General features: G+C 44.7%; 1 protein-coding gene and 1 long non-coding RNA gene across 2 annotated transcripts in view; both read right to left on the minus strand.

Annotated features, from left to right (window-relative positions):
• Positions 1-1,060: 1,060 nt before the first annotated feature.
• On the minus strand, positions 1,061-110,048 carry SNCB (synuclein beta). The gene is made up of 7 exons (XM_056574719.1): positions 109,804-110,048; positions 109,651-109,703; positions 108,383-108,519; positions 79,688-79,729; positions 73,411-73,529; positions 29,331-29,420; positions 1,061-1,965 (listed from the first exon to the last, which is right to left on the minus strand). Exons 3-7 carry the CDS (start codon positions 108,501-108,503, stop codon positions 1,933-1,935), a joined length of 405 nt encoding a protein of 134 aa, XP_056430694.1. The 5' UTR covers positions 108,504-108,519; positions 109,651-109,703; positions 109,804-110,048; the 3' UTR covers positions 1,061-1,932.
• A 33,223-nt stretch (positions 110,049-143,271) lies between these two features.
• Positions 143,272-144,179, minus strand: part of LOC130369436 (uncharacterized) — a 13,271-nt gene continuing 12,363 nt past the window's right edge. Inside the window, exon 3 of the long non-coding RNA XR_008892748.1 lies at positions 143,272-143,457. This is a non-coding gene — a long non-coding RNA (uncharacterized LOC130369436). The remainder of the gene's footprint in view (positions 143,458-144,179) is intronic.

Consider the following 144,179-nt stretch of genomic DNA (forward strand, 5'->3'; position numbering starts at 1 on the left):
TACATTCCCTTACCTCATGCAAACATTCAGCTTACCACATACATACACTACCCTTACCTTATACACAGATTTTTCTTACCTCATTTTACCTTATACATACATTCCCTTTGCCTCATAATTACCACATACATACATTTCTCTTACTTACCTGATACATACATTCCTTTTACTTTATATATATGTACCTCATATAAACATTTTCTCATACATACATACATACATTCCTCTAACCTCATACATACATTCCCCTTACCTCATCCTTACCTTATAAATACAGTCCCCTTTCCTTATACATACATTCCCTCTACCTCATATATACATTCCCTTACCTCATACAAACATTCCCCTTACTTCATACTTACCTCATACATACATTTCCCTTACTTTATACGTACCTCATTTAAACATTCCCCTCACCTCATACATACATTTCCCTTACTTTATACGTACCTCATTTAAACATTTCCCTTACCTCATACTTACCTCATACATATAGTCCCATTTCCTCATACATACATACATTCCTTATACCTCATATATACATTCCCTTACCTCATACAAACATTCCGCTTACCTCATATGCACCTCATATATACATTCCCTTCGCCTCATACTTACCTCATACATACGTTTCCCTTACTTTATACGTACCTCATTTAAACATTCCCCTCACCTCATACATACATTTCCCTTACTTTATACGTACCTCATTTAAACATTTCCCTTATCTCATACTTACCTCATACATATAGTCCCATTTCCTCATACATACATACATTCCTTATACCTCATATATACATTCCCTTACCTCATACAAACATTCCGCTTACCTCATATGTACCTCATATATACATATATACTAACCTCATACATATATTCCCCTTATCTCATACATAAATTCCTATATACATACCTTACCTTATACATACATTTCCTTTACCTCATACTTACCACATACATACATTCCTTCTATTTCTTACTTACTTCATACATACATTTCCCTTACCGCATACATACATTCTCTATACCTTAAATATAACAAGTCACATTTACAAAAGTATAACAATTTGGTTAATTCTTTTTTTATTCCTTTTGCAAAATTTTTTGGAACACAAGGACATTGAAAAGATTTTGCATGGATTACAGATTTTTATCTGCTTTACAGAACAGTCACAAATAAGTTAACCCATTTATTTTTTTTAGATATGTGTATATATGTATAAAAAACAACAGCAAAATAAATATCACATTAGAACACTGAATAAACAATGTCAAAGGTCAGTCATCCACGACTACATGTTTTTTGTGTTCTTCCCTCAAATTAATGGCCACCAAAGAAGTGCAAGCGCACACATTAATGGCAGACAATTTGTTAAGAAGGAAAGAACATTTTTTAGGTGTTTTTCACCATCTCTTTATAAAAAGTTAGTACATGCTTTACTTCTGTAGGTAGACACAAAAGAATATCAGCTGGTCCAATTGCAGGTGGTTGCAGGCCCTTCTGCCACTGAACAACAGGACACACCAGAACAAAAGAAAATTATGATAGACAAAATCCACCAATAACCCCCGGCAATTATTCTCTGGGAGGGAAACAGAAATAATTTCCCGGGGACATTATGACTGCAAAGACAAGTACAATGCATTCATGGGGTCATACGTTACAAAGGGCTTTTGTTATTTTAAACACTAGTTTTGTTTGGACTATGACTTAACGCTAAGGATTACCATACATAAAACCATTTCACATGAGGCTCTCTGAGAGTGGAGTAGAGGAAGAGCTCAATTGCTGAGGAAAGAAAATGGGTAGACCACACTCCTCTTGTGTCGGAAAGGGATTTTAGGGATATGGGGATTTTTTTTTATTAGTATCTTCATTATAGCTATCTTTGTGCTGATGCTGCTGGTGGCTGGGTCCAGAGTAAAGGGATGTTATGCTTCTGGTTCATATTCCTGGTATTCATCCTGTAAAATAGGAGACAAAAGTGTCAGCATAGATGTATCACAGATTTTTGCCTCTATATTTTTCATTACTTTCCTTCATAATCTTAACAAAATCTTCAATATTAAAGTGGTACTCCAGTGGAAAACAATTTTCTGTTAAATTAACTGGAGCTAGAAAGTTAAACAGATTTCTAAATTATCAACTTGGAAGTGTAGGGAGAGCACACATGGGGGAACTAAATCACCTGATGGCGTCTGCAGCGAGGTCTGCGGTGACCTCCGATAACAGTCTCCTGCGGGGTGCACGTACAAAAGATAAAGTATCAAATAGAACAATAATAGAAAACGTAGGTGCACTCACCGCAAGGTAACAACTGTCGCATCTCGGTGTCAGGTATCGGGTAGCCGGGTCACGGCATTCGGCGCTGGTGTATGGTGGCGCTCAGAGGCAATGCCGGCAGTTTTGCACCAAAGTGCGTGCTCACTGAGGCCAGAAGAAGCACGCACTTTCGTGCGAAACTGCCGGCGTTGCCTCTGAGCGCCACCATACACCAGCGCCGAATGCCGTGACCCGGCTACCCGATAACGGACACCGAGATGCGACAGTCGTTACCTTGCGGTGAGTGCACCTACGTTTTCTATTATTGTTAGATTTCTAAATTACTTCTATTAAAAGATCTTAATTCTTCTAGTACTTATCAGCTGCTGTATGCTACAGGGGAAGTTGTATATTTATTTTCTGTCTGACCACAGTGATCTCTGCTGACACTTCTGTCCATGTCAGGAACTGTCAAGAGCAGGAGCAAATCCCAAAAGCAAACCTATCATACTCTGGACAGTTTCTGACATGGACAGAGGTGTCAGCAAAGAGCACTGTGGTCAGACAGAAAATAAATAAAAAAAAAAAAAGAAAAGAAAATAACTTCATTTGGCGCATACAGCAGCTGATAAGTACCAGAGGATTTAAAGAAAAAATTGTTTTCCACTGGCATACTCTTTGAAGGATCCCCCCCCCCCCCAAAAAAAAAAAAAAATTTGGAAAATCATGGGATCCTTTCTTTGTGTAATACAATAGGAAATCTGTTCAGTTGTACAGAAATAAGCAGTACTCTCCCTGAGAAAATGGCAGTAGGCTGAGACACGCCATAGAACTCCGTGATACCAGTGGTGGCCCAAGAGCAATGAAGTTAATTGTGTTGTTTTTTTATATCACCCTCCTCTCTGTGCATATATGTAAAACATTTGCTTTGACGACTCCTTAAAGACACAGCCCATTTTGGCCATAAAGGGTTGCCTCGTACCTACACATCTTATCCTCTATCCATCAAATACTTCTTAAGAAACTGGGGATACTTAAGTGTGAAAGATGAGTAAGAAAGTTGTATATTTATTTTCTGTCTGACCACAGTGATCTCTGCTGACACTTCTGTCCATGTCAGGAACTGTCAAGAGCAGGAGCAAATCCCAAAAGCAAACCTATCATACTCTGGACAGTTCCTGACATGGACAGAGGTGTCAGCAAAGAGCACTGTGGTCAGACAGAAAATAAATGTAAAAAAAAAAAGAAAAGAACTTCCTTTGGAGCATACAGCAGCTGATAAGTACCAGAGGATTTAAAGAAAAAATTGTTATCCACTGGCATACTCTTTGAAGGATCCCCCCCCCCCCAAAAAAAAAAAAAAAATTGGAAAATCATGGGATCCTTTCTTTGTGTAATACAATAGGAAATCTGTTCAGTTGTACAGAAATAAGCAGTACTCTCCCTGAGAAAATGGCAGTAGGCTGAGACACGCCATAGAACTCCGTGATACCAGTGGTGGCCCAAGAGCAATGAAGTTAATTGTGTTGTTTTTTTATATCACCCTCCTCTCTGTGCATATATGTAAAACATTTGCTTTGACAACTCCTTAAAGACACAGCCCATTTTGGCCATAAAGGGTTGCCTCGTACCTACACATCTTATCCTCTATCCATCAAATACTTCTTAAGAAACTGGGGATACTGAAGTATGAAAGATGAGTAAGAATGAACAAGAGGTTGTGTCTACAGTTACCGTATTTTTTACCCTATAGGACGCACCGGCGTATAAGACGCACCCAATTTATAGGTGCAAAATCTAAAAAAATAAAGATTTTGAACCCAATAGTGGTCTTCAACCTGCGGACCTCCAGATGTTGCAAAACTACAACTCCCAGCATGCCCGGACAGCCGTTGGCTGTCTGGGCATGCTGGGAGTTGTAGGTTATCAACATCTGGAGGTCCGCAGATTGAAGACCACTGCATAGGAGGTAATACTCACGTGTCCCCGTCGCTCCGGAACGTCTCTGCTGCCGGCCGGGTATCCTCACTCTCCGTCGCCGCCATCACGTCATTACGCATGCCGACGCACGTACGCGACGACGTGATGACGAGGAAGGAGAGCGCCGGCCATACAGGGGATCCCTGAACGGAGAAGACACCGAGGAGTCAGGTAAGGTCCCTACCGGTGTCCTGTAAGCACTAACCCGGCTATTCAGTCGGGCTGTTCGAGACTGCGGTCCCGAACAGCCCGACTGAACAGCCGGGTTAGTGTCACTTTCCCTTCAGACGCGGCGGTCAGCTTTGATCGCCGCGTCTGAAGGGTTAATACAGGGCATCACCGCGATCAGTGATGTCCTGTATTAGCTGCGGGTCCCGGCCGTGGATGGCCGCAGGGACCGCCGCGATAGGGGTGTATTCGCCGTATAAGACGCACTGACTTTTTCCATTCAGTTTTGGGGAAGATAAAGTGCGTCTTATACGGCGAAAAATACGGTAGGTAGTCATGTAGTTTTAGTGGGGAAGTCATGCCTGAAGGTGAATAGATTACTTTGATGAAACAATATTGATTTTGTTTTAGATTCTGCCATGATTCATTTTAAACATATATTAGATGCATAAATAGGGTGTCACAGTTTCCTTATTAACACACTAGCATTGGCTGGTCTGACATTTGCATCCCATTCTGTTCACAGATAAGAGCAGCTTTATACTGAGCCTATATGACAGACGTGAATGTGGTGAACATTATGCTGCAAGAACTTCATCCAGCATGAGCAGTTTGGATCAGTAATGGTTTGGAGAGGCATGTCCTTGGAAGGTCACACAAACCTCAATGTGATTGCTAGGACCCCCATTGATCATGAGAGCATGGGATCAAAGTCCTTTGTGTAAATAGAGTTGTAGAATGCATACATGACCGCTGCTTTGTTTGCTGTCTATAAGACTGACATAGATAGTTGAGCACTCTACAGTGTTCAGACCCCCAGAGTTTTGAATGAATGCATAGGTAATAAATGTTTATTATGGGCCAAGCTTTTTAAGGAATATTACCTCTCCATTCTTTGCAGAACCACTGTAAATCAAGTATTGATGAGTGACACTCATGGTGTCATAATATACAATCCCTAGCTGCTGTGATGAAACTAATGCAACAAGCATCTTCAATACTCATATCTTTCTTGTAGTGCACCAATGCGCTTGTACAATAGATCTGGATGAAGTCATTAGGGATGAGCTAGATGCCACTAGAGGGCTCATTATGATCTAAAAAGCAGCCATTACAAATGACTTTTGCAGCATGTGAGCTTTCATCAGTATCCACCAGAGGGAGAGATGGGTAATGAAATAACTCAGCGTGTCTTCCCTATTTATAGCTGAGCTTTGGCTGAACATGTGTTCTCTGAGACCTGTTTGTTTTCACAGATCGCAGTGCCTAAGTCCCTTGCTGCATCTGTGGATATTGCTCGACATTGTAATTACAATGGTCACTGATAAATGTACACTACATGTATTTAGGGCTGGCAAATGGTTACAGTAATATATAATCTATGGTAATTTTAGTTTGGGTCTCGAGACCTGTGGTCAAGGCTGGATTTGCATCCATAACACAGACATATTACACTGTGGTAGAGGCGAGATGTGCACCATTACTGAACTGAGGTTTTGAAGCATGCTGTATTTTTTTTGTGGCATAATTTTCCCATTCATTTAGAAATATAAAGCATACAAATACATATAAATGTAAGATTACAGATGAGCACTTACATTTCCCATATTAATAGAGTCCCCAGAATTGCATTGACAATGTAAGGTTATTGGGATTGTTGCCATACTGCTGACCATAGCCACTGATATGTGACAACTAAATATAGGAGTCAGTGTCAGACTGGGGTGCTGTGGCCCTATCAGGGGAATTAATACTGGGGGCCCAACAGAACTTTTAGATCACATGCACACAAACACATGATTTTACCCCTATTGATTGAATGGGCACAATGGCAATGGTCATGCAACCACCAAAACGTAATAATAAGTTGGGGTGCAATTACTATCTAAGACCCTTGTGGTATTGTTATGTCATGATCTGGTAAGAGGTTAACCCCTTAATGTTGAAGCCAATAAACATTTTTTTACTCTGAGAGCCATTACTCTTTTAGTTTTCTGTGGACAGAGACATATAGGGGCTTGCTTTTTGGGGAACCAGTTTTTTTTTTTTAACGTCACACAATACAAAGAGTAACAAGAATACAAAAATGTCATATTTTCAAAATTATTAATACTCTTCTTTCCCCTTACTACCCCCCACTCTGTCTGGTAAGGAACAAGTAAATAGAGATCTCAGAATTACAACTTCAGCAAGAAGCAAGATACTAGATAGCAAGTAATTAAATTCACCTTTGCTTCCCATATCTCCCAGAATACACATCAACGCTGACCATTCTTTTTTAATGCCTATTCTGTATTATACATAACCTTATTTTAAAATTCTTTAATATTAACACAATCCCAGATTACATGAAAAGTTGGCATTATCACCACATCACCTTGGACAATCTGCAGTTTCCAAACAACCCATTACATTCAGTATATACACTGAGAAGTATAGGTGGTAGGTCTTAAAGGAATCATTTGGTAATATTTATTTGAGGTGCATTTTTTAACACTTAATTATATACGGTGCCACGATTCTTCTGCAATAGTGCCCAAAACCCTTTCCCACTTCCTCTTTTTCTCCACCTGAAACTCAACTGGTGTAACACTAATTAAACCTTTCTATATGTTACTCAGATTGTTCCTACCACAGTCCTCTATTAGCCTAAAATACATATGTATGTGAATTAATATTGAAAACTTTTTTATTATCTGTGTACCTATTAGTGTTGCTCTCGAATATTCGCAATTCGAATTTTATTCGCGAATATCGCATATTCGCGAATTTGCGAATATTCGCGAATATAGCACTATATATTCGTAATTACGAATATTCGTTTTTTTTTTTTTTTGTTGTTTTTTTCACAGTACACATCACAGTGATCACCCCTCTCTGCTTCCAGCTTGTGTGGTGTAAAGAAGGCTCTAATACTACTGTGTGATACTGGTGTGCGAATTTTCGCATATGCGAAAATTTGCATATGCTACTTTTCGCATTTGCGAATCTTCGCTTATGCAAATTTTTGTATATGCTAATTTCCGCATATGTAAATTTTCGCATACACGAATTTTCGCATATGCGAAAATAAAACAAGAATATTACGAATATGCGAATATTCGCGAATATATTACGCGAATTCGAATTCGAATTCGAATATGGCCTATGCCGCTCAACACTAGTACCTATATGCCTCATTCAATTGAATACCACCATCTATGAGATTCCCTCAACCCTAATTCCACTTTTAGTGTCTAAAATATTTTTTTAGAACCCCCTTATAACAAATTTGATTTACATACTTAACCCCCTGTTTCATCCAGAAATCCTTACCCATCCCTTTCATAGAGTGTTCTATATTCAAATTGTTCCATAAAGACATAAACTGAAAACTAACTACTATGTTGCACCTTTATTTAAGCTCATGCCACACTTTCCTAAATATTTTAACTAGGGAAATCTGCACAACTTGTCCTATAACCGGTAGACCCGCGTCCATCATCTCCACCAAGCTATTAAAGGAGTTTTTTTTAAACCATAAACAATTCCGACAACAATGTGTCCCTCAATCCCCTTTTAATACTTTGTATTTTATTACAGAAAATATAGCCTTTAATCTTGCAGTCTCCATCCACCTTCCCCTTCTGGATGAACCAAGTTGACATACTTTATACGCACTCTACCTCTCCTCCAGAGCAATCTCTCCATCAATGCTTCCCACTCCTGTCACGCCGAGCACTCCGGGTCCCGCTGCTTTCCCGGAGTGCTCACGGCGTGCCTCCACATGCAGCGCTCCGGTCAGCACCGCTGACCGCAAGCGCTGCTTCCATGTCACCGGAGGGGACGCGATCCGAGGCACGGGACGTGCCCGCTCTCGGATCATGCCCCTTGTCTCTCACCTGCCCCGTCCTCCTGCTCAGTCCCGGAATGCACGGCCCCGCTCTCTAGGGCGCGCGCGCGCCGGGTCTCTCAGATTTAAAGGGCCAGTGCACCATTAATTGGTGCCTGGCCCAATTAGTTCCAAGCACTCCCTACACTATATAAACCCACTTCCCCTTCCTGTCCCTGCCGGATCTTGTTGCCTTGTGCCCTGGGAAAGCGTTTCTGTGTGTTCCATATCCTGTGTATCCAGACCCTTGCCATTGCCCCTGACTACGAACCGTTGCTGCCTGCCCAGACCTTCTGCTACGTCCGACCTTGCTCTTGTCCTTGTGCACCGTGCCTGTCACAGCTGTCAGTGAGGTTGAGTCGCTATCGGGTGGAACGACCTGGGGGTTACCTGCCGCTGCAAGTCCATCCCACTTTGCGGCGGGCTCTGGTGAAAACCAGTAACCCCTTAGATTCCGTTCCCCTGGTACGGCCCACACCATCACCTCACTGACACAGAGGATCCACTACCCGTGTCCTCCCCGCATACCAGTGCGGATCCTGACAGTAGATCCGGCCATGGATCCCGCTGAGGTCCCGCTGCCCAGTATCGCTGACCTAACCTCCGTGGTCGCCCAGCAATCACAGCAGATCGTGCTACAAGGACAGCAATTGACTATGCTGCAACAGCTTCTGCCGCCACAACAGCAACCATCTCCTCCGCCAGCTCCTGCATCTCCTCCACAGCGAGTGGCTGCTCCCAGATTCCGCCTGTTTCTACCAGACAAGTTTAATGGGGACTCTAAACTGTGCCGTGGATTCCTCTCCCAGTGTTCCCTACACCTGGAGATGATGTCAGACCAATTTCCCACAGAACGGTCTAAGGTGGCGTTCGTGGTCAGCCTGTTGTCTGGAAAGGCCTTGTCATGGGCCACACCGCTTTGGGACCACAACGATCCTGCCACTGCTACAACCCAGTCCTTCTTCTCAGAAGTATGTAGTGTCTTTAAGGAGCCAGCCTGGGCTTCCTCAGCCGAGACTGCTTTGCTGAATCTTGTCCAAGGGAGTTCTTCAGTGGGCAAATACGCCATCCAGTTCCGCACCCTTGCCTCTGAGCTATACTGGAATAATGATACCCTCTGCGCGACCTTCAAGAAAGGCTTATCCAGTCACATCAAAGATGTCCTGGCCGCACGAGAAATTCCTGCTAACCTGTCTGAACTCATCCATTTGGCCACCCGCATCGACATGCATTTCACGGAAAGACGCCAGGAGCTTCGTCAGGAAAAGGATCTTGTTCACACCAGGCGGTTTCCCTCCCAGGCTCCTCTCTTCCAACGTCCTTTGCAATCTGTTCCTGTGCCTCCTGCCGAGGAGGCTATGCAAGTGGATCGGACTTGCCTGACCCAACAAGAGAGGACTCGCCGTAGGAATGAAAACCTGTGCCTATACTGTGCAAGCACCGAACATTTCCTAAAAGACTGTTCTATTCGTCCTCCGCGTCTGAGAAACTCACCCACTCACCTAGTTAACGTAGGAGAGTCGTTGCTAGGTGTGAATTCTTCCTCTCCACGATTGACTTTACCTGTGCGGATTGCTATACCCGATAATGCTACTTCCTTCTCCGCTGTGGCCTTCTTGGACCCGTCTTGCCAAACCTCTCTTCATTTCATCCATCAATGGAGAGAAACTGGTCTGCACCGTGCGTTACCGCACTCAACTGCTACTCATGAGTGTTGGAGTTCACCATTATGAACATAATGAATTTTTTGTGCTACCCAACTGCACTTCTGAAATTCTTCTGGGCTTGCCCTGGCTCCAACGTCATTCGCCTAGCCTCGACTGGGTCACCGGGGACATTAAGAGTTGGGGATCTTCTTGCCACAAGCGATGTCTCCACCCAGTTTCTTCCTGCCAGGTCTCCATGGCTACTCCATTGCCAGGTCTTCCTATGGCCTATCTGGACTTTTCGGACGTCTTTTGTAAAAAGCAAGCAGAGGTCTTACCTCCACATAGAACCTTTGACTGCCCTATCGACCTGCTCCCTGGTACCACACCGCCCCGTGGTAGGATTTACCCACTTTCTGCCCCGGAAACACAAGCTATGTCTGAGTACATACAAGAAAACCTCAAAAGAGGTTTTATCCGGAAATCTTCTTCTCCAGCGTGAGCTGAATTTTTCTTTGTTGCTAAAAAAGATGGATCTCTCCGCCCCTGTATTGATTACCGCGGTCCGTATAAAATTACCATAAAAAATCGCTATCCTCTGCCCCTCATCCCCGAACTCTTCGACCGACTGCGAGGTGCTAAGATTTTCACCAAACTTGATCTAAGGGGCGCATTCAACCTCATCCATATTCGAGCAGGCAATGAATGGAAAACCGCCTTCAATACCAGAGATGGTCACTTTGAAAACCTAGTCATGCCCTTTGGTCTATGCAACGCCCCAGCAGTCTTTCAGGACTTTGTTAATGAGATTTTTCGGGACATATTGTACTCCTTTGTGGTAGTCTATCTTGACGACATCCTAATTTTTTCCTCCAACCTAGAGGAACACCGCCTTCATGTTCGTCAAGTGCCCCAGCGACTACACCAAAATCAGCTTTACGCCAAAATGGAGAAGTGTCTATTTAAACGCAGCAGTCTTCCCTTCCTGGGATACATTGTGTCCGGACAAGGTCTTCAAATGGACCCTGATAAACTATCTGCGGTAATGGATTGGCCTAGTTCCACTGGCCTGCGAGCAATCCAAATATTTCTCGGATCTGCTAATTATTATCGTCAATTCATTCCCCACTTCTCTACCATCGTTGCGCCTATTGTAGCACTGACTATGAAAAATTCTAATCTGAAATCCTGGCCGCCACAGGCGGAGGAAGCCTTTAACCACCTCAAAGCCGCCTTCTCCTCTGCTCCAGTCTTGTCCAGACCAGATCCTCAGAAGCCCTTCTTCCTTGAGGTTGACGCCTCCTCTGTTGGAGCCGGAGCTGTTCTCCTACAAAAATCCACTAAAGGAAAAAATGTCACTTGCGGATTTTTCTCCAAAATCTTTTCTCCTCCAGAAAAAAACTATTCCATTGTAGACCGTGAACTATTGGCGATTAAGTTGGCCCTTGAGGAGTGGAGACATCTTCTGGAAGGATGCTTCACCCCATCACCATCTATACAGATCACAAAAATCTGTCTTATCTTCAATCCGCCCAGCGGCTAAATCCTCGCCAGGCTAGGTGGTCGTTGTTTTTTGCACGTTTCAACTTTCAAATCCATTTTCGTCCCGCAGACAAGAATGTCAGAGCTGATGCTCTATCTCGTACTACCGATGCCTCTTAAGCCGAGACCCTTCCTCAGCACATCATCCCCCCTGAGTGTCTGATCTCTTCTGCTCCTGCTTCTCTGGTGCCTATCCCTCCAGGAAAGACTTATGTTCCTCCCCGTCTTCAACTCCGGATCCTCAAATGGGGCAATTCCTCCCTTTTGGCTGGTCAAGCTGGAATCAAAAAGACTTTACAGTTGATTGCCAGACACTATAGGTGGTCCTCCTTGGAAAAGGATGTGACCGATTTCGTACGAGCCTGTACAGTGTGTGCACGTGACAAGACCCCTCGTCAGAAGCCTTCAGGTCTTCTCCATCCGCTGCCGGTGCCTGAACAGCCTTGGTCCCACATAGCCATGGACTTCATCACTGATCTTCCTGTATCCCATGGCAACACTGTCATCTGGGTGGTCGTTGATCGTTTTTCCAAAATGGTTTACTTTATTCCGCTTCCAGGCCTTCCTTCTGCGCCACAGTTGTTGAAGCATTTTTTTCTGCAGATTTTTCGTCTTCACGGGCTTCCCACGCATATAATCTCGGATAGAGGCGTTCATTTTGTGTCAAAATTTTGGAGAGCCCTCTGTAATCAATTAAAGATCAAATTAAATTTCTCGTCCTCCTATCACCCCTAATGCAATGGACAAGTGGAAAGAGTGAACCAGTGATTCTTGGTGACTACTTGCGACATTTTGTCTCCTCCCGCCAAGATGATTGGGTCGACCTTCTGCCCTGGGCTGAAAATTCTGAGTTTTCCGCCAAATCTCCATTTTTGTGGTGTACGGCCGTCACCCTCTGCCCCCCCCTCCCCATTCTCACTTCTTCTGGAGTTCCTGCCGTGGATGAAGTAAACCGGGACTTCTCCGCTATCTGGAAGGAGACTCAGAAGTCGCTCCTGGCCTCGTCTCGTATGAAGAGACATGCTGATAAAAAGAGAAGAACTCCTCCTGTCCTTCTCCCTGGGGACAAAGTGTGGCTCTCTGCCAAATACATACGGTTTCGTGTCCCTAGCTACAAGTTGGGTCCTCGCTACCTCGGCCCTTTTAAAATCAAGAATCAAATCAATTCTGTCTCTTACAAGCTTCACCTCTTCTCTTCGCATTCCTAACTCTTTCCATGTGTCTCTTCTCAAACCTCTTGTACTTAACCGCTTTTCTCCCAAGGTCTCTGTTCCTGCTCCCATTTGTTCTCTGTTAAAGAAATCCTCGCCTCCAAGATCGTCCGGGGTAAAAAAAAAATTTTTGGTAGATTGGGAGAATTGTGGCCCTGAGGAGAGATCATGGGAACCCGAGGCCAATATTTTAGATAAAGATCTCATCCACAGATTCCTCGGTTCAAAAGAGAGGGGGAGACCCAAGGGGGGTGGGTACTGTCACGCCGAGCGCTCCGGGTCCCGCTGCTTCCCCGGAGCGCTCACGGCGAGCCTCTGCATGCAGCGCTCCGGTCAGCACCGCTCACCGCGAGCGCTGCTTCCATGTCACCGGAGGGGACGCGATCCGAGGCACGGGACGTGCCCGCTCTCTGATCGCGCCCCATGTCTCTCACCTGCCCCGTCCTCCTGCTCAGTCCCAGCGCGCGGCCCCGCTCTCTAGGGCGCACGCGCGCCGGGTCTCTCAGATTTAAAGGGCCAGTGCACCATTAATTGGTGCCTGGCCCAATTAGTTCCAAGCACTCCCTACACTATATGAACCAACTTCCCCTTCCTGTCCCTGCTGGACCTTGTGCCCTGAGAAAGCGTTTCTGTGTGTTCCATTGCCTGTGTATCCAGACCCTTGCCGTTGCCCCTGACTACGAACCGTTGCTGCCTGCCCAGACCTTCTGCTACGTCCAACCTTGCTCTTGCCTTGTCCTTGTGTACCGCCCCTGTCTCAGCTGTCAGTGAGGTTGAGTCGCTATCGGGTAGAACGACCTGGGGGTTACCTGCCGCTGCAAGTCCATCCCACTTTGCGGCGGGCTCTGGTGAAAACCAGTAACCCCTTAGATTCCGTTCCCCTGGTACAGCCCATGCCATCACCTCACTGACACAGAGGATCCACTACCCGTGTCCTCCCCACATACCAGTCCGGATCCTGGCAGCTCCCCGAACCATTTCTAAGGTATCCACACTGGAGAGGCTGCAAGCACATACAAAATCTGTGGCAAAATTACCATTTTAATTAAGGATGCGCTATCCGCCATTGTGATGGGTAGAGATGAGCGAATCGAAGCTGACGAATCTGAATTCGTTATGAATTTCATGAAAAATTCCATTCGCAATTAAAGCGAATATTGTCGCGATTCTATCGCGCGAATCGCTTCATTAAACTCCATTTAGTGTGGTCCAGGCTCCAGGGCATCTAAAATAGCGGATCTGTGAGGACATGGGGCAAGGAACGCTGGGAAGGCAGGAAGGTAAGGCGGGAAGGGAAGTAGGCGGGATGACCTTGAATCACATGCAGGATGCAGCCTATCAGCATCCAGTCACCCCTGTGATGTCACAGCCCTTTATAATCGGCAGCCATTTTGCGGCCAGTCACTTAATTCATTACACTGCAGAAGGATCATAGGATGCAGAGCCTGTGTGTTACGCAGAAAAGCTTTTACCAGCAGCGTTTCACCTCCTAGTCACATCAGCGTTCTGGTGGACAGAGAGCAGTGCTTTTTTCCACTGAAAAGGATTTTTACTGCAGCCATTAGCCTCCCAGTGACTTTCTTCAGCATTGTATTACAGAGAGGGGCAGAGAGCTGTGTGTTGCCTCATACATTTCAACAAGCTGCCTCAAATTCATAAACCTTAGCAGAGGAGGCAGGAATAATTTTTCTGCGCAAATCTGTGTCTTTGTTCCACAACAAATCATCTGCTGGTTATACTAATCTGTAGACAGTATAATACTCAGCAGTCCATTCCTAATAGTCTTTGGGTTTAGTACACAACTTTTGTGTGCTTCAGCACTGTTGTGTTCTGCTGGTGTTGTGTGAAAATATTTTTTAAGCATACTGTAGCGCATTTTCCCGCCCTCATAATTGCATACCACATACATACATCTAAGTAGTGTACTATTTTGTACCTGTTAATCTGTCAAGGGCCTAGATACTGTGAAAGGCCAGGCAAAAGTAATCACCGGCTGGTGTTGTACTCAAACACTTTTTAAAGTGTACTGTAGCGCATTTTTATGCCCTCATAAGTGCATACCACATACATACATTAGAGATGAGCGTACTTCCAGTAATTTGATTTGTCATAAACTTCTTGGCTCCTCAGTTGCTGACTTTAGCCTGCATAAATTAGTTCAGCTTTCAAGTGCTCCTGTGGGCTGAAAAGTCTCCTAGGACTGTATCCACCTTTTCCAGCCCACCGGAGCACCTGAAAGCTGAACGCATTTATGCAGACTAAAGTCAGCAAACGCAGAGCCAAGAAGTTTGTGACGAATCGAAGTACTGGAAGTTCGCTCATCTCTAAAGTACATCTAAGTAGTGTACTATTTTGTACCTGTTAATCTGTCAAGGGCGTAGATCCTGAGAAAGGACAGCCAATAGTACACACCTGCTGCTGTTCTAGACAAATACTGTTTTAAGCGTAGTGAAGCGTATTGTACTCCCCTCATATACGCAATAAGTATGTCAGGCAGAGTAGTGCCAGGACGTGCACAGAGGAGTGGCAGAGGCTTAAATTCATCAGCCGCAGGCAGAGGTCGCAGCAGAGTAGGGGCACGTGGCAACCGGAGTCGCAGCGAGAGGTCTGAGCTCCCAGTGTCAGCTAGCAGTCGTGTCTCGACCAGCAACCCAGCAGCCGTGATTGATCCATTCACTCGGTCATCCAATTCATCCCAAGTGACATCTGACACCCCCAGTCAACAGTTGGTGGGTTCCTCAGACTTGGCATGGCCCTCATGCTGCTGCTGCTGCCATCTCCATGCTCTGTTATTGTACTGCTCTATGGTCTCCTCATGCTAATGCTACCACTTCCAGGCACTGTCATTGTGCCGCCATATGGTCTCCTCATGTTGATGTGCCACCTCCAGGCTCTCTTATTGTGCTGCTCTATGGTCTCCTTATGCTTATGCTGTCACCTACAGGCTCTCTCATTGTGCTGCTCTATGGTCTCCTCATGCTGATGCTACTGCCTCCACGCTCTGTCATTGTGCCATCAAATGGTCTCCTCATGCTGATGCTACCACCTCCAGGAACTGTCATTGTGCTGCCATATGGTCTCCTCATGCTGATGCTGACACCTCCAGGCTCTCTAATTGTGCTGCTCTATTGTCTCCTCATGCTAATGCTGCCACCTCCAGGCTCTCTACTAGTGCTGCTCAATGGTCTCCTCATGTTGATGCTACAAACTTCAGGCTCTCATTGTGCTGCCATGGATACTGCAAAACATAATTAAGGTGCTGGTCCCCAGTTTCAGAAATTCCTCTGCATTAGACCACAAGTAAGTGTTGAGGACACGTAAAACTTAACTTTTCTTTTGATAAAATATATGGACCCAATTTTTTTTTTTTATCTAGCAAAAGGAAAGGTGTGCAAAAAACACCATGTGCCACCAATACCACCAAGTATTTATGCAATGCAAAGACCTCTAAAAGGTGGAAGGGAACAATGTATGGTCCTTTGTAACAGGTGTGGGTAAAAACTTCCCCTGTAAGGCTCTCCTCTTGCACTATTAATTCCCTTCTTGGCAAGTGTTACTCATCCTAAAAAGGGCAGCCCCACACGGGAACCTCTCCCTATTTCCAACTAAAACCCATGAGAAATGGCAGTGTTTTTATGTGGACATAGGGAGAGGTTCCTGTGTGGGGCCACCCTTTTTTGGACGAGTAACACTTGCCAATAGGGGAATTAATAGTGCGAGAGTATGGCCTTACAAGGTAAGTTTTTACCCCCACCAGTTACAATGGACCATATGTTGTTCCCTTCCACCTTTTAGAGGTCTTTGCATCACATCACATAAATACTTGGTGGTATTGGTGGTACATGGTGTTATACTTGTGCACACAAATACTTTGACAAAAAAGACTGTTTTCTTCTGCCTACCTGTCTCAGCTACTATTCTGATCCCTCCACCCGCCTGATGCCACACATCTAATGCCAAGTTCTCCTTCTTCTACCCACCTTCATCACCCAGTACTGGTTTTGCCACCCACTGCACCATTCTGTCACGGGTAACTTTCAGGACTTCTGATGCTGCTGCTGCCACCTCTAGGCTGTCTCATGCAGCCACTATATACTCTCCATGCTTCAGACAACTCCAGGCTGAGCCATTCAGCCACTATATGGTCTCCTCCTGCTGCCACAAACTCCAGGATGTGCCATTCAGCCACTATATATTCCACTTATGCTTCACCACCTCTAGGCTGTGCCATTCAGCCACTAAATGGTCTCCTCATGCTTCGCCACCTCAAGCCTGTGCCATACAGCCACTTTATGGTCTCCTCATGCTTCAGCCAACTTCAGGATGTGCCATTCAGCCACTATATGGTCTCCTCACGCTTTAACCAACTCCGGGCTGTGCCATTCAGCCACTACATGGTTTCCTCATGCTTCACTACCTCTAGCCTGTGCCATTCAGCCACTATATGGTCTCCTCATGCTTCAGCCAACTCCAAGCTGTGCCATTCGGCCACTATATGTCTCCTCATGCTTCAGCCAACTCCAGGCTGTGCCATTCAGCCACTATATGGTCTCCTCGTGCTTCAGCCAACTCCAGGCTGTGCCATTCAGACACTATATGTTCTCCTCAAGCTGCCACAAACTCTAGGCTGTGCCAATCAGCCACTATATGTTCTACTCATGCTTCAGCCAACTCCCGGCTGTGCCTTACAGCCACTATATGGTCTCCTTATGCTTCAGCCACCTCCAGGCTGTGCCATTCAGACACTATATGGTCCCCTCATGCTGCCACACACTCCAGGCTGTGCCATTCAGCCATTATATGTTCTACTAATGCTGCCGACAACTCCATGCTGTGCCATTCAGCCACTAAATGGTCTCCTCATGCTGCCACAAACTCCAGGCTGTGCCATTCAGCCACTATATGTTCTACTCATGCTGCCGCCAACTCCAGGCTGTGCCATTAAGTCACTATATGGTCTCCTCATGCTTCACCAGCTCCAGGCTGTGCCATTCAGCCACTATATGGTCTCCTCATGCTTCACCGCCTCCAGGCTGTGCCATTCAGCCATTATATAGTCTCCTCATGCTCCATCCTCATCCAGGCTGTGCCATTCAGCCACTATATGGTCTCATCATGCTTCACGACCTTCAGGCTGTGCCATTCAGCCACTATATGGTCTCCTCAGGCTTCAGCACCTCCAGGTTGTGCCATTCAGCCACTATATGGTCTCCTCATGCTTCATCAACTTCCAGGCTGTGACATTCAGCCGCTCTATGGTCTCCTCATGCTTCAGCCAACACCAGGATGTGCCATTCAGCCACTATATGGTATCTTAATGCTTCAGCCAACTACAAGCTGTGCCATCAGCCACCTGAAGGCTGTGCCATTCAGCCACTATATGGTCTCCTCAGGCTTCACCACCTCTAGGCTGTGCCATTCAGCCACTATATGGTCTCCTCATGCTTCATCAACCTCCAGGCTGTGCCATTCAGCCACTATATGGTCTCCTCATGCTTCAGCCAACACCAGGCTGTGCCATTCAGCCACTATATGGTCTACTCATGCTTAATCCACCTCCAGGATGTGCCATTCAGCCACTATATGGTTTCTTAATGCTTCACCACCTCCAGGCTGTGCCATTCAACCACTATATGGTCTCCTCATGCTTCAGCCAACTCCAAGCTGTGCCATCAGCCACCTGAAGGCTGTGCCATTCAGCCACTATATGGTCTCCCCATGCTTCAGCCACCTCCAGGCTGTGCCATTCAGCCACTATATGGTCTTCTCATGCATCAGCGAACTCCAGGCTGTGCCATTCAGCCACTATATGGTCTCCTCAGGCTTCACCACCTCCAGGCTGTGCCATTCAGCCACTATATGGCCTCCTCATGCTTCACCAAGCTCCAGGCTGTGCCATTCATATGGTCTCCTCATGCTTCAGCCAACTCCAAGCTGTGCCATCAGCCACATGAAGGCAGTGCCATTCAGCCACTATATGGTCTCCTCATGCTTCAGACAACTCCAGGCTGAGCCATTCAGCCACTATATGGTCTCCTCCTGCTGCCACAAACTCCAGGATGTGCCATTCAGCCACTATATATTCCACTTATGCTTCACCACCTCTAGGCTGTGCCATTCAGCCACTAAATGGTCTCCTCATGCTTCGCCACCTCAAGCCTGTGCCATACAGCCACTTTATGGTCTCCTCATGCTTCAGCCAACTTCAGGATGTGCCATTCAGCCACTATATGGTCTCCTCACGCTTTAACCAACTCCGGGCTGTGCCATTCAGCCACTACATGGTTTCCTCATGCTTCACTACCTCTAGCCTGTGCCATTCAGCCACTATATGGTCTCATCATGCTTCACCACCTTCAGGCTGTGCCATTCAGCCACTATATGGTCTCCTCAGGCTTCACCACCTCCAGGTTGTGCCATTCAGCCACTATATGGTCTCCTCATGCTTCATCAACTTCCAGGCTGTGACATTCAGCCACTCTATGGTCTCCTCATGCTTCAGCCAACACCAGGATGTGCCATTCAGCCACTATATGGTATCTTAATGCTTCAGCCAACTACAAGCTGTGCCATCAGCCACCTGAAGGCTGTGCCATTCAGCCACTATATGGTCTCCTCAGGCTTCACCACCTCTAGGCTGTGCCATTCAGCCACTATATGGTCTCCTCATGCTTCATCAACCTCCAGGCTGTGCCATTCACCCACTATATGGTCTCCTCATGCTTCAGCCAACACCAGGCTGTGCCATTCAGCCACTATATGGTCTACTCATGCTTAATCCACCTCCAGGATGTGCCATTCAGCCACTATATGGTTTCTTAATGCTTCACCACCTCCAGGCTGTGCCATTCAACCACTATATGGTCTCCTCATGCTTCAGCCAACTCCAAGCTGTGCCATCAGCCACCTGAAGGCTGTGCCATTCAGCCACTATATGGTCTCCCCATGCTTCAGCCACCTCCAGGCTGTGCCATTCAGCCACTATATGGTCTTCTCATGCATCAGCGAACTCCAGGCGGTGCCATTCAGCCACTATATGGTCTCCTCAGGCTTCACCACCTCCAGGCTGTGCCATTCAGCCACTATATGGTCTCCTCATGCTTCACCAACCTCCAGGCTGTGCCATTCATATGGTCTCCTCATGCTTCAGCCAACTCCAAGCTGTGCCATCAGCCACATGAAGGCAGTGCCATTCAGCCACTATATGGTCTCCTCATGCTTCAGACAACTCCAGGCTGAGCCATTCAGCCACTATATGGTCTCCTCCTGCTGCCACAAACTCCAGGATGTGCCATTCAGCCACTATATATTCCACTTATGCTTCACCACCTCTAGGCTGTGCCATTCAGCCACTAAATGGTCTCCTCATGCTTCGCCACCTCAAGCCTGTGCCATACAGCCACTTTATGGTCTCCTCATGCTTCAGCCAACTTCAGGATGTGCCATTCAGCCACTATATGGTCTCCTCACGCTTTAACCAACTCCGGGCTGTGCCATTCAGCCACTACATTTTTTCCTCATGCTTCACTACCTCTAGCCTGTGCCATTCAGCCACTATATGGTCTTCTCATGCATCAGCGAACTCCAGGCTGTGCCATTCAGCCACTATATGGTCTCCTCAGGCTTCACCACCTCCAGGCTGTGCCATTCAGCCACTATATGGCCTCCTCATGCTTCACCAAGCTCCAGGCTGTGCCATTCATATGGTCTCCTCATGCTTCAGCCAACTCCAAGCTGTGCCATCAGCCACATGAAGGCAGTGCCATTCAGCCACTATATGGTCTCCTCATGCTTCAGACAACTCCAGGCTGAGCCATTCAGCCACTATATGGTCTCCTCCTGCTGCCACAAACTCCAGGATGTGCCATTCAGCCACTATATATTCCACTTATGCTTCACCACCTCTAGGCTGTGCCATTCAGCCACTAAATGGTCTCCTCATGCTTCGCCACCTCAAGCCTGTGCCATACAGCCACTTTATGGTCTCCTCATGCTTCAGCCAACTTCAGGATGTGCCATTCAGCCACTATATGGTCTCCTCACGCTTTAACCAACTCCGGGCTGTGCCATTCAGCCACTACATTTTTTCCTCATGCTTCACTACCTCTAGCGTGTGCCATTCAGCCACTATATGGTCTCCTCATGCTTCAGCCAACTCCAAGCTGTGCCATTCGGCCACTATATGTCTCCTCATATTTCAGCCAACTCCAGGCTGTGCCATTCAGCCACTATATGGTCTCCTCGTGCTTCAGCCAACTCCAGGCTGTGCCATTCAGACACTATATGTTCTCCTCAAGCTGCCACAAACTCTAGGCTGTGCCAATCAGCCACTATATGTTCTACTCATGCTTCAGCCAACTCCCGGCTATGCCTTACAGCCACTATATGGTCTCCTTATGCTTCAGCCACCTCCAGGCTGTGCCATTCAGCCACTAAATGGTCTCCTCATGCTGCCACAAACTCCAGGCTGTGCCATTCAACCACTATATGTTCTACTCATGCTGCCGCCAACTCCAGGCTGTGCCATTAAGTCACTATATGGTCTCCTCATGCTTCACCAGCTCTAGGCTGTGCCATTCAGCCACTATATGGTCTCCTCATGCTTCACCGCCTCCAGGCTGTGCCATTCAGCCATTATATAGTCTCCTCATGCTCCATCCTCATCCAGGCTGTGCCATTCAGCCACTATATGGTCTCATCATGCTTCACCACCTTCAGGCTGTGCCACTCAGCCACTATATGGTCTCCTTAGGCTTCACCACCTCCAGGTTGTGCCATTCAGCCACTATATGGTCTCTTCATGCTTCATCAACTTCCAGGCTGTGACATTCAGCCACTCTATGGTCTCCTCATGCTTCAGCCAACACCAGGATGTGCCATTCAGCCACTATATGGTATCTTAATGCTTCAGCCAACTACAAGCTGTGCCATCAGCCACCTGAAGGCTGTGCCATTCAGCCACTATATGGTCTCCTCAGGCTTCACCACCTCTAGGCTGTGCCATTCAGCCACTATATGGTCTCCTCATGCTTCATCAACCTCCAGGCTGTGCCATTCAGCCACTATATGGTCTCCTCATGCTTCAGCCAACACCAGGCTGTGCCATTCAGCCACTATACGGTCTACTCATGCTTAATCCACCTCCAGGATGTGCCATTCAGCCACTATATGGTTTCTTAATGCTTCACCACCTCCAGGCTGTGCCATTCAGCCACTATATGGTCTCCTCATGCTTCAGCCAACTCCAAGCTGTGCCATCAGCCACCTGAAGGCTGTGCCATTCAGCCACTATATGGTCTCCCCATGCTTCAGCCACCTCCAGGCTGTGCCATTCAGCCACTATATGGTCTTCTCCTGCATCAGCGAACTCCAGGCTGTGCCATTCAGCCACTATATGGTCTTCTCATGCATCAGCGAACTCCAGGCTGTGCCATTCAGCCACTATATGGTCTCCTCAGGCTTCACCACCTCCAGGCTGTGCCATTCAGCCACTATATGGTCTCCTCATGCTTCACCAACCTCCAGGCTGTGCCATTCATATGGTCTCCTCATGCTTCAGCCAACTCCAAGCTGTGCCATCAGCCACATGAAGGCAGTGCCATTCAGCCACTATATGGTCTCCTCATGCTTCAGCCACCTCTAGGCTGTGCCATTCAGACACTATATGGTCTCCTCATGCTGCCGCCAACTCCATGATGTGCCATTCGGCCACTATATGGTCTCCTCATGCTTCAGCCAACTCCAGGCTGTGCCATTCAGCCACTATATAGTCTCCTCATGCTTCAGCCACCTCCGGGCAGTGCCATTCAGCCACTATATCTTCTACTCATGCTGCTGCCAACTCCAGGCTGTGCCATTCAGCCACTACATTGTCTCCTCATGCTTCAGCCAACTCCAGTCTGTGCCATTCAGCCACTATATGGTCTCCTCTTGCTTCAGCCACCTCCAGGCTGTGCCATTCAGACACTATATGGTTTCCTAATGCTTTAGCCACCTCCTGGCTGTGCCATTCAGACACTATTTGGTCTCCTTATGCTGCCACAAACTCCAGGCTGTAGCAATCAGCCACTATATGTTCTACTCATGCTGCCGCCAACTCCAGGCTGTGCCATTCAGCCACTATATGGTCTCCTAATGCCTCAGCCACCTCCAGGCTTTGCCACTCAGACACTATATGGTCTCCTCATGCTGCCACAAACTTCAGGCTGTGCCATTCAGCCACTATAGTCTCCTCATGCTTCAGCCTACTCCGGGCTGTGCCATTCAGCCCCTATATGGTCTCCTCATGTTTCAGTAACCTGCAGGCTGTGCCATTCAGCCACGATATGGTCTCCTTGTGCTTCAGACACCTCCAGGCTGTGCCATTCAGACACTATATGGTCTCCTCATGCTTCACCACATCCAGGCTGTTCCATTCAGCCACTATATGGTCTCCTCATGCTTCAGCCACCTCAAGTCTGTGCCATTCAGACACTTTATGGTCTCCTCAGGCTGCTGCCAACTCCTGACTGTGCCATTCGGCCACTATATGGTCTCCTCATGCTTCAGTCAACTCCAGGCTGTGGCATTCGGCCACTATATGGTTATGGTTTCCTCATGCTTCAGCCAACTCCAGGCTGTGCCATTCGACCACTATATGGTCTCCTCATGCTTCAGCCACCTCCAGGCTGTGCCATTCAGACACTATATGGTCTCCTCATGCTGCCACAAACTCCAGGCTGTACCAATCAGCCACTATATGTTCTACTCATGCTGCTGCCAACTCCAGGATGTGCCATTCGGCCACTATATGGTCTCCTCATGCTTCAGCCAACTCCAGGCTGTGCCATTCAGCCACTATATGGCCTCCTCATACTGATGCCACCTCCAGGCGCTGTCATTGTGCCGCCATTTGACATGTGACTCCTTGTTAGATTTGGTTCTTTATAACCACACGCCGGGGCCCGGGACATTAAAACTTAGGAGTGTAATCTTAAATTTAAATTTCAAAATTCCTCTTTTAATCTTAGGGATTGTAAAGCTTAATTGTCTACTCATGCTGCTGCCAGCTCCAGCCTGTGCCTTTCAGCCACTATATGGTTTATTGATGCTGCTGGGCCTGGGACATTACCTAAAAATATTTTATGGTAGCACTATCTACCATAAATCTTCAATTTCAATATGAAAATTCATCTTTTAATCTTAGTAATTGTGAAGCCCTATTGTCTACTCATGCTGCCGCCAGCTCCAGGCTATGCCATTCAGCCACTATATGGTTTACTGATGCTACTGGGCCTGGGACATTACCTAAAAATATTTTATGGTAGCAGTAGCTACCATAAATCTTCAATTTCAATTTTAAAATCTTTTAATCTTAGGAATTGTGAAGCTCTATTGTCTAATCATGCTGCTGCCAGCTCCAGGCTGTCATTGTGCCACCATGTGGTCTCCTTATGCTGTTGGCGCCTTAAATTAAACTTTTAAAATTTTAATATATCTAAAATCTTTAATTTAAAATTTCCAAAATATCTTTACTCTTCTCTTTTGTCTTCTGTAAAGTCTGAATTACAAGCAAAACCTTGCTAAAAAGCCCAATATTTCTCCTCAAAATTCTATGACAATGCATACATGTAGTTACAAGGAAGGGGTTAATTTCAGGAGAACAACCATTAAAGCACATTATAATTGAAAATAGCAGTGAGGTTGTATTATTAATTTCTGCTGGGCTTATTGGCAGACATAAGTTTCTGCACCTGGATGTAATTAATTATTAAACTCATTTAATCATACTTAAACAATTGCCGGAGCTCGGGTGAAATGTTCCGCTTATGATTAAATTACTGTAGCCTTCTTATCGCTACATAAACCAATTCTGTCTTAAGGAAAGTAGCCCAAATATTTCTTGTTTGATTTGCGATTAATTAGTGACAAGCTTGTAAGTTGCCATGGAGTGCCCATAGAACTATCAATTTATACATTAAAGGGTTGTCCCAGATTATAAAACATGGCAACCTGCTAAGGTTATAAAATATTAAAGTACACTATACTTATCTTTTTAATGCATTGTGAGTCCAGCGACAACATTTTGATCTTTCCTATGGCCTTAGTTTACTAGCCTGGATTATGCACTCTCCCTGCTCTTCTGTTGAACTCACCAGAACAACCTGCAGCCAATAACTAGTAGTAGGCACAAGACTATTGAGCCCAGGGACTGGCAGCAGTGGGTAGGACCATCATCCTGAAAGTGTCAAAAGCTGCATAAAACAGCTGTGACACATTTTCTTCTAATAAAGATGTTTACATTGTATGGCACAGTTTTGGACTTGGATTAGTCCCCAACAGTGGTGTTAATAATCCATGTCTAGGAAGTGACATGAAAGAAAAGATGATCCAGCACTTGAACAAAACTTGCAGCTTTATTGGATTCCGTATCAAATAGACTTCACACAGTAAAAACGATCACTCCACTGTCATACGCGTTTCCAGCGCATGTGCGCTCTTCATCGGTGACGTCAAGGATCTCTCAGATAAAGGCTTATATCCGCATTTTCACAGGTGAGGGATAATTTGGTTAACTTGCATGTACCCTCCCTGTGAGCTATCTTACCTCAACAGATTTATTTCGAGAGCTCATTGTCCCTATGTCATTAATGTGCTCTAAAGCACGTACTTTCAATTTTTGTGTAGCGTAACCCATGCACTTGGTCGAGACTCACTAATTAGACTTGGGGACAAATTATTTTTTTTATGTAGGGGCTCTTTTGAGATAACATGACAGCCATTCCGTAGTATCCTAGTTAATACTTCATCTTGTTTCAGAATGTGTAGATGCCTAGTTACTACATTTTTAATTTGGTTAAAATAGAGGGAGTATGTTAACGCCAAAGTAGGTTTATTTTCAAACTTTCTGGCATTTTTAGACGTGTGAATGAGACTACTTCAATTCTGGGCTGATACCACTTTTTAGCTCTATTGAGAGTATGGGCAGAATATCCCCTCTCCCTTAACCCATTAAAGGGGAATTCCAGGAAAAAACTTTTTTCTATATATCAACTGGCTCCAGAAAGTTAAACAGACTTGTAAATTACTTCTATTAAAAAATCTTAATCCTTTCAGTATTTATGAGCTTCTGAAGTTAAGGTTGTTCTTTTCTGTCTAAATCCTCTCTGATGACACCTGTCTCGGGAAACGCCCAGTTTAGAAGCAAATCCCTGTAGCAAACCTCTTCTAAACTGGGCGTTTCCCGAGACAGGTGTCATCAGAGAAGATTTAGACAGAAAAGAACAACCTTAACTTCAGAAGCTCATAAGTACTGAAAGGATTAAGATTTTTTAATAGAAGTAATTTACAAATCTGTTTAACTTTCTGGAGCCAGTTGATAAATATAAAAAAGTTTTTTCCTGGAATACCCCTTTAAGGACCACGGGTTTTTCCGTTTTTGCACTTTCGTTGTTTCCTCCTCACCTTTTAAAAATCATAACCCTTTCAATCTTGCACCTAAAAATCCATATGATGCCTTATTTTTTGCGCCACCAATTCTACTTTGCAGTGACATCAGTCATTTTACCCAAAAGTCTACTGCAAAACGGAAAAAAAAATCATTGTGCGACGAGATTGAAGAAAAAACACCGTTTTGTAAATTTTGGGGCTTCCGTTTCTAGGCAGTACATTTTTCGGTAAAAATGACACCTAATCTTTATTCTGTAGGTCCATATGATTAAAATGATACGCTAAATATATAGGTTTGATTTTGTCGTACTTTGATTTTGTCATAACTACATGCAGGAAAATTTATACGTTTAAAATTGTCATATTCTGACCCCTATAACTTTTTTATTTTTATGTGTATGAGGGCTCATTTTTTGCACGGCTATCTGTACCATTTTTGTATTTATCAGACTTTTTGATCGCTTTTTATTCATTTTTTCAAGATATAAAAAGTGACCAAAAATACACTATTTTGGACTTTGGAATTTTTTTGCGCGTACGCCATTGACTGTTCGGTTTAATTAATGATATATTTTTATATTTCGGACATTTCCGCAAGCGGCGATACCACATATGTTTATTTTTATTTACACAGTTTTTTTTTTTAATTGGAAAAGGGGGTGATTCAAACTTTTATTAGGGAGGGTATTAAATGATCCTGATTCACTTTTTTTTTTCACTTTTTCACTCCCACAGGGACCTATAACACTGCATACACTGATCTTTTACATTGTTCAATGGTTTCTCATAGGAAACCACTTATCAATGATTCTGCCGCTTGACTGCTCATGCCTGGATCTCAGGCACTGAGCAGTCATTCGGCAATCAGACACCAGGAGGCAAGGTAGGAGACCCTCCTCGTGTCCCACAGCTGTTCGGGATGCCGCGATTTCCCCGCGGACATCCCGAACAGCCCCCTGAGCTAACCAGCAGTGATTTACTTTCACTTTAGAAAGTACAGGGTTAATAGTGCGCGGCACCGCGATCATATCTGCGTGCTATTAGCCACGGGTCCCGGCCGTTGTTAGAAGCCAGGCCCGCGTTATAGAAAGGGAAAGTACTCAGGCCCTTAAGGACCAGACCAATTTGATTTTTGAATTTCCGTTTTTTCCTCCTCACCTTCTAAATATCATAACTCTTTTATATTTCCATCCACAGACCCATATGAGGGCTTGTTTTTTTGCGTCACCAATTGTACTTTGTAATTACATAACTTATTTTACCATAAAATGGACAGCGCAACCAAACAAATATTATTTATGTGGGAAAATTTAAAAAAATTATCGACACCTCAGTGGAACCTGAAAAGTCTCATTATAAGTCAGGGAGGTGATGTCCAATGGGCGCCATTGGTGTCCATCACACAATCGATCTAACAACAATCTAACAACAGTGTTCCATGCACACAAGATGTAAGCCATACTTGCTGGAATAAGGCAGAGCTATTTTCATAGTTTTATAGAATTAGAACATTACAATTTATCAATGACAATACCATTCCCACCACCAATTCTTCCAGCAGAGAGAATTGTACCTTGTAATTGTTACTATACAACTGACATAGTAACCTGGTTTCCCTGCTCTAGTTTTAGATTACTACTGATTTGAGACTGAGGGGGTAATGTGTCTCTTCAGGGAGACCACAAAGCTGGAGGAGGGAGTCATATAGGCCATAACTTCAATAGTTAGCACTAGAAAGTAAGTTCTTTTCATGATGAAAGAGCTACTTTGCTTACAGGTTTGTCACGCTTTAGTTAAAGTTCTGCACTTTTACTCTTTCACTTCAGCCTCAGAGAAAACAATATGATGTTGCTGAGAGGTACTTTCCATCTGTAAAGTTTACAATGGGTCTTGACACATGTGTGCATCTCTCTCCATCCAATTTTATGCAATTCGGATTATGTTCCATGTTTCCGGAATTAGTTTTTTGAGCCTTGTTTTGGTCAGTATTTTTTACCAAAACCAAGAGTGGATCTGACAGAGAGAAAAACTATTATGGAAAGATTTGTATTTTTTTCTGTGTTTTGGGCCCACTACTGCCTACTGTTTTTGGTATAAATGCTAGCCAAATTGAAGCAAAAAAAAAAGGCTAAAATAGTTAATCTGCACTGAGAGCTTTTGTTAATTCTGGTTACAGCAGTTACATCTAGCTCTCTGGATGGTCAGCTGACCTTGTTTGCTTTCACCTGTGTACTCCCTATTTAAACCTGCAGTTTACATCCAGGATTTGCCTGCAAAAGAGGTTTCTTTAGTAGCTAGCGTTGTTTCTTGTATTCCTGATCTTCTGGCAAATCTGATTTATTAGCTTGGCATTCTGACCTTTCTCCTGTTTTTCCGACTTGGCACTTCTGATAACACCTTGTATTGCCTCGGCTAGTGGACTGTGACTTATTGCGTGTGTTTGTTTAGATATTATTTCTGTTGGTCTGTGTGCTCCCTTACTGTATTCTGACCTGTGTCTGTATTGCAGTTTATTTTGTTGACAGCGACTTCAATCACATATTTAGGGGGGGGGGGGCTGTCACCATGGTTGTCAATCCGCTATTTAGGGCAGATAGGGAAGTAGGCAGGGATAGAGGGAGTGGGTGAGATCAGTACTGCACTCCTTCCCTGCCCATATGAGACACTTGTTCAGCCATTTATGTGACATTCCTAGAAGTGAATAGAGAGTATCAAGGACATGCATGCCTCCTTTCTTAGATTTACACACTGCCTGGGTGCTACACCCCATAGCCTCTCACCAGGCGCGATGGGGTTTGGGGGATCAATTGTCACATATCCTGTGGATCCCTGGGACTCCCCGTGATCTCCATAACGGGACCCCATAACAGCTGTCTGAGAGAAGTGCATGCTGCTCCATAAATTTTTATGAGAGTGCCATAAATACTTGAGAAGAACACTCGGGCACCTCTGGTGCTCCTCTAGAAATAAATTGAACGCAAGCAGTCTGCAGTATGTGCTCCTTTTTAGAAAGCAGGGTCCTCATTTTGAAGATCAGACACTTATTGTCACTGAACAACACCTTTAAAGGGACTTTCTGTAACTTTTTTTACTGGCCTATTCTCAATAAAGGCCATTAATATCTGTAAACTTGGTGCCATCACCTGGTAACCCCACTGATCTGCTGTTTGGCAGTAAAAGTTTTAACTAATGCATCCTGCATACAACATATAATTTCCCACCTGAGGGGCTTCCTCATAGCTTTCTCCTTCTGGCTCCAGTAGTGGTTCAGCAGCAGGTTCTTCCAAAGCTTCCTGAGCTTCTTCTTCAGGCTGTTAATACAAAACCAACAGTTGATAATGACAATAATATTTTGCTAGAATGTTAAGGGGTTATTTTGATTTATTTTAAAAACAAATGACAGCCTAGAGAGGTTGGTAAATAATAAAGCATACTCACCTTACCCTGCCAACACAAGTCTGCCCTGATCCCTCTGTTTATTTACCCTGATTATGTGTTCTCCCTACTTTGCTGATAAAAATCCTAACACACAGCAACCTCAGTAACTGGCTTCAATGATTGGCTGCATTGTGTTTGGAATGTTATCATCAGAGTGGGACAGTGAGTGCATAAGGGTGAATGAGGGAACAGGGCAAACTGGGCAAATTTAACAACACATGACACATCTAAGTATTTTATATAGCAATTCCTAAAACAGAATTCATAGAATATTTTACCAATTCATGAAAAAAAGTGCATCAGACGCTCACTAAATAATCAGTGGAAAAACTATACACAGGAAAGAACTGAAAAAGGTGCAACATTTCCTATATAGAGCAGGAGCCAGAAGCTGTAATCCTAGGTACAGGGCTAATGATTGCATATGAAGACAAGTCCCACTGCTTCTCCAACTCACCTTCAATAAAGGTCAGTGAAAAGCATTGGAGGGTTCTACAATGCACCCCACCCACCCCTACCCCAACCGCCACCACCGGCTCATGATTGGCAGTTTTCTCCCTATCGCTGTAAGCTCTCTGCTGACATCAAGACCACAGTGTTCTCTGCTAACATCTCTTTCCATTTTAAGAACTGTCCAGAGTAGGAGAAAATCCCCATATCAAAGATATGCTGCTCTGGACAGTTCCTAAAATGGACAGAGATGTCAGCAGAGAACACTGTTCTCATGATGTCAGCAGAAAGCTCTGTGTTCCAAAAAGAAGATAATTTCCTCTGTAGTATTTAGCAGCTACTAAGTACTGGAAGGATTAAGATTTTTTAATAAAAGTAATTTACAAATCTGTAAAAAAAAGTTTTCCACCGGAGTACCCCTTTAAAAGCAGCCAGCCTTTGAACACATGACTGCTAGGTGGCATTTTTAGAAGCTGCTCAGGCAGACTTCCTGGAAGAAACATACTGTACATGAACACAGAAAAAACTATTACCAGACAGAGATTTCATGGGATGGATTTGAACCAGTTGCTGAAGAGCCACAACCTGAAAGCTGTGAACCATTGTTCTTTTTTGTTACCTAATCTTGTTTTTTGCGCTGTCCGTATAGAGATCTTAAACTCATTTGGTACTACATAGAGATTTCCGATATTAAACCATCTTTGCTTGGATTTTTGTCTCTGCAAATTAGACAGCAAATGGGGTTCCCTAAACTTGCATTTATAGGGGTTTTTGACAGTTGGTTGGAATCTGGCAGGGCTTTCATGCCCTCCGGTAAGATTTTAGTTAGTTAGTGTAAATGTATCACATGCTATATACAGTCATTGCCGTAAATGTTGGCACCCCTGAAATTTTTCAAGAAAATGAAGCATTTCTAATAGAAAAGGATTGCAGTAACACATGTTTTGCTATACACATTTATTCCCTTTGTGTATATTGGAACTAAACCAAAAAAAGGGAGGTAAAAAAGCAAATTGGACATAATGTCACACCAAACTCCAAAAAATGGGCTGGACAAAATGATTGGCACCCTTAACCCCTTAAGGACCAAGCCCATTTTGGCCTTAAGGACCAGAGCGTTTTTTGCACATCTGACCACTGTCACTTTAAACATGAATAACTCTGGAATGCTTTTAGTTATCATTCTGATTCCAAGATTGTTTTTTCGTGACATATTCTACTTTAACATAGTAGTAAATTTTTGTGGAAACTTGCATCCTTTCTTGGTGAAAAATCCCAAAATTTTATGAAAAATTTGAAAATTTTGCATTTTTCTAACTTTGAAGCTTTCTGCTTGTAAGGAAAATGTATATTACAAATACATTTTTTTATTCACATATACAATATGTCTACTTTATGTTTGCATCATAAAATTGAAGTGATTTTACTTTTGGAAGACACCAGAGGGCTTCAAAGTTCAGCAGCAATTTTCCAATTTTTCACAAAATTTTCAAACTCGATATTTTTCAGGGACCAGTTCAGTTTTGAAGTGGATTTGAAGGGTCTTCATATTAGAAATGCCCCATAAATTACCCTTATTATTAAAACTACACCCCCCAAAGTATTCAAAATGACATTCAGTCAGTGTTTTAACCCTTTAGGTGTTTCACAGGAATAGCAGCAAAGTGAGGGAGAAAATTCAAAATCTTCCTTTTTTACACTCACATGTTCTTGTAGACCCAATTTTTGAATTTTTGCAAGTGGTAAAAGGAGAAAATGTTTACTTGTATTTGTAACCCAATTTCTCTCGAGTAAGCACATACCTTATATGTCTATGTAAAGTGTTCGGCGGGCGCAGTAGAGGGCTCAGAAGCGAAGGAGCGACAAGGGGATTTTGGAGAGAACATTTTTCTGAAATGGTTTTTGGGGGGCATGTCCCCTTTAGGAAGCCCCTAGGGTGTCAAAACAGCAAAAGATAAAGTGAGCCTTAATACCCCACAGGTGTTTCATGACTTTTGCAAATAAAAAAAAAATGCTTGTTTTCCCAAAAAATGTACATTTTTAAAAAGGGTAATAGCAGAAAATACCCCCTGTAATTTGAAGCCCAATTTCTCCCGATTCAGAAAACACCCCATATGGGGGTGAAAAGTGCTCTGCTGGCGCACTACAGGTCTCAGAAGAGGAGTAGTCACATTTGGCTTTTTGGAAGCAAATTTTGCTCTGGGGGCATGCCGCATTTAGGAAGCCCCTATGGTGCCAGGACAGCAAAAAAAAAAACCCACATGCCATACTATTTTGGAAACTAGACCCCTCGGGGAACGTAACAAGGGGTTAAGTGAACCTTTATACCCCACCGGTGTTTCACGACTTTTGCATATGTAAAAAAAAAAAAATTTTTTACCTAAAATGCTTGTTTTCCCAAAAAATTTACATTTTTAAAAAGAATAAAAGCAGAAAATATCCCCCAAAATTTGTAACACAATTTCTGACCCTAAATGTGACCCTAAACTGTTGCCTTGAAATACGACAAGGCTCCAAAGTGAGAGCGCCATGCCCATTTGAGGCCTAAATTAGGGACTTGCATAGGGGTGGACATATCTATGCCAGTGATTTCCAAACAGGGTGCCTCCAGCTGTTGTAAAACTCCCAGCATGCCTGGACAGTCAGTGGCTGTCCAGTAATACTGGGAGTAGTTGTTTTGCAACAGCTGGAGGCTCCGTTTTGAAAAGAGTGGCGTACCAGACGTTTTTCATTTTTATTGGGGAGGGGGCATGTGTATATGTAGTGTTTTTTACTTTTTATTTTATTTTGTGTTAGTGTAGTGTAATGTTTTTAGGGTACAGTCACACAGGCGGGGGTTAACAGTAGTTTCTAGCTGGCAGTTTGAGCTGCGACTGAAAATTTGCCGCAGCTCAAACTTGCAGCCGGATACTTACTGTAAACCTCCGCCCATGTGAGTGTACCCTGTACATTCACATTGGGGGAACATCCAACTGTTGCAAAACTACAACTCCCAGCATGCGCTTACAGACTGTACATGCTGAGAGTTTTAGTTTTGCAACAGCTGTAGGCATACTGGTTATGTATCACTGAGTTTGTGACCTAACTCAGTGTTTCACAACCAGTGTGCCTCCAGCTGTTGCAAAACTACAACTCCCAGCATGTACGGTGCATGCTGGGAGTTGTAGTTTGCAACAGCTGGAGGCACACCGGTCGTGAAACACTGAGTTAGGTAAAAAAAAAAAACTCTGAGTTTCACAACCAGTGTGCCTTCAGCTGTTTCAAAACTACAACTCTCAGCAGTCACCGACAGCCAACGTGCATGCTGGGAGTTGTAGTTATGCAACCAGCAGATGCACCACTACAACTCCCAGCATGCACTTTAGCTGTGCAAGCTTGGAGTTGTAGTTATACAACAGCTGAAGGTACACTTTTCCATTGAAAAAATGTGCCTCCAGCTGTTGCAAAACTATAAGTCCCAGCATGCCCATAAGAGAATGCTGGGAGTTGTGGTGGTCTGCCTCCTGCTGTTGCAATACTACAGCTCCCAGCATGCCCTTTTTGCATGCTGGGAGCTGTTGCTAAGCTGTCACTCAGCTCCAACTGCTGATCCACGCCGCCGCTGCAGGTCAGTCCCTCGCCGCCGCCGCTCCTGGGGCCCCGATCCCAACAGGGAGGCCGGGGATCGGGGTCCCCAGCTGCCGGGGTTCTCTTCCCGCACCCGATCACGTCCTCCGGAAGAGGGGCGGAGCGGGTTGAGGGAGTGACACCCGCAGCAGGTGCCCTGATTGGTCGTCCGCTAAACCGGCCGATGAATCAGGGCGATCGTGAGGTGGCACCAGTGCCACCTCTCCCCTGCTGGCTATGGCTGTTCGGGGCCATCAGAGACGGCCCCGAACAGCCTGTAATTCTGGGTCACCGGGTCACTGAAGACCCGATTGACCCGGAATCCGCCGCAGATCGCTGGGCTGAATTGTCCAGCGATCTGCGGCCATCGCCGACATGAGGGGACATAATGACCCCCCTGGGCGATATGCCGCGATGCCTGCTGAACGATTTCAGCATGCATCCGGCTCGGGTCCCCAACCGGCTAGCGGTGGGGACCGGATTTCCCACGGGCGTATGGATACGCCCTGTGTCCTTAAGGACTCGGAATGCAGGGTGTATCCATACGCCCTGTGTCCTGAAGAGGTTAACTTAATATTTGGTTGCACACCCTTTCGAAAAAATAACTTAAATCAGTCGCTTCCTATAACCATTAATAAGCTTCTTACACCTCTCAGCCGGAATGTTGGACCACTCTTCCTTTACAAACTGCTCCAGGTCTCTCTTATTGGAAGGGCGCCTTTTTCCACCCAACAGCAATTTTAAGATCTCTCCGCAGGTGTTCAACGAGATTTAGATCTGGACTCATTGCTGGCCACTTTAGATGTCTCCAGCACTTTGTTGCCATCCATTTCTGGGTGATTTTTGCCGTATGTTTGGATTCATTGTCCTGCTGGAAGACCCAAGATCTCGGACACAAACCCAGCTTTCTGACATTGGATTGTACAGTGCGACCCAAAATCTGTTGGTAATCCTCAGATTTCATGATGACTTGCATACATTCTAGGCACCAAGTTCCAGAGGCAGCAAAACAACCCCAAAACAGTATTGAACTTCCACCATATTTCACTGCAGGTACTGTGTCCTTTTCTTTGTAGGCCTCATTCCATTTTCAGTAGAATGATGTGCTTTACCGAAAAGCTCTATCTTGATCTCATCTGTCCACAAGATGTTTTCCCAGAAGGATTTTGGCTTACTCAAGTTCATTTTGGCAAAATCTAGTCTTACTTTTTTATGTCTCTGTGTCAGCAGTGGGGTCCTCCTGGGTCTCCTGCCATAGCGTTTCATTTCATTTAAATGTCGACGGATAGTTCACGCTGACACTGATGCTCCCTGAGCCTGCAGGACAGCTTGAATATTCATTGGAACTTGTTTGGGGCTGCTTATCTTTCATCCGGACTATCCAGCGTTGACACCTTTCATCAATTTTTCTCTTCCGTCCACGCCCAGGGAGATTAGCCAAAGCGCCATGGGTTGCAAACTTCTTGATAATGTTGTGCACTGTGGACAAAGACAAATCTAGATCTCTTGAGATGGTCTTGTAACCTTGAAATTATTTATATCTTTCCACAATTTTGGTTCTCAAGTCCTCAAACAGTTCTCTTCTCCTCTTTCTGTTGTACATACATAGTGTGGTACACACAGACACACAATGCAAAGACTAAGTGAACTTCTCTCCTTTTTATCTGCAGGTGTGATTTTTATATTGCCCACACCTGTTACTTGCCCCAGCCAGGTGAGTTTAAAGGAGCATCACATGCTTGAAACAATCTTATTTTTCCACAATTTTGAAAGGGTGCCAATAATTTTGTCCAGACCATTTTTGGAGTTTGTATTGGAGTGTAACATTATGTCTAATTTGCTTTTTTTCCTCCCTTTTTTATTTAGTTCCAATACACACAAAGGGAATAAACGTGTATAGCAAAACATGTGTTACTGCAATCCTTGATTGAGAAATACTTGATTTTCTTGAAAAATTTCAGGGGTGCCAACATTTACGGCCATGACTTGTATAGTATTACTAAGATGACAATATGTGAATGCCCATCACAGGGTGCTACATGAGCAGCATGCTTTGGCAAATATGAAAGTGGTCTTGCTTATGTGATGTCCCAGTATGGGATATAGTCCCGTACAGTACTTAGGCTCTGTCAGGTTGAGTCCCTAGGGGCTTTCCTGCAGCGTCTCCCCCATAGTGTTACATGTATCAGGTATAAAGGACCTTTGAGGACCTTTGAGTTAGTCACATGATACTGTTGTCACATGTTCTCTTCACATGTTTGTTACCCAGAGAGCACCAGCTAACCAGGTGACCTATGGGCTCCTTGCTCAGCCCCCCTTTATAAGAGGGGGAGGTACTACAATCTCTCTCTTCCACCACATTCTCTGCTGAGGTCAAGTTCAGTTCAGACATCTCAGAGCCAGTGTCCAGCACACCTGGAGGCCTCAAGCCTAACCTATAGCCACATGCCAGTAAGTCAAGTCATCTCTGTCTGCTGTCACTATCTTCAGTCAAGTCTATTATAGTCAGCGTGGCTGTGCAAAAGTCTGTCAAAGTCACTGCAAGTCGCAGCAAGCTGCAAGGTCCCCTCCGTGTTATTGGTCAACTCTCTGGGATCCTAGCCTAGCTGTAAAGACAGTTACAATCTTTCTACCTCAATAAAGCTACCGTTAACCCCAACCTGGTCTTGGACTCTTATTACCCTGCCAGCCTAGGGATAGCGGACCTACCTTCGGGAGGTTACTTAGGAAACCACGCCCTGGCGTCACAAACATTTAGGGGTTAATAACATCTGCCCCATACACCTCATCGCACTCCCGTGGCACACCACACTTATATAGAAAGGTCATGGCTAAATATATTTCCTACCCCTTATATTAATGTTAGACCACATATCAAATCCCCTAAATATGTTCTGGCTGTCTATAGTAATATCTGTCCCCAGACTATACCTCTAGTATATTCGATACCAATACCTTCCATATTAATATTAGACCACTAACTTAATTTAGACCGCAGATCAGACAAAAAAACTATGTTTAGACACCAGACCTTTTTTTTAAGAAGTTTTTGTGTGATACTGAAAAAAAACAACAACACAATTATACAAATTGTGAGTGCTTCAGTTTTTACACAGTGCACTTTATGGTACAACTAACATGTTATCTGTATTTTGTGGGTCAGTACAAAATGTATGGCACGGTGTTCCAATGCCAAGGCTGCTGTACTATATATGTATTCCATATGCAGCCAAAAGTGTTAAAGGGGTATTCCGGGATTTTTTTTGACTGTGCTACAGGGGCTGTTTTGAAGGGGTACTCCACCCCTAGACATCGTATCCCCTATTCAAAGGATAGGGGATAAGATGTCTGATTGCGGGGGTCCCGCCACTGGGACTCTCGCAATCTCTGTGCAACTCCCGGCTTTCATTTAGAACGCTGGGTGCAGGTGGCTAGGTAGTGACGTCACAGCCGGGCCACTCATGATGTCACGCCACACCCCCTCAATGAAATTCTATGGGAGGGAGTGTGACGTTCATCATGCCTTTTCCCATTGACTTGCATTGAGGGCATGACATCATGAGGGGAGAGCCCTGTGACGTCACAACCCCGCCACCCGCTCCCAGCGTTCAGAACAAAATGTTCCGAATGCTGGGGCAGCGGAGTGCTCCTTTAAGTTTGTGTAGTTAATAAAGTGTCTGTACCTGTGTTTGATGGCTTGTCTAGCAATTCTTTGCCCCAATGATCATTTTTAGCAGCATACCAAATAAGTGTTGTCTAAGGCTTTTCTCAGGTTGTAGAGCAGCCCAAGACATTACGTTACTAGTCAAGTGTTAAAAGGTTATGGTAAATCAAGATAATAATAAACACTGGTGCATATAGATATTTTAGATACTTCACAAAATAGCTAAGAATTGGGTATATGAGTAAAAAATTTCTTGCCAATGAATACAGTAAGTGACCAGATAAGGACCCATGCACAAATCTATCAAATACAGCATTGCCACCAATCACAAATATGTATACAATGAACAGACAATTGTACTAGTCAATGGTCACAGTGTATACAGCAACATTCACCATCCACGGCAGATGTCTCAGTGTGCTGTCCCATGTCCGAATATACATGCTTTTAATAAGCAAGCACTGATTATACTTTTCATACCAATAGGTTACCTTAAAAATGCCTTCATATGCAGGTCTTATGAGTGTAAATGTGTCCCAGGCAAAACAACTACCACACTCTATATTTGTTTTAGGGAGCAATGGTATAATCCAACTGCACAGGATAGTGTCCCGGCTGGCAGCATCTCAACCGAGTGCAGATAGAAAGCCAAATTGGAGCCTAGTTTCTGAACATAGTTAGGTCACTATGGCAGACACAGAGGACAAAAAAGCCTATGTGATTGTGATACACAGCAGACATGCTCCTTCGTCAGTGTGGATATACACACTTTATCAGATTTAGTGCTGGTGTCTTTCTCTTTTACCTCTCTCTCTTACCAGGTGATAAAAAGGAGTGTGTCTGTGCTTCAATGGGTGGAGCAACTGTTGGATGGGAGGGAGATTATTCTTCACAGGGCTGCAGGGAATTGTAGTTTCAAGCACAGCACATATGGAAGGGAGCTCACACATACAAGCAAGGGATCCTGGGACTTATAGTTGGAGGGAGGGAACTCCAACAGGAAAGAGCAATTTCACAAACAAATCAGAAGCATTATGGTGGACTCACAACGCAGCCATTTAGCCCCATGACAAGCATGAATTCTTCCTAAGCATGTCCATTACTGTCTGGCAGGTAAGTACGATAGCCCCCTTTAACACTGCTTGTGCAGTTTTAATTTTAGAACAGTAGCAAAATAAACAAAAGCTATATAAATTGAGTATCACTGTTATTGTACTGATCCATAGAATAAGTCAGTTTTGTAATGTCTATTTTACTGTAATGTCAGTTTTACTGTAAAGTGCATTTTGCAAAAACAAGAGCCCCCCAAATTTCAGCCGTTACAAAATTGAATTGGTCTTGCAAAAAACAAGCCCTCATTTGACTATAACTGTAAAGCTGATGGCTTTCAGAAGGCAAGGAGGAAAAAACTAAAATGCAAAATTAAAAATAGCCCAATCATTAAGGGTTTGACAATGGGAAGCAAGAACCTATAGCCAGAGGTCTAGATGTATGTACTATTAAACTGTCAGGTTGTTGTTTGAAGGGATGGGATAAAATGGGCATTCTAACCAGAGGATGGCATTTGGTGGATGCTTCGGTGGACACTGCACTGCTGAAACTAGAACTGCACAGATACATTCTCAGATTTTTAGATTAGGAATGACCTCTTTACAATGAAAGCTGAGAACTGTACCTGTGTCTATAACTGGAACCCAGGGTAAAGGTCAGTACACAGGAATAAATAAAAGCATTAGTCAAGCACGTTCACTGCCAAGTAACCACAGTGTAAGATCCTGATTCCGTCATCATTTATATCTCACTTGTCAATGAAGTTCTTGCTCCTCTGTTCTACATAAAGTGTGAATGCATTCATCATATTTTGATAAGGCTTGGTTCACACATAGTATTTTAATCAGTATTTTAGGCAAAACAAGGAATTGTAACACTCACGTTTCCGTAGACAGGAACTCTGGTGGAAGTGGATCTGCTCGACCTGTGTGGCAGATGACATGGACAGTACCAGGGAGTGGAGTTTAAGGTGCTGCTGGTTTTCACCAGAACCCGCCGCAAAGAGGGATGGACTTGCTGCGGCAGGCGGCACCCAGGTCGCTACCCCTGGCATGGCTCAACCACACAGGCGGCTGAGGAAATTCGAGGCACAGGAGGGATAAGGCAACTGGTGGTCAGGATAGCGGAAGGGCAGGGCAGGCAGCACAGTAGCGTAGTCGGGAACATAGCAGGTGGTCAGTACGCAGGCGGCAAAGGAGCTAGGTCAGGTCACAGAACAAAAGGTACGATACACGGCAAGACAATACTCAGGATAACTTTCTCTCAGGCACTAGGGCAACAAATATCCGGCAGGGAAGTGTGGGAGGTGGAGATATTTATTAAGTGAGCACAGGTGTTACTTCACTAATGGAAACACTGGCCCTTAAAATTTCAGAGCTAGGGGACGGGGACACGTGCGCTAGAGCAAAGAGGATGAGGAGGAGGCAGAAGGAGCAGGAGGTGAGTGACGGGCTGGGATTCGCATGCGGGCGTGTCCTGCGATGCGAATCCCAGCCCCACCAGCAGCAGGGGAAAACAGGGCCATGCGCTCACAGCCGGCATGTGCGGCCGGAGCGCAGAATGTAACAGTACCCCCCCCCCCCCCCTTTGGTCTCCCCCTCCTTTTACGGTTCAGAAAACAAAATTAAAAATAGCCCAATCATTAAGGGTTTAACAATGGGAAGCAAGAACCTATAGCCAGAGGTCTAGATGTATGTACTATTAAACTGTCAGGTTGTTGTTTGAAGGGAGGGGATAAAATGGGCATTCTAACCAGAGGATGGCATTCGGTGGATGCTTCGGTGGACACTGCACTGCTGAAACTAGAACTGCACAGATACATTCTCAGATTTTTAGATTAGGAATGACCTCTTTACAATGAAAGCTGAGAACTGTACCTGTGTCTATAACTGGAACCCAGGGTAAAGGTCAGTACACAGGAATAAATAAAAGCATTAGTCAAGCACGTTCACTGCCAAGTAACCACAGTGTAAGATCCTGATTCCGTCATCATTTATATCTCACTTGTCAATGAAGTTCTTGCTCCTCTGTTCTACATAAAGTGTGAATGCATTCATCATATTTTGATAAGGCTTGGTTCACACATAGTATTTTAATCAGTATTTTAGGCAAAACAAGGAATTGTAACACTCACGTTTCCGTAGACAGGAACTCTGGTGGAAGTGGATCTGCTCGACCTGTGTGTCAGATGACATGGACAGTACCAGGGAGTGGAGTTTAAGGTGCTGCTGGTTTTCACCAGAACCCGCCGCAAAGAGGGATGGACTTGCTGCGGCAGGCGGCACCCAGGTCGCTACCCCTGGCATGGCTCAACCACACAGGCGGCTGAGGAAATTCGAGGCACAGGAGGGATAAGGCAACTGGTGGTCAGGATAGCGGAAGGGCAGTGCAAGCAGCACAGTAGCGTAGTCGGGAACATAGCAGGTGGTCAGTACGCAGGCGGCAAAGGAGCTAGGTCAGGTCACAGAACAAAAGGTACGATACACGGCAAGACAATACTCAGGATAACTTTCTCTCAGGCACTAGGGCAACAAATATCCGGCAGGGAAGTGTGGGAGGTGGAGATATTTATTAAGTGAGCACAGGTGTTACTTCACTAATGGAAACACTGGCCCTTAAAATTTCAGAGCTAGGGGACGGGGACACGTGCGCTAGAGCAAAGAGGATGAGGAGGAGGCAGAAGGAGCAGGAGGTGAGTGACGGGCTGGCATTCGCATGCGGGCGTGTCCTGTGATGCGAATCCCAGCCCCACCAGCAGCAGGGGAAAACAGGGCCATGCGCTCACAGCCGGCATGTGCGGCCGGAGCGCAGAATGTAACAGTACCCCCCCCCCTTTGGTCTCCCCCTCCTTTTACGGTTCAGAAAACTCCTGAGAAGTTCATGGTCCAGAATATTCTCCTCTGGCTCCCAAGATCTCTCCTCAGGACGGTAACCCTCCCCCAGTCAACCAGAATTTTTTTTTTTACCTTTCACAGGTTTTGTGGCAAGAATCTCTTTAACCTTGTAAACATCGGAAGAGTCGGAGACAAGATTCTTTTGAGAAAACCGGTTTATGACAAGAGGCTTGAGGAGAAAGACATGGAAAGAATTGGGAATACGTAACAAAGCAGGCAGACAGAGTTTGTAGGAGACAGGATACATTTTTTGCAGAACCTGAAAGGGACCATGGTATCAAGAACTAAGCTTGTAGCAGGGGATCTTGAAGCGGATGTATTTGGAGGAAAGCCACACCATGTCACCAGGAGAGAAGGATGGAGGAGGTCTACTACTCTTATCAGCCAACACCTTCATGCGTGAGGAAGCCTGAGAAAATGACTGTCGGATTTATTGCCAGATGTTGGAGAAGTCACGGACCAGCTCATCAACAGCAGGCACACTGGAGGAGTCTGGGAGAGGAAGAGAAGAACGGAGATGGAGTCTGTAGACAACAAAAAAGGGAGACGACCTTGTGGTCTCGGAATCCTTATGATTATATGAGAATTCAGCCCAGGGGAGAAGGTCGACCCAATCATCTTGGCGAGCTGAAACAAAATGCCGAAGAGAAGTCTCAATAATTTGATTAACCCTCTCCACCTGACCAATGGACTGAGGGTAGTAGGCCGAGGAGAAGTCCAGATTGATGTCCAGTCGGGTACAAAGGGCTAGCCAGAACTTATAGACAAACTGCACTCCACGATCCAAAACGATACAAGAAGTCCTTCGCCAGCTATGGGGCAGAAGGAAGACCAGGTAGGGGAATCAAATGAGCCATCTTGGAAAACCGATCTACAACGACCCAAATGACAGTGTTGTTACGAGATGGTGGCAAATCGGTGATAAAATCCATAGCGATATGAGACAAGGGAGTCTTTGGAATGGATAAAAGCTGTAAGAGTTCTGCAGGTTTCTGCCGAGGAGTTTTGTCACAGGCACAAGTATTACAGGAACGGATAAAATCAGAAACATCACGTTCAAGATGGGGCCACAAGTAGTGCCGAGAGATTAGAAGTAGAGTCTTACAAATTCCAGGATGACCAGCTGTCAAGGAAGAATTACCCCATTTCAGTACCTTGCGTCTCACTCTGGCGGGCACAAAGGATTTTCTCGGAGGAACTTGCTGAATTTCGGCAAGAGCACCAGAAATCAATCGGTCAGGAGAAATAATATGCCTAGGCTTGGAGTCCAAACCTATGACATCAGAGGACCTGGAGAGAGCATCTGCCCTGATGTTCTTGTCTGCTGAATGAAGAAGTTGAACCTAGAAAAGAACAGTGACCACCTTGCCTGGTGGGTGTTCAAACGCTGAGCAGAATGAAGGTATATAAGATTCTTATGATCGGAGTAGATGCTGACCGGATGAAAAGATCCTTCCAATAAATGTCGCCATTCACGATCTCCAATGGAGTAATTCCTCTCAGCAGGAGAAAAGGTCTTGGAGAAGAACCCACAAGTTACAATCTTGCCCTTGGAGTTTTTCTGAGTAAGACCGACTCCAACTCCAACAGATGAGGCATCCACTTCCAAAGCAAAGGGCCTCTCCGGATCAGGTATTGTAAGCACAGGAGCAGAGGCAAACGCAGACTTTAAACGGGAGAAGGCCAATTCGGCCTCATGAGGCACGGATTTAGGATTAGCAGCCTTTTTTGTGAGAGCCACAATTGGAGCAACCAAGGAAGAAAAATGTGGAATAAATTGACGATAATAGTTAGCAAATCCCAGAAAGCGCTGAATGGCACGTAAGCCAGAAGGACAAGGCCAATCCAATACCGCAGACAATTTATCTGGATCCATCTGAAGACCTTGATGAGAGACAGTGAAACCAAGAAATGGAAGACTAGATTTCTCAAATAGGCATTTCTCCAGTTTGGCATAGAGATGATTCTTCTGTAGAAGCTGAAGAACCAGACGAACATGATTTCAATGCTCCTCTAAGTTGGTAGAGAAGATCAGAATGTCATCAAGGTATACTGTACAACAACACAGGTGTAGAGAAGATCACAGAAGATATCATTGACAAACTCTTGAAAAACGTCTGGAGCATTGCAGAGACCAAAAGGCGAAATACTCAAAACGAGATACTCAAAATGTCCATCGCAAGTATTGAAGGCTGTTTTCCATTCATCTCCCTTGTGGATACGAATGAGGTTATATGCTCCACGTAAGTTCAACTTGGAGAAGACATTGGCCCCACAGAGACAGTCAAAAAGTTCTGAGATAAGAGGTAGTGGGTAACGATTCTTGACCGTGATTTTGTTAAGTCACCTGTAGTCAAGAGTGAGCGATCCTTCTTCCCTACAAATAAGAAAACTTTTCCAGCAGAAGAGGACTTATGGATAAATCCCTTTTGGAGATTCTCCTGGATATACTCAGCCATGGCTTTGGTCTCAGGAACCGATAAAGGGTAAATTCTTCCACAAGGAGGAGTGGTACCAGGCAGAAGATCTATAGGGTCGTAAGGATGATGTGGAGGCCGAGACTCAGCCTGCTTCTTGCAGAATACGTCCAAAAAATCCTGGTAAGGTGGCGGCAGGCCAGGTAAAGGTGGAGGACGAGAAACAACTTTTGACTGAACTGATTGAAAACATAGATTTTGACAGACTTATCCCCAGCGAATAATTTCTCCAGTTCTCCAATCCAGTTGCGGAGAATGACATTGTAGCCAGGGAAGGCCAAGATGAAGCTCAGAAGTACAGTGTGGCAGAACATAGAATTGAATCTTTTCTTTATGCAACACTCCCACTTGCATGATGAGAGGTTCGGTGCGGAAGTGCACCATACAGTCCAGATTTTGTCCATTAACTGAGAAGATGAACAAAAGTTCGGTAACCCGAGTAACAGGAAGATGATATTTGTGGACCAAAGTACCATCAATAAAGTCACCTGCGGATCCAGAATCCAAAAATGCTGTAGCACTGAAGGAAGACTTGGCAGAAGCGAAGACTTGTACAGTAATGATTAAGTGTGGAGAGGTAGTATTCACACCTAGAGACGCCTCTCCCACGTACCCTAGGTGCGAGCGTTTCGCGGACGCTGTGGACGAACAGTACAGTCCTTAAGGAAGTATTCGGGCTAGCACAATACAGACACAAATTCTTACTGCGCCGTCATGATCTCTCCTTTTGTGTCAAGTGAGAACAATCCACTTGCATAGCTTCTTGGGCAAGAGGCTCAGGGGAGTGTAGAGGAGGATATTGGAACATGGGTGCCAGGCGAGGATATCACCTAGAACGGGCAGGTTCTCTCTCCAAACGAAGTTCCTCCTGTCTCTCAGAAAAACATATATCAATACGTGTAGCCAGGTGGATAAGTTCAGACAAGGAAGTCGGATAATCACGTGCAGCGAGAGCATCTTTTATCCTGCTAGACAGTCCTTTTTTGAAAGTTGCACACAAAGCCTCATCATTCCATGCTAGTTCCAAGGCTAGAGCGTGGAATTGAACCGTGTAGTCACCAACCGAGGAATTCCCCTGGCAGAAATTAAGGAGAGCCATCTCGGCAGAAGAAGCACGTACGGGTTCCTCAAAGACACTGCGAAACTTAGCCAGAAATGCAGTCAAGTTGGAGGTAACCAAGTCACTGCGGTCCCAAAGAGGAGTAGCCCAGGCCAAGGCTTTTCTGGATAGCAGACTGACCACAAAGGCCACCTTAGCTCGTTCCATAGGGAATTGGTCCGACATGATCTCCAGATGCCTGGAGCACTGTGTAACGAAGCCTCTACACAGCTTGGGATCACCGTCATACTTAGAGGGTAGAGGTAAGCGTAACTTGGAGCCAGAAGACTCTGGAGCTAGAAGGTGGAGACACTGAAGCTGGTTGCAGCTGCTGTTGCTGCATGGCTAGGAGTTGTTGCATCATAGCAGACAATTGTGTAAGTTGCTGCGCTTGTTGGACCAACTGCTGTGACTTACGCACCACAACGGAGGGAAGATCCGAGACGTCTGGCAGAGGTACCTCAGCGGGATTCATGGCCGGATCTTACTGTAATACTCACGTTTCAGATGACAGGAACTCTGGTGGAAGTGGATCCACTGGACCTGTGTGACAGGTGACACGGATAGTACCAGGGAGCGGAGTCTAAGGTCCAGCTGGTTTTCACCAGAGCCCGCCGCAAAGCAGGATGGACTTGCTGCGGCAGGCGCCACCCAGGTTGCTACCCCTGGCATGGCTCGACCACACAGGCAGCTGAGGAAATTCGAGGCACAGGAGGGATAAGGCAACTAGTGGCCAGGATAGCAGAAGGTCAAGGCAGGCGGCACAGTAGTGGTCAGTAGACAGGCGGCAAAAGAGCTAGGTCAGGTCACAGAACAAAAGGTACGATACACGGCAAGGCAATACTCAGGAACGCTTTCTCTCAGGCACTATGGCAACAAAGATCCAGCAGGGAAGTGTGGGAGGTGGAGGAATATATTAAGTGAGCATAGGTGTTACTTCACTAATGGGCGCATTGGCCCTTTAAATTTCAGAGCTCAGAGCAAAGAGGAGGAGGCAGGAGGAGCAGGAGGTGAGTGATGGGCTTGGATTTGCATGCGGGCACGTCCCGCGATGTGAATCCCAGCCCCGCCGGCAGAAGGGGAAAACGGGGCCATGCGCTCATGGCCGGCTTGTGCGGCCGGAATGCAGAACGTAACAGGAATAGGTTCAAAACACAGAAAATGCTGCAAATATTTACAGTGTAGTTTTCTCTGTCTTAGTTCCACTCCTTTTTTTAGCTAAAAATACTGATCAAAATACTGACCCAAATACGCTGTGTGAGCCCAGCCTACATGTGTAAATGCTGGGAGCAAGACACAAAATTTCAATTATGAATCATGTAATAATGGCTACAAATCAATTATCAACTCTTCTTTCTCTGTGCCTTTATAGACAACATGTGCAGCTACTACGCTTAGATCAAATGTGTCAGGTTGCATTATAGCTATTCAATAATTTATACATAACACTTTTATTTTGCTTACAAGTCAAAGTTGCACCAGTGCGATCTACAATACGACAAGGTGGAAAGCCAGAACTAGCAGTGGGATGTACAAAGAGTATAATGGAGCTCTTTCTGCAGTCATAATAAATACAGTTATAGAGAGGGGGTGTTTTTAAACTGTTCTTTAGAAAAACTTCTAGCATATCACAGAGACAGGTCAAAAGTTTTGATCGATCCGAGTCTCAGTGCTGAGACCCCCACCAATTACTAGAACCAGTGGGGAGGAGAAGTGCACAGTAGCACGCAGGGGCGGACTGACCAGCCAGTCCATTCGGCCGTAGTTCGAAGGCCCGGACAGGTAAAGGGCATGCCGCAGCTGCTGAGGATTAAGGACACTTGTCCAGGATCCCCAGTCAGACAAGCACTACTTTCAGGTGATGTCTTTCTCTATATAAATATCCCTGCATTGCTCCTGCTCTGGTATCATTAGGATGAAGAGGACCTGATTGTTGGCTCCACCCCCAGCACAGGAAGAGGACGGGGCCGAGAGCTGACAGGCCTCCCGGGAACACAGAGTGGCCACTTCATGTGAGGGTGAGTGATGTTCCTGTGTGCTGCCTCTCTCCCCCCTGATCAGCAGAATAACCTGGGGCTGAGTGATGTGTATAGTAGCAGCCCAGTGGGGTCTCTTTCCCTCCTCCAGTGTCCACAGGTCACCAACAGGTCACATTACCAGAACAATTTTTGGGAAAAATCGCAGCAAAATGGCGTGGTTTTACCGCGTTTTTTCAAAATCGTGGTGAAACTGCGCCATTTTTGTTGCGATTTTTCAAAAAAAATTCTGATAATGTGACCTGTTGGTGACTTGTGGACACTGGAGGAGGGAAAGTCACCACACCGGGGCGACAACATGTGAACACACTGCTTGTTTATTTATCATTAACCCCTTAAGGGTACATTCACATGAACAGAATCTGCTGCATATTTTTGCTGCATATTTTGTGCAGCTGACTTTGCAACCCATTAGCTTCAATAGGTAGCAAAATCAGCTGCAGAAGATATACAGCAGATCCTGTACGTGTGAACGTACCCTAAGTGCTTATTCACATGGACAGATCCGCTAGCAATGGACCCTACAGTGCTGCCTCCATCTGTGTCTGCTCATAGCGGCAATCCACCGCTACGAGCAGACATGCTTCGAGGTGCATGTTCGCCTAACACATGCGCAGTATACTCGCACACATCGCAGCCATTCCTCCTGTTCCCTGAGCTAGGCCGAGAGCAGCCGTGATGTGTGCGAGTATACTGCGCATGGGCGCGGCGAACATGCACATCAAAGCGTGTCTGTTCGTAGTGGTGGATTGCCGCTATGAGCAGACACAGTTGGAGGCAGCACTGTAGGCTCCATTGTCGGCAGATCCGCACCGTAAAATACGCTGCGGATCCGTCCGTGTAAATGAGCCCTAAAGACACAAGGCATACATGTACGCACAGTGCCTGCTCCCACTCCCTCAGCTAATGCCAGACATCAACAATCAGACTGATGTCCGAATAGGGGTGGGGCAGAGGCGTGGCCAGGGGCCGACTGGGGGCCCTTGCTTTATTTGGTCCGGGGCCCTGAGTGTTGTCAGTCCGCCCCTGGTAGCGCGCTTCATTACCCAGCTTCCAGCAATCTCCATCCAGCTTCACTAAATGGCCCTATTATAAGTATATGAGGCCGTCCAATGAAGCTGCACAGAGATCGCTGCAAACCGGGAAGTGAAGCAGTTACTGCATGCTTCTCCCTGCTTGTTCTAATGATCGGTGGCACTGAACAATCGTACTTTTGATGTCTCTGTCACATGTCAAATTGTTCAAGTGACAGGTAAACTTTAAATATTGTATAGGTTTTAATATAGTACTTATTGTATGATTAACAAATATTACAATCCGGGAGATCTGGCAGTGCCAGACCACCCCAACCACTTCCTTACTGAAGTGCTAATGCAGCCCTCTGCCTGATCAATGAGTAAATGAGACAGTGACACTGAGGAGCAGGGTCGGTTCTGCCTATAGGCAAAATAGGCAGCCGCCTAGAGTGCCCTTTTGATGGAGGCACCGCTCTGCCTGCTGCAAGAAAGTAAGTAACCAGCCAGCACCTGAATCACCTGCTGCTCATCCAAAACACCCGCCCAGCCAGAACCACCGTCACGTGAGGAGGAAGTTTGTTACAGTGTGTCACCCCAGTAGTAAGGAGATAAAACGAGGAGTGGGTTTGTTACAGTGTGTCACCCCAGTAGTAAGGTGGGGCGTGTCTAAGGGCAGAGCCAATGGGCTGGGTCAATGGGCGGCAAAATTAGCTTTTGCCTATGGTGGAAAAAATCCTTGCACCAGCCCTGCTGAGGAGGTGGCGTTACAGAGTAATATTATTTTTCTAAATAAGGGAGCAGGAGGCCAAACAAATTTGGGAGACTCTGGTATAGACAAAGACACATATAGATAGGTAGAAGTATGAGGGTCCCCTCTTCCATAATGGTATTCTCTTATGTACAAGGCAGACCAGTTTTTATCAAGGGAATAATAGAAGTGGTAAACTCTTAAAACACTACAGTGTTTTATGGTGTCGTTTTTTTGGTAATCATGGTGTTTACATAATGTCGGGTATTTGGAACTAAATTTGTTGGTTTACTAAAGAATGTAACTACGATCTACATTTTATGTCATACTGTACATGTTACGTGCCTGGTTTCTGTAGCTCCTATTGATATCCATGTCTAGTTGCTTTACAACCAGTCATCTCCTCTGCTCTAACAATAGCTCCGGTCTTTTTCTATGGAAATCCTGAATTGGGCAAGGGCTCTCCTGTTTCTGCATGGTGGTACCGAGTTACCAAGGCAAATGGCACCTAAAGGAGATGTCAGGCCCTGGTGGTCTATTTAAAGAGGTATTTGGCTTCAGAACCTCACCCAAAGTTTAAGCTTCTATACTTGCCTGGCTATTTGTTGCAATATTATTGACTTTTTTTTATTGACTCCTGCTGCTAGCTCTGACCTTGAATTCAGACTTCTGGATTATGCTTCTGCCTCACCCACTGTATTGTTGCCTGCTTCCTGTGGTTCCACTGATGGTATTGACTTATGGCCTGTAACTTGACTATAATTCCAACCCATCCTATGGCTTATTTCCTCCTGATTGCTATTCTGTTAATGATCCCTGGCTACATACCTGATTTCACCGCCCTGTAATCTAGAAAGACAGTACCTCCATGTAAGGGTTTAGGGCGGAGAGTCATAAACATTATTAGTGTGTGCTATAACAGTGTTCCTGTCTTCTGTATGCTTATCATAAGATAGGATATCCAGTGTGTTTCAAATTGGAAGTAGTAATGACCCCATGTAACATTTCTGAATAACAGATTTATTGACATGTTTGTGTTACAGTTACCAACTCTATCACATTCCAAAGTAAAGGGGTTGTCCTATCTATCTGCGGCAGCTCTCATGAACAATGAACAGATCAGCAGTACACATGCTCATGTCTCATTACAGTGGGAGACATGAGATCCTGTTCTCAAGATCGTGAGGGTCTCCCGTGACCATACACCCTACCCTTTGATATGGCATAAGTGTTAATTTTGGGACAACCCTTTATTAATTGTCTTTTTAATTTAGCGGCTGGAAGACAATTTTTACTGACTTGTATTTTTATATTTTCAAAGCTTTTTAAATGATGTGGCGTTAGCCTTTAGGTGATGTACTTGTAAAGAAGAGGGAATAACAATAATTGTGTTTTTATAGTCAGTCATGGCTCTGGCAACGCAGATAAGCAGTCGAAGGAAACAGGTTTTCACCCTTTAAAGGGGTATTCCGGCTTTATACATCTTACCCCTATCCAAAGGATAGGGGATAATATCTATGATTGCAGGGGTCCTGCTGCTGGGGACCACCGTGATCTCGGTGTAGCCTCCGGCATTCATCCCCCTAATGACATCCCGCCACACCCCTCCATTCATGTCTATGGGAGGGGGCGGAATGGCTGCCATGCCCCCTCCTTGGAGGCAGCACCTGGCACAGAATGCCTGGGGCTGCACCTAGATCGTGGGGATACCCAGCGACGGGACCCCTGTGATCATACATCTTATCCCCTATCCTTTGGATAGGGGATAAGATGTATAAAAATGGAATACCCCTTTAACTCCTATACAGGAATCTGTACTGCTGCCATGTCATCCCTTAGGTTTGCTTCTGCACAGTGGCCTCTATTTGGTGGAACCGACAGTTGAGAGAGAAACAAGTGTAAATACTTGTAAGTCATAACAAAATCAAAGTCAAAATAAAAACCAATATAACAAACAGGACAAGCAGAGTCAAATCAAGAGAGCACAATAATTCAAGGTCAATTAAGACAGGCAAGGGTTAATGCAGGAAAATAGGTCAGTCAGTAGCTAGGTCAAAATACAGAGATAGCAATTCAAAAGTGCACTAGGTAACATACAAGAAACAATAGAAGGCAGAAAAGGACACAATTGTAAATTGCACTTTTATACCGGTAAACTGCACTTCTGTTTATCACCATGTATTGGCAGATGTTACACAGGAGTTATGCCTATACACACACTGTTCTCTGCTGCCACCCTTGGTGAAAAGCATTACCTTGGCCTAACTTGGTAGCTTTCCATAGAACTTTATACTTTCTGGTATAAAAGTAAGTCAAGTAAAATTAGCTCCCTATTTGAACCCAACTTTTCCTATCCACATGGTCTTGAAGTCTTTAGTCTAAAGTATTTGTCAAAAGTAAATGAGTTACTTGCCAAAGACTACCAGGATTACCTGTATCTTGCTACTATGCTACCTTTACCAAAATATCCTGTGTTTGGACTTTGCCCTGACCTGGGGGACATTTTCTTTCTACTACACTTCAGGTCTGTCTGTGCTTTGGTGGACCTTTGGTCAGGCTAGATCATCTGTTTCGTTGCTGGGAGCAACCTGCAGTATTTTTTCATGTCTTCTCAGGGAATCTACCATCTCAGAGGCTACATATCTGGCCACCTTGACTCCACACTTGTTAACTCTTTCATTGCTATCTACCATCTGACAGCTAACACGCCCCCTCCCATAGGCTTGCATTGAGGGGCGGAGCGTGACATCACACGGGGGCGGAGGTGTGATGTCACATGCCGCCGGCCCTGTGGTTGCCGGTAATCAGACCCGGAGAGAACACGCTCTGGGGAATGATTATAAACGGGGTGCGGCGTGCAATATCACAGGGGTCCCCAGCGGCGGGACCCCCAAGATTAGGCATCTTATCCCCTATCCTTTGGATAGGGGATAAGATGTCTAAGCGCCGGAGTACCCCTTTAATCTTCATAAAGAGATCCTTACTGCCCCACCTGATTTGTGGGGCATAGATGTTAATGAGCCGGAGCTCTTGTCCCTTCATGAAGACATCTGAGATTAGGCACCTCCCCATTTCTAACTCAATTACCCGTCTGCATTCAACCGGAGCTGTAAAAAGGACCGCCACCCCACTATACGGCTCAGCCACAAGAGACCAGTGGGAAGGACCGTGCCTCCACTCTCTTCTGGCTTTAACCAGGGAGGCTAGATCTGTCAACCTTGTCTACTGTAAAAAGAAAATGTCGGCTTCAACACGGCCAAGAAAATCAAAGGCTGCAAATCTAGCCGTATCCGACTTAATGCTGGCTTAATCCTGGGTGATTCAGTTAGCAGGCCTACTACCACTTACACCTTCTTGCTCTCCTCCACCTCCTCCTCACCGCCACTACTCTCCCCATCATCCACCATCTCCTTACCGGGGGATTTCATGTTGGCGAATCTGTCCTCATTTAGCATTTTTTCCCAAAACAATCCACTGCCTTCAAAGAGGACCTTCCTCCTCTCTTCCAACACCTCAATCTCTGCATTCCAGGCTTGTATTCTCACCCTCAGCTCGGGTCTTTCTTCTTGGGACTCCTGTCAGCCATGTTTCGGGCCAGTTGCAAATCCTCCCTGGCTGCCCTTAGCTCTTTCCCATAGCAGTCGTTCTCTGTAAACTGAGCCATTATCCTGGAGCAATATGTTTCCAAAGACTCTTTCGGCTCTTGGTTGCCCCACATCTCCACATTCTGGAGGCTTTTCTTGGCCTTCTTGCCACTAGTGGTCTTTCCAATACTCGCCATCGCCTGGGAAGCAGGGCCCACATTAGTGTGGTCCCTGCTAGATTTTCTCCCACAGGCCGGAAGACAGGCTGTAGATGGTTTCTCTCCACCCCCCACCTGCCTGGAATGAGAATGGAGGCCCGAGACTCCTGGGGCTCCATGCAGGAAGGCCCTTCCCAGGTGGCTGGCACACTCCTGGGAAAGGCTGATGGAACATCTGCTTCTCTCTGTGTGGAGGTCTGGAGGAGCTCAAAAGGGACACACCTAAACACTGCACACACTGAAACTCTTTTTTATTAGAAAAATACAAAACTTATCCAATACAAAAACACAAAACAAAGCAAGCTGAACCAGCTATAACATAAATAAGAAATACTCTAGTACCAAAAACAAAACCCTGCTTAACTGGCCAGCCCAGCTTTGCTAAAATACTAAAATATGCCCACTTACCTAATCAAACTATTTAATCAACACTCTCACACGCATACCGAAAATGAACATAAAAATAGCACAACTTGGCTTATCAAAATATAAAAATAAAATGTAGTACTACCCGGCTATAACTCAAAACCATCCATACTTGGGAAACACACAACAAGAAAACCAAACAGAAAACATAACAAGCACACCAATTTTTTTTTTTTTAATAATAAAAATAAAAATCATATCACACACGCATTCACTTACAAAACTAGACCAAATTAACTGAATCCTCATCCGGGACTAACGAAAGTACCAAAGAACACATAACAAAACTGTTAAATCAGCACCCACATACCAAAAACTAACATAAAAATAGCACAACTTTATAAAATTTAACAAGATCATGAGAGGTACTCTTTAACTGTACTACTACCAACAGCCAGGACATTGTTAGTTAGGAAGTGCCCCAAAGAATAAAGACTGACCAACTACAATGCAGCCCTTTTAGTTTACATTTTTTGTGACTCTCAGGGAGCACTTGGGGTCCAAATATCCACTTAAACCTCTGTGACATCTCACTCAATGAACCTGTGGAACTACAAGTACCATCTGACCCTGCCCTACTACCATGTGCACTTCAGGGCCCCCTCACATATGCTACCCTACCCCTTTACCAGCACCACTGACAGGACCAACGTGTTGGTGACTGGAAGTAGCCACACCAATTCAGGACAGAACTGGTAAGTTTGTTACAGTATCATTGTGCAATAACATAAGTAGAACCTGCTAACTACTGTATTTCTTACATTTAATTTTGGATTTTAACCCCTTAAGGACCAAGGACGTTCTGGAACATCCCGCACCCTGGGCTTTAAGGGCCAAGGACGTTCCAGAACGTCCTGGTGTTTCTCCGGTCTCTGCCACCCGCCGGGCAGAGATCGGAACGGCATTCCTGCTGAAATCCTTCAGCAGGCATGCCGTAAAAATGCCGAGGGGGGTTATCAGACCCCCCCATGTCGTCGATCGGCGCAAATCGCGAGTGAATTTACACTTTCGATTTGCGCCGATTCCGGGTCATACGGGTCTATGGTGACCCGGTTACCTGGAATAGAAGGGGGATCGCGGTTTTCCATGACACCCAGGATCCTCCTGTAGAGATAGGAGTGAGGTGACAGGGGTGCCACCCCTTCTATCCCTACTATTGGTGGTCTAGACGCGACCACCAATAGCAGATGGAGGGCGGGGGGCTTTACTTTCGGTTTCCCCGTTCCGCCCACCCACAATAGGCGGGCAGGACGGGGAAACCGACAGGCACCGGGTGCCGAAGTCCACTCACCCACCGGCGACGGCAGCGGGCAACGATCGGCGGCGGCAGCGGGCGATGATCGGCGGAAGAAGAGGACGGCGGCGCAGCTCCCTGGATCCTACGGAAGCCGGTGAGTTACTTAGCAACATCTGGAGGGCTACAGTCTGAGACCACTATAGTGGTCTCTAAACTGTAACCCTCCAGATGTTGCAAAACTACAACTCCCAGCATGCCCAGAGAGCTGTTTAGGCATGCTGGGATTTGCAGTTTTGCAACAGCTGGAGGTCTACAGTTTGAGACCACTGCACAGTGATCTCTATACTGTGCACCTCCAGATCTTGCAAAACTACAACTGATAGCATGCCCACACAGCAGTTTGCTGTCCTGGCATGCTGGGATTTGTAGTTTTGCAACATCTGGAAGTCCACATTTTGGAGACCACTGTGCAGTGGTTTCTAAACTATAGCTCTCCAGATGTTGCAAAACTGCAAATCCCAGCATGCCCAAACAGCAAACAACTGTCTCTGCATGCTGGGAGTTGTAGTTGCATACCTCCAGCTGTTGCATAACTACATCTTCCAGCATGCCTTTCGGCGATCAGTACATGCTGGGAGTTGAAGTTATGCAACAGCTGGAGGCACACTGGTTGGAAAATACTGAGTTAGGTAACTGAAGGTTTTCCAACTCCCAGCATGCACGGTCTGTCAGTACATGCTGGGAGTTGTAGTTTTGAAACAGCTGGAGGCCCCCCCCCCCCATGTGAATGTACAGGGTACATTCACACAGGCAGTTTTACAGTTAGTTTCCTGCTTCAAGTTTGGGCTGTGGCAAATTTGTTGCCGCAGCAGAAACTCCTAGCTGTAAAATCACTGTAAACGCCCGCCAGTGTGAATGTACCATAAAAACACTACACTACACTACACTAACACGAAATAAAGGGTAAAACACTACATATACACCCCTTACACTGTCCCCCCCTCCAATAAAATTAAAAAACGTATCGTACGGCAGTGTTTCCAAAACGGTGCCTCCAGCTGTTGCAAAACAACAACTCCCAGCATTTCCGGACAGCCACTGACTGTCAAGGCATGCTGGGAGTTTAGCAACAGCTGGAGGCACCCTGTTTGGGAATCACTGGCGTAAAAATCCCTATGTCCACCCCTATGCAATCCCTATGAAGTCCTCAAATGCGCATGGCGCTCTCTCACTTCAGAGCCCTGTCGTATTTCAAGGAAACAGTTTAGGGCCACATATGGGGTGTTTCCGTACTTGGGAGAAATTGCACTACAAATTTGGGGGGCTTTTTATCCCTTTACCCGGTTATGAAAAGGAAAAGTTGGGTCTATACCAGCCTGTTGGTATAAAAATGTTTTTATTTTTTACAATAACATGCTGGTGTTGCCCCATACTTTTTATTTTAACAAGCGGTAAAAGCAAAAAAATACCTCCAAATTTGTAACGCAATTTCTTCTGAGTACGGAAATACCACAGATGTGGGCGTAAAATGTTCTACGGACGCACAACAAGGCTCAGGAGTGAGAGTGCACTATGTACATTTGAGGTCAGGGGTGGCTGATTTTACAGCGGTTCTGACAAACGCAAAAAAAAAATACCCACATGTAACCCCATTTTGGAAACTACACTCCTCACGGAATGTAACAAGGGGTATAGTGAGCCTTAACTCCTCACAGGTGTTTGACAAATGTTCATTAAAGTTGGATGGGAAAATGAGAAAAAAATGTTTTCACTAAAATGCTGGTGTTACCCTAAATTTTTCATTTTCACAAGGGAAAATAGGAAAAAAGCCCCCCAAAATTTTTAACCCCATTTCTATTGAGTAAGAACATACCCCATATGTGGATGTAAAGTCCTCTGCTGACGCACTACAATGCTTAGAAGAGAAGGAGCGCCATTGGGATTTTGAAGAGAAAATTTGTCCGGAATTGAAGGCCACTTGTGTTTACAAAGCCCCCATAGTGCCAGAACAATGGACCCCCCCTCCACATGTGACCCCATTTTGGAAACTACACCCCTCATGTAATGTAATAAGGGGTACAGTAAGCATTTACGCCCCACAGGTGTCTGACAGATTTTTGGGACAGTGATCCGTGAAAATGAAAAAATGTATTTTCCATTTGCACAGCCCACTGTTCCAAAGATCTGTAAAACGCCAGTGGGGTGTAAATGCTCACTGCACCACTTATTAAATTCTGTGAGGGGTTTAGTTTCCAAAATAGGGTCACATTTGGGGGGGGTCCACTGTTCTGGCACCACGGGGGGCTTTGTAAATGCACATGGCCCCTGACTACCATTCCAAAGGAATTCTCTTTCCAAAAGCTCAATGGTCGCTCCTCCTCTTCTGAGCATTGTAGTTCGCCCGTAGTACACTTCAGGTCAACTTATGGTGTACCTCCACACTCAGAAGAGATGGGGTTACAAATTTTGGGGGGTATTTTCTGCTATTAACCCTTGAAAAAATGTGAAATTTGGGGGGAAACACACATTTTAGTGAAAAAAATTTTTTTTTTACATATGCAAAAGTCGTGAAACACCTGTGGGGTATTAAGGCTCACTTAATTCCTTGTTACGTTCCTCAAGGGGTCTAGTTTCCAAAATGGTATGCCATGTGTTTTTTTTTTTGCTGTTCTGGCACCATAGGGGCTTCCTAAATGCAACATGTCCCCCAAAAACCATTTCTGAAAAACGTACTCTCGAAAATCCCCTTGTCGCTCCTTCGCTTCTGAGCCCTCTACTGCGCCCGCCGAACGATTTACATAGACATATGAGGTATGACCTTACTCGAGAGAAATTGGGCTACAAATATAAGCATACATTTTCTCCTTTTACCTCTTGTAAAAATTCAAAAATTGGGTCTACAAGAACATGCGAGTGTCAAAAATGAAGATTGTGAATTTTCTCCTTCACTTTGCTGCTATTCCTGTGAAACACCTAAAGGGGTAAAATGCTGACTGAATGTCATTTTGAATACTTTGGGGGGTGCAGTTTTTATAATGTGGTCATTTGTGGGGTATTTCTAATATGAAGACCCTTCAAATCCACTTCAAACCTGAACTGGTCCCTGAAAAATAGTGAGTTTGAAAATTTTGTGAAAAATTGGAAAATTGCTGCTGAATTTTTAAGCCCTCTGATGTCTTCTAAAAGTAAAAACACATCAATTTTATGATTCAAACATAAAGTAGACATATTGGAAATGTGAATAAAAAAATATATATATTTTTTGGAATATCCATTTTCCTTACAAGCAGAGAGCTTCAAAGTTAGAAAAATGCAAAATTTTCAGTTTTTTCATCAAATTTTGGGATTTTTCACCAAGAAAGGATGCAAGTTACAAAAATTTACCACCATGTTAAAGTAGAATATGTCACGAAAAAACAATCTCGGAATCAGAATGATAACTAAAAACATTCCAGAGTTATTAATGTTTAAAGTGACAGTGGTCAGATGTTCAAAAAACGCTCTGGTCCTAAGGTGTAAAATGGCCTGGTCCTTAAGGGGTTAAACAGAAGAAACCAAGGTAAAACACAGAACTATACCAATGAAAGTGCTATGACATATATATTAGTTATAGTTGCAACGTGCTGACATGCTTTGAAGAAAACAAAATATATAGATTTTTGTAATAAAAGTTTAACTGTTGTTGACTTCTTTGCAAACTGATGCTGTCCTCTGTTACATGACTGGCAGCCCGCTTTATAAGTTTGAACAAATCATTGAATTTTGTGCTACTGGAAACAAATTGTTTTCAGTATGAATCTTTGTCTGACCTACTTTTTATTTCTGATCGTGTTATACTCTGTATAGCTGTTCTTGGTCTCATGGGTCTCTTACCATGTTCTCTTTCTATAGAAACTAGACCTGGACCTACCTGCTTCTTTTTTTTTTTTAACTTAGAGACGAGCTGTTTTAGGGGGCGTTCACACGAGCGTATTTTCTTTCAAACTCGCAGCATGTTTCCCGCTGCAGGTTTGAAAGAGGCGGGCTGCGGGCTGTCTGCAGCAGAAGTTCGTCAGTGGTATCTCTGCTGTTTAAAGGGGTATTCTGGCCAAATACATCTTATCCCCTATCCTTTGGATAGAGGATAAGATGTCTGATCGCGGGGGGCCCGCCGCTGGGACCCTCCGCGATCTCCGTGCAGCACCCGCACTCTATGTGGGCTGCTTCTCCAGTTTTGGAAACTTCTGTGTTTCAGGGACTGGAGATGTGACGTCATGCCACGCCCCTCGTGATGTCACACCACACCCCCTCCATTCATGTGTATGGGAGGGGGCATGATGGATATCATGCCCCTCCCATAGACATGAATGGAGGGGGCATGGCATGATGTCACGTCTCTAGTCACGGAAACACGGGATAGGTGATAAGATGTATCTGGCTGGAATACCCCTTTAAAATCCCCTGCAGACCCCATCAACTTCAGTGGGGTCTGCGAAGGATTTTCTGCAGCAGAGACACTGTTACCGCATTTTAAACAAAATACACTCATGTGAACACACCCTCAGGCTAGAATTACAGTTTTCAGTTTTTTAGCAAAAATGCCACTGCAATATTTGAGCCAAAGCCAGAGGCGAATGCTGCAGAAGTGAGAAGTATAAGTCCTTCCATTATATTTACCATTCCTTGTGAATACACTTCTGCCTATCGCTCAAAAATTGCGGTGGAACTTTTTCCAAAAAACTATCAAGTGGAAATCTGACCTTATGCTGCACTTCCATGCAAGATCTTCCCTCCCCAGCCACTGATGCTCTCTGCAGATTTCAATGCACTTTCTGCTTTTCAGCCTCTTGACCAGCCAGTAGCACAAAAGGCCAACACATCCTCAAATCCCCTACTGCCCTTGGTTTTATAAGGCACTCCCCATTACTCTAGGTAATACAGTACAATTGGTTCCTGTACTATGCAAATGCCTTTGATCTGTGCATTTACTAGGCTTTTTTGTTTTATGACCATGTCTAGCCATCTGCTGCCCACTCATACCTTATGCCTGTCTATCATTAAAAAAATAAAATAAATCAGCACAGACCTTTGCCTGTCCAGCCACTATGTCTTGGTACAATTTATTTGAAGTCACCAGTTCATCTCTGTGTCAGATATCATTGTGTCAAAATCTACACCTCTTGGCAGAAGTTAAGGGTGAAGAACACAAAGTCCTGTAGCCTCTGCTTTCTGGCTTAGCCAGACATTATATCTCTGAAATTAATAAGGAGGGTACACCTGTTAAAATTGTAACTGCTGTCATATTCTTTAAGACCACATCTTATTACATTGGAAAAGTATCTAAAAATAGATTAAATAATATGTACGATTTACGTTTGAAATATCTTTAGGGTATTCTCACTGTGCAGTTTTTGCTGCAACTTTGAATCTAAAACCAGGTGTGGGTCGAATGAATTAGATAATATAAGGAACAGATGCTACTTCTACTCAATTTTAGGATTCACTACTGGTGTGAAATGGATTAAAAATAAACAAGGCTAACACCTGGTTAACTGTAGAGTCTAGCCTGAATAGAAATAAAAGACCTCCATATTTATGTACTGAGTGAGCTTGGTGGCAATTGCTGCCAGTTCTGTATATTTATAGTGATAAACATATCTGTCATTCATGGGTGTATTCCTGATGTGTTTCACTGGAAAAATGGACACTCTCAGTTCTGGTCATGTTATATGTAATGAGTTGGCATTTAGTTGCTTTTCAACAGCTTTTATTGAGAGTTATTCCAAAGACTGATGAAGGTCGTAGTAAATTGGATCGTGGAGGCAGCCCTTTGTTCCATGGGGCATAACTGGGAAAGGGCTCATGTTTTCCTCAATGGGTAGAGGAAACAGTGCTGTCCCTCTTCATAGACTCTGCAATACTAGAGAACACTGGTGAATAAACTAAACCAGGGGAAGTTTTTACCAAACTCGTTCTCTTACAAATAATTGTTGCACAAAAAAGGTAGGAACTTCTGTTGTTCTTAAGCGTACCTGTTTCAAATTATCATTGAAAAAAAAATCTGTTGCTCTTAAGTGTACCTGTTTTAAATTATTATATAAAAAAAACAACAACAAAAAAACACCTACATGGATTAACTGTTTAGAGAATTTTTAGTACTCTTACTGCTGAACAGCTGGGCTGTCTGCCAGTGGTACACACACTGGGACTTCCTTTCTCTTACTTCTTTAGCCAGCCAAAGCACATAATCCTCTCTGTTATTACATGAAAGTATTGGGCCGATAATTTACACTGTACAGAACTACACTGCGTGTTGGCCGAGAAGGGCTTACTGATTTATTGGGTTGAAAGGTGCTGTGTGAGCAGAAAGGGAAGAACAGCAGCAGCACATGACTGAAACAGTTACACTAAGCAGTGATCTGCTAATGTTTCTGAGAAGTTCATTGGAAGGAGAAGGAAGATTACACTGTAGCACTGTGGACAGACAGTAGTAGATACACTGTTGTTTCCAAAAAGAACAGCTGCCCTTTATGGATGGTGAAAGATGAAAGAAAAGTCTTGAACAGTGTGGATGGTCTTCAGCAAGCTAAGCCCACAGGCCATGCTAAGCCTGCCCCCACTTCATGTGTTTTGCCACAGAAACACTATATACAATTCATATATAGCTACATATAAATAAACCATAATATATATTTTAATATATTTTAATGCAGATTTCATATGTCTAGTTTGACTCGCATACGTATAAAGAAATACTCTTTTGGCATTGGTGAGAACAATTATATCCTATACTTTGGATTGGATTTCAGTCATCATTATCATTTAATAACAGGCCTTTTGTCTATAGGGAGTGATATTGTTACAGCAGATTTCATGTCTAGCTGTGATCTCTTTATCTTTATTTGTCCCACAGAAGGATTAAGGGTACAGTAAGTAAATAAAAGCCGCTCGTATCTGTGATATGCTTTTTAAATAATATAATAATTAGTTTAATGTTATGTGGGTAGCACCAACGCTGAGCTCAATTTACAAAGAAAATAATCTTCCAATAATGCCTGGCTGCTGTGAGTCCCAGCGCCATGTTATGCTTCTGCAGACAAAAAAACAAAAACATCAGGTAAAACAAATCAGTAGTAAAATCATTTTAAGCAGTGTAAACCTGGAGAATGAGCCTGTATTCCGAGTGTAATCTGCAAGAGCAGAGGAGAGGGCCACTCATATCGGTCTGCGGGTCATATGAACAGAGGGATTTATAGGATCAAAAGGAGACCTTGGGTGAGGGAGGCAAGCTTACTCCCTCCAATCATTCCCCAGCTCGGCATGCTGCCTTCCGCCACTGCTTGTTCTCATCCTGGCAGTATAAGCTGTGGCCTCATTTTCTCAGCTGTTGCTATTTATAAACTAAGCTGGAAGCAGTCCCTTCATTGTCTGAGGAGTGTGCTTATTCCAAGACTCCTTTTCTTACTGCTTGCTGCAGAAAGCACATGAGCATGATTGTGTATCCTGTAGATTTCCCTCCTGCATGATTGTGTATCCTGTAGATTTCCCTCCTGCATGATTGTGTATCCTGTAGATTTCCCTCCTGCATGATTGTGTATCCTGTAGATTTCCCTCCTGCATGATTGTGTATCCTGTAGATTTCCCTCCTGCATGATTGTGTATCCTGTAGATTTCCCTCCTGCATGATTGTGTATCCTGTAGATTTCCCTCCTGCATGATTGTGTATCCTGTAGATTTCCCTCCTGCATGATTGTGTATCCTGTAGATTTCTCTCCTGCATGATTGTGTATCCTGTAGATTTCCCTCCTGCATGATTGTGTATCCTGTAGATTTCCCTCCTGCATGATTGTGTATCCTGTAGATTTCCCTCCTGCATGATTGTGTATCCTGTAGATTTCCCTCCTGCATGATTGTGTATCCTGTAGATTTCCCTCCTGCATGATTGTGTATCCTGTAGATTTCCCTCCTGCATGATTGTGTATCCTGTAGATTTCCCTCCTGCATGATTGTGTATCCTGTAGATTTCCCTCCTGCATGATTGTGTATCCTGTAGATTTCCCTCCTGCCTGATTGTGTATTCTGTAGATTTCCCTCCTTTTAACTTTTGCTTATCTGCCCTTATTAATATCCATTACCTCTGCTGCTACTGCAAACAACACCTGAGATGATGAATTATGCTGTGTAGATACACCTAAAGGGGCACTCCGCACCTAGACATCTTATCCCTCATCCAAAGGATAGGGGATAAGATGTCTGATTGAGAGGGGGGGGGCGTATTGCCGCAGAACCAGGCCGGAAATTGAGGGGGACCCCCACGATCTTGGCTGCAGCACCCTAGACATCCGGTGCACGTAGGCTCATGACATCACAGTCACGCCCAGCTCGAGACATCACGGCCATGCCCCCTCAATGCAAGTATATGGGAGACTGGCACATAGACTGGCATTGAGGGGGCGTGGCCGTGACATTGTAGGGGTCAGCCCCTAGAATTATCAAACTACATTGCACTGTATTTCTAATGATAATGATCCACACAGACTGCCATGCTTTATTCCAGCCACATGATGTTGCTGTTGTCTTAAGAGAGAATAAAAGTTTGTTTGTCTCAGAGGAGGAGGAACAGGAAGTTCCAGGGGTTCTTTGGTGTGTTTCTCTCTCTCGCTATTTCTTCCACATGGACTATAAAGCAAGGCTGGGGACGGCCACTATTAAGTGGGGAGGCATGTAGGGGTCAGCCCCTAGAATTACCAAACTACATTGCACTGTTTTCTAGTGATAATGTTCCACACAGACTGCCATGCTTCTTCCAGCCACAAGATGTCGCTGTTGTTTTAAGAGTTAGAGGAGGAGGAACAGGAAGTTCCAGGGGTTCTGTGGTGTGTGGCTCTCTATGGCTGTGCTGAGCTGAGGGAAGAGACTGTAAAGTGGCCCTGAGAGGGAATATAGATTGTGTAATCCAGAGACTGAGCGTGTAATCTGGGGGCAGAGCTGATCTGTGATGCTCCAGACTGCACCTACAAACCAGAGAGAGAGGAAACGATACCAGAACATAAGCAAGCTACAGATCCAAAAACCAGACTGCGCCTGCTTCCACATACCAGACCAAGACAAGCAACTCTACAGCTACATACAGAACTGTGAGTGTACACTGGTGCTAAGCTGTGGTAGGGCATAGAGCAGGCTTCTTTTAGGCAGAGCAGTGTAGAAACATGTCCCAGTTAGCGGGAATCAGACAGGGTCGTAACAGCAGAGAAAAGCCTGTATTTCTGTGTGTGCGCTGGCAGGAGCACCATTTTATGTATTACGTTTTAGTTAGCTTTCCTGTAAACTTATGTGAACTGTTAATACTGTTAACCTCATTCTCCGGCCATTATATTCTGTTTAATAAAGCCAGTTTCTGCTTCAGCCTCCTTGTGTGCTGTACCGTACTTGAATCCTGTACTGCGGTCTCCTACTCCTCTGACCACTACAAGTGGCGCTATGAGCAGGGTACGGTTACGGAGATGGAGGCGGCTGAAGGCAATGTGCATGATGCTAACATGAGTACCTCAGGCAATGGTGGAACTCCTGCAAGGGCCCTTCCTATGGGCACGCTGTTTAACTTGCTGCCAAAATGTGATGGCCAGAACATGTCTCTGTCAGACTGGGTGACAAGGTTACAGAGCGCTGCTAGAATTTACAATGTCAGCCCGGAGCTACAGATGGAAATTTCTTTGGCCGTCCTAGAGGGTGTGGCCCAAAAAAATGCTTTCCTACAACCAGAAGCCACGTGCAGTACTTTGAAAGAGATTGTGCGATTTCTGTAAGAAATATATGGTGAAACAGCTAGTGCGGGCCATCTCCAAGCAAAGTTCTTCTACCAGGTCCAGCAGGAAAATGAAGGGGTCTCACAATATGCGACGGCTCTACAGGAAGCATTCGCCGAGGTACAGAAAAAAAGAGGCAGATGGAGTAACCGGCATAGGATCCGCAGACCGGATATTGCGGACACAATTTATTCTGGGACTCTTCAGCTCTCCCCTGAGACAGGCCCTGCGGGGATGAGTTAGGGTGGACCCTACTCTGAACTTTCGACAAATATTGGCAGAGGCTGTGGCATGAAGTAAAGAAGAAAGTTATGCCTCCAGAGTGGTACGGACCCAGACCGCCACACCCTTCGGGGTTACGAGGAAAGAAGAGGTCCTAGTTAAATCGGTGCAAGACCTGCAGAGCTCCCTGAGTGATATGCACGAGAAGTTGACAAAAATGGAACGGCGGATGAAGTCGAGCTATCCCCCTGAGGCTGCCTATCTGGCTCAACAACAAACCTATCATGCTGCCCTGCTGGTTCTTACAGCAGAGTATCCTTACCCAAATTTACCTTCTCACCAAGTTCCTCAATATCCTGTAGCCAATCAAGTCCTAAAGGCACCTCCCACACGCAGGCAAAGAGAATACCGCCCAGAGACACAGTGCTGGCGGTGCGGAGAAAAAGGACACTTCGCCAGAGAATGTCAGAGTAATCTATCTAAGTGCCCAGAGACAGCGTTAAACTTTCAGCCCCCGCAGTAGTGGGGCGCACTGTGGGGGAGGTAGAGAGTCAAACCACCCGGCACAGCACTGAACACCTGGTTGCAGGGTGTCCCAGCGTACAAGCCGAATTTGAAGGCATTCCAGTCGACTGCTTAGTGGATACCGGGTCACAGGTAACGACCATGCCTGAGTCATACTTTAACCATTACTTTCAAGCACTGGCCAAGCCTGAACAAGAGACATTGATCCGGGTTACAGTGGCTAATCAGCAACAGATCACTGTCACAGGAGTTGTGTGGATACCTTCCTGTCCACATAGCTGTTCTGGTCCCCGAGATATTCAAAGAGGTTGTTCCGGTGATAATGGGCATGAATATTCTGCGAGAGTTGGACCAGATGATGTTCACTAAACGAGTACCAGGCTATTGGAAGCAAGACACTCCGCACAAACCCATGCAAAAAATCATTTCAACAGTTAATCCAATTCTGTGAGACACAGAAGAGTGTCCCAGTACATCAGTCTGTAGGAACTATCCGAGTGCCGGGAAGAGCTATCCTCACACTCACCCCTGGTCGGGAGACTATATTGACACTGCCCGTGGGAACCTTCCGCAACCTTGAAGGTATGGAGGTGATCATTGAGCCGGGGGGCCTAGGAGAGCTAGGCCAGGATGCCCTAGTAGCCCAGGAACTGGAAGTGGTCCAGAATGGACAAGTACCCATAAGAGCTGTGAATGTGGGACATCTGGAAGTCTCTTTGGTGCCAGGAGTGGAACTGTCTTGTGTGTACCTACATCGGGGAGAAGTGCTGAGCCGGGAGAAGTGACTCTATCTCATATAGGCAATGCTACTTGGACCTTGGCAGTTACTGCCAGAATCGAAGATGCGCCGACCCCAGAATGGAATGGGAGAACCATCTTGGAACAAATGGAGATAGATGTGAAGACTCTCAGTCCGGACAGTTTGCGAGCAGTTGAAACCATGCTATGAGAGAATCAGGTTGTGTTTGCTCGCCATGCAGATGACTTTGGCTGCACAGATGCCATCACAAATAAGATAAGATATCAACATATTCCGCCCAAGTTGTACCAAGAAGTGAAGACATTGTTGAAACAGATGATAGATTCAGGAGTGGTTCGGGGAAGCCAAAATCCTTGGGCAGCCCCAGTGGTGCTTGTTAAGGACAGCACTATTCAAGTTTGTGTTGATTACTGGTGGTTGAATGCGTGCACCACACGGGACTCGTACCCTCTGCCTCGCATCGAGGAGTCCCTGACAGCCCTAGGGCGGGCTAAATACTTCTCCACCCTGGATCTAGCAAGCGGGTACTGGTGGTACTGGTGGCCGAGCAGGACAGGGAAAAAACAGCATTCATACTTTCCATGGGCCTATTTGAATTCAACAGGATGCCATTCGGACTGTCTAATGCCCCGGGCACCTTCCAGCGGCTGATGGAGAAATGTCTGGGAGACCTAAATTTTGAAGCCACCCTGATATACTTGGACGATATCATTGTGTACTCTGCTACTTTTCAAGAACACCTGTACCGACTAGGACAGGTACTCGAGTGATTGCGATCCCATGGCCTGAAGATAAAGCCCAAGAGGTGTCATCTCTTCAAAGGAGATCAAGTACTTAGGCCATACGGTGTCCCAAGACGGGGTGCAGCCGTCCCAAGACAAGGTGGCTGCCATACGACAATGGCCAGAGCCCAGAACGCTGCGGGAGTTGAAGGCGTTCCTTGGACTGACCAGATACTACCGGCGATTCATTAAGGACTACGCAAAGATAACAGGCCCTCTGAATGAGCTGTTGAGATGAACAGCTGGGAGACCCAAGAGTCAAAATGTCCCCTGGGGACAGAAGCAGGAGAAGGCCTTCCAGGTCTTGAAAGAGGCCCTGACATCGGCCCCCATCTTGGCTTATGCCAGTTTCGACAAACCATTCCTCTTATCTACTGATGGCAGTCTCTACAAACTCGGGGCGGTTCTGTTGCAGGTACAAGATTGACATGAAAGAATTATCGCCTATGTTAGTTGGTCCTTGCGGGATACAGAGCATAACCCTCACAACTACAGTTCCTTCCGACTGGAACTCCTTGCCCTGGTGTGGGCAATGACACAGAAATTTGTTGGCTATCTGACAGGGGCTAAGATTTTTGTATGGACCAACAACAAACCCGGACCCATCTGGATACTGCCAAGCTGGAAGCCCTGGAGCAACGCTCCGCTACAGAGAACACTAATGTCAATGGTCTGTCAAGGTTTACTTTTGAAATTCCAGTAGGAGATCTTGATGAACAAAAAGAAGATGAAACTCCAGACTTCCACAGCTCCAGCAGTCGCGGCACAGACAAGTGGGGAGGCCCGTGCCCTACCCATGGCATTGGGGAGAACTACTGAGGAATGGGGCTGAATATAAGATGAAGATGTTGGACTGCGGCAGATGAAAGGCTGGGTGTTCCAGCAAAGAAAACCCAACTTGAAGAAAAGACAGACCTTGATGCCGAGATGAAGTGCATTCTACATCAATGGGACAGACTCAATGGGACAGACTGGAAGCTACTGTTTGGTAGAGCTGGCCAGACAATTGTTGAATTGAATTTAGAACAACCAGAGGACCTAATAGAACGATCGACCACCTCATGGGTGAAAGAACACCAACAGCGGCTCCAGACCATCCACCGGTTAGCAGGCCAGCAGTTACAAGAGAGAACTCATACAGACTTTCCTCCTATCCAGAAGGTTTAGCTGCAACCTGGAGACCGGGTATTGGTGCTGGAGAAATGTCCCAGAGGTAAGTTGAGCGAGTTTTGGGAGGTACAGCCATACAAAGTGATCAAGAGAGTGTACCCCATGGCCCGGTCTACGAAGTATGGGTTGAAAATGAGGAGTTTGCCTCAATGATTCTACACAGGAATATGCTACGGACATGTCGCTCTGAAGATTCCACACCTGCTCAGAGAACACCACCTCCTGTTCCTTCCTCTGAACTTGTTGTCCTTGATGGAAACAATATTTAAGACTGGTGGACCATTCCAGGTCTGCAGGCTGCAGGTGATGAAGCTCCTGCTACAGAACAATTACCAGCCCCCAGTGGGGAGAGTCAAGTCTTAACATACAGCCAAGATCTCCAGAGCTCTAGTTGGTCTACTGCAGGCGTTCCACCAAACAGGTACGATGCCGATCAGTTAATTTGGTCCACCTGTATGTATAGTGGACAATGTTATGCTGCTGTTAGAGGATGTATTAATCCTTTTTCTTCCACATTGACTATAAAGCAAGGCTGGGGATGGCCACTTTTAAGTGGGGAGGCATGTAGGGGTCAGCCCCTAGAATTACCAAACTACATTGCACTGTTTTCTAGTGATAATGTTCCACACAGACTGCCATGCTTCTTCCAGCCACAAGATGTCGCTGTTGTTTTAAGAGTCAGAGGAGGAGGAACAGGAAGTTCCAGGGGTTCTGTGGTGTGTGGCTCTCTATGGCTGTGCTGAGCTGAGGGAAGAGACTGTAAAGTGGCCCTGAGAGGGAATATAGATCGTGTAATCCAGAGACTGAGCAGAGGGACCATGCTGAAGGAGGCAGAGCTGATCTGTGATGCTCCAGACTGCACCTACAAACCAGAGAGAGAGGAAAGGATACCAGAACAACATAAGCAAGCTACAGATCCAAAAACCAGACTGCACCTGCTTCCACATACCAGACCAAGACAAGCAGCTCTACAGCTACATACAGAACTGTGAGTGTGCACCGGTGCTAAGCTGTGGTAGGGCATAGAGCAGGCTTCTTTTAGGCAGAGCGTTGTAGAAACATGTCCCAGTTAGCGGGAATCAGACAGGGTCATAAAAGCAGAGAGTAACCTGTATTTCTGTGTGTGCGCTGGCGGGAGCGCCATTTTATGTATCACATTTCAGTTAGCTTTCCTGTAAACTTTTGTGAACTATTAATACTGTTAACCTCATTCTCCGGCCATTATATTCTGTTGTTTAATAAAGCCGTTTTTTGCTTCAGCCTCCTTGTGTGCTGTACCGTACTTGAATCCTGTACTGCGGTCTCCTACTCCTCTGACCACTGCAACGTCACGAGCCTCCGGCCCTGAATCCGACACTCTAAACCCGGCCCTGAACCCGACACTAAATTAACACCGAGTGCAGCACGGAGATCGCGGGGGTCCCCAGCAGCAGGACCCCCTTGATCAGACATCTTATCCCCTATACTTTGGATAGGGGATAAGATGTCTAGGGGCGGAGTAGCTCTGTGATGTCATCATGTAGTTGTGGAAGAGGAATCCATTGACAACCTGTGAAGCTCTGGTGAGCTTTATGCCCAAAGGCTTAAGGTTGTACTGGAAAATAATGGTGGCCACACAAAATATTGACACTTTGGGTCCAATTTGGACATTTCCACTTAGGGGGTTACTCGCTTTTGTTGCCAAGGTTTAGACATTGATGGCTGTGTGTTTATTTATTATGAGGGGACACAACATTAAACACTGTTATACAGGCAGAGCACTCACTCTATAGAATAAAAAAATATTTACAAAAATGTAAGGGGTGCACTCATTTATGTGAGATACTGCCAAGGCTAACAAAGTCATAGGATGTATAAAAAAAGAGGGATAGAGGCTCGGAACAAGAACATAGTTTTGTCTCTCTATTAGTGACTAGTCAGACTTGGAGTATTATGTCCAATTCTGGGCACCTGCATATAAAAAGGAAATAAAAAAAACTGGGGAGGGTGCAGAGGAGGGCGACCAAGATAATGACAGTACCAAGACAATTTATCAAGCTTTAATTTAATTTGGAGAAAAGACGTCTTAGAGGCGATTTGATCACAATCTACGTCTAAAGGAAAGAAGGTTTCACCATGATCAAAGACAGAGATTCTTTACTGTAAGAGCAGTGAGACTATGGAACTCTCTGCCACATGATGTTGTGATGTCTGACTCAATAAACAAGTTCAAGGGGGGCCTGGATGATTTTGTAGAAAAATATAATATTGAAAGTTATGTATACTAGATTTATGCGATGATCCAGGGATCCAGGAAGAATAGGAGCAGCACATCCAAATACAAATGAATAGATGAGGTGGGTGCACGCAGGTATTGGATCTTGGCAAACAGATTCCAACTTGGTAGCTTGTGGATAGATCCTGCACACCAGTCGGCAAAAGGTCCCATGAAGTGAAGTTTATTTAATGGTGTAAAAGCAGGTACAAAATTTCGGTGACCTCATGCCACCATTTTCATGTTGATATACATGTATTTATACATATATAGTCCAACAAACAAGAAGTTCATGCAAAAATTGTGCCCTTATTCACCACATATCTCTAGCAGTTTGTTGCACTGTCTGGATAGACCGTGATCGTATTATATATATATATATATATATATATATATATATATTGTGCTTCAGCTCTTCAGATGACCTAAAATCTGATTATTCATTTTTATATCTTGGAATTGAAACAGCTATGGTAAATCATAGGAATACTTAGAATTATGTTTACATGTAATGTTCATGAAATTTACTGTTAAAGAGGAGGTGTCATTAGAAAATAACCTATATTTTAACCCCTTAAGGACCGGGCGTTTTTCGGTTTTTGCTCTTTCGTTTTTTCCTCCTTACCTTTTAAAAAATCATAACTCTTTAAATTTTGCACCTAAAAATCTGTATTATGGCTTATTTTTTGCGCCACCAATTCTACTTTGTAATGATATCAGTCATTTTACCCAAAAATCTACGGCAAAACGGGAAAAAAATCATTGTGCGACAAAATTGAAAAAATACAGCCATTTTGTAACTTTTGGGGGCTTCTGTTTCTACGTAGTAAATTTTTTGGTAAAAATGACACCTTATCTTTATTCTCTAGGTCCATATGGTTAAAATGATACCCTACTTGTATAGGTTTGATTTTGTATTACTTCAGACGCTATGAGGGTTCATTTTTTGCGCCGTGATCTGAAGTTTTTAGCGGTACCATTTTTGCATTGATCTGACTTTTTGATCGCTTTTTATTCATCTTTTCATGATATAAAAAGTGACCAAAAATATGCTATTTTGGACTTTGGAATTTTTTTGCACGTACGCCATTGACCGTGCGGTTTAATTAGCGGTATATTTTTTTAAATCGGACATTTCCGCACGCGGCGATACCACATATGTTTATTTTTGTTTTTATTTACACAGTTTTTTTTTTATTATTGGAAATGCCGGGTGATTCAAACTTTTATTAGGGGAAGGGATAATTCAAAGGGTTAATGATGTTTTTACACTTTTCTTTTGCAATATTATAGCCTCCATAGGGGGCTATAACATTGCATTTACTGATCTTTAACAGTGTTCAATGCATCTCCATAGGGATGCAATGATCAGTGTTTTCGGCGATTGATTGCTCAAGCCTGGATCTCAGGTTTGAAGCATTCAATCGGCGATCTGACTGCAGGAAGGAAGGTAAGAGACCTTCCTCCTGTAGTACAGCTGTTCGGGATGCCGCGATTTCACCGCGGCGATCCCAAATAGCTTCCTGAGCTAACCGGCACTTTTTACTTTCACTTTTAGCCACGTGGCTCAGCTTTGAGCGCTAAAGGGTTAATAGCGCGCGGCACCGCGATCAGTGCCGCGCGCTATTAGCGGCGGGTCCCAGCTTCACTATGACGCCAGGCCCGCCGCGGTATGATGCGGGGTCACCGTGGGACCCCGCGTTATATCATGGGAGCGGAAACAAGGACGTACTCATACGTCCTTGGTCCTTAACAAGTTTTTACCTTAAAGGGGTACTCTGGTGAAAACGTTTTTTCTTTTAAATCAACTGGTGGCAGAAAGTTAAACATATTTGTAAATTACTTCTATTAAAAAATCTTAATCCTTCCAGTACTTATTAGCTGCTGAATGCTACAGAGGAAATTCCTTTCTTTTTGGAACACTGATGACATCACGAACACAGTGCTCTCTGATGACATCTCTGTCCATTTTAGCAACCATACATAGCAGATGTATGCATAGCAGATGTATGCTAAGGGCAGCATGGTGGCTCAGTGGTTAGCACTGCTGCCTTGCAGTGCTGGGGACTTGGGTTCAAATCCCACTTAGGACAACAATAAATAAAGCGTTATTATAATAACGTCAGCAGAGAGAACTGTGGTCGTGATGTCATAAGAGAGCATTCCAAAAAGAAAAGAATTTCCTCTGTAGTATTCAGCAGCTAATAAGTACAGGAAGGATTAAGATTTTTTAATAGAAGTAATTTACAACTATGTTTAACTTTCTGCCACCAGTTGATTTAAAAGAAAAAAGGTTTTCACCGGAGTACCCCTTTAAATACAGTATATTATTTAAGATTTTTCTTATTATTTTCCTTTCACTAACTATACTGTAATATAATCCTAACATCATGCCGTTTTTATTTTGGCCACTAGGCCTAAGACTAAGTATACAGCAGCCTCTTCCATATCATAAATGACTTCCTCTTTAGTCTGTGAGGATAAGGAAGAGGCTTTTGAGCCAAAGCCAGAAGTGGATCCAACAGGAAGGAGAAGTACAAGTCCTTCCTTTATAGTTTCCATTACTTCTGAATACACTTCATTTCTAAAAAAAAAAAAAAAAAAAAAACAAGAAAAAAACCTGTGTAGAAACCTAGCCTTACGGTGATAACTGACACCAATAGACAGAGAAGACAGGATCTTCACAATGAAACTCACAGCCCCTGTAAAATTACCTCTCTTCACATAGAGGGAAGGTTCCAGAGCATGCCAAGACATGCTTCCTATTAATGTGAATGGGACAGCTACTGTCTTCTGTTGCCTATGGCCATGGGGCTTGCTGTAAGGCACATCCCTGAATGCTGTTATAAACAGCTCAAGAAAGATAGAAACCCCCATAAGAATGTACAAAAAATAAATAAATAAATAAAAGTACAAATACAAAAACGTAAACATGTTTCAGTAGCTGGCTCTAATCAACAACAAAAAAAAAGGCAATAGTTACCCTATAAATAAATACCCTTTAGTTTAAAGGGGTACTCTGTCCCTAGACATGTTATCCCCTATCCAAAGGACAGGGGATAACGTGTCTGATTGTGGGGGGTCTGGACGATAGGACCCCCTGCAATATCCGGGCTGGTGCTGCGGCATTAAGGACACGGACTCCCCTGCCATTAGACATTTTATCCCCTATCCTTTGAAATGGGGATAATGTGTCTAGGGGAAGAGTACCCCTTTAAAGTGGTCAATTACAATTAAAGCAAATATTCCCTGTGTGAAATATGCCAGTGAAGGATAGTCTAGCTGACTGATGGTCGACTCTCATCATCTGCAAAGAAGACATCTTTGTTTGAAAATCAGTCAGGAAATATCTTTTTATTTATGAATGATCTTTTAGGAAAGGACATTCCCAGAAAGATTGTCTGTCTGTCCTGCACTGGGTATCATTGATCATGTAAGGCCAGTTTAAACAACTGTAGTGGCCAATATGGACTAAAATGTGTATGTCTGCATCTGTAAATGGATCATTTATCAGTCGATTGTTTATTCAGTGCTTGTTCTAACATCAACCTACTTCTGTCTTGTGTACATGGCCTTTAGCCACTTCTGTAATGCACTAGATTCTGTAATTCCTTGTTTGTCCGATTACATGCTACTTCTCTTGAAAAATGTAATGTCATATGCTTAGACGCTTATATGCTTGACATCGCAATTAATTCAAAATTCTAGCCACATGATGCACCAAAAACTCAAATTGTGTGCATTATCAATTCATGTAAAAGTACCTTTATACCAATATAAATGACATGTGGTAATAACTGGTCACCCACATGAGTCACACAGAACTGAAATAGTTCTTAATAAAGTTAGCAATATTTCACCTTTATATCTGTGGGAAAATCATCCTTCTTCACTAGACCAGTGGCTGCAGCAATGTTCCCCGCTCCGGAAATGACAGCCCCGCCCAGTTGAGATGCCTGCTCTTTGGTCTTCTCGGCCACTGTTTGGAATAAGGAATATAGGTGAACATAAGGTTGAAGTGCCAAAAAAGAAAATGGTCTAACAGAGAAAAACAAAGAAACCTGAGTTGTGTGCCAGGGCAGCACTTCTTAACACATTCTTAGGTTTCCTATGACTTTGGCTGTGTCTAAAGCTGTGCAAAGACTAAGGCTAGGGTTACATGGCCAATTTGGATGTGATACAAACTGCACAGGTAAAGACTGCAATACTGTATATCTGTATTACAGACCACCTCCAAACACATCCCAGATGGATTTCTTGTAGCAGTCATAACTTATGTGTTAAGTTAGACAAGCTGTATATGTGTGTAGAGACAAAGTCTGAAGGTTGTATTTTTAAATGTTCTCCTCCTGTATCTGGTCAGAGCACTTAATAGCTGCAGCTAGTTGCTGGACACCCTTGTATAGCTCCTCCTCCTCTGGTTCCGGCTTTTCTCCATAGCCCAGCTCTATGGATTGCAGAATACATCAACATCCAAATGCCAAGTCAACTGCCAGAAGTTGATGTGATTCTCAGTGGTTTATGTGCTTATGCCTTCTATACATATGTTCGGCATCTTTTCCCTTTGGCGCTGTAGAAAATGTGCCGGTGGTAAACTGATGCTAGAACTAATGCTATTCATTTGAATGGGACAGTTCACATTTATTTGGTGACTCAGTTTGTATGTTGGACACGCCGAAACGAGCACTGGACAGGGGAGCACATCTTGCTGCATTCCCCCGTCCGGCGTTCAGAAACAATGGACATCCGATAATACACAAATGATGCATGTTGTCATTAATTGTGTCATCAGATGCATTAAGATTAAGGCTGAGTTTTATGTATGCCAGATGCTGGACATATGTATTCCTAGGTTCCTGGGAGTCATCATTATCTCCAGAGTTGATCCAGATCCTGACCTCAGTCTTGATCCTGACCTCCTCCCTGCCTTGTTCCTCAAAATGGTTTCCTGGAACTTATATTTCTACTTCTGTACTCCTTAATGCATTTTCATTTTATCCTCTGGCTTATCCGTTCTTTCTAACATCTAGTGAGGACCCTTGGCCCTTTTCCTGATCATGCTACTACCCAGCGCTACTGCTACTAAGTCATTTCTGAGTTTCAGATTGCGGGGGGTCCGACCGCGATCTCCTGTATGAGGCCCCGACAGCCCGCGGGAAGCGGTGGTAAACACACGCTATCTGGCCAGTAAGCCAGGGCCCCTTACAGAAGATCGCGGGGGGCCTCAGCGGTTGGACCCCCCGCAATCTGAAACTTATTCTCTATCATTAGGATAGGGGATACGTTTTTCATCACTGGACTACTCCTTTAAAGGGGTACTCAGGGGGAAAACAATTACTTTTTTTCTGTAGATCAACTGGTGCCAGAAAGTTAAACAGATTTGTAAATTACTTATCTAAAAAATCTTAATCCTTCTAGTACTTATCAGCTCCTGTACACTACAGAGGAAGTTGAGTTGTTCTTTCCTGTCTGAACACAGTGCTCTCTGCTGACAACTTTGTCCATGTCAGGAACTGTCCAGAGCAGGAGAGGTTTGCCATGGGGATTTGCTCCTGCTCTGGACAGTTCCTGACATGGACAGAGGTGTTAGCAGAGAGCACTGTGGTCAGACAGAAAAGAAATTCAAAAAGAAAAGAAATTCCTGTGGAGCATACAGCACCTGATAAGTACTGGAAGGATTATGATTTTTAAATAGAAGTAATTTACAAATCTGTTTAACTTTCAGGCACCAGTTGATTTAAAAACATTGTTTTCCACCGGAGTACCCCTTTGAACAGTTAACTTGTGGCAAAAGTATATATTGCCTTTAATACATTTCTAGGACATGGTATATATACAGTAGCTCACAAAAAAAAAAAAAAAAAAAAAAACAGAACTTAAAACATAAAAAGGAACATAGCAGGGTTCATGAAAGTGACAACAATATTTGTAGATCACTTGCTGGTATTCTTATGTCCTTTGATGACACGTTCAGCTTATACAATGCACTTTGTAAAGTGTGCAATTTAATTAAAAGCACACAAGCATGCATAGATTCAATATGTTTCCTAAGAATTAATTATTCAATGTAACCTGGTCAAATACCAGTCAGCTTTAGTGCCATCAGTACAGAAGACCATTCAGAACTGAATTTTGTTTCTGAAAGTGACTCTGTAGCAGCCTTGCCTGCACTCTCTTATGCCATTTATAAACTTTGAGGTGACACTCTGAGTTAGGGTGGGTTCACACTACGTTTTCTCCCATACGGGAGCGCATACGGCAGGGGGAGCTAAAACCTCGCGCTCCCGTATGCCTTCGTATGCGCTCCCGTATGTCATTCATTTCAATGAGCCGGCCGGAGTGAAACGTTCGGTCCGGTCGGCTCATTTTTGCGCCGTATGCGCTTTTACAACCGGACCTAAAACCGTGGTTGACCACAGTTTTAGGTCTGGTTGTAAAAGCGCATACGGCGCAAAAATGAGCCGACCGGACCGAACGTTTCACTCCGGCCGGCTCATTGAAATTAATGACATACGGGAGCGCATACGAAGGCATACGGGAGCGTGAGGTTTTAGCTCCCCCCTGCCGTATGCGCTCCCGTATGGGAGAAAACGTAGTGTGAACCAAGCCTTACAAAAGAAACATTTGGATTGAAGCAAACTAAATAATGATTGAAGCAAACTAAATAATGTAAAGAAGCCTGAAGCGTTCCTAAATATGTAATATGTTGCAGGGTGACAAAACTCTGCTCTACTCTGGAGTCAAACTTCCTTACTAAGTATTGGTTAAAGGGGTACTCAGTCCCTAGACTTCTTATCCCCTATCTAAAGGATCCCGCCGCTGGGGACCCCCGCGATCTCCCTGCTGCACCCGGTGTTTGTTTACAGATTCGGGTGCAGTGCCGGAGGCTCGTAACATCACGGCCCGCCCTGCTCGTGACATCACGGCCACGCCTCCTCAATGCAAGTATATGGGAGGGGGAGTGTCCCCATAGACTTGCATTGAGGGGGTGTGGCCGTGACATCATGAGTGGGCGTGATATCACAAGCCTTTGCCCCACATCGCCAGTAATCCAGCATGAGCGAAGTTTTCTCCGTGCACCAGATATCTGGGGTGCCGCAGCCGAGATCGCGGGGGTCCCCAGCAGGGATAAGATGTCTGGGGGTGGAGTACCCCTTTAAGTGTAGGAGTTAGAGGTACTGTAGTTTCACTGTCCCAGCTTGACAGATGGGAGTATCTGTTATTGCAACACCAATCTGATCTTACAATATATGCAGTCCCTCCAACTCCACAGATTTACTCAGCACATAAAAACTCCTGTTTCTAACTCCACTCAGTCAGCAACCCACTACTGATCCAATAAACCACACTATGCATGCTGTTTACTGAGAAATTTATTTTATTTAGTGCTTCATGCTAAATATTGTGGGTGTTATGTGTGCTGAACTTCAAATAACCTGAGTAAGATGGTCCAAATGTTCATCAGCAAATTATGCTGTGTAAGAGACCAGCATCTCGAATAATATCGTATATACTCGAGTATAAGCCGACTTTTTCAGCACCATTTTTCATGCCGAAAACGTCCCCCCCGGGCATATACTCGAGTGATGGGGGAGAAAAAAATATATAAAAATCGCAGGTATACCGGTCGGGGTGGCGAGGCGATGGGCCGGGCCATCCATCGTCGCCCATCTATGCTGCAGGGACCGTCTGACTTCCAGTGGGGAGGGTGACCCGACCCGTCCATCTTGACCAGGAGGCCCTCTTCTTCGCTCCGGGCCGGCCCTGGACTAGTGACGCTGCATTGACGCCGCAGTACAGGGACGTCCGTGCACAGCAGACGTCCGTGACGTCAGGGGCGTCAATGCAGCGTCACTAGTCCGGGCCAGCCCGCAGAGGAGAAGAGGGCCTCCTGGTCAAGATGGATGGCCCGGACCGGCTCACCCTCCGCACTAGAAGTCGGACGGTCCCTGCAGCGATGTTGGATGGCCGCTAGGGAAGGACTGACAGAGCTGCAACTGGGGAGATGAGTAGAGAACAAGAGAGGGGGGGTCTGGATGATGACAAGGGGGTATGCGGGGGGGATCTGGATAATCATATGGGGGGCAAGGGGGATCTGTATGATGGGGGGATGAGGGGGGTCTGGATGATGACAGGGGGGTATGAGGGGGATCTGGATAATGATATCGGGGGCAAGGGGGATCTGGATGATGAGGGGATGAGGGGGGTCTGGATGATGACAGGGGGGCATGAGGGGGATCTGGATAATGATATGGGGGCAAGGGGGATCTGGATGATGGGGGGATGAGGGGGGTCTGGATGATGACAGAGGAGGGCGGGATGATGACTAGGGGGGATGATGTATTTCCCACCCTAGGCTTATACTCGAGTCAATAGGTTTTCCTTGGTTTTTGGGTGAAATTAGGGGCCTCAGCTTATATTCGGCACGGCTAATACTCAAGTATATACGGTAAGTATATATTAGTATGAAGTATAATATTCCAAAAGTGTACAACTTATCGAGGAAGATCATGTGGCTACTATAGGGGCCCTGGATACAGGGACCCCAGCCCAAGTTGGCTGTAGCTTTAATTTTAATAGGTGGTGAGCCTTGTAGAGATTCCCTTTACAATAAAGGATGCGTGGAATTAATCCATGGGTCATAGAAAGGAGATTAGGTAAAAATTTACCAAGACCCCTAGTCTCAGATGGTTGGGGTTTTTGCAGTGTTATCTTACACCATACGGGGTTACATTTTAGTTACTGTTATTAGGTCCCCTTAATGTTTTCCATTTCTTTTCTTTGATTGAAAAGAAATGGAAAATATTTTCTTTTAAATCAACTGGTGCCAGGAAGTTAAACAGATTTGTAAATTACTTCTATTTAAAAATCTTAATTCTTCCAGTACTTATCAGCTGCTGTATGCTCCAGAGGAAGTTCTTTTCTTTTTTAATTTCCTTTCTGTCTGACCACAGTGCTCTCTGCTGACACCTCAGTCCATGTCAGGAACTGTCCAGAGCAGGAGAGGTTTGCTATGGGGATTTTTTCCTACTCTGGACAGTTCCTAAAATGGACAGAGGTGTCAAGCAGAAAGGAAATTAAAAAAGAAAAGAATTCCTACAGAGCATACAGCAGCTGATATGTACTGGAAGGATTAAGATTTTTAAATAGAAGTAATTTACAAATCTGTTTAACTTTCTGTCACCAGTTGATTTAAAAAAAATGTTTTTCAGCGGAGTACCCCTTTAACGCAATATTTGTACATGGTAATGTCAAGACACCCTGTTAAGCCTCTTTTTACACAGATGTTGCCATCTTGTAGAAGGAGATTGGCAACAGCATTTTTTTGCTAATGCAACTTTTTTCCCCAAATCCAGGCGAATCATTGCATTTATGAATAAATCCTTATAAAGGATTTCAGGTTTGTGAGTGCTATCGCCATCTACTGTATTCATATCTGCTTGTGGGGGTGAGACGGACCAAGCCCTAGGCGATGAACAACTAGGATTCCCACAGTAATGCTGATTCTACATGTTGTTCCTATACCTATGATGATTACTTTTGAACCGTATAATGTTTGATGGAATAGCGCAGAAGCCTGTATTATTTCATACAGCAAAAAAAAAATCCTGAGGTAAAACCAAATTGAGGCCAAAATGACGCTGCTAGTACAATTAGTCACTGGTAAAGTAGAGTGAAAAGAGCTTAAAACACCAATGTCAGACAACTGGACTGATATATGTAACTTATGCTGAGCCTCCTGGGTTCTAGAATTGCTTGTACATATCTTTTCCTAACAAAATTCTAAGTTGTCATGTATTTATGTAAAATATTATGCAGTGAAACTGCAGAGTTCCGTATGTTCAAACCCACACATGAACTCACAAGCTGTTTGTCTGTCGTATCATATCAGGAATCCATGCCCATCCCATGTTTTTACTTTGCAATGTAGATGGAGCCATGCAGAAGATGAGCAGTAGCTACTTGTATTAATTGCATTATCTCAGCCTGGGTGATCTCAGTCACCCGTTAGCTTTTGATCCTATTATGACCAGAGCTGGCTCTGGCTGCCTGACCGCCTGAGGTGCTGTGTCACATAGATTAGCAGTCTTTGTAGCAGCACTAAGAATAGAGCTTTCAAACCATGGTGACACTGACCTGAAGTCACTCCTTGTACTACTCCATCTCTGGTTTTGCTTCCTAAAAGAGAAGAAGAAAAGATGGATTGTTACAAAATGTTCATTTACATAGAAATATTATACAAAGGCTCAAAAAAAACCTCAAATTCATTTTAACATCAGAACAAGGAAAGCATTTTTAGCCATTTTCACACTGAGGAATGCATGATGAATCTCCGCTCGCGGAATTCATCGAGCGGAGATTCAGCCTGGCAGCCAGCAGTGGCAAATGGACTGCGCGGCACTGCGCTGTCACCATTGACGTCTATGCAGTGGCCGCAGAATTCCGCTCAAAGAATTAACATGTTCTTTCTTTGAGCGGAACAATTTCAATTCCGCCGCTGAAATTCCTCAGTGTGAACGGGTCTCGCGAAAGACCAATTCACACTGATGGTAATGTTCACTGAGCGGAATTCTGGCCGTTGTTAATGGCCGGGCCCGACCTGCTTTGACGTGGGGCCACGCCGTGGCCCCACATTATAGAACGGGAGCGGTCTCAGGGTATACAGGTACACCCTGGGTCTTAAGTGGTTAAAGCTTAGAGTACTTTGGTGCAGGAACACTTATCCCCTATCTAAAGGAAGGGGAATAAGTATCTGATTGCTGGGGGTCTGACCGCTGGGACCCGCCCATGATCTCCTGCATGGCACCCCAACAGTCCCCAGGAATGGGGCATATTAACCCCCGCACAAAGCAGCTGCCAACATGCCACCTCCATGTATCTCTATGGGAGAGCCAGAGATACAGCATTTGGGTATCTCTGGCTCTCCCATAGAGATACATGGAGGTGGTGTGTTGGCCTTCGCTTTTTTGCGGGGTTCAACATGCTCTCTTCATGGGGAGAGCTGGGGGCTGTGCAGGAGATCGCGGGGGGGGGGGGGGGGGTCACAGCAGTCAGACCTCCAGTGATCAGACACTTATCCCCAATCCTTTGGGTGCATTTAAACATCATGTGAATGCACCCTAACATCGGGAAGCATGCCGACACAGTGCAGTATAGTGATATATAAGGCATATAGGGGAGATTTATTAAAACCTGTCCAGAGGAAAAGTTGTCCAGTTGCCCAAAGCAACTAGATTGCTGCTTTCATTTTTCAGAGGCCTTTTCAAAAATGAAAGAAGCGATCTGATTGGTTGTTATGGGCAACTCAGCAACTTTTCCTCTGGACAGGTTTTGATAAATCTCCCCCATAGTGTGTAATGTTCTATAAGGATAAAATGGTTGGTAATTAAGGGATTAAAAGCAAGTTATAAATAAAAACACTAAGCATAGCATATAAACTGGGCCATACAAATGTTGAGAGGTGACTTTATTAAAGGTGTATAGGACTGAGGACATCTGTCCTCTGATTGCATCAGTCTTAGGGCAAGTCTCAGGCTACAAGATTTAAAGGCATCCTGCCATCGGAGATTGTGACAGATGTCATTTAATGTAAAGGGGACTTGGCCTGCCACCACCAGTCACATTTAAAAGCTTTCATGCCAGAAAGCTGGTGTAAATTGTGTCTGGAATCTCCTAATGGTGTAAATTCAGTCTGTGGTGCATTAAGAGGCGTGTATTTCTTTATAAATTTCGAGCAATCTACTTAAGAATAGATTAGCTAAAGACCAATGTGTAAAATGCTGTTCTTTCGTAAATCTGCCCCTACATGTTCGTACATTTAGACTTACATCCCCATAGAATAATCACATGATACAGGGAATGTCTTCAGCTGTGAATACATGAGGAGGTAGAGTAAGGTACTAAATATAATTTCCTTTTTCACACAACCCCATAGGAGATGAGGAGATGTTAAACTGGGTTATGATTTTGTTTAGGTACTCAGGAGCCGGTTCCTTTTTTCCTGGTAAAGCACATTAGGGTAATTCTGCAAGACAACATTAAGATGAGTGGATGTAGTTTAGATCTATGAAAGTGCAATAAATTCTTAATGTTTTCAACCACAGCATAAACACTTTATAATGAAACTGTGTTAAAAATAACATGACCCTTGGGTTCATGGGCAGCCAAGCAGACCAAACTATTTCATTAAGGGTATATTATATATGAATATATATTTAGGAATCTGCAAAAACATCTACCAATTCTTATTTCACACACAGCAAATTTTTGGGGGAAAAATTTTCAATATTTATTTCATACACTTTAAATCCTCAACCTCCCAACCTTCACAGAGGATGGGTCCACGGTCAGGGGACTACTTACAGACCGGAGGGAGACACCTTTCAAAATGTATATCCTCACAATGGCTGCAGGCAGGAATGTCTCCCGGGGATGGTGAGGAAGAAGATTTTGCCATATATAGCGTGTTGCCATGCATTATGTATGGTAAAATCTGATGACAGGTTCCCTTTAAGGCTAAGTTTCTACTTTGTTTTTTTTTGGGGGGGGGGAAACGCCAAGGAAAACGCTAATTCTGCCGCATGGCGTTTATTCGGCCAAAAAACGCTGTGGCCAGATGTTAGCTGTAAATCAATGAGAAATCGCTAAATTCTTTTTCCACTTGGCGTTTTTTAGTTAGATTTTTTGTAATCCTTTTGGCGTTTTTTCATTCTTTTTTAGCTCCTTGGCAGTTTTGCAAAGTTGCAGCATGTTGAGCCAATGGCGTTTTTTCCCCTCAAATCATAGTGTTTTTCTCACATAGAAGTCTATGGGAGTGAAAAAACACCAAGAAGAACTACATTTGGGTTTTAACTTTGGCATTTTTGCAGGCGGTTTTTATTCTTTTTTGGACTTTAGTGATCCAAAAAAGTGATGGAGATACCTTTTTAATAAAATTTTGTAGGGAATCATTAAAACATAAAAAGAAAAAAGATACAGTAGTGAATGAAAACATTGTATCTAACGAAATTAATCTTTTTTTTTATAACAAAATAAAAAAAAATTTTAAAACAGAGATCAATTTATGTGGACGGGTAGGGCACTAAAAATGTAGCTGACAATAATAAAAATGTAGTCTGTGTGTGTGTCACGATGCCGGCTGGCAGGAGGTGGATCCTCTGTGCCAGAGAGGGATTGGCGTGGACCGTGCTAGTGGACCGGTTCTAAGTCACTACTGGTTTTCACCAGAGCCCGCCGCAAAGCGGGATGGTCTTGCTGCGGCGGTAGTGACCAGGTCGTATCCACTAGCAACGGCTCACCTCTCTGACTGCTGATGATAGGCGAGGTACAAGGGAGTAGACAGAAGCAAGGTCGGACGTAGCAGAAGGTCGGGGGCAGGCGGCAAGGTTCGTAGTCAGGGTGGATAGCAGAAGTTCTGGTACACAGGCTTTAGACACACAAAACGCTTTCACTAGGCACAAGGGCAACAAGATCCGGCAAGGGAGTGCATGGGAGGAGGTCAGATATAGTCAGAGACCAGGTGGAAGCCAATTAAGCTAATTGGGCCAGGCACCAATCATTGGTGCACTGGCCCTTTAAGTCTCAGGGAGCTGGCGCGCGCGCGCCCTAGAGAGCGGAGCCGCGCGCGCCAGCACATGACAGCAGGGGACGGGAACGGGTAAGTGACCTGGGATGCGATTCGCGAGCGGGCGCGTCCCGCTGTGCGAATCGCATCCCCAACGGCCATGACAGTGCAGCGCTCCCGGTCAGCGGGACTGACCGGGGAGCTGCAGGGAGAAAGACGCCGTGAGCGCTCCGGGGAGGAGCGGGGACCCGGAGCGCTAGGCGTAACAGTGTGTGTGTGTTTCATTTTTTTAATTAGTAATACTACTCCCGGCATGGAACACACTGTTCCATGATGGGAATAGTAGTACCTGTACTAATAGACAGATCGCCCGCTGTGATCTTTCTGTATAACGTATAGATGTGGCGGGTGCTCTTCTATGGTCCCCTGCACTGACTTATATATACACCTATTCATATTTCCCGCAGAGAGCTGTGATTGGCCAGATGGTTCCAGTCAATCACAGCTCTCTGTGGGAAATAGTAATATGTGTATATATACGTCAGTGCAGGGGACCATTGAAGAGCGGCCGGCCGCATCTATACATTATACAGGAGGATCACAGCGGGTGTCAGGAGTGACATCCGCTGTGATCTTTCCTTAACTGCAGGTACTACTGCTCCCAACATGGAGTAGAGTGTGCTCCATGTTGGGAGTAGTAGTACCTGCAGTTAAGGACAGATCACAGCGGGTATCACTCCTGACACCCAATGCGATCATCCTATCTACTGCAGAGATGTGGAGTGGCTCTATACAGCGCTCGCATCTCTGCACTATACCATGGCCCGGCCAGTGATATGAATAGTACAGAGCAGAGATGAGAGCGCTGTATAGAGCTGCTCCGCATCTCTGCTATATTATGGACATTTGTATCGGGTGTCACGACTGACACCCAGGGCGATGTGTTTATTAGTACAGGTACTACTACTCCCATCATGGAACAGTCTGTAGTACTACCTTAAAAAATTGTTAAAAAAAATGGAGGAAAAAAAAAGTGAAACACACACACTTTATTAAAAGTTAATAAACATTTTGTTATAAAAAATATACATTTTGTGAAATACATTTTATTCCCATCACTACTGCATCCTTTTTTTTTTTGGGTACCCAAAAAATTTTGGGTACAAAAAAAAAACGCCAAAGGGGCCATAAATGCAATTTCCACTCAAATGCAAAAGACGCCAAACACAGAAAAATGCTTTGGCATTTTTTCTGGTGTTTTTTTCTTGCGTTTTTTTGGGGCCACAAAAAAAATAAGTAGAAACTTAGACTTAAAGGAATGTTTTAGAACTACCTGCAGATTTTAATGTCCTCATTTTTCCTAAACACAAAAAACATTGAACAGTCCCTGTAAGAGAACAGGAGTATTGCAACTACCATTCACAGAACTGTAACATTTGCTGCTATACTACTTTACAGCAGTAGTAACAACACAATATAACCACTGCAATAATATAAATTTACAAAAAATGTAATAAAGGGAACACTAAGATAACACATCCTAGATCAGAATGAATGAACTAATCATATGAAATACATTTGTCTTTACATAGTTGAATGTGCTGACAACAAAATTACACAAAAATTATAAATGCAAATCAAATTTATCAACCCATGGAGGTCTGGATATGGAGTCACACTCAAAATCAAAGTGAAAAACCACACTACAGGCTGATCCAACTTTGATGTAATGTCCTTAAAACAAGACAAAATGAGGCTCAGTAGTGTGTGTGGCCTCCACGTGCCCATATGACCTTCCTACAATGCCTGGGCATGCTCCTGATGAGATGGGGATGGTCTCCTGAGGGATGTCCACCCAGACCTGAACTAAAGCATTCGTCAACTCCTGGACAGTCTGTGGTGGCGTTGGTGGATTGAGTGAGACATGATGTCCCAGATGTTCTCAATCAGATTCAGGGCTGGGGAACGGGCGAGCAAGGCCATAGCATCAATGCCTTCCTCTTGCAGGAACTGCTGACACACTATTGTCTCACAAGGGGTCTGAGGATCTAATTTCGGTACCTAATGGCAGTCAGGATACCTCCAGCAAGCATATGGAGGGCTGTGTGGCCCACCAAAGAAGTGCCACCCCACACCATTACTGAACCACCGCCAAACCGGTCATGTTGGAGGATGTTGCAGGTAGCAGAATTTTCTCCATGGCGTCTCCAGACTCTGTCACGTCTGTCACATGTGCTCAGTGTGAACCTGCTTTCATCTGTGAAGAGCACAGGGCGCCAGTGGCGAATTTACCAATCATGGTGTTCTCTGGCAAATGCCAAACATCCTGCACGATGTTGGGCTGTAAGCACAACCCCAACCTGTGGACGTCAGGCCCTCATACCCCTCTCATGGAGTCTGTTTCTGACCATTTGAGTGGACACATTCACATTTGTGGCCTGCTGGAGGTCATTTTGCAGGGTTCTGGCAGTGCTCCTCCTGCTTCTCCTTGCACAAAGACGGAGGTAGCGGTCCTGCTGCTGGGCTATTGCCCTCCTACGGCCTCCTCCACGTCTCCTGATGTACTGGCCTGTCTCCTGGTAGCACCTTCATGCTCTGGACACTACGCTGACCGACACAGCAAAATACTTTACCACAGCTCGCATTGATGTGCCATCCTGGATGAGCTGCACTAACTGAGCCACTTGTGTGGGTTGTAGACTCCATCTCATGCGACCAATAGAGTGAAAGCACTGCCAGCATTCAAAAGTGACCAAAACATCAGCCAGGCAGCATAGGAATTGAGAAGTGGTCTGTGGTCACCACCTGCAGAACCACTCCTTTATTGGGGGTGTCTTGCTAATTGCCTATAATTTCCACCTGTTGTCTGTCCCATTTGCACAACAGCATGTGAAATTGATTGTCAATCAGTGTTGCTTCCTGAGTGGACAGTGTGATTTCACAAAAGCGTGATTGACTTGGAGCTACATTGTGTTGTTTAAGTGTTCCCTTTATTTTTTTTGAGCGGTGTGTGTATACATCATTTTTAAATAGAAATCATTAACAAATCTGAATAATTTCCTGCCACTGGATTTGAAAACCATTTTTTCTGTGCAGTTTCCATTTAAGCCATTGTGGGGGGAACTACAACATATTCTCATTCATTTGAATAAAGCCATAGAAGGGCCCTGTTGTTTATGTTTTCTGTGAGGGTCCAAGACGTCAGACCCAAGCAATCACATGCAAGCAATGTGGTGACCCCCTCCCCCTTCAAGATTGAGATACAGCATGAATAATCTATTATCAGATGCAATTTAGCAAAACTCCCACCATTTTACTAATATTAAATATTACATGTAAAAAATATGTATAAGGTTACTTGGATAAAGCCTAAACAGAAGGATCCAACATTATTGTATGCAAACCCAAGCAGCTTTTTCTAAAGATTTCTTTATTGATCTAATTTGCATGAGCTGATACATCCTCCTCATGAGATAAAGCACTTCCATAGATCCAGATTTACATAGCAGCCTGCAATGGCAAGAGGAGATAATGATGTTATTGATGATGCTACAACCTTACAACCTTATTACTGCAGGGCAATGAGCAGTCTGTCAAGAGACTGCTCGGTTTTTTAAGGTTGAATAGATGGTGGAGGGCAGTATGAAGGTGAAGAAAAGACTGTTATCTGCTATTGAGAATAACCCTAAAGTCATGAACGCTATGTGCAAAATCTGTACTGAAGCAATGTTACGTGTCAAGATGTCTGCTGCCATACCTGAAAGGGTTGATCTGTTGGAAGAAAAGTGCGTGAAAGGATCCCACCAGAACCAGCATCCCGCCCCTGGGCGTGTAAGCCAAGTCGCAGTTCCTAGTCCTATGTGGAACTTGAAAGGTCCGCCCCTTGTTGCTGGGGGAGCGGAAGAAGAGGATGCACTGCTGAGTCACTTCCGGTCCCAGGCCCTGCTGATGACGAAGTTACGCCCGGCGGCCATTTTGCAGGAGACCGGTATAAGAAGCGGAACGGAGCCAGTCCTCCTCAGTCTTGCGGAAGTTCCTGGTGAGAGCAAGAAGACGGCGGATGCGCAGCAAACTACTCGTGCAGAGAGTCCCAAGATGGCGGCAGAAGCCCGGAGAGTCGCCACGGCTGCGGCGCACATGTTCCAGGAGTTAGTGGACCGTCTCCAGTAGGGATGTAAGAAAAAATCGATTCTCGCGATAATCGCGATTTTTCATTTGCCGATACAGAATCGATTCAAAATATTTTTGAATCGATTCTTTTAGGGATGTGGAATTTTTAATAAAACGCACTTTATCTTACCTGCCAACGAGCCCCCGGAGCTCCGGTACAGGTGTTCGGTCCCCGGGCTGTATTCTTCTTACTTCCTGTTAGTCCGGCACGTCACATGGAGCTTCAGCCTATCACTGGCCGCAGCGATGTCCCGCCTCCGCTGGTGATAGGCTGAAGCTCCATGTGACGTGCCGGACTAACAGGAAGTAAGAAGAATACAGCCCGGGGACCGAACACATGTACCGGAGCTCCGCGGGCTCGTTGGCAGGTAAGATAAAGTGCGTTTTCTTTTATTTTGCAGCCCGGACGGGATAACATGAGAAAAGTGAGCACCGGAGTACTAGATCGCCGCTGTCAAAGCTGACAGCGGCGTCTATTGGGATCTATGAATGCTCCCAGGTGGGCGATATATCGCGATGTATCGTCACCTAGACGGTATCGCGATATATCGGGATATATCGAATCGCCACACTGGTATCGCGATTCGAATCGAATCGCCAAATTCTTGGCGATTCACACCCCTAGTCTCCAGAAGAGCTATATCGGGGCTGAGGAGGCCCGCTTTTAAGTCCCGCTGCCCGAGGACGATGGAGACTGGCCTGCAACCCCGGCGGAAGGTACGCCAAAGTCTTCACGAGAGCCATCACCGGTGAGGCTGTCACCCCACCACCGGACCTGGGGATCCTGGGTGGAGATCTACAAGGAGGAGTCGGAAGTGAATACCCTGGCCGAGGCCTGTTTTCTACCCCTCCATCTACCCCCAGTCAAGAGCCAGTGCCCCAGGTCTAGCAGCCCCCAGCAAGTCCCCGGTCCCCACCGTTACCAAAGTGGCTATTTGGCGACAAGCCGTCACTTATTCAGTTCATGAGGGACCATCTCCTACCCCTACCAGGGAAGTCCCACCCTTCTGTCCTAACTTCCCAGGCCGAGACGGCTAATGGGAGGCCAAAGTGGCTGCCATCATTAAAGAGTTAAGGGAGCAGAAGAGAAGGGAGTATGGCCCTAAAGTCATGCCTTATGAAGTCCGTCAAGTCTTAAAGCCTTGTACATGAGAAGGCTAGAACATCCCTGAGAGGGAGAGCTACCCCTAGAATGGCGGAGGGCCACAGTCATCAAGTTCGACAGAATGAGGGGGTTTGGCACACTAATGGACTGTCACCATGGTGGTACTATTTTGGTCAACAGGAGAGTGTTGAAGAGAGATTACCTCCCTCCACCTTTACACTCCCTAGAGAGGGGGAGATTGTAGCGATTGTATACCCCGGTACAGAGCCTGCAAGGGGAATGGGCAGCAGCCGTCACTAGGCCCAAGAATCTAACACAAATTCCCTTCACTTACTTCCCCTCTGAAGATTGGGATTCAGATTCATTTGGTCTCCTGCCACCAAGTGTCAAGGGGAAAGTTTTCCAAGAAGAATGGTATCCTGAGTGACCTGTCATGGACCCCAAGTATCTGCGTAGAGGGTCGTCGACAGATGTGCCCAGGCCTACTCCTGTGGTCGAGGAGGTTTGGTCTAACCAACGGGCACCAACCAAAGTTCCCCGGCCTACTCCCGCTGAGGAGGAGGTTTGGCCGGCCCAACAGGCACCTACACTTGACTCCCCAGTGGCGCAAGCTGCTGCTATACAAGTGGTGGTCACAGTAAGCCTGACCATCAGTGATTCCAGTTTGTCCCATGTGTCGTGGGATACTCATGTCAGCCCCATGGAGGGGGCACAGCCTCGTGGCCCTAGGTACATGTCCCTGCCTAGAAAGCAAAGTGACCATCGTGGTTGGGATGGAAAGTTGCCAGGCCACAGTGTTTGAAGATTGCAAGATGTTTACTACTATTGAGTCGTGAGACTAACTGTGTTTCATGCAAAAGCATTGTTGTTGTTTATAGGTTCCTGCAGCGTTCAAGAAGAAGTGCCTGACAAACTTGTCAAGAAGTTTACTTGTAACCACATGCGTAAGTTTTCCTGCCCGGCTTTTAGCCGTGACAATTTACTGAGGACTCAAAATGTACCTGAACTGTAGAGCGGCATAAGGAAAATCTTTATATATCATCAGAGTAATATATTTTTGCCCATAATTTTTGCACACGTAAATACTTACAGTCATGGCGATAAATGTTGGCACCCTTGAAATTTTTCGAGAAAATTAAGTATTTCTCACAGAAAAGCGTTGCAGTAACACATGTTTTGCTATAACACATGTTTATTCCCTTTCTGTGTATTGGCACTAAACCAAAAAGGAAGGAAAAAATGCAAATTGGACATAATGTCACACCAAACTCCAAAAATAGGCTGGACAAAATTATTGGCACCCTTAACTTAATATTTGGGTGCACAACCTTTGGAAAAAATAACTGAAACAGTCGCTTCCTATAACCATCAATAAGCTTCTTACACCTCTCAGCCGGAAAGTTGGACCACTCTCCCTTTGCAAACTGCTCCAGGTCTCTTATTGGAAGGGCGCCTTTTCCCAACAACAAATTTTAAGATCTCTCCACAGGTGTTCAATGGGATTTAGATCTGGACTCATTGCTGGCCACTTCAGAACTCTCCAGGGCTTTGTTGCCATCCATTTCTGGGTGCTTTTTGATGTCTGTTTGGAAGACCCTGCTGGAAGACCCAGATCTCAGACACAACCCAGCTTTCTGACACTGGGCTGTACAGTGCGACCCAAAATCCGTTGGTAATCCTCAGATTTCATGATGCCTTGCACACATTCAAGGCACCCAGTACCAGAAGCAGCAAAACAACCCCAAAATATCATTGAACCTCCACCATATTTAACTGTAGGTACTGTGTTCCTTTTTTTTGTAGGCCTCATTCCATTTTCGGTAAACAGTTGAATGATGTACTTTACCAAAAAGCTCTATCTTGGTTTTCCCAGAAGGATTTTGGCTTACTCCAGTTCATTTTGGCAGCAGCAAGTCTTTGTGTGAGCAGTGGGGTCCTCCTGGGTATCCTGCCATAGCGTTTCATTTCATTTAAATGTCGACGGATAGTTCGCTTGACACTGATGCTCCCTGAGCCTGCAGGACAGCTTGAGTATCTTTGGAACTTGTTTGGGGCTGCTTATCCATCATCCGGACTATTCTCGGTTGACACCTTTCATCAATTTTTCTCTTCTGTCCACACCCAGGGAGATTAGCTACAGTGCCATGGGTTGCAAACTTCTTGATAATGTTGCGCACTGTGGACAAAGGCAAATCTAGATCTCTGGAGATGGACTTGTAATCTTGAGATTGTTGATATTTTTCCACAATTTTTGGTTCTCAATTCCTCAGACAGTTCTCCTCTTTCTGTTGTCCGTGCTTAGTGTGGCACACACAGGCACACAATGCAAAGACTAAGTGAACTTCTCTCCTTTTTATCTGCTTTCAGGTGTCATTTTTATATTGCCCACACCTGTTACTTGCCCCAGGTGAGTTCAAAGGAGCATCACATGCTTGAAACAATCTTATTCATCCACAATTTTGAAAGGGTGCCAATAATTTTGTCCAGCCCATTTTTGGAGTTTGGTGTGACGTTATGTCCAATTAGCTTTTTTTACTCCCTTTTTTGGTTTAGTTCCAATACACGCAAAAGGAATAAACATGTGTATAGCAAAACATGTTACTGCAATCCTTTTCTGTGAGAAATACTTCATTTTCTTGAAAAATTTCAGGGGTGCCAACATTTATGGCCATGACTGTATGTTGGTGTGCTGTAATAATATGTGTATGATGTGTTTGTACAGAAATGACTAAAGTGTACAGTGTTTATATTCATGGCAATCTAAATGGGAGGTATCCTGACCCAGTCAGGAAAAGCGTACCCACTGCCTCACCGCCATGACAACTTCCAGCGAGGTACAGAGATTAAGCTGTATAAAAGTTGTCACCTAAAGTCCAGTATAGTCAGTATACTTATTACTAATTTATTCTAGTCAAATGTCAATGTCTAGAATAGGACTGTAACATTACTTGTAGTCTCAGTCCTCCAGTTGTAAACAGAAATGTGTCCAATGTTTTCTCTGCTGCCCACATGTACTGGGTACTCTACTGGCCAGAGGGTTCCCCTCAAGTCTAGATAATGCACGTAGAGTGACAGGATTGCTAAAAGTAAAGGTAACACTGTTGTATGGTGTAAAAATATGTAGCGTTCTGGGGAGAAGAGTTTTGATACCGAGGGGCCCCAGCAGCCAAGGCATTGGTCATATAGCTTCAGGCAACCCAATCTGCAACTTGTATATAGTATTGTCTTAAGAGTTTGTTGCTAATGCAGTTACAAGGTTTGTTCACCCCACATGTTACTATACTAAAATACAAGCGCATGTATGGACATTCACCATGCTAAATGGACTCATCATTACCCAGTGGCCACTTCAGTCCTCCGCCCTCCAGGACTGGGCATCGAGGATTACTTTAATTAAGAGGGGGAGTTTGGGTGGCCCAGTACGGGAGGTGTTACCCCGTACCTTCACTGCCCTGTCAGGCAGCATCCTACAGTGTCCCCAGGGCTCCCTGCATTAGTTTCCCCATTGTAAATATGTTGTACTATATAAAATGTGTCATAAGTTTAAGAGTTATACCATGTGATATAACATGTGATTGTTACTCAGAGGTATCAGTATAGAAGTAGAAAAAAAGGCCCAAAAAAGGTGCCTAGTGCACTACCCTAGGTGACAAAAAGTGGGGGTCAATGGAGAGTCTATAATATGGCCGCTCACCTGGAGTGTATTTTAAATACGCATATAACCTCAATCAGAGGTACAATAGAGATTCCGTGCAAGCCTGCAGGTCTCAGGATAAATCCAGATGGAGATCCTGTAGTCAAACTGGATAAGGCAAGAAAAAGATGACCTTATGCAGGCGCTCAGGTGTCCAGAGGAAGCTCACAACCAAGTCATCAAAGAAAAAAGAAAAAAGAGCGATACGCGCCCCTGGTGAAGTATCTTTGAAATAGTTAGCAAAAGGTAGGTGAAAACTTACCAGAGGATGTTGCGCTAAGAGCACAACACCTGAGATTACATCAATATAGTAATTTTTAGCCTGCAGCCTCAGCTCGTCCGGGCATAGCTCCGCTGATCCGGTAAAGGAACAATTAAAATATAAAAGTTGAGGTCTCCTGGGCGCTGGTCTCCGGTAAAGCAGTAGGACATGTTTCCAGGTCCAAAATGTATTTTATTGCACTAAAAACAACATGTTTCTGGTCCGAAAAGGACCCTTCCTCAGGTAAGGTGCTTCTGAGGAAGGGTCCTTTTCGGACTAGAAACATGTTGTTTTTAGTGCAATAAAACACATTTTGGACCTGGAAACGTGTCCTACTGCTTTACCGGAGACCAGCGCCCAGGAGAGCTCAACTTTTATGTTTTAATTGTCACAATCAAGTCATGGAAGTGAATTAAAGTTCAAGTTTATTGGTTCAAAGCAGCAATAATGCATTTCGGGGTATACAAACCCCTTCTTCAGATTGACAGATTGATACAGTACACAGTGAAGGAGCGGCGTAAGGGTTGCTAGGGACGTGTCACTATGAAGCGGGTCCCTGTGTATATTACACTGCAGTGTAATATACGCAGGGACTCGCTTCATAGCGATGCGTCCCTAGCAACCCTTACGCCTCTCCTTCACTCTGTTTACAAACAGAGCCGAAGCACGCTGCATTTGTTGATATACCTTTGCGCGCACGGCAGTCACGGAGAAGATGCGCATCAAGCCTCCTTTCCACCTTCACACCGGATAGAAAGAAAAACTTTTATTCCTTACAATAAATTTAAACTGATTATTATAGTTAATTAAGGTTGCCTATACTTATGTATAGCATGTGTGTGTATATATATATATATATATATAAATATGAATATAGGATACTGTTTTTATCTGTTATTTTACACTGATATTTATATGTTTGTTACTTTGACCTTTAACCCTGCCACCATTTTATTTTTCAATCTGTGTGTATAAAAAGCCCATTTTTTTCGTGTACTGTATCAATCTGTCAATCAAAACGCAGTATTGCTGCTTTGAACTAATAAACTTGAACTTTAATTCACTTCCATAACTTGGTTGTGAGCTTCCTCTGGACTCCTGAGCGCCTGCATGAAGGCCATCTTTTTCTTGCCTTATCCAGGAGGTATCAGTGACCAGCTGACCCCAAGAGTGACCTATGGGCTCCCTACTAGTCTCCTCCATATAAGCCCTGGGTGGAGCTAGTGTCTCTCTATTTTACACCAAGTCTTTGCTGAGGTCAGTCGTGCCTAGTGTGCGTGTGTGTCCAGAGTATTGGAGGTTTTAACTCAAGTCCTGCAGCCACAGTCAAGTGCAAGTAAGATAAACCTGCAGCTTTGTCCATCATCAGTCAAGTCAGTCTCTGTCAAATTGTCTAGCAACGTGGCCTGCACGTAAATTTCCTAGACCTACTACAAGCCCTTAAGGTCTCTGAGTCACTGGTCACCTCCTCGGGCCCTGGCTGAACCGTATAGACTTTACCAATTGTCTACCCTCAGTAAAACTACCATTGTCCGTAACTTGGCATCAGAGTCTTTACTGCCCCTGTGCCTAGCCCAGGATCCAGCGGTATACCTTTGGGTGGTTATAGGCTACTCCATGCCCTGGCGTCACGAATACAAGGGGTTAATGCCATCTGCCCCTAGGGTAACAACATCTGCCCTGCACCTCACACCCGGCCACCACATTAGGCTCTATTATCTTCCATTTTTGTACATAAAATATTTTTATTTCCAATAATAACCCATTTCTTCACATTTCTTCTAGCAAATGTCATCATTTTTTCTTCTGTACACCCACCTTCCATCAGATTTCTGTTGTTTGCAGGATAGCATATTCTAGTATGCAATTTTCCCAATAAAAAAATGGTAGAATCACAAATTCCAGTAGTTAAAGGGATCAGTTAGGGTCCATAATGCTTCAGTTTCCACTGGTTAATACATGTCCCCAAAATGTATCTCTCAGTGTTAGACTGAGGGGCCTTGGGTTGTAGGTCCACCAATGAGATAACTTGCCATCAGTGGTGTAACTATAAGGCTAGGTTCAGACTACGGAATCTCCGGGTAGAACATTTCCGCCCTGAGATTCCGAGTGCGGCCAGCGCCGACTGAATCAGTCGGCGCTAGGACCGTGTGGACACTTCAGTCTCCAATAGACAAATTTCTGCCTGAAGAAAGAGCATCGCCATTATTCAGGCGGAAATTTCCAAGCGGATTTTCCATTCACAAATTCCGCTTCACAAATTCCAAAGTGTGAATTTGTGAACGGAAACCCATTCACTACACTATACATTTTAGCAAGCGGAATTTCCGCCTGCAATTTCAAAGCAGAATTGCAGGCAGAAATTCCGTAGTGTGAACCTAGCCTACGGGAAGCAGAGGCTATGGTTGCACCCATACCCTGGAGCTTGAGAAATCCAAAAGATTCATCTGCACTATAGGAGGAGTTCAGTGCTATAAATTACACGTGTTAGGGCCAACCAGAACAATATTATCCTGTTTAATAGGCCCAGCGAATAGTAGATGAATGAGCAAACACTTTTGTCGGCTAAGCGCATAATTTTATCTGGTAAAAAAATTCTCGTTTGTTGACAGCACATCTCACTATGCAAGCGTGCATGCACACTACGTTTCTTAAGATACTGGACCGTATACGGCTGGGGAGAGGGGGGCGGAGAGTCGGGGGTGGGGCAACCACACGCTGTTGTATGCGGTCCCGTATCTAATCAATAAGCGACCGGAGTGAAATGCTGCCTCCGGTTTGCTCCGTTTTGCCCCGTATACGGTTTCCCAACCGGACTTAAAAACGCTGTTGACTACGTTTGTAGGTCCGGTCGGGAAACCGTATACGGGCCAAAACGGAGCCGACCGGAGGCAGCATTTCACTCCGGTTGCTCATTGAAATACGTTAGATATGGGACCGCATACGGCAGCGTGCGGTTGCCCCACCCTCTCTGCCCCCTCTCCCCAGCCGTATACGGTCCCGTATCTTAAGAAACGTAGTGTGCATGCACCCTAATAGAGGATGTATAGACAACGTGCTATGGCATTGAATAGCCGCATTATCAATCCAGGGTGCATACATGTAGCCCTGCCTGCATGATTGTTTGTTTGTTCTTACGTGGCCTTGAAACACAAACTCATGTAAAATGTTCACAATTTAATATTGACATAAGTATTAAGACACAACCACACATACAATCATAGAATAAAAAGCAATATACTAACACATCATGTCAACTAAAATAATCACTGAGCACTACTCACTTATGGGAGAAAACTTTGCCTGTCTGTATAATGAATGGCTCATGAAATAGACCTTGATAGCGGCCATTTAATTTGGTTCAGCATTTTATCCAAGAGGCCCAGAGGGACATTGAGTCAGCTATACACAAAGAGACTCTAAGATTAACTATAATTAACCCATGTTCACCCAGAAAGAACAGCTGAGGATTTCATGAAATCATTATATAGGTACACAGAAGCGTCACAAAGGGACATGCATGACTGAAGCTTATTAAGGCAATAAAGACCATCTTGCCAATAACCTGATCGATCCTTGTTGGTTCCTTTGCTTTTTCCCTATGGGATAATATATAGATAATTCATGGGCTATCAATGCAATGGTTATTTACTGAGAGATGCTGCTCTTCCAAGCATAGCTTGCACCTCTCTTGTCACGTAGGTGTGAATGTATACTGTGAACAATTGCTGGAATTTGCATAATCTTAGAATGTATTCTGGAGAGTTGTTTAGTGTAGGATGTACAATAGAAAAACTCATATATGATAATCCACTTATTGATGCAACATTCAACATGGATTCCGGTTTTACAGACAGCATAAGCCATTAAAAATAGCTACATAGTACATACATTGTGTGTACAGCTCTGCAGGTGACAATCATGCTCATATGAGTACATACATTCTGTGTACAGCTCTGCAGGTGACAATCATGCTCATACGAGTACATACATTCTGTGTACAGTTCTGTAGGTGATTATGGTGCATGTATGAGTTCATACATTCTGTGTCCAGCTCTGCAGGTGATTATGGTGCATGTATGAGTACATACATTCTGTGTACAGCTCTTCAGGTGACAATGATGCTCATATGAGTACATACATTCTGTGTACAGCTCTGCAGGTGACAATGATGTTCATATGGGTACATACATTCTGTTACAGCTCTGCAGGTGACAAAGATGCTCATATGAGTACATACATTCTGTGTACAGCTCTGCAGGTGACAATGATGTTCATATGAGTACATACATTCTGTTACAGCTCTGCAGGTAACAATGATGCTCATATGAGTACATACATTCTGTGTACAGCTCTGCAGGTGACAATGATGTTCATATGAGTACATACATTCTGTTACAGCTCTGCAGGTAACAATGATGTTCATATGAGTACATACATTCTGTGTACAGCTCTGCAGGTGACAATGATGCTCATATGAGTACATACATTCTGTGTACAGCTCTGCAGGTGACAAAGATGTTCATATGAGTACATACATTCTGTGTACAGCTCTGCAGGTAACAATGATGCTCATATGAGTACATACATTCTGTGTACAGCTCTGCAGGTGACAATCATGCTCATATGAGTACATACATTCTGTGTACAGCTCTGCAGGTGACAATGATGCTCATATGGGTACATACATTCTGTGTACAGCTCTGCAGGTGACAATGATGTTCATATGAGTACATACATTCTGTGTACAGCTCTGCAGGTGACAATGATGTTCATATGGGTTCATACATTCTGTGTACAGCTCTGCAGGTGACAATCATGCTCATATGAGTACATACATTCTGTGTACAGCTCTGCAGGTAACAATGATGCTCATATGAGTACATACATTCTGTGTACAGCTCTGCAGGTGACAAAGATGCTCATATGAGTACATACATTCTGTGTACAGCTCTGCGGGTAACAATGATGCTCATATGAGTACATACATTCTGTGTACAGCTCTGCAGGTGACAAAGATGCTCATATGAGTACATACATTCTGTGTACAGCTCTGCGGGTAACAATGATGCTCATATGAGTACATACATTCTGTGTACAGCTCTGCAGGTGACAATGATGTTCATATGAGTACATACATTCTGTTACAGCTCTGCAGGTAACAATGATGCTCATATGAGTACATACATTCTGTTACAGCTCTGCAGGTAACAATGATGCTCATATGAGTACATACATTCTGTGTACAGCTCTGCAGGTGACAATGATGTTCATATGAGTACATACATTCTGTGTACAGCTCTGCAGGTGACAAAGATGCTCATATGAGTACATACATTCTGTGTACAGCTCTGCAGGTGACAAAGATGCTCATATGAGTACATACATTCTGTGTACAGCTCTGCAGGTGACAATGACGCTCATATGAGTACATACATTCTGTGTACAGCTCTGCAGGGGACAATGATGCTCATATGAGTACATACATTCTGTGTACAGCTCTGCAGGGGACAATGATGCTCATATGAGTACATACATTCTGTGTACAGCTCTGCAGGTGGCAATGATGCTCATATGGGTACATACATTCTGTGTATAGCTCTGCAGGTGACAAAGATGTTCATATGAGTACATACATTCTGTGTACAGCTCTGCAGGTAACAGTGATGCTCATATGAGTACATACATTCTGTGTACAGCTCTGCAGGTGACAAAGATGCTCATATGAGTACATAAATTCTGTGTACAGCTCTGCGGGTAACAATGATGCTCATATGAGTACATACATTCTGTTACAGCTCTGCAGGTAACAATGATGCTCATATGGGTACATACATTCTGTGTACAGCTCTGCAGGTGACAATCATGCTCATATGAGTACATACATTCTGTGTACAGCTCTGCAGGTGACAAAGATGCTCATATGAGTACATACATTCTGTATACAGCTCTGCGGGTAACAATGATGCTCATATGAGTACATACATTCTGTGTACAGCTCTGCAGGTGACAATGATGTTCATATGAGTACATACATTCTGTTACAGCTTTGCAGGTAACAATGATGCTCATATGAGTACATACATTCTGTTACAGCTCTGCAGGTAACAATGATGCTCATATGAGTACATACATTCTGTGTACAGCTCTGCAGGTGACAATCATGCTCATATGAGTACATACATTCTGTGTACAGCTCTGCAGGTGACAATGATGTTCATATGAGTACATACATTCTGTGTACAGCTCTGCAGGTGACAAAGATGCTCATATGAGTACATACATTCTGTGTACAGCTCTGCAGGTAACAATGATGCTCATATGAGTACATACATTCTGTGTACAGCTCTGCAGGTGACAATGATGCTCATATGAGTACATACATTCTGTGTACAGCTCTGCAGGTGACAATGATGCTCATATGAGTACATACATTCTGTGTACAGCTCTGCAGGTGACAAAGATGCTCATATGAGTACATACATTCTGTGTACAGCTCTGCAGGTAACAATGATGCTCATATGAGTACATACATTCTGTGTACAGCTCTGCAGGTGACAATCATGCTCATATGAGTACATACATTCTGTGTACAGCTCTGCAGGGGACAATGATGCTCATATGAGTACATACATTCTGTGTACAGCTCTGCAGGTGACAATGATGCTCATATGAGTACATACATTCTGTGTACAGCTCTGCAGGTGACAATGATGTTCATATGAGTACATACATTCTGTGTACAGCTCTGCAGGCGACAATGATGCTTATATGAGTACATACATTCTGTGTACAGCTTTGCAGGTGACAATGATGCTCATATGAGTACATACATTCTGTGTACAGCTCTGCAGGTGACAATGATGCTCATATGAGTACATACATTCTGTGTACAGCTCTGCAGGTGACAATGATGCTCATATGAGTACATACATTCTGTGTACAGCTCTGCAGGTGACAATGATGCTCATATGAGTACATACATTCTGTGTACAGCTCTGCAGGTGACAATGATGTTCATATGAGTACATACATTCTGTGTACAGCTCTGCAGGTGACAATGACGCTCATATGAGTACATACATTCTGTGTACAGCTCTGCAGGTGACAATCATGCTCATATGAGTACATACATTCTGTGTACAGCTCTGCAGGTGACAGTCATGCTCATATGAGTACATACATTCTGTGTATAGTTCTGCAGGTGACAATCATGCTCATATGAGTACATACATTCTGTGTACAGCTCTGTAGGTGACAATGATGCTCATATGGATACATACATTCTGTGTACAGCTCTGCAGGTGACAATGATGCTCATTTTTTTACATACATTCTGTGTCCAGCTCTGCAGGTGATTATGGTGCGTGTATGAGTTCATACATTCTGTGTACAGCTCTCCAGGTGACAATGATGCTCATATGAGTACATACATTCTGTGTATAGTTCTGCAGGTGACAATGATGCTCATATGAGTACATACATTCTGTGTACAGCTCTGCAGGTGATTATGGTGCGTGTATGAGTTCATACATTCTGTGTACAGCTCTGCAGGTGACAATGATGCTCATATGAGTACATACATTCTGTGTACAGCTCTGCAGGTGACAATGACGCTCATATGAGTACATACATTCTGTGTACAGCTCTGCAGGTGACAATGACGCTCATATGAGTACATACATTCTGTGTACAGCTCTGCAGGTGACAATGATGCTCATATGAGTACATACATTCTGTGTACAGCTCTGCAGGTGATTATGGTGCTCATACAGATACATACATTCTGTGTACAGCTCTGCAGGTGATTATGGTGCGTGTATGAGTTCATACATTCTGTGTACAGCTCTGCAGGTGACAATGATGCTCATATGGGTTCATACATTCTGTGTACAGCTCTGCAGGTGACAATGATGCTCATATGGATACATACATTCTGTGTACAGGTCTGCAGGTGATTATGGTGCGTGTATGAGTTCATACATTCTGTGTACAGCTCTGCAGGTGACAATGATTCTCATATGGTTGCATACATTCTGTGTACAACTCTGCAGGTGATTATGGTGCTTTTATGAGCACATACATTGTGTAGACAGCTCTGCCGGTCATGATGATGTTTGTATGAGCACATATATTGTGTGTACAGCTCAGCAGGTGGTGATTGTGTGTGTAAGAATACATACATTTTGTGTACAATTCTGCAGGTGATGATGGTGCTGGTATGGGTATATACATTCTGTGTACAACTGTCCAGGAGATGATAGTGTTTGTATGAGTACTTACATTTTGTGTACAGCTCTGCAAGTGGTACTGGTGCTTGTATAAGTACATATATTTTGTGTACAACTCTGCAGGTAATGATGGTGCTATTATGAGCACATATATCATGGGTATAGCTTTGCAGGTGATGATGGTGCTTTCATAAACACACACACTCTGTGTACAGCTTTGCAGGTGATTATGGTTCTGGTATGAGTAGATGCATTCTATGAACAGCTACAAGTGATGATGGTGCTAGTAGGAGCACCTATATCGTGCATACAGCTTTGCAGGTGATGATGGTACTTGTGTGGGTACTGTTTACAGCTCTGCAGGTAGTTATAATGCTTTTATGAGTATATGCATTCTGTGTACAGCTCTGCAGGTGTTTATTGTGCTGATATGGGAACATCCATTGTGTGTACAGCTCTGCAGGTGATGATGGTGCTTGTATAGGTAGATATGTAATGTGTACAGCTATGGAAATAATGATGGTGCTTGCATGAGTACTATACATTGTATGACTCCATCAGAATGGGGCACTGGTCCTGTCAAACTAACCGGATCAGCTTTTATGTGGTCGTAAGCACATGACTGGACCGGGCGATGGATGTCATATATCTTAATTTTTCCAAAACATTTACTGTGCCACATAAAAGGTTGGTATGTAAAATGAAAATGCTTGGGCTAAGGGAAAATGTGTGTAAGTAACTGGCTCAGTGTTTGTACAGTAATGTATCAATCTTTGCATATTATACTAAACCGTGTAAAGTGGTTAACACAATAAAGGTCAGTGCACTGTTACAAATGGATCTGGAAAGGTTGGAGGCTTGGGCCAGGAAGTGGCAGGTGAGGTTCAACACTGATAAATGTAAGATTATGCACATGGGGTAGAAAATCCATACAAGGAATATGTAAAATACTGGGAACAACTACCATAAACAGGACTAGTGTCAGGCATCTGCTGCCAAGGCGAATAAAACAAGGAAATACTGTGTACAGTACCAGTCACCAGTATACCGGAAATAAATAGTGGAGCTGGACCGTGTTTATACAATACAGGCAACCAAAGTAATAGATGGAAAGGGAGAATTACAATACCCAGAAAGATTTTCAGAATTATGGTTATTTAATTTAGAAAAAGATGGCATAGGGAATGACCTAATAACTATGTATAAGTACATTAGGGGGCAGTACAGAGATTTCTCCCGCGATCTGTTTATACCCAAGACTGTATCTATAACAAGGGGGAATCCTCTACATCTTGAGGAAAAAAAGGTTTTTACACCAGCACGGATAGGGATTCTTTACTGTAAAAGCGGTAAAAGTTCCATAGTCTTACTGCTTTTGCAGTAAAAAATATGGAACTCTCTGCCACAGGAAGTGGTCATGGTGAACTCAAAAGGCCTGAACACATTTCCGGAGAGTCATAACATTACAGGTTATAGATAATAGAATTATAGGGACAGAACATTGATCCAGGGATTTATTCTCATTGCCATATATGAAGTCAGAAAGGATTTTTTCCCCCTTGTATGGGGCAATTGGCATCAGCCTTAGGGTAGGGTCACATGTAGCATAAACACTTTGTATTTGACGCACACGCGTATTTCAGTGCTCACAAAGTATATGGTGTTTATTATTACTTCCATGGACTTTGCTAGCACAGAAATATGCAGGTGTGTCAAATACACTGCGTTTATGGTACATGTAACCAAACCCTTATAAGGATTTTTTGCCTTCCTCTGGATCCTCTGGAGAGTAAAGACACAATAGGGATATAGATTGAACTTGATGGACTCTGGTCTTTTTTTCAACCTTATGAAAAATGTAACTGTATGTACAGCTCATGAGGTTATGATGGTACTTTTAGAAGTACATACAATACGTTGTGTGTACAGCTCTAGATATATTAATGGTGCTTGTATGAGTACATACATTCAGTGCACAACTCAGGTGCAGGTGATGACTGTGCTTGTATGTGTATTGTATATACATTCTGTTACAGATCTGCAGGTGATGATGGTGCTTGTATGAGTATATACACTTATTGTACAGTTAGAAGCAATGTAGGTCGCAGCACCTCTTTATTTATGTATCCCAGACACTTTATATAAATCCAATATAACAGCTAGTGTTCCAATACACAGTATTCCTGTAAGTTTACTGGTATTCAGTGCTGCTATGTAGTGAAGCTTATACACTGGAAAACATTGAGTAAGAAAAATAGAAGTATGGAGCACTAACCAGTCAATCTTGACGCAGGATAAACTTTATTTTCATTGCGGGTACATCATGAGCGGGGGAACAGACTGCCGGGAACGACTTCGGGCGATGGACCACAGTCCATCGCCCGAAGTCTTTCCCGGCATTTCACTCCTCCGCTCTTAATGTACCAGCAATGAAAATAAAGTTTATCCTGCATCCATATTGACTGGTTAGTGCTCCATACTTCTATTTTCTTACTCAACAACACTTACTATACAGCTTTGCAGGTGATGATGGTGCTTGTATGTGTATGTACGCTCAGTGTACAGCTCTACAGGTGATGATGGTGCTTGTATGTGTATGTACGCTCAGTGTACAGCTCTACAGGTGATGATGGTGCTTGTATGTGTATGTACGCTCAGTGTACAGCTCTACAGGTGATGATGGTGCTTGTATGTGTATGTATGCTCAGTGTACAGCTCTACAGGTGGTGATGGTGCTTGTATGTGTATGTACGCTCAGTGTACAGCTCTACAGGTGGTGATGGTGCTTGTATGTGTATCTACGCTCAGTGTACAGCTCTACAGGTGATGATGGTGCTTGTATGTGTATATACGCTCAGTGTACAGCTCTGCAGGTGGTGATGGTGCTTGTATGGGTATGTACGCTCAGTGTACAGCTCTGCATGTGGTGATGATGCTTCTATGTGTATGTACACTCAGTGTACAGCTCTACAGGTGATGATGGTGCTTGTATGTGTATGTACGCTCAGTGTACAGCTCTACAGGTGATGATGGTGCTTTTATGTGTATGTACGCTCAGTGTACAGCTCTACAGGTGATGATGGTGCTTTTATGTGTATGTACGCTCAGTGTACAGCTCTACAGGTGATGATGGTGCTTGTATGTGTATGTACGCTTAGTGTACAGCTCTGCAGGTGGTGATAGTGCTTCTATGTGTATGTACGCTCAGTGTACAGCTCTGCAGGTTTGCCATTGAAAAGATTTTCTGATATATTCTTGACGTATTGTTCTATGCCCAGAGGTGTTGTCCTTGTATATTTAGCTCTGCAGGTGGTGATGGTGCTTGTATGTGTATGTATGCTCAGTGTACAGCTCTACAGGTGATGATGGTGCTTGTATGTGTATGTACGCTTAGTGTACAGCTCTGCAGGTGGTGATAGTGCTTCTATGTGTATGTATGCTCAGTGTACAGCTCTACAGGTGATGATGGTGCTTGTATGTGTATGTACGCTTAGTGTACAGCTCTGCAGGTGGTGATAGTGCTTCTATGTGTATGTATGCTCAGTGTACAGCTCTACAGGTGGTGATGGTGCTTGTATGGACAGATACATTCTGTGTATAGCTCTGCAGGTGATGACAGAGCTTTACTAATATATGTAAGGAAATGTCTTTCTTAATGTATCTTTATGTCAAGACATAAAAATTCACTCTGATTTGTAGCAAGATGTCATATTCCAAACTTATTACAGCTGTTGCAAAAGACACACAGAGCCTTGGGGAGCTTCATTACCCATAACTCCCATGAGGATAACAATTTGACTACTTGTAAACTACTTTCTGCTCAGAGAATGAATGACCTATTCATATTCATAGTTTGGTCCAAAACAACACAAAGAATGGATCATATGGTGTGGGGTTCTCCATTGTAATTTGAAAAGTAACTGCTGTCTTCTATGCAAAGAAAATAATAAACTAAACTGTCTCCTCGCCCTTTCCAGCACTAAGGCTCCGATCCACCAGCCTTTTGGGTCCCTAAAGACTTGTCCTGCCTCTCCCGATGATGTTCTAATTCAGCCAAACGGCTAAAGATATTAACATGAAACTTGGCACACATGTTACTTATATGTCAACAACAAACATAGGATAGGTAATTTAGCCCTTACCCACCCCCCATTTGCCAGAGGCGGGGTTTATGTTTAAAGTCCCATACAAGTCAATGGGAAATATATGTTACTGCATAACTTCCAAACGGCTGGAGAAATTTCAATAATACTTGGTTACATGTTACTTATATGTCCACTTAAAATATAGGACAGTTAATTTAACCCTTAACTACCCCCATTTGTGAGGGTCAAGGTTTTTGTTTAAAGTCCTATGCAAATCAATGGGAAATGTATGTTCCCATATAACTTCTGTACGGCTGGAGATAGTTCAATACCTGGTACACGTATTACGAGTCGGGATATGAGGACAGGATGGGAGGTTGGGATAGGAGGTCGAGATAGGAGGTCAAGATAGGAGGTCGGGATAGGAGGACGGGATATGAGGACGAGATATGAGGTCCGGATAGGAGGTCGGGATGGGAGGTCGGGATGGGAGGTCGGGATAGGAGGACGGGATAGGAGGACGGGATATGAGGACGGGATATGAGGTCTGGATAGGAGGTCTGGATAGGAGGTTGGGATAGGAGGTCGAGATAGGAGGATGGGATAGGAGGTCAAGATGGGAGGTCGGGATAGGAGGTAGGGATAGGAGGTCTAAATAGGAGGATGGGATAGGAGGTTGGGATAGGAGGTCGGGATAGGAGGTCGGGATAGGAGGACGGGATAGGAGGACAGTATAGGAGGTTGGGGACAGGAGGTCAAGATAGGAGGACGGGATAGGAGGTCGGGATGTGGGTTTGGGATTTGACAACAATATATGAGGACTGCATATGAAGTCAAAAGCTTCCTCCTTTGTTTATTTTCCTCCCCAAAAAGGATTTGGAAGGAAAAACTGGGCAACGCCGGGTACTCAGCTAGTGTCCTAATAAGTAACAGAAAATGTATTAAATGATACCTACATAAAGTAGATATTAGAGATGAGCGAACTTACAGTAAATTTGATTCGTCACGAACTTCTCGGCTCGGCAGTTGATGACTTTTCCTGCGTAAATTGGTTCAGCCTTCAGGTGCTCCGGTGGGCTGGAAAAGGCGGATACATTCCTAGGAAAGAGTCTCCTCGGACTGTATCCACCTTTTCCAGCCCACCGGAGTACCGGAGAGCTGAACTAATTTATGCAGGAAAAGTCATCAACGGCCGAGCCGAGAAGTTCGTGACGAATCGAATTTACTGTAAGTTCGCTCATCTCTAGTAGACATATTACAGGTGTAAATTAATATCTAAGTTATGTGACATGACTAGCTTTCTTAGAAGCCGGACATTTCAATTTCAGAAACATTTGCATTTTTTCAATTTTTCACACAGATTTTGAAGCTTTTCACAAAAAATGCTGAATGTATCAACCATAATTTACCAGTAGCAGAAAGTACATTGTATCATGAAAAAAACATTTTCAGAATCACTTATATAAGTAAAACCATTCCAAAGTGACTACCACATAAAGAGACACATTTCAGAACTGAACAATAGAGCTTAGTCATTAAAGGGGAACTCTGGTGGAAAAAAAAATGTTTTCAAATCAACTGGTGCAAGAAAGTTTAACAGATTTGTAAATCACTTCTATTTAAAAATCTTAACCCTTCCAGTACTTATCAGTTGCTGTATACTACAGATATACTACAGAGAAATTTGTGAAGTTATTTTCTGTCTGACCACAGTGCTCTCTGCTGACACCTCTTGTGTCAGGTACTGTCCAGAGCAGGAGAGGTTTTCTATGGGGATATGATTCTAATCTGGACAGTTCCTGACACAGCCAGGGGTGTCAGCAGAGAGCACTATTGTCAGACAGAAATTAAATTCTCACATTTCTCTGTTTTATACAGCAGCTAATAAGTACTGGAAAGATTACGTTTTTTTAATAGAAGTAATTTACAAATTGTTTTCTTTTAGGCACCAGTTGATTTGAAAACATTTGTTTTCTACTTGTTTCCACTGGAGTTCCCCTTTAAGGCCAAAAATGGCCTAGTCATTAAGGGGTTAGGGTAGTTTTTATGCTATCCTTGAGGGTTACAAAACAAGAATAAATTCAGTGGCACTGCCATATTTGCTTTAAACAGTGCCTAGAAAGGGGGCTGGGGCTAAAAAAAAAATCCAGTGCCAGTTTTTGCTACAATATTCTGGTGTATACCAGCCACAAGAAGGTATATGCAAGAGAAATATATCCAACATTTTTGAAAATTTGCCTCAATATGCATGTTTTTTGCCTCCCTCAGTGTAATAAAAAGCAAACTTACAGTATATATTTACCAACAGTATATGTATATATTAAATTAATTACACAGCAGCTATCTGCATATTCTTCTTAATGAGCAATTCTAAGTGAGCTACACATTCCTTTTTCTTAATGATGTGAATGAGACTACCCGAATTTCATGAATAAAATATAGGTTTAAGTCTACAGTTTTTAGTTCTTTTATACAGTAACCTAATACACCCGATCCCCAAAATGAAAATTAAATGTGCAAAAATGCATATAGACATGTACATACCTCTGTAATAAGATAGAAGTATGTATTTATATTTTATGTTTTATTTGAAAATGATGGTATTATGGTAACATTATGTTATTATTAGGTATCAACTAATTGTACTTTATACAACTTTCTACAGGTTGAAGCTCCATTTTGTTATATAGAGCTTCATATTTTCTTTAGCTCTTGGAGCTTTCAGCACTGGACAGCTCCTTAGTAGTCTGTAAAACATCACCCATCCTATAAACTATATTCCATGAATTTAATCCCTTGCCACAAATGGACGTTCATTAACGTCCATCTGCGGCTCCCGAGGTATCATGTGCGCCCAACAGGTGAATGTGCATCATACCCGGTGGGTCCTGGTTGCTATAAGCTACCAGGACACATGGCTAATGCCTGACATCGCCGATTGGGCTGATGTCCGCCATTAACACTTTAGACACGGAGATCAAACTTGATCGCCGTGTCTAAAACGAAAGTAAATATTGCCGGTTAGCTCAGTGGTGCTGTTTGGGACCACCGTGGTGAAATCGCAGTGTCCGGAACAGCTTGCAGGACGCGAGGAGGATCCCTACCTGCCTCCTCGCTATCCGATTGCTGAATGACTGCTCCGTGCCCAAGATCCAGGCAGGAGCAGTCGAGCGGCAGAAACACTGATCAATGCTATGCTGTGCTCCTTGCTGACACCTCTGCCTCCTGCTCTGGACAGTTCCTGAGACAGACAGAGGTGTCAGAAGAGAGCACTGTGGTCAGACAGAAAAGAACAACTCAACTCCAGAAGCTGAAAAGTACTGTTAGGATTAAGATTTTTGTAATAGAAGTAATTTACAAATCTGTTTAACTTTCTGGAGCCAGTTGATATGAAAAAAAAAATTTGTTTTTCACTGGAATACCCCTTTAAATGAAAATCTTTGTAGCTGCATGTTATATAATGTTTTCTGTTTGCGTGTTTTGTAGCTTTCTTAGATATTATGCATAGTCAGCTGCCATTCACTTACATCTGGAATTAGGAATTTGTTGCAAATGTAAATTCTCAAGTCACCTAAGGATATAAATGAATATAGTATTTTTTTTTACTCCAGACTACTGTACATTAATAAGGATTAGGCATATAGGCAAGACCACTAGATGCATAATTACAGACAACTGTTACGTGCGGTGCACCATTCAGGGACACACTTAAGATACTTACCCATATATAAGACACCTTCCTTGGTTTTCTCAGCAGCTTCTGCTACCCCTTGCTTGGTTTTCTCGGCTGCAGCCACCACCCCTTCTTTTGCTTTGGACAAGCCTTTCATAAACACATCCATTCTGATCTGTTGCAGTCTGCGGAGAGGAGGAAGCAGCTTAGTAGTGTAAGTACAGGAAGCAGCAGAGTGATGGCAGAAGCCCCTGCAGCTCCCTCTGACCTGCTTTTCAAATAGGAAGCTACCCCTACTCACATCGGATTAGTACATTCCTTGCTCTGATAGAACAGGGAGGAACAATGAGTCAGGAAAATGTATGTTACACATCTCATTCAAGACATTTAAATGCACACGTCCACTTGATATATATCTTCTTATTACTTACGTTCATAGGAAAAATAAAAATTAGGAAAACAAAAAGAATACAAAAGGTGATCTTATGGCATTGTGAAACCATGTGTGCCATCGCGTGTTGTTGATATTTGCATGTGAGTGTAATTTGCTAACATACATATATAAGAGCTTTGTTAGAAATACTGATCTCTGCGCATACATAATGATACCAATACGCGCTTATGCTGTATATATATATATATATATATATATATATATATATATAGTGCATGTACATGGCATATTTTTGTAATGCATTGAACAGGTGTATTCCTATGTAATTATTCATACAATGTAATTCTGCGAGATTGGCCTCATGTCCTTGAAACCTGGGATTTTTTCCACTGCAAAAAACAGGAGGAAGGGTATGAGGGGGAGGTGCAGCAATCCCAGCAATACGCTGTACACTAGCATTGCAGTTTTCATAAGCAAAAGATGGAGATGTGATATATGAAAAAAGGACACTGAAAATACTAGGATGGAAAAGGTGAAAGGATGAAAACTACTGTTGGCCATATTAGGATTGTACAAGAGACAACAGATGAAGACAGACCAGATATTGCCTTAGGACACCTTAGTTCCACCCTTACTAAGCATCAGGAAATGTCATCTGCTACCCAGGCTTACACATAATGGGAGATTAGGCTATATTATATAATATATCACCATATATCATCAAACGGAAGCATAGATATTGGCAGAAGGTCCTGGAATTGTCTCCCCAGGCATGATGCAGATGAGAACAGCCAATGCATTTTTTTCCGATGACAGATACAACTACCCCCACTCTCTCATGTCCTAGGGGCCCTGCAAACAGGTTAGGTTGGACAACAATACAATCAACGCTAAGAAAGAGACGATATACACAAATACTGACCTTCTCAGACCCAATCTTATTGCAGGTGCCGCCGCTTTTCTGGAACAGACTGCCTGGAAGTGTGAAAAACGAGAGGAAAATGTCAGACAGATGGAGCAGCTGTGATGAAGCTCCTTATAAAAGCAGCTCTGCCAGCCCCTCACCCTCCCTTACCTGGGGTTCAGAGGTGAATTGGTTTCAGTTCTTTCTCTATGTGAAAATGAAGCAGAGGAGGATCAGATGGAGAGATCTCAGGGGGTCGCTCAGCAGGCAGTGTCAGTGCTCCAGAGCCATGGGATGCTACTCTATCAGCTGTACACCCGCCTCTGTCTCCTGGATGAAGCTACGCTTGAAAGTGCTTAATGCTTGTGTGAGGGCTGTCTACCCCCTTGTGGCAGGAGATCCTATGAGCGACCAAGAACAGATATCAGAAGTAGGAGCCCACAGTCAATAACGCCCCCCTCTCTGCTGCTAAAAGACAGGAGAACCAACCTTTTACTACCAGCCCCCAACATACCCATTAAATTACATATGTAAAAGGCAAACCCCTCCCTTAGCTCCCATCTCTGACCTTTTCTCCTTCATGCAAGGATGCTCTATAACTTCCCTCTTCCCATCAGACACAATGAGGTCAGATACACGTCAGCCACTACCATGAACCCATAGCTAGGTCACCGCAGAGCCATTATTCAATTATTTCATTCCATCAGCCAATAGCTTTCTGCAATCTACATAATGATGTATCTTATTATTAAAAAAAATCACTTCTGGTAATAATTGTCTACCTCCCCTTAGTAAACAGTCATGTAGTGGATATATTTCTTAGGTAGGCAAATATTAGGGTGTTCGACTGGCTGGGCTCTCCTGCTTATTGTATCTACTTTCTATTATAATTATGTTGGTGTTAATCATTATCATCATCAATATCGTTATTAAATATTGTTATTGTCTAATTATAAATAACAGAATGAATAAATAGAAACAAATAAAGACCACTCAAATTTTAATTGAAAAGTGGCCTTCGCTGTGCATAATGTATGGTGAAATTGAAAATTGATCACAGGAAATCTGGTCTCGATAGTTGAGTTGTCTTCTTAATGAAGAAAGGTTTCACTGTAGTAATAAAATTGCAATAAAAGGTTTGGGTACAAAAATATTAGGTATCAAGCTTAACATCACAATTTTATGCTAAAAAAATAAAATTGTGTGATGAAAAAGGGTTATCGTGGTCAGAAAAGGGGCGAAGGTAATGTTAAGAACAAAGCAGGGGCATATGCCTAAATCGGACAATGCAACCTCTTGTGTCAAGTTACATGCATACTAAATCTATACTGTGCAGTTTACAGTTTCTAGATACAAGATTGTGTAATTGCAATAGCTACAGCAGTACCTATTAAATTTAAGGTGACTAAAGCTGACAGCTGATCCTACATTTCAGAAGCTTCAGCTGTTTCTATACATCATGTCCATAAATTCGTTTTAATGTAATCATTTCAGGTGATATTTGCTTTAGGCTAGGTTTATACCAAAATTGAGCATTATGTTTGGTGGGATTGACGAACATCTCTCAGTGCTGTCAAGAACAGCTCAGGCAACATTGATGCTCCCACAACCATGTACACATAAGCAGAAAAAAATCTATTATTAGAAAGAAAAAAATTGAAAACATTTTTTATCATTTTCTGGCGTTAAAGGGGTTGTCCCACCTTGCACTCCAGATTTTTTGGGCAGCTCCTGCCTGTTAGGCCGGAGGTGGTCAGAAAAGGCGAAAGCGGCCAAAACAGAGAAGTGACACAATTGCATTGCTTCTATCATGTGGTGTAGCTTGCAAGCTACTTCCGAAGGGTTCACAGTCTAGTCGGCATCTTTCCCACTAGAATGCCATGGCACTCCTGGAAGGGGGCACACCCGTTGGGAACCACTGGTGTATGACCCTGACTTGCCTGTTTGACTATTTTCCTGCCTGCTGAATTGTACTACCATATTTTCCGGCGTATAAGACGACTGGGTGTAAAAGATGACCCCCAACTTTTACAGTTGAAATATAGAGTTTGGGATGTACTCGCCGTATAAGACTACTCCTCTACCGCAATGTACGATACCTTACCAGTGATTGGCTGGTTGTTGTATACAAAGCCTGCTTGGATTGGTCAGCTCTAACTGCCTGCCCAGCCCTCCCTGTCTCCAAGACTATCAGAGCGGTACATGCCTCTTTCACCTGTCTGGCCCACCCTTGTATCCTATTACCGTACCTTCTTCTCTGCCTCTCAGATCTCACACATGCGCCACCCTTGTATCCCATTAACATACCTCATGCGTGTTTTTCTGGGAACAGCGCCGCTCTCTCTCTATCCATACCCCAGGTGCCCCGCTCTATCTCTATCCATACCCCGGGCATCCCAGCCGACTGCAGCACCCGCACTATAAGACGACCCCTGAATTTTGAGAACATTTTCCTGGATTAATAAGTAGTCTTACTCGCCAGAAAATACAGTACATGATGTTTATGTAACTGACTTTGACTTCTGTGTGAGTATGAACCTGTGCGATCTGACCTGACCTGTTTGCCTGTCTGTAACAAAGAAATAACTCTGGCTTTGCTTGTACCTAGACTATTTCCCATCAAGTCCCCTCGGTACTGTGCACAGCTGCTTCGTAGCCAGCAGCTACCTTTGCCAGGACCAATTCTAGGGGTTGCAACCTGGTGACCCCCTGCAGCGAAATCCAGATCCTTATTTCTTAGAGTGTTAAAGGATGAAAACCAGGGGATCAATTAGCGAATGCCCTCAGGAATGACCCAAAGTGGAACAGTGGGTTCACTCCTTCTGGTTGTTAAAATTCGTAGGGAGTGATGCAAGTTTGACAATTGGCCTACAAAACTACCTGGTGAAAGGTGATCAATGTTTATGTCACGATGCCGGCTGGCAGGTAGTGGATCCTCTGTGCCAGAGAGGGATTGGCGTGGACCGTGCTAGAGGATCGGTTCTAAGTCACTACTGGTTTTCACCAGAGCCCGCCGCAAAGCGGGATGGTCTTGCTGCGGCGGTAGTGACCAGGTCGTATCCCCTAGCAACGGCTCAACCTCTCTGGCTGCTGAAGATAGGCGCGGTACAAGGGAGTAGACAGAAGCAAGGTCGGACGTAGCAGAAGGTCGGGGCAGGCAGCAAGGATCGTAGTCAGGGGCAACGGCAGGAGGTCTGGAACACAGGCTAGGAACACACAAGGAAACGCTTTCACTGGCACTAAGGCAACAAGATCCGGCGAGGGAGTGAAGGGGAAGTGAGGTGATATAGGGAAGTGCACAGGTGTAAACACTAATTGGAACCCCTGCGCCAATCAGCGGCGCAGTGGCCCTTTAAATCGCAAAGACCCGGCGCGCGCGCGCCCTAGGGAGCGGGGCCGCGCGCGCCGGGACAGAACTGACGGAGAGCGAGTCAGGTACGGGAGCCGGGGTGCGCATCGCGAGCGGGCGCTACCCGCATCGCGAATCGCATCCCGGCCAGAGGCGGTATCGCAGCGCCCCGGGTCCGTGGAACCGACCGGAGCGCTGCAGTGAGAGGAGTGTAGCGAGCGCTCCGGGGAGGAGCGGGGACCCGGAGCGCTCGGCGTAACAGTACCCCCCCCCCTTGGGTCTCCCCCTCTTCTTGGAGCCTGAGAACCTGAGGACCAGACTTTTGTCCAGGATATTGTCCTCAGGTTCCCAGGACCTCTCTTCAGGACCACAACCCTCCCAATCCACTAAAAAGAAGGTTTTCCCTCTGACCTTTTTAGATGCTAAAATTTCTTTGACGGAGAAGATGTCCGAGGAGCCGGAGACAGGAGTGGGGGGAACAGATTTGGGAGAGAAACGGTTAATGATAAGTGGTTTAAGAAGAGAAACATGAAAGGCATTAGGAATACGAAGAGAAGGAGGAAGAAGAAGTTTGTAAGAGACAGGATTAATCTGGCGCAAAATCTTGAAAGGACCAAGATAGCGTGGTCCCAACTTATAGCTAGGGACACGGAAGCGGACATATTTGGCGGAGAGCCATACCTTGTCTCCAGGGGAAAAAATGGGAGGAGCTCTTCTTTTCTTATCCGCGAATCTCTTCATGCGTGAAGAAGCCTGTAAGAGAGAATTTTGGGTCTCTCTCCATATGATGGAAAGATCACGAGAAATTTCATCCACAGCGGGCAGACCAGAGGGCAAGGGGGTAGGGAGGGGGGGAAGAGGGTGACGGCCGTACACCACGAAAAACGGGGATTTGGAGGAAGATTCAGAGATTCTGAAATTATACGAGAATTCGGCCCAAGGTAGAAGATCTGCCCAGTCATCCTGGCGGGAGGAAACAAAATGTCGTAAATAGTCACCCAAGATCTGGTTAATTCTTTCTACTTGTCCATTGGATTGAGGATGGTATGCAGAAGAAAAATTTAATTTAATCTTGAGTTGTTTACAGAGAGCCCTCCAGAATTTAGACACAAATTGGACGCCTCTATCCGAGACGATCTGCGTAGGCAACCCGTGAAGACGAAAAATGTGTACAAAAAATTGTTTAGCCAACTGAGGCGCTGAAGGAAGACCAGGAAGAGGGATGAAATGTGCCATTTTGGAGAATCGATCAACGACCACCCAAATAACAGTGTTGCCATGGGATGGGGGTAAGTCAGTAATAAAATCCATACCAATCAGAGACCAAGGTTGTTCGGGAACAGGCAGAGGAAGAAGAAAACCAGCGGGCTTCTGGCGAGGAGTCTTATCCCGGGCACAGATAGTGCAGGCTCGCACAAAGTCCACCACATCAGTCTCTAGAGTCGGCCACCAATAGAAGCGAGAGATGAGTTGCACAGATTTCTTGATGCCCGCATGACCTGCGAGATGGGAGGAGTGACCCCATTTGAGGATTCCGAGGCGTTGGCGTGGAGAAACAAAGGTCTTTCCTGGAGGAGTTTGCCTGATGGAGGCTGGAGAAGTGGAAATCAGGCAGTCAGGAGGAATGATGTGTTGAGGAGAGAGTTCAATTTCAGAAGCATCTGAGGAACGAGAGAGAGCATCGGCCCTAATGTTCTTATCAGCAGGCCGAAAGTGAATTTCAAAATTAAATCGGGCAAAGAACAGAGACCACCTGGCCTGACGAGGATTCAGCCGTTGGGCAGACTCGAGGTATGAGAGGTTCTTGTGATCGGTGTAAATAATAACTGGAAATCTTGATCCCTCCAGCAGATGCCTCCATTCCTCAAGTGCTAATTTAATGGCTAGAAGCTCTCGATCCCCGATGGAGTAGTTCCTCTCCGCCGGAGAGAAGGTCCTAGAAAAAAAACCACAAGTAACAGCATGCCCGGAAGAGTTTTTTTGTAGAAGGACAGCTCCAGCTCCCACTGAGGAGGCATCAACCTCCAATAGGAAGGGTTTAGATGGGTCAGGTCTGGAGAGCACGGGAGCCGAAGAGAAGGCAGACTTGAGTCGTTTAAAGGCGTCTTCCGCTTGAGGCGGCCAAGACTTGGGATCGGCATTTTTTTTGGTTAAAGCCACAATAGGAGCCACAATGGTAGAAAAATGTGGAATAAATTGCCTGTAATAATTGGCGAACCCCAAAAAACGTTGGATGGCACGGAGTCCGGAGGGGCGTGGCCAATCTAAGACGGCAGAGAGTTTATCTGGATCCATTTGTAGTCCCTGGCCAGAGACCAAGTATCCTAGAAAAGGAAGAGATTGGCATTCAAACAGACATTTCTCAATTTTAGCATAGAGTTGATTGTCACGAAGTCTCTGAAGAACCATACGGACATGCTGGCGGTGTTCTTCTAGATTGGCCGAAAAAATTAGGATATCATCAAGATATACAACAACACAGGAGTATAACAGATCACGAAAAATTTCATTAACAAAGTCTTGGAAGACAGCAGGGGCGTTGCACAGGCCAAAGGGCATGACCAGATACTCAAAGTGTCCATCTCTGGTGTTAAATGCTGTTTTCCACTCATCCCCCTCTCTGATGCGGATGAGGTTATAGGCGCCTCTTAAGTCCAATTTAGTAAAGATGTGGGCACCTTGGAGGCGATCAAAGAGTTCAGAGATGAGGGGTAAGGGGTAGCGGTTCTTAACCGTGATTTTATTAAGTCCGCGGTAGTCAATGCAAGGACGTAGAGAGCCATCTTTTTTGGACACAAAGAAAAATCCGGCTCCGGCAGGAGAGGAGGATTTACGGATAAAGCCCTTTTTTAGATTCTCCTGGACGTATTCAGACATGGCAAGAGTCTCTGGGGCAGAGAGAGGATAAATTCTGCCCCGGGGTGGAGTAGTGCCCGGGAGGAGGTCGATAGGACAATCATAAGGCCTGTGAGGAGGTAGAGTCTCCGCTTGTTTTTTGCAGAAAACATCCGCGAAGTCCATATAGGCCTTAGGGAGACCGGTTACTGGAGGAAGCAGAGAGTTACGGCAAGGGTTACTGGGAACCGGTTTTAGACAGTCCTTGGAACAAGAGGGCCCCCAACTCTTGATCTCCCCAGTGGACCAATCCAGGGTTGGGGAATGAAGTTGAAGCCAGGGAAGTCCAAGGAGAATTTCCGAGGTGCAATTGGGGAGGACCAAAAGTTCAATCCTCTCGTGATGAGATCCGATGCTCATTAGAAGGGGCTCCGTGCGGAAACGTATGGAACAGTCCAATCTTTCATTGTTTATACAATTGATGTAAAGGGGTCTGGTGAGACTGGTCACTGGGATGTTGAACCTGTTGACGAGAGAGGCCAAAATAAAATTTCCTGCAGATCCAGAGTCCAAGAAGGCCACAGAAGAGAAGGAGAAGGCAGAGGCAGACATCCGCACAGGCACAGTAAGACGTGGAGAAGCAGAGTGGACATCAAGGATTGTCTGACCTTTGTGCGGAGTCAGGGTACGTCTTTCCAGGCGGGGAGGGCGGATAGGACAATCCCTCAGGAAGTGTTCGGTACTAGCACAGTACAGGCAGAGGTTCTCCATGCGGCGTCGTGTCCTCTCTTGAGATGTCAGGCGAGACCGGTCGACCTGCATAGCCTCCACGGCGGGAGGCACAGGAACAGATTGCAGGGAACCAGAGGAGAGAGGAGCCGAGGAGAAGAAACGCCTCGTGCGAACAGAGTCCATATCTTGGCGGAGCTCCTGACGCCTTTCGGAAAAACGCATGTCAATGCGAGTGGCTAGGTGAATAAGTTCATGAAGATTAGCAGGCATTTCTCGTGCGGCCAGAACATCTTTAATGTTGCTGGATAGGCCTTTTTTAAAGGTCGCGCAGAGGGCCTCATTGTTCCAGGATAATTCAGAAGCAAGAGTACGGAATTGTACGGCATACTCGCCAACGGAAGAATTACCCTGGACCAGGTTCAACAGGGCAGTCTCAGCAGAAGAGGCTCGGGCAGGTTCCTCAAAGACACTTCGAATTTCCGAGAAGAAGGAGTGTACAGAGGCAGTGACGGGGTCATTGCGGTCCCAGAGCGGTGTGGCCCAAGCCAGGGCTTTTCCAGACAGCAGGCTGACTACGAAAGCCACCTTAGACCTTTCAGTGGGGAACTGGTCCGACATCATCTCCAAGTGTAATGAACATTGGGAAAGGAAGCCACGGCAAAACTTAGAGTCCCCATCAAATTTATCCGGCAAGGATAGTCGTAGTCCAGAAGCGGCCACTCGCTGCGGGGGAGGTACAGGAGCTGGCGGAGGAGATGGTTGCTGGAGCTGTGGTAGTAACTGTTGTAGCATAACAGTCAGTTGAGACAGCTGTTGGCCTTGTTGCGCAATCTGTTGTGACTGCTGGGCGACCACCGTGGTGAGGTCAGCGACAACTGGCAGAGGAACTTCAGCGGGATCCATGGCCGGATCTACTGTCACGATGCCGGCTGGCAGGTAGTGGATCCTCTGTGCCAGAGAGGGATTGGCGTGGACCGTGCTAGAGGATCGGTTCTAAGTCACTACTGGTTTTCACCAGAGCCCGCCGCAAAGCGGGATGGTCTTGCTGCGGCGGTAGTGACCAGGTCGTATCCCCTAGCAACGGCTCAACCTCTCTGGCTGCTGAAGATAGGCGCGGTACAAGGGAGTAGACAGAAGCAAGGTCGGACGTAGCAGAAGGTCGGGGCAGGCAGCAAGGATCGTAGTCAGGGGCAACGGCAGGAGGTCTGGAACACAGGCTAGGAACACACAAGGAAACGCTTTCACTGGCACTAAGGCAACAAGATCCGGCGAGGGAGTGAAGGGGAAGTGAGGTGATATAGGGAAGTGCACAGGTGTAAACACTAATTGGAACCCCTGCGCCAATCAGCGGCGCAGTGGCCCTTTAAATCGCAAAGACCCGGCGCGCGCGCGCCCTAGGGAGCGGGGCCGCGCGCGCCGGGACAGAACTGACGGAGAGCGAGTCAGGTACGGGAGCCGGGGTGCGCATCGCGAGCGGGCGCTACCCGCATCGCGAATCGCATCCCGGCCAGAGGCGGTATCGCAGCGCCCCGGGTCCGTGGAACCGACCGGAGCGCTGCAGTGAGAGGAGTGTAGCGAGCGCTCCGGGGAGGAGCGGGGACCCGGAGCGCTCGGCGTAACAGTTTATATAAAGAGCACCTTTTTTAACGTCTACTGCTTCGGAAGTAAAATTTGTTTATACACAGATACATTTTTATTTTATTACATCAAATATTACCTTTTCTATCTGATGATCTGCCTAATGTAGAAATCCTCACGGCTGACTGTGTCAGGAGATTCTGTCCTTGCTCTTGTCAGTGCTTAGTGTAAAAATCTCTATCTATGAGTGTAAAAGGATGCTTCTACTAGGGCCAATAAAATTCCCTGATGCCTGTTATGGTCTAGGGGATTTCCTTTAACCCCTTCAGGTAGGCTTTGTGAATACATGCAGTTGGCTAACAATGATAATGTTCTACTTCCAGGGGCAGGCCATCATCCCAGGCCATTCCACAGATTAAAAATGGAGGTGAGCAATATATTAGAATGTTTGTAGAACTATGTTTAATAAATATGTGATGTTGCTCTATATGCGCACCAACAACATTCTAAATACAGAACACAAAATCACCAACATTACTAAGCCATCTGTCCATGGAATTAAAATAGCTCACCCATGAGACTTCAAGAGAGGGATTGTACCGTGTTAGCCTTAGGAATATAGGAGATGAGTGGTGTAGTGGTGATATCTTTATTTGCTAACTAAGAAGATGTAGGTTGCAAGCTTTCAAGTCTTCTTAGGTCCCGTCATCAGGCATATTACAAAATAAATGTGATAAACATCTCTCTTAAATACAATTCTATTATAACCATGCCAGCTATCATTGTATTTAAGAGAGATGTTGTTCACACTTTCTAACCAGAACTACCCTCTTTTTATCAAAGTTGCATAAACCTGCTCTTTTTGAGGTCAGGATTGTAGGACTGTCAGCAAATATTCATCATGTACTTTATACCAAAACAAGGGTCAGGTCCTTTTCACCATAGATGTACAGTATTTACAATACTATTTACCACTGTCATTAAAACATTGGTGATTCAGTGAATTTAGTTCATAGGTATTGGCCCTAGGCCTTGCTCCCTACAATCTCCTAGAAGCACTGGCTGTGCACACTTGTACTTCTTACACATACTATATGTCATGCCACTGGAAGTGCTGGTTCTCATTGTTAACCCCTTAAGGACGCAGGACGTAAATGTACGTCCTGGTGCGGTGGTACTTAACGCACCAGGACGTACATTTACGTCCTGTGCATAACCGAGGGCATCGCAGCGATACCCGTGTCATGCGCGGCTGATCCCGGCTGCTGATCGCAGCCAGGCAATGGCCGAAGCCCGCGATCGTGCGGGCGGCCGCCATTAACCCCTCAGGGGCCAGGATCAATACAAATCCCGGCATCTGCGGCAGTGCGCGATTTAAATGAATGATCGGATCGCCCGCAGCGCTGCTGCGGGGATCCTATCATTCAGAACGCCACACGGAGGTCCCCTCACCTTCCTCCTTCCAGCTCCCGGCGTCTTCTGCTCTGGTCTGTGATCGAGCAGACCAGAGCAGAAGATGACCGATAACACTGATCTGTTCTATGTCCTATACATAGAACAGATCAGTATTAGCAATCATGGTATTGCTATGAATAGTCCCCTATGGGGACTATTCAAGTGTAAAAAAAATGTAAAAAAATGTAAAAGTAAAAGTAAAAAAAAGTGAAAAATCCCCTCCCCCAATAAAAAAGTAAAATGTCATTTTTTTCCTATTTTACACCCAAAAAGAGTAAAAAAAAAATGTTATAGACATATTTGGTATCGCCGCGTGCGTAAATGTCCGAACTATTAACCCCTTCATGACCCAGCCCATTTTCACCTTCAGGACCTGGGCATTTTTTGAAAATCTGACCACTGTCACTTTAAACATTAATAACTTTGGAATGCTTTTACTTATCATTCTGATTCCGAGATTGTTTTTTCGTGACATATTCTACTTTATGTTATTGATAAAATTTCACTGATATTTGTATCCTTTCTTGGTAAAAAATCTAAAAATTTCATGAAAATTTTGAAAATTTAGCATTTTTCTAACTTTGAAAGTCTCTGCTTGAAAGGAAAATGGATATTCCAAATAAATTACATATTGATTCACATATACAATATGTCTACTTTGTGTTTGCATAAAAAAATTGACAAGTTTTCACTTTTGGAGGACACCAGAGGGCTTCAAAGTTCCGCAGCAATTTTCCAATTTTTCTCCAGATTTTCAAAATCGTAATTTTTCAGGGCCCAGTTCAGGTTGGAAGTGGATTTTAAGGGTCTTCATATTAGAAATACCCCATAAATGACCCCATTATAAAAACTGCACCCCCCAAAGTATTCAAAATAACATTCAGTAAGTGTTTTAACCCTTTAGGTGTTTCACAGGAATAGCAGCAAAGTGAAGGAGAAAATTCTAAATCTTCATTTTTTACACTCGCATTTTCTTGTAGACCCAATTTTTGAATTTTTACAAGGGGTAAAAGGAGAGAAATCACCCTAAAATTTGTAACCCAATTTCTCTCGAGTAAGGAAATACCTCATATGCGTATGTAAAGTGTTCGGCGGGCACAGTAGAGGGCTCAGAAGGGAAGGAGCGACAATGGGATTTTGGAGAGTGAGTTTTTCTGAAAGGGTTTTTGGGGGCATGTCCCATTTAGGAAGCCCCTATGGTGCCAGAACAGTGGACCCCCCCACATGTGACCCCATTTTGGAAACTATACCCCTCATGGAATTTAATAAGGGGTGCAGTGAGCATTTACACCCCACTGGCGTTTGACAGATATTTGAAACAGTGGACTGTGCAAATCAAAAATTTTATTTTTCATTTTCACAGACCACTGTTCCAAAAATCTGTCATACACCAGTGGGGTGTAAATGCTCACTGCACCCCTTATTAAATTCCGTGAGGGGTGTAGTTTCCAAAATGGGGTCACATATGGATATTTATTGTTTTGCGTTTGTCAGAACTGCTGTAACAATCAGCCACCCCTGTGCAAATCGCCTCAAATGTACATGGTGCACTCTCCCTTCTGTGCCTTGTTGTGCGCCCCCAGAGCACTTTGCGCCCACATATGGGGTATCTCCGTAGTCGGGAGAAAATGCGTTACAAATTTTGGGGGTCTTTTTTCCCTTTTACCTCTTGTGAAAATGAAAAGTATAGGGCAAAACCAGCATGTCAGTGTAAAAAATTTATTTTTTTACACTAACATGCTGGTGTAGACCCCAACTTCACCTTTTCATAAGGGGTTAAAGAAGAAAAAGCCCCCCAAAATTTGTAAGGCAATTTCTCCTGAGTACGGCGATACACCATATGTGTCCCAAAACTGTTGCCCTGAAATACGACAGGGCTCCAAAGTGAGAGAGCGCCATGCGCATTTGAGGCCTGAATTAGGGATTTGCATAGGGGTGGACATAGGGGTATTCTATGCCAATGATTCCCAAACGGGGTGCCTCCAGCTGTTGCAAAACTCCCAGCATGCCTGGACAGTCAATGGCTGTCCGGCAATACTGGGAGTTATTATTTTGCAACAGCTGGAGGCACCGTTTTGGAAACAGTAGCGTACCAGACGTTTTTCATTTTTTGGGGGGAGGGGGGCTGTGTAGGGGTATGTGTATATGTAGTGTTTTTTACTTTTTATTTTAGGTTAGTGTTAGTGTAGTGTTTTTAGGGTACAATCACATGGGCAGAGGTTCACAGCAAGTTTGCCGCTGGAAGTTTGAGCTGCAGCACAAAATTTGCGCCATCTCAAACTTGCAGCACTCACTGTAAACCTCCGCCCATGTGAGTGTACCCTGTACATTCACATTGGGGGGAGGGGGCAAACATCCAGCTGTTGCAAACTCCGAGCATGCCCTTTGGCTGTCCGTGCATGCTGGGAGTTGTAGTTTTGCAACAGCTGGAGGAACACTGGTTTGGAAACACTAAATTAAGTAATAAACTTTCAAGTGTTTTGCAACCAAACTTATTGTTTCCAAACCAGTGTGCCTCCAGCTGTTGCAAAACTACAACTCCCAGCATGCATGGTCTGTCAGTGCATGCTGGGAGTTATAGTTTTGCAACAATTGCAACAGCTGGAGGCACTGAGGTAGGAAACGGACAATGTTTCCCAACTAGTGTGCCTCCAGTTGTTGCAAAACTACAACTCCCAACATGCCCAGACTGCCCAGGCATGCTGGAAGTTGTAGTTCGGCAATATCTGAAGGATCAGATGTTGCCGAACTACAACTTCCAGCATGCTTGGGCAGTCTGGTATGCTGGGAGTTGTAGTTTTGCAACATCTGGAGGTCCACAGTTTGGAGACCACTGTATAATGGTCTCCAATCTGTGCTCTTCCAGATGTTAGAGAACTACAACTCCCAGCATGCCTGGACAGACTGAGCATGCTGAGATTTGTAGTTTTGCAACATCTGGAAGAGCACAGATTGGAGACCATTATACAGTGGTCTCCAAACTGTGGGCCTCCAGATGTTGCAAAACTACAACTCCCAGCATGCCCAGAAAGCCAAAGGCTGTCTGGGCATGCTGGGAGTTGCAGTTTTGAAACTCTCAGAGGCAGCAGTGAGATCGCTTTACGGCGATCTCACTGCTGCCAATGAAGATGCCGCACTGCTGCTGCAAACTCACCTCCGGGACGCAGCGCAGCCGGGACCGCATGGAGGACGCCGGGACCGCTCGGGACACCGCTCGGACGGGTAAGTGACGCCGGGGGACGGGTCAGGGACACTTAGCAGAGCGGTGTGTGTCCCGATCCCCGTGATCGGGACTCACACACCGCGCTGCTAAGTATTTTCATAGCGAAACGCTGCTATCAGCTAGTCAGATTTGACCAGCTGATAGCAGTGATTGCTGGGGGGGGGGGGGAGGATGAAACCCCGCGTGGTCGCACGGTAAGATGGCTGGCTATCAGTGATAGCCACCATTTTACCGGGCGCTGCGGGGTGCCGTGCGGCAGTAATGTTCATGACGTACCTGTATGTCATGGGTCGGGAACACCTTGCCACCCATGACGTACAGGTATGTCATAGGTCGGGAAGGGGTTAAAATAAAATGTTTATGATCCCGTACGCAGAACGGCGTGAACGGAAAAAAAAAAGTCCCAAATTGCTACTTTTTTAATACATTTTATAAAAAAAAAATTATAAAAAATGTATTAAAAGTTTTTTATATGCAAATGTGGTATCAAAAAAAATTACAGATCATGGCGCAAAAAATGAGCCCTCATACCGCCACTTATACGGAAAAATAAAAAAGTTAGAGGTCATCAAAATAAAGGGATTATAAACGTACTAATGGTTAAAAAGTTTGTGATTTTTTTTAAGCACAACAATAATAGAAAAGTAGGTAATAATGGGTATCATTTTAATCGTATTGACCCTCAGAATAAAGAACACACGTCATTTTTACCATAAATTGTACGGCGTGAAAACGAAACCTTCCAAAATTAGCAAAATTGCGTTTTTCTTTTTAATTTCCCCACAAAAATAGTGTTTTTTGGTTGCGCCATACATTTTATGATATAATGAGTTATGTCATTACAAAGAACAACTGGTCACGCAAAACACAAACCCTCATACTAGTCTGTGGATGAAAATATAAAAGAGTTATGATTTTTAGAAGGCGAGGAGGAAAAAACAAAAACGTAAAAATTTAATTGTCTGAGTCCTTAAGGCCAAAATGGGCTGAGTCCTTAAGGGGTTAAAGGGTTATCCAGGATAAAAGAAGAAATTATTTCTTATTAAAACAGCACCACACCTGTCCTCAGGTTATGTGTGATATTACAGCTTAGTTCTATTTAAGTGAATGAAGCCAAGGTGTAATACCATACACAACCTGAGGACAGGTGTGGTGCTGTTTTTTGGGGGAAAAATTGATCTGTTTTTCTATTCCTGATAACCCCTTTTACCCCTTGTGGACATAGCCAATTTAAATTTTAACATTTTTGTTTTATTCTCCTTGCCTTTTAAGAGACATACACTGGAGATCAAAATTGGAGAAAAAGTTATAAACACTTGATTATTTCAGAAATAATGTAATCTACATTGATCATCATTTAAAGAATTTTTGGTAAGGGGTACACCATGCCATTAGAACAGTGTTTCCCTAAATAACCAAAGTATATCGACATAAAACCTTTATTTTCCAAAAACGTGATGATCATCATGAGAGAACAGCAATGACTGTAGCACAGAGAAAGATTGTAAGTACATTTTCTGAAGGTTAAAACAGTCACCAATCAGTAAGAAGTGTACAGACCTTTACTTTGAATCACTTCAGCACATCAGCGCCCCCCACAGGACATCACTAGTCTCTCACACTGCTCTGGTGTGATTCTTGCAGGGAAAGAGTTAACTTACACTGCTGGACAGTGTAGGTTAACCTATTGGGCGGTATACAGAATATGCAGCTATCTATATATATATATATCCCTCGCTCCCTGTCCCTGCTGAATCTGTGTAGGCTGTCCCTGCTGAATCTGGTAAGTATGAGGCTCTGTTCACATTGTATGTTTTGTGTAATGTGAACAGACCCTTCTGACAGTGTCTTCCCAGACAGGGAGATTCCAGCTGTTGCTAAACTACAACTCACAGCATGCCCAGACAGCCAAAGGCTGTCTGGGCATGCTGGGAGTTGCAGTTTTGCAACAATTGGAGGCTCTCTGTTTGGGAAGACATTGCAGTTTGGGCACTCTTCCCAGCGGAGAGCTCCAAAAATTTCCTAACCCATTTTTTGTGTTTCTTTCTTCTCGTTTCAGATCCATGTATGCAGAGGATTGCGGCGGATTTGGTGAAGTAACTTTTTTTCTTTTAATAAAATGGCTAACGTGGGCTTAGGGGAGTGTTTGTTTTTTAAAACAAAATCATTTTTCTGATGTGCCGTGTTTTTTTTAAATAGAATTTTCAGGCTTAGTAGTGGAAACAGTCTTATTGACGGAATCCATTACTAAGATGGGGCTTAGAGTTAGTCACAAAAAGAGCTAGCGCTAACCCCCAATTATTACCCTTGTACCCACCGCCACAAAGGTGCCAGGAAAAGGCAGTACAAACAGGGCCGGAGCGTCAAAAATGTGGTGGTGTGTGCCAAAAAAAAGAAAAAAACACATGACACATTGGAAAAATTATTTTATTTAAAAAAAACACTCCCCCCCCTCAGCCCTTGTTATCCATTTTATTAAAAGAAAAAAAATCCAGTTCATCTGCCTTAATCCACCGAATCTGCCGCAATCCTCTGCATACATGGATCTGAAACAAGAAGAAAAAAGAAACACAAAAAATTCTCCGCTGGGGAAAGCCCCCAAAATGCAATGTCTTCCCAAACAGAGAGCCTCCAATTGTTGTAAAACTACAACTCCCAGCATGCCCAGACAGCCTTTGGCTGTCTGGGTATGCTGTGAGTTGTAGTTTAGCAACAGCTGGAATCTTCTTGTCTGGGAAGACACTGCCAGAAGGGTCTGTTCACATTATACAAAACGTACAATGTGAACAGAGCCTCATACTTACCACTCTGTCCCCGTATGTAGCTCCGCCCTAATGACATCATCACTAGGGGGCGGAGCTACATGGACCCGGCAGGGACAGGGAGCGAGGGAGGTAAGAGGATCTGCTCTTCTGTATACACTATATACAGCTATCTATAGATAGCTGTATATTCTGTATACCGCCCAAAGGTACTATAGGAGCAGAGAGTCCTGTTAGTATAGTGACGGTATTCCCAGCTCCTGTACAGTATACACGGGTACACTATAATGCACCCCTGTATACTATGGGGTCTGGGGAGGTGAGTAGGGATGCTATATATGACTCCTCACCTCCTTACACTCTGTGGACCGGGCGCTCAGCATCCGACCCACAGAGTGGTACCTGAAGACAGTGAGAAAACTGCCACAGGGTTTCCACACACCAGAAAAAACGCCAGAAAACCGGCCAAAATGCAGGCGAAAGCTGTGACAGTTTTACTGGCAGTTTTTCCTGCTTTTGCTGGTGGGAAAAAAAACCTAGCCTAAAGTAGAATCCTAGCCTAAAGATGCAATATTCTAGAAATCACAGACATGGAACGACAAACTTCTCTTGCTATGGCTGATAGGGTCACCCCTTTTGCCTTCATCTGGACAACCTGCTGCCGGAGGGTTTCAGGTGCTTTGGAACGGCACACCATTTTGGCAAAGTCAGGGAAAACTGGAAAGTTAAGCTGCCAGTTAAATAGGGTTTGTCAGGTCATTGAAGAGGTACTCCACTGGAAAACATGTTTTTTTGTTTTTTTTTTGTTTGTTTGTTTAAATCCACTGATGACACACATTTAAACAGATTTGTAATTTACTTCTATTAAAAAATCTTATTCCCTCTAGTACTTATTAGCTGTTGTATGATCCACAGGAAGTTGTTTTCTTTTTTAATTTCTTTTCTGTCTGACCACAGTGCTCTCTGCTGACATCTCTGTCAATTTTAGGAACTGTTCAGAGCAGGATAGGTTTGCTATGAGGATTTTCTCCTACTCTGGACAGTCCCTAAAATGGACAGAGGTGTCAGCAGAGAGCACTGTGGTCAGACAGAAAGAAAATTCTAAAGGAAAAGAACTTCCTGGTACCAGTTGATATTTAAAAAAAAAAATATGTTTTCCAGCGGAATACCCCTTTAAGGAAATTAGCACCAGTTGCCAGATTAACACAAATAACTTGCTGGTATCTGAAAGTGTTCTCTCAATGTGTTCAGTGTTCTTTTTCAATTATATATTTTACATTTTTATTCTGTGCTTTTAGAATAAATACAATTTATGAAATAATCTATTTTATATATTTCTGCTGTTTTACTCATGTAAGGATATATTCACATAGGACTACACTGTGAACTTAAAATTTAGGAAATTGTGTGTTGTTCTCTAATTTTGATATCCAGTGTATCTCTTATTTTTCCCCCCTACAGACCCATATTATGGCTTGTTTTTCTGTGACTAATGACAGTTTCTGTTGTACCATAAAATGTATGGAGTGCAACCCAAAAAATATTATTTGTGGTAAATTGAAAAGAAACCTCCAATTTCGCAGCTTGTGGGGGATTTTCTTTTTATGCAGTGCATTTTTGGTTAAAAAAAAAATCCTCTTTATTCTGTGGGTCAATTTATATACTTTTATACTTTTTCTATGGGTGTTTGATGAGCACCACTGAGCTACAGTCATCTTTCATTTATTCCTTTAGACCATGTGATTGGTATTTATCATGGCATCTGAAGGGTTAATGACAGATATTGCCAGAATCGCCACACTGCATTATTAGTGGTTTGAGTACCTCTTGAAAAAGGGAAACCGAAACGGTCGTAGGGGTCGGTCGCAGAGCTTGTTATCCCACATGGGTAAGGTTACACATTGATTCTTACTGAGCAATTTGTATATACTGTCCCTGTTATCACTTAATTTCACTGTGCATTTCTAGGCCTGGCTGTATATCAGCCATAGGCGATATTAGATGTACATTTCTACTTTGTAATTATGCATTATGGATAGCCCATAGTGGCCAATCATTTATTCCATATCTGCTATATACAGTGTGTGGACATTCTATTTACTCATTTGTATGTAATTTTCCTGCTCTGCACCAGTTATTTTTGCATTGGATTTCCATTGCATTACTTGATTTTTTCATTTATATGTTTCTTATGTAAAACATCTTAATAAAGATTTATATATTTATATTGAAGGTGGTGTCTTAACTCCAATTTTTCTGTGTATATATATTTATGGAGTTCCCCTGTCCTTGACAGGATTAGTACGCACTCCCCTATGGGTGTCACTGGGGCACATGGGAGTTTGTGTTGCACTTTGCTAGGACTTTGGTGTTCATTATTAGTGGTAAGTATCTGGCTGCTGATAGTAGCCGTCACTCATCACCCATGAAGTAAGTGCAGCTCCTGTGCTTGCATCATAGTCACTTAGGGGGGAATTTATCATTGTATATAGAGCTATTTTGTGTCTATTTTTTTGCACAAAATAAAAAGCGCAAGTGTTTTTTTTGCGTCTTTTTTTTTGCGCAAATTTTGATAGAGCTTTTCATCCCCTTGTCTACGGTTAATTCTACCATAGATCATTTTCTACTGTAGAATCAATTTACTAACTGCGTTGTTATTTTTTTTGCGCAAATATACACCACCTCAGAGGACACGTACCAAAAGTGTCTATTTTGTCACAGTAAGGACTGCTACTCCCATCATGGGACAGGCTCTGTCCATGATGAGAGTTGTAGTCCAGGAGCTGAGCTGCAGATCGCACAGGGTCATTCTCCAGAGACCCGCTGCGATCCGCATTTCTTAACTGTAAAAGTCTGCGGTACATGCGTCTACATTGCGCACCCGCCGGCTTCTATATACAGCTGTCATAATTCATAATTGCCGCCGCCGGGAGAGGGGAGCTCTGATTGGTCAATAGCTATCCACCAATCAGAGCTCCCCTCTCCCGGCGGGGATTATGAATTATGACAGTGTACTGTATATAGAAGCCGGTGGCAGCATGATGTAGCCGCATGTACCACAGGCTTTTTAATTTAAATGCGGATCGCAGCAAATCATTCTGGAGATCTGCTGCGATCCGCGTTTATAAATGGCATTCAGTTAACCCGGCGATATCCAAGCAGCAACAGCCTGACGTTACCAGGGTGGGCGACCATTGTTACTGGCCCTCACAAGCCTAAATAACGCCAGCCTGTTACCGCCTAGGCCCAGGAGCACCATATTTGACGCTCCAGGCCTGTTGCTACCGGCTGTTCCCAGCACCCCTATGGTGGTGGGTACTGGGGTAATATTTGGAGGTTAGCGCTAGCTGTTTTGGTGGCTAACGCTAAGCCCCAGCTTGGTAATGGATTCTGTCTACTAGACGCCTTCTACTACTAAGCCTGTAAATTCAATTATAAAAGACACGGACACATTGAAAAAAAACATTTATTTAAAAAAACACTCCCCCCACAGCCCTCGTTAACCCTTTTATTGACATTTAAAAAAAAAAAAAAAAAACGCTGTTCATCGTCGCAATCCACCAAATCTGACATAGTCCTCCGCATTCATGTATCTAAATTTCAAAGAAAAAAAACCAAAAAGTTTAGTACATTTTTTGTTTCCACACACCAGCAAAACTGCTAGTAAAAAACACAAGAAAAACTGACAAAACACAGGAAAAAGCTGGGACAGTTTTTCTGGCATTTTTGCTGATGGACAAAAAACCTCAATGGGTTCAATCCAGGCCTCAAAGTAATAGAACAAAATCCCTGTGTCCACTTTTCCTGTGAGGTAGAGGAGTGTACGGAAGAGCGAGGGGGGCGTTTCTATATTTGCACAAGATTTATCAAAGGAGTGTACAGCCTTAGTAAATTCTGAGCAAGAGTGTGTGGTGTCCCGGTACCGCATCCTATACGGTACCTGTATAGAGGTACCCATAGCCAGAGTCCCTAGGACGTCGGGGTCCTTCTTATCTAGTCCGCCCCTTGTCACCTCTCATCTAGGTATTAGTAATCTAACAGTTTATTCAGGATTTATATAAATATAATTGTACAAATGTATATAATTGGTTAATTACTGTCACGATTCGGCTTACGGGTAGTGGATCCGCTGTGTCAGCGAGGGATTGGCGTGGACCGTGCTAGTAGACCGGTTCTAAGAGGCTACTGGTTTTCACCAGAGCCCGCCGCAAAGCGGGATGGTCTTGCTGCGGCAGTAGCAACCAGGTCGTATCCACTAGCAACGGCTCTACCTCGCTGACTGCTGAGAAGGCGTGGGACAGAAGGACTAGGCAGAGGCAAGGTCAGACGTAGCAGAAGGTCGGGGGCAGGCGGCAAGGTTCGTAGTCAGGATGGATGGCAGAAGTTCAGGTACACAGGCTTTGGACACACTAAACGCTTTCACTGGCACAAGGCAACAAGATCCGGCAAGGGAGTGCATGGGAGGAGGTCAGATATAGTCAGGGACCAGGTGGAAGCCAATTAAGCTAATTGGGCCAGGCACCAATCATTGGTGCACTGGCCCTTTAAGTCTCAGAGAGCTGGCGCGCGCGCGCCCTAGAGAGCGGAGCCGCGCGCGCCAGCACATGACAGCAGGGGACCGGGACGGGTAAGTGACCTGGGATGCGATTCGCGAGCGGGGCGCGTCCCGCTGTGCGAATCGCATCCCCAACGGCCATGACAGTGCAGCGCTCCCGGTCAGCGGGACTGACCGGGGCGCTGCAGGGAGAAAGACGCCGTGAGCGCTCCGGGGAGGAGCGGGGACCCGGAGCGCTAGGCGTAACAGTACCCCCCCCCTTAGGTCTCCCCTTCTCTTTGTCCGGTAACTGCCTCCCCTGGGATGAGGACACCGGGAAAGAATGGAGGGTTTCCTCAATGGCAGGCAGTACAGCAGGAGTGGGAATGGGGAGGGAGGGCAGAGGGCGAGGCCTGGCACGGGGCAGTGTGAAACCAGGACGGGGGCCATGGGGAGGCACAGAGGCTTGCCTGACGGGACTGGGAGGGGGGGAGAGGCACTTCCTGTGGCAGGCAGAGTCCCAGTTCCTGATCTCCCCGGTGGTCCAATCAATGGTGGGGGAATGAAGCCGGAGCCATGGCAGACCGAGGAGGACCTCAGAGGTACAGCCGGGGAGAACGAATAGCTCAATCCTCTCGAGGTGGGGTCCAATAGACATGAGGAGGGGTTCTGTGCGGTAACGCACGGTGCAGTCCAATCTGGCTCCGTTGACCGCGGAAATGTAGAGCGGTTTGACGAGACGGGTCACCGGGATGCTGAATTTATTAACAAAGGACTCCAAAATAAAAATTCCCGGAGGCACCAGAGTCCAAGCAGGCCACGGCTGAGAGGGAGGAGTTGGCTGTAGGAGAAATCCGCACGGGCACCGTGAGACGTGGAGAAGAAGACTTAGAACCAAGAGATGCCACACCCACGTGAGCTGGGTGCGTGCGTGCGTTTCCCAGGCGTGGAGGACGGATAGGGCAATCCACCAAGAAATGCTCGGTACTGGCACAGTACAGACAGAGATTTTCTTCTCTACGGCGATTCCTCTCTTCCTGGGTCAGGCGAGACCGATCCACTTGCATGGCCTCCTCGGCGGGAGGCCCAGGCATAGACTGCAAAGGATGCTGTGGGAGAGGTGCCCAGAGATCTAAGTCTTTTTCCTGGCGGAGCTCTTGGTGTCGCTCAGAGAAACGCATGTCAATGCGGGTAGCCAAATGGATGAGTTCTTGGAGGTTGGCAGGAATCTCTCGTGCGGCCAGCACATCCTTGATGCGACTGGATAGGCCTTTTTTAAAGGTCGCGCAGAGGGCCTCGTTATTCCAGGATAGTTCAGAAGCAAGAGTACGGAATTGTATGGCGTACTCGCCAACGGAAGAATTACCCTGGACCAGGTTCAGCAAGGCAGTCTCGGCAGAAGAGGCTCGGGCAGGTTCCTCAAAGACACTTCGGACTTCAGCGAAGAAGGACTGGACTGTGGCTGTGGCAGGATCATTGCGGTCCCAGAGCGGTGTGGCCCAAGATAAGGCCTTTCCTGAAAGAAGGCTTACTACGAACGCCACCTTAGACCGTTCTGTAGGAAACAAGTCCGACAACATCTCCATATGCAGGGAACACTGAGACAAAAATCCACGGCAGAGTTTAGAGTCCCCATCAAATTTGTCCGGCAGGGACAAGCGTAGGTTAGGAGCGGCCACTCGCTGCGGAGGAGGTGCAGGAGCTGGCGGAGGAGATGGTTGCTGCTGTAGCAGAGGCAGAAGTTGCTGTAACATGGCGGTCAACTGCGACAGCTGCTGTCCTTGTTGGGCAATCTGCTGCGATTGCTGAGCGACCACGGTGGGAAGATCAGCGAGACTTGGCAGCGGCACCTCAGCGGGATCCATGGCCGGATCTACTGTCACGATTCGGCTTACGGGTAGTGGATCCGCTGTGTCAGCGAGGGATTGGCGTGGACCGTGCTAGTGGACCGGTTCTAAGAGGCTACTGGTTTTCACCAGAGCCCGCCGCAAAGCGGGATGGTCTTGCTGCGGCAGTAGCAACCAGGTCGTATCCACTAGCAACGGCTCTACCTCGCTGACTGCTGAGAAGGCGTGGGACAGAAGGACTAGGCAGAGGCAAGGTCAGACGTAGCAGAAGGTCGGGGGCAGGCGGCAAGGTTCGTAGTCAGGATGGATGGCAGAAGTTCAGGTACACAGGCTTTGGACACACTAAACGCTTTCACTGGCACAAGGCAACAAGATCCGGCAAGGGAGTGCATGGGAGGAGGTCAGATATAGTCAGGGACCAGGTGGAAGCCAATTAAGCTAATTGGGCCAGGCACCAATCATTGGTGCACTGGCCCTTTAAGTCTCAGAGAGCTGGCGCGCGCGCGCCCTAGAGAGCGGAGCCGCGCGCCAGCACATGACAGCAGGGGACCGGGACGGGTAAGTGACCTGGGATGCGATTCGCGAGCGGACGCGTCCCGCTGTGCGAATCGCATCCCCAACGGCCATGACAGTGCAGCGCTCCCGGTCAGCGGGACTGACCGGGGCGCTGCAGGGAGAAAGACGCCGTGAGCGCTCCGGGGAGGAGCGGGGACCCGGAGCGCTAGGCGTAACAATTACCTGTATGGAGCGTAGCAGGACCTGCAGGTCACGTGATCAGGTAAACTCTATGGTGTTTGCTTAAGGACCTTTGGAGGCCCCTATGACGTATTGCACCCATCATCCCTTGTAACGGTGAGTGACAGTTACTTGGACCAATCAAAGTGGCCCTGCCCCTGCCCATATAAGGGAGAGGCGGCCATTGTTAGCTCTCTTTCCTCGTGGGCTGTTGTGAGAGAAGGATCTGTGCTGTTGTCATCCGTGAGTTTCGGCCCGAGCCTTGCGGCGACGGCTGATCATTATAAAACCATGAATGTATCAATCCCTAAGCACTCTGCTAGATCACCGGACCGTATCTATCCCCTAAATCCGGACAGATCTTCGCAATTAACCCTAAATTCTGAGACTTATAAAGGTCAAAAGTCAAGGTCCGCAACAACTGTCAGTCACTGAAGTGTATGGAGACCGTTTGAATGAGACTGTTACTGTTCATTGGATGTACCGCAAGCCTTTAAGTAAAGTTTACCCAAGTTCAGCTACCTTGTGGACCTTCAGTCATTATTTGCATGCACCTATCATTACTGGGAAGGGCGGCGATAGGCCAGAGAATTACCTCAGCATACTAGCCCTCAGCCTGGCGTCACGAACAATAGGATTAGCCTTAACCCCTGATATACTGAAGCAAAACCCTGATTACACTACCCCTACCCCAGAGGCCTACCACAAAGCCTTTTTGGCATCGCACGAACAGGATTCGGGTGTGTGCCTACTACAGTCGCCACTAGTGAAAGTGTACTCCTCCCTGAAAACAAACTTTATTCATGTGCTGTAAACCGTGTTGCTGTGTACGGGAGCGGTGCTTGTGGTGCGTCATACAAGGGGGCTACAAGAAAAGTAAGGGGGAGGCGAAAATTCATCTACAACTAAGATGTGTAAACTGCGCAATGAGTTCATGCTGCGATCCTTTGGTCCGGTCGGCACAGGCGGAGCCGAACTGCTGCCGGAAAAGCGCGCGAAGAAAGCCCACGCTGCACCACGCCCCGCCCCTGGGCGTGGCTGCCAAGTTGCTGTGTCACAGCCGAAAGGGAACTTGGAGATGCAGGAGTCGTCTCTGGAGAGACCGGAAGTCGGGGCTGCACCGATAACGCCCTTCCTGACGGCCGCCATTTTGGGAAAGCCCACTACAAAAGACGCCACGCACAGCGATCTCTTCAGTCTGCACAGAGAGCCGGAGAGTACAGACATGGCGGAGGGCAGCGTTCCATGTGGTGAAGTTGGGAAAACGGAAAGTTGTGGCAGTCACAGCCCGACTTTTCCAAGAACTTGCTGACCGTCTGCAGCGGTTGTCATTAGACGAAGAGGGGGCCTTCAATCTTCTTCGGACACACATCCAGCGGAGAGCGCAGGGACACCTGGAGGTGCATCGCCGGTGAAACTGTCCCCTCACCACAGAACCTGGGGCTCGTGGGCCGAGATCCCATCGGAGGAGTCCGCAGTGAGTACCCCGCCAGAGGTGGACTTCTCTTCCTCCTCCAGCCCTGAGGTCATACCTTGATCAAGCTTGCCAAGTGCACTACCGTGCTCACCAAAATTGCTGCAATGGGTGTTCAGAGATGAGCCAGAGTACTTCAACCATTACCTGGGAAGCCACTCCCACCAATCCCAACTGCAGAAAAGAAAGGGCCCTTCAAGAAGCCGAGCTGGCCGAATTGATGGAAAAGCTAAAGGCCCGACACAAAGAACTCTATGCCCCCAAGCACGTGCATTTGCCTCATGAAGAGAAAGTACAGTGGCAAGAAAACACCAAAGAAATGGAGGCATTGTACATTCGTAAATGGGATCACCCCTGAGAAGGGGAGGAGCCATTAGAAAGAAGAAGAGCAACTGTGGCCAAGTTCGACAAGGTCAGAGGTTATGGGACACTCCTTGACTGCCACACTGGGCAGACCATCCTCGTAAACCGGCGAGCAGTGCAAAGGCCATATCTCCATAAGAAGTTCTACACCTTGGAGGTGGGTGAAATTGTAGAGTACACCCCCGTCCAGAGCCTTCGTGGAGAATGAGCTGCAGCGGTCACCAGACCAACAGCCCCAACACAGCTTCCCTTCAAATATTTTCCGTCAACTGATTGGGAGTCCGACCCCTTCAACTTGAGGCCGAAAAGGTCTGCTCCTTAAGCCTCCACCAGCGTACCCAAGGAGGAGGAGCCTCAACAGTCAAGTTCTTCATCTTCTACTTACCGTTGAGAGTCAAGTCCTGCTCAAGTTCAGGAAAGTAAGCCCCAATTGCTGGCACCAAAAACCGTACCTAGACCCTCTCGGAGCAAGGAGAGTTTTTCTGTTCGAGAGGTACCAACGCACGTACCTAGGCCCTCTTGGAGCAATGAGAGTTTGCCTCCTGCACAGGTACCAACTTATGTACCAAGGCCCTCTTCTGACATGGAGAGTTTGCCTGCTTCCAGGGTACCAACGAAAGAGTCCATCCTAGTTTGGAGATGGTGCTCAAGCCCAATTGCCCACTTTGATCCCGGCTAGAAAGCCTGTGTCCCCTTCTAATGCTGCCATCCACCACTCCATCCTCACCAACGTGGTGTGGCAAAGCTATGTCAATATCAGTCCTGCCCCTGATGTTGGCAGATACAGAGGAACCCAGAGAGGCACTAGAAGAGTGAAGAGGAACATCCTCTACAGAGACTCTAAAGTAATGTCCTATTGTTTCTTGTGTTAACCACTTTTATTTTGCAGCAACCAAGTTCAAGAATTGTGCCTAGCAGGACTGTGCTAAGATTGTTCCAGTTCAAAGTTCAGCAACGTAACCACTAAGCTTGTGCCTGACTATTAAGTCAAGAGACTCCTAGCCTGTAGAAGATTCATTAAGGACTGTACCCGGCTGAGTTGTGGTTAAGTCCGTGTTTACCTTTCCCTTCCATGAACTCTTAGTGTAGGTGGACTGCTGATCCTTACACGTCTGTTTTATGTATATGCCAGCAGCTTCATAAGAACTCTTATGCTAAATGTTGCACGTGAATGCGCCTGAACCATGTTGGAGTGTTGATAATTGTGTGAGTTTGTATAGTAAATATGGATATGGTTCTTGTACACAGGAAGGTATCCTCGTGTCTGTGTACATAAAAAATAGGTAAAGGTTGTACATAGAAAGATAGTCTAATGTCTATGTACATAAAAAGTGAGTCAGAGCTGTACACGAAAAATTTCGGTGTGCTGCACGTGTACACTCAACACTAAAAACGTAAATGATTCTTGTACATACAAATGTATAGAATTCTAAAGGTGTTTAGTAGTTGCTAGGTAGGTGACACCCTGGCTCCTCCGAGGGTAGTATTATTGCTATCGCCCATCGCTAGCACCTGTCTCAACAAAAATAACAGGGAAGATTGCCCTTAAAATAGTACTTGCACACATAGCACTCTAGATTACTTACTTAAATGTACTACTTCACGTTTCTCTAGTACATACACCAAAATAAATATCTCACTTAAGAAACACTTTATGGATTGTAGCCTATTGAAATTCAATTCCTGCCACTGTTAGGTACACTTCTTCTTCTCCTTCTTTGTGTGTGTGAGATGCTCTACCTGGCCAGTAGGTGCTCTTGCGAGCTAACAAATGAAACACGTAATTCCTAAAGTAACCTAGGTAGGTTGTGTGAAGTGCTCTAGGGGTAAGTAGAATGTAGCCGATAGACCCTAGCAGCCAACCTTACTGTGACCTAGCTTCCGGCTAGCCAGTATAACTTTCGTGTACTAACAGGTAACTCATTGTTGGCGAATAAAATGTGTGAGATAATAAAATTGTTTAGTCAGCTTGACGCTAAAGGTATATAGAGCTGTACTAATGTCTAGTTAGCCTCATAAAATGTGTAGAGAGCTAATAAAAATGTCTTAGGAGCTAGTAACTAGATATCAGATAGCTGCCTAATTGTCTAGTAAGCTTTAAAATGTATAGTAAGCTTAATAAAATGTCTAAGAAGTTAGAAACTAAAGGTCAGATAGCTTCATTAATGTCTAGATAGTACCAATGTCTAGATATATTTCTATTGTCTAGTCCAGATACTAGTAAGAGTAGCAGAGAATGTAAATGTGTTCAATGTTTACTTAGGATGTATAGCAAATTTATAAGTATCATTCTGGTCTAGTCCTAGTTCTTCTGCCTTAGGGGACAGGCGTAGAGGTCAACTTATCTTAAGTAAGGGGGTTTGTGGTGTCCCGGTACCGCATCCTATATGGTACCTGTATAGGAGGTCCCCATAGCCAGAGTCCCTAGGACGTCGGGGTCCTTCTTATCTAGTCCGCCCCTTGTCACCTCTCATCTAGGTATTAGTAATCTAACAGTTTATTCAGGATTTATATAAATATAATTGTACAAATGTATATAATTGGTTAATTACCTGTACCGAGCGTAGCAGGACCTGTCACGTAATCAGGTAAACTCTATGGTTTTTGCTTAAAGATCTTTGGAGGTCCCTATGACGTATTGCACCCATCATCCCTTGTAACGGTGAGTGACAGTTATTCGGACCAATCAAATCGGCCCTGCCCATATAAGGGAGTGGCGGCCATTGTTAGCTCTCTTTCCTCGTGGGCTGTTGTGAGAGAAGGATCTGCGCTGTTGTCATCTGTGAGTTTAGACCCGAGCCTTGCGGCGACGGCTGATCATTACAAAACCGTGAGTGTATCAATCCCTAAGCACTCTGCAAGATCACCAGACCGTACCTATCCCCTAAATCCGGATGGATCTTCGCAATTAACCCTAAATTCTGAGACTTATAACAAAAGTCAAGGTCCGCAACAACTGTCAGTCACTGAAGTGTATGGAGACTGTTTGAATGAGACTGTTACTGTTCATTGGATGTACCGCAAGCCTTTAAGTAAAGTTTACCCAAGTTCAGCTACCTTGTGGACCTTCAGTCATTATTTGCATGCACCTATCGTTACTGGGAAAGGCCGGAGAATTACCTCAGCATACTAGCCCTCAGCCTGGCATCACGAACAATAGGGTTAACCTTAACCCCTGATATACTGAAGCAAAACCCTGATTACACTACCCCTACCCCAGAGGCCTACCACAAGTGTACAATAGACAAGCAGTGTAAAGGGGTACAACTGTGTCTACAATAGACAAATAATGATAAATTCCCCCCTTAATGTGTACATGTACGCCCTGGTGCATTACATCCCAGATGGCAACCTGTACATCATGTGTGGTGGGGGTAAAGGGGTTACTAAGGATTACATCTGATTTTTTTTTTTTCAAAAACAGCACCACGCCGGTGTTCCATTGACCTCAGGAACTGATCACTGCAGGAATCGATCTGGGCTTCAAAACAGGTTTAGATACATTCCTAGAGCAAAATGACATGAATGCTTATGCAGAAATATAGAATCACACCCCTTCCCCTTCATTCAACTATTCCCCTTCCCTTCCCTTTGTTGAACTCGATGGACATGTGTCTTTTTTCAACCATGCTAACTATGTAAGTATGAATTGAATTGATCCAAAATGTAATATCATACACAACCTAAGGACAGGTGTAAGGCTAAGTTTCCACTTTTTTTTTTTTTTTTTTCTGGCACTTTTTGGATAACCGCCACTGCAGTTTTTGAGCCATAGTCAGAAGTGGATCCATAAGGGAGGAGAAGTATAAATCCTTCCTTTATATGTCCTATTCCTTTTGAATACATTTCTGGCTTTGGCTCAAAAACTGCCAGAAAAAAAAAAAAAAAGAGGAAACTTAGCCTGAGGCTGTTTTTAGAATACATTAGCTCTGTTATCCTGGATAATCCCTAAAAAGGGAAACTGTCAGTAGATTCACACTGCTCAGTAATCCCAAAATGCCCAGTAATCCCAACATGGAAATAAGGAGAAGAGTGAAGGGACCAGTCCCAGAGACCTGTCAATCAAGCAAAACTAGGTGGGGATAAGGATCGCAGGAAGCCACCCCTTGATTCTTCTCCCTGTTCCTGGCTAATTTGGAGGGATTTCTATTTATTATCCTTGCACGCCAGAAAATAAGTGGGGCCAAACAGGTGTGGCATGGCTTTTTTTTGTTTTTATATAACACTATATTGCATAGTCCCTTAAAGGTTTACTCCGCCCCTAGACATCTTATCCCCTATCCAAAGGATCGTGGGGGTCCCGCAGCTGGGTACCCCCGGGATCTCGGCTGCGGCACCCCACTGTCAACACTGCACAGAACAAACTCGCTCTGTGTGTAATGACTGGCGATACTGTGGCCGGAGCATCATGACGTCACGGGAGGGGGGCGTGGCGGCCGTTACTCCCCCCCCATTGACTTACATGAAGGGGGCGGGTTGTGACGTCATGAGGGGGCGGAGCTGTGACGTCACGATGCTCCGTCCACTGTATCGCCCGTCATTACACACAGAGTGAGTTTGCTCTGTGCAGTGATGACAGTGGGGTGCCGCAGCCGAGATCCCGGGGGTCCCCAGCTCCGGGACCCCTGAGATCAGACATCTTATCCCCTATCATTTGGATAGGAGATAAGATGTCTCGGGGCGGAGTACACCTTTAATTAACCTTTAATGCAGGTGAAAATTAGGGTAGTCCCAATGTTCAGAGCTCCATTACACTCTAATCCACAGCTATTATATGAAACACAATAAGGCATCCAGTATTTGCACAATTTCAGAAAAAATTTACTCACGGTCAAGAGGAGCGTTTTGAATCACTTTTTCTTTTTATTTCTTACGGTAAGTCTTCAAAGACAGAAAGTGCAGGTGCAGAGCAGAAGCATAGCCATATGAAAAGTGTTTCAAAACATTCTTTTTGACCATGGATAAATTCTTTCTGAAATTGTGCAAATACTGGATGGCCCAGTGTTTGATATAATAGCTATGGCTTTTTTTTCATGGCCCAGCAGATTCAAAGGGGTACTCCTCCCTTAGACATCTTATCCCTTATCCAAAGGATAAGGGATAAGATGTCTGATCGCGGGGGTCCCGCCACTGGGGACCCCCACAATCTCTCCTGCAGCACCCACTTGTCATCAGCAGCATGGAGCGAAGATCACTCAGTGCCTGATGACTCACGATACAGAGGTCGGAGTATGGTGACATAACAGCTCTGCCCCCTTGTGACAGCAAGTCTATGGGAGGGGGCGTGGTGGCCATTACGCCCCCTCCCATAGGCTTGCATTGAGGGCCGGGGCATGACATCACGAGGGGTGGAGCCGTGATGTCACAATACTCCAGCCCCTATATGGTGAGTCATCAGGCTTGAAGCGATCTTTGCTCCGTGCAGCTCATGACAAGATGGTGCTGCAGGAAAGATTACTGGGGTCCCCAGTGGCAGGACCCCAGCGATTAGACATCTTATCCTCTATCCTTTGGATAAGGCAGCGTTTCCCAAGCGCGGTCCTCAAGCACCCCCAACAGGTCATGTTTTCTGGATTTCCTTAGTCTTTCACAGGTGATACAATTATGGTCAGTGAATCTGGAATCACCACAGTTACAGTGGGGATCAAAAGTTTGGGCACCCCAGGTAAAAATTTGTATTAATGTGCATAAAGGAGCCAAGGAAAGATGGAAAATTCTCCAAAAGGCATCAAATTACAGATTAGACATTCTTATAATATGTCAACAAAAGTTAGATTTTATTTCCATCATTTACACTTTCAAAATAACAGAAAACAAAAAAAAATGGCATCTGCAAAAAATTTGGACACACTGCAGAATTTATAGCATGCACTGCCCCTTTGCAAAGCTGAGACCTGCCATGTCATGGATTGTTCTCAATCATCATCTGGGAAGACCAGGTGATGTTAATCTCAAAGGTTTTAAATGCCCAGACTCACCTGACCTTGCCCCAACAATCAGCACCATGGGTTCTTCTAAGCAGTTGCCTAGAAATCCGAAACTGAAAATAGTTGATGCTCACAAAGCTGGAGAAGGCTATAAGAAGATAGCAAAACGCTTTCAAATGTCAATATCCTCTGTTCGGAATGTAATTCAGAAATGCCAGTTATCAGGAACAGTGGAAGTTAAATAAAGATCTGGAAGACCAAGAAAAATATCAGACATAGCTCACAGGATTGTGAGAAAAATACACAATCCCTCGAGAAAGATCTGGCAGACACTGGAGTTGTGGTACACTATTCCACTATAAAGAAATACTTGTACAAATATGGTCTTCATGGAAGAGTCATCAGAAGAAAACCTCTTCTATGTCCTCACCACAAAAATCAGCCGGAATGAGCAAAGGTACGTTTGGAGAAGAAGGGGAACAGAATTTAATGAAAAGAACCTCTGTCCAACTGTTAAGCATGGGGGTGGATCAATCATGCTTTTGGGTTGTGTTGCAGCCAGTAGGGGCGGGCCCAACAAGGTCCCCTTCATGGGCACTATCACTGCAAACATTTCTCCAATAAATGTTGAGTTCACATTTTGATCTTTATCATCAATCTTTTTATACTGTACTTTCTAGTCTATTTTGTGTTACTGAGATTACAGACAGATAATAATAACATTAATATTTATTTATATAGCACCAACAAATTCCTCAGCCCTTAGATATCTTTGGTGAATGACATAAAGCATCTTGAGCACCAGAAGTCATAAACATGTGTCCTGTGGCTTCGGACTGCTTCGGGCAGACCAGCGGCTCAGGTGTTGGGCCCACTGAGGGACTTATTCCTATATTAATTATGTTTTCAGCACTTTGCCAAGAGTTAAAGGGGTACTCCGGTGTAAAAATTATTATTTTTTTTTATTTTTATATTTTTTAAATCAACTGGTGCCAGAAAGTCAAACATTTTTGTAAATTACTTCTATTAAAAAATCTCAATCCTTCCAGTACTTTTTAGCTGCTGAATACTACAGAAGAAATTTTCTTGTTGGAACACAGAGCTCTCTGCTGACATCACAAGCACAGTGCTCTCTGCTGACATCTTTGTCCATTTTAAGAACTGTCCAGAGTAGGAGAAAATCTCCATAGCAAACATGTGCTGCTCTGGACAGTTCCTAAAATGGACAGTGATGTCAGCAGAGAGCACTGTACCCGTGTTGTACCCGAGAGCTCTGTGTTCCAAAAAGAAAATAATTCCTCTGTAGTATTCAGCAGCTAATATGTCCTGGAAGGATTAAGGTTTTTAATAGAAGTAATTTACAAATCTGTTTAACTTTTTGGCACCAGTTGATAAAAAAAAAAAAAAAAAAAAGTTTTCCACCGGAGTACCCCTTTAATATATATATTTTTATTATAATTATTTTGTTATTATCCTTATGTATGTTATTTATGTGTTACTTTCCCTCTAAGCAGAGGAGCAGTGTACCCTCCATGTGACCCTGCCTGCCAATGGGAACCCCTAAATTCTGGCCTATATAGTGTAGTGGGGGGGGGGAGTTACCCCAGTTTAGACTGGTCTGGGCATCAGTGTGGTAACGGTGTAAGGTGTGTTGTGTGCTCTAAGGGAAGGCCCAGATCAAATCTACTTCATTCATTCATCTGCAAGGATCCCCTGCACAGCGGAAGTTCATGCCCTGGTGGAGGAAGCTACAAGACTTTGACAGAACCCTAGCTACCAGGATCAATCTTCAAGTCTCTCAAGTCAGTATCAATCATTTGGGTGAAAGCACCACAAGTCTCAGCAAGGCAACAAGGCTCCCAAAGGGGTTACACTGCATCCTCCCACTTTGCACCAAACTGTCATCTGCACCCTGCTCAGTAAAGACAGTTATCCGTAACCTGGCATCGGTGTGTTCCTTTACTCCCCGTGTCTGGCCAAGGAGAAGCTGTCCCCAACCTCGGACCGTGTATAGGATAACGGTGCCCCGACTTCACAAAGTGATAAAGTATTTCTCTATACCTAACGAGGCTACTACACTTACACAATAGTGTGGTAGCCTGGGGGTGTAGGGTATATGGGGTGTAGTTGTGCGGTAACTAAAGGGTGCTTGCTTAACCCTTAATTGTCGTGACACCAGGGTGAGGGCTCCTCTGTATATGCTTGTCCTATCGCCACCTGTCCCAAGAGCGATAGGGAGGTATAATAAATGATTGTCCACAACCGGAGTGTTTTCAGAAAACTGTCTGAACTTTTACTGCAAGTTTTAAGCAACATTAAACAGGAACAGTCTTTGTACAATCAGAGTCTATGAGGATCCTGACAGTTGGTTGGGACCTTGTGAGTTTTAAGCTCAGGAGATTTATATGCGCTGTTCCGCTGGATTTAGGGGATTGAGTTTAGGTCCAGCAGTCATGCTAGCTTTAGCGGGGAGTTGTATTGTAACTCACGGTTTAGTATTATCAGGCTTCGGCCTGGTCTTGTCTTTGTAAGTTGCACGGATCTACTCTCTCTGCTAGTCCGGAACCCAAGAGATATGCTGCTTGCTTTGCAGCTCAGGAGCAAGAGAGCGAGGATTGGCTGGCAGCTCCCTTATATGGGCAGGGTCTGGCCTTGAGCCCATTGGTCCATACCATCTGTCATTCATTTTACAAGGCATTATGGTCTAGACATGTGACCACCCATGTGACCTAGGAAGGTCCTTCAACATACTCTAATAGAATTAAAGGAGATATCCAATAGTGAAAAATCTGAAAATAAGTACCTGCCACAGGTTAGACGTTGACTCCATGATGCCACCGCACTTTTCATTATATGTCTGCCCCATCCCGTTTGTATGCTATGCCACTGTGAAAATAGCAGCACTTCCTGGTTATGGAGTCTCAGCTCCCATCATCCTCTTCACGTAACATAATGTACGCCCCCACACAAGCAAAAATGACCCCAAAGCAGGGGCGGATCCAGAGTCTTCTCTATAGTGAGGAGAATACACAATGATATCAGTGATTACAGGTGACGTCTCCTCTATAGTAAGGAGAATACACAATGATACCAGTGATTACAGGTGACATCTCTATAGTGAAGAGAATACACAAAGATATCAGTGATTACAGGTGACATCTCTATAGTGAGGAGAATAGACAATTATATCATTGACACCAGGTGACATCTTCTCTATAGTGAGGAGAATACACAATGATATCAGTGATTACAGGTGACATCTCCTCTATAGTGAGGAGAATACACAATGATATCAGTGACTACAGATGACGTCTTCTCTATAGTGAGGAGAATACATAGTGATATCAGTGACTACAGGTGACTTCTTCTCTATAGTGAGGAGAATACACAATAAAATCAGTGACCACAGGTGATGTCTTCTATATGGTGAGGAGAATACACAATGATATCAGTGACTACAGGTGACGTCTTCTCTATAGTGAGGAGAATACACAATGATATCAGTGATTACAGGTGACGTCTCCTCTATAGTAAGGAGAATACACAATGATATCAGTGATTACAGGTGACATCTCTATAGTGAAGAGAATACACAATGATATCAGTGATTACAGGTGACATCTCTATAGTGAGGAGAATAGACAATTATATAATTGACACCAGGTGACATCTTCTCTATAGTGAGGAGAATACACAATGATATCAGTGATTACAGGTGACATCTCTATAGTGA

This window comes from Hyla sarda, chromosome 4 (genome assembly GCF_029499605.1).
Source record: "Hyla sarda isolate aHylSar1 chromosome 4, aHylSar1.hap1, whole genome shotgun sequence".
Classification (NCBI taxonomy): domain Eukaryota; kingdom Metazoa; phylum Chordata; class Amphibia; order Anura; family Hylidae; genus Hyla; species Hyla sarda.

Bases quoted from the DNA above. Each gene is read 5' to 3' on its own strand.
- SNCB (XM_056574719.1), bottom strand. From the start codon at position 108,503: ATGGATGTGTTTATGAAAGGCTTGTCCAAAGCAAAAGAAGGGGTGGTG. The intron at 79,730-108,382 runs GTAAGTATCTTA...CTTCTCTTTTAG, and splicing joins GGAAGGTGTCTTATATATGG to GAAGCAAAACCAGAGATGGA. The intron at 73,530-79,687 runs GTCAGTGTCACC...TATTCCAAACAG, and splicing joins AGTACAAGGAGTGACTTCAG to TGGCCGAGAAGACCAAAGAG.